Here is a 111,602-nt window from a genome sequence, read left to right as displayed (position 1 = left end):
ATTAGCTTTCTGGGGAGATGTACTTTGAAGGGGACTTCTGTTACTTATTAATGGCTGCAGCAGTGAATGGTAGTAATGAAGTAAGTCAAAATATAGGGGAGGAAGGAAAAGGCAGCTGGGTATAGTTTATGCCAATCTCCTAGGTTGATAGGAGATCAATATGACTCCCTAAGATTAAGAGCCACATAGGGGATATGAGTGCTCCAAGTGAAAGTGTTTTGCTGGGACACTGAAGTCCTAAACTTCCAGCACCAAGACAAAAAGGTAGTGTGTTTCTGCTGCACTTAGTTAAAGAGAGAAAAACAGTTACGAAGGAAAGAAAATCTGTAGCACAGAACTCAGGAACTTCTAATATTAAATGCCATTGAACTACAAAGTGGAAAAGGCTCTAATGCAAGTTAAGAGAAACCCAGATATTTATGTATCTTCTGACCAAGAACACAACACTTTCTATGCTGGGGCCATGTCCTGCACACCCGCCCCCCGCACCAAAAATCAAATCTCCGTCTGATTCTGATCAAACTTACCTAGATCTGACTACCAATTTTATAGGAACTCTGACAGGAATATATTAAATTACATCAATCAACAAAATCCAGACTAGTAAATTTTACAGGACAACTGATCCAGTCTCTTCAATTAAGTTTCACTGAGAGGGAGAGAGAGATGGCAAATTAACAAAAGATGGAAAGGAAGAACAGGCAGGACTAAACCATAATGTGTTTAGGGACGTACGGACATACTATAAGGAACATTAAGGAAATGACTAAACGGCAGGGGTATTAGGGTGGGTTGGTTTAGTCTCTTAAGTCGTGGAGTTAAAAATCATGGGGGCACACAGCAGGGTTTGGGGGACAGTAAAATCAAATCTTGATCATGAATGTTGTCTACAAGGGTGTTCGCCTTATTACATATCTGCATGATTGTCAACGTGGGTTTTAAAATTTGTATTTACCTATAAAGGATGCTGTGTGTTTAAAATGGTACAGTCTGCAGGAACTAGAACCAGTCAGAGGCTGTGCAGCCAAGACCAACACAATCAGGCTTAGCAGAATTGGTCTATCAAGGTGTTACAGTGCCTGCTGCTGAGTATCATACTCCAAGAATTCTCACTGAAACTACAGCTGCCACCAATGCAAAATCTTTGCTCATTTCAGCTTGTTTCTGCAGCTTTTGCTGCAAAGCCTGGGTTGGTTGATGGAACCAGAATTCCAGGCAAGTGGGGGAAAGGGAGTGTCTCTTGTCTTCAGCTTCCAGAGTGGGTGTGGTTTAGTCGCTCAGTTGTGTCCAACTCTTGCGACCCCGTAGGCTGTAGCCTGCCAGGCTCCTCTGTCCATGGGATTCTTGAGGGAAGAATACTGGAGTGGGTTGCTGTTTCCTTCTCCAGCGGATCTTTCCTACCCAGGAATCAAACCCGGGCAGGTCTCCCAAATTGCAGGCAGATTCCTTACCTACCGACTGAGCTACAAGCGTGGGCTCTAACTCAGAGGTGGGGGATTTGGGTGCTGGATGAACGAAAAGGATGATAAGTGCCCTGTTTCAGTGTCATTCAGACTTTACTACATATTAGAATATGGGGGGACTGCTTTTAAAAACACCAGTGCCAAAGTTTTACCCCAGGCCAATTAACACAAGATCTCTCCGGTGAGACTGACTGATACGGTTTTTTTGTTTGACTTCCTGTGTGAAGTGCGGCCAAGTTCATCAACCAACCGGTGCCTACACCCTTACAAAGTGTGGTCTTCAGGTCAGCCTCCTTGGAATCACCTGGGAGCTTGTTAGAAATGCAGAATCTCAGTTCCAGGTGTACATAAACACACACCTCACACACTGGCTGTACTGAATTAGAATCTGCTTTGAAATAGCCCTGGGTGGTAACTCATGCACGTACCAGTTTGAGAAGGGCTGTTCTTCCAAGGCCAACTCAAGTCACACCAGTAAGGCTATGCCCTAGTCTGGAGCAGGGAAGTGCCTGCCCACTTCTTTCTGTAGCACTTTTGAGTTACATTTCCCCTGGACGCGTACTGCAGACTTCCTGGGTTGTGGTTAATTGTTTCCTGTTGGCTCCTCTCCTTCCCAGACTTTAAGCTCTGGTAGGCAGGGACTTTCCTCTCCTTCGAGTCTTCACAGTACTTAGCACACGGCTGCCCACGAGGCAGGAGCTCAGGACGTGTGGTCAGTGAAGCAGTGATTTCCTTCTGCATCTTTCTCCTGCTGCACTGGCTTGCGGTTCCCACCCCCATTTTCAGGCATTCACATCTGTATTCCAATTTAAAGGCAACTTCAAATATAACTTTAAAAGAACTTTAAAATTCAAGCCCAGTCTATTCCTGCAACTACCTCCAGATACAGGATAAGCTGGTTAACTCCCATGGATCTCTGTTGTCTGTAAAAGGAAGTGAGCTGGGAAGCCCTCAGAAATGCAGTCCAGTTTAAGTATCCTCCGAGTCTGGTTCCCTTCTGTCTATAGCTGTGAAGAAACTAAATTAAATACAGAGTCGCTGGAGCCACCTTGTGACCCTTCCTGGGAACTGCATTTCATTATGACACCAGACACTTCCCCCAAGCCCATCAGTCGGAGATCCATTCTCGAGAATTTATGGGAAACGCAGCCACACAAAATTAAATTCCCTCTCTCAACCCCCAAAAAGATGGGAGTAAAGGAGTTTACAAAGTATAATTCTACAAAGACCGGGAAAAAAAAGGCAAGAGATCTGTGAGAACTTAAAAATTTATTTATGCAAAAATTGACCTGTGTTTTAGGTGGGAGATAGAAAACAGCTAACTATTCTAGGGAAGAAATTACAATCCAAGTGTTGGATGTCAATAAAAAGCAGATTTTTTTCTGAATCCTGCAAGTTGCAGAATTTAGAGGTACTGGAGACTGCAGAGAAGATAAACATGGCAATAGGTTAAAAATGGGGATGATTACAAAGTCTGTATATGAAATAATGGGATCCTGAGGTGTCCATGCTCACCCCTCACAGCCAGGAGTTGCTACCACTCTTCCTAGAGGCTTTGTATGGGCAGAAATGCAGTGACAGAACCTCCAGACTTGAAGACATGGGGTACGGAGAAAAGTGGGGATGAGTCATAGGGTCAAATACCAGGACTTTCGTGAACATCTGCATTTTGAGCGATGAGCTCCTCTCAGATTCTTTCCTTCCTTATCCCTTTCCTCTCCCAGAATTTTGGCAGCCAGGCCGAAAATTAGGAATGTCCTCTCTGGAAACCTGGCCCAAGAGAAAAGACTCACAAATGCTGTCTGTTGGAGGTTTGTCAACTAAAAGGTAGGCTCATTGCAGATGCTCTATGTTGAAGGTCTCCAGTCATCAAGATAGATGGACATAGGCAAAGTTTCTAGTCTACCTAGTATATATGAGATCATTCAAACACAGAAATGTTTAGACAAATCAATAAAAATCCGCATGCCTGACACTCAGACCTAACATATTTGCATTCAATCAGAATATTCAGTTCTTCACGTTAACATAAATGAGAGAATAAAACAACAACAAAACCAAAAAAGGAAATAAAGGGAAAGCAAAGCAGAATATCAAAGAAAAAGCTAAACTCACTTTAATTAATATTCTTGGATAAGAGATGACATTGAATCCAAAAACCACAAGATGAGGATTCATAAAAAAGAAACAAAATGAGATAGGATTCTCTAAAATAAAAACTATCAACTGAAATAAAAGATTCAGGAGAAGAATTAGATAAATCAAGGAAATCTCCCCAAATTAAAATATACACATAAAAAAGAGTGAGAAATGGAAAACAGGAGGAAATGATAAGAAATTTAGATGGCCAATCTCAAGGCCAAAATCTGATTAGCTGAAACTGTAGAAAAAGAAAATAGGAAAACGGAAGGGAAGTGATTATCAGAGAAAGGATTTAAGAGAACTTCCCAGAATTGAGGGATTGTAGTCTCCAGATTGGTCTAGCACAAAAAACAAAAAATTATCTGCACTCACCATGACATTTTGAAACTCCAAGGATAAAAGAAAAAAAAATTTTTAATCCAGAAAAAATAAATAGGTCACATATAAAAGAATCAAGAACCTGAATGGATATAAATGTTCCTCAAGTAATATGGAGACCTAGAAAACAACTCTGAGTGAAAGGATATTCTATGTAGAATTCTATACTCATTCGAATTACCTGTCAAATGTAAAGTGATGCATCCAAATAGGCAAACAGCTAAATGTTTCCTTCCCTTGTTTGACTTCTCAGGAATCTATTGGAGGACATACTCTAGCAAAAGGAACAAGTGCACAGGGAAAGAGGGAGACCTGAGATCCTGTGGGGCTGTACCACTGGCCTAGGAAACAACGGATCTCAAGTGAACCCCGAGGATGTGGTTTCCAGAAACACAATGGGAGAAATAACGTTGGCAGGTGATGGACACTACAGAGCTGATGGTCCATGTGAAGAGTGAGGAGAGCCCTTCTGCCACTTAGGGAGCAGGCTCTGAGAACAGGAATAAAATCTGCCTGGTTTACCACTGGATCTCCAGTGCCTGACTCTTCCTGGACCGTAGTAGCTGCCCAGTAAATCATGCTAAAGGACTGACTGAATGAATGCATACGTGAGAACTGATCAAGCTTCACATATGTGCTTTGAGCCAGGCAATACAGCAGACACCTAGAAATGCAGGATAATATTAAATGCGTAGCCTGAGACTTCCCTGGTGATCCAGTGGCTAAGATTCCAAGCACCCAATGCAGGAGGCCCAGATTTGATTGCTGGTCAGAGAACTAGGTCCCACACGCTGCAACTGGGAGTTTGAGTGCCTCTACTAAGATCTGGTATAGCCAAATCAATATTAAATAAATGCACAGTCAAATTCTCAAAGCAAGGGCAACTAAGGGACAAATAGATCACTTAGAAATCATATTGCAGAAATCATATTAATTTACACATACCGAGAGAGGCAACATGACAGCTCATATCACAGCTGATAATAACTGAGTGGGGTTGCAGGGAGCCTGGGTAGCCCTCCTCCCAATCCAGGGTGTTTCCACTTTATCCTGGTGCCTCTCCAACTAGAAGAACCAAGTACAGGGCTGTGACAGTATTAAAACCTCCACTGCTAGACTGTGATAAATCCAGTGAGAAGCACAAGGCAGGGGTGAAACAGTCCCTTGAGTTTCCCCTTTTAAACTGGTGACAGTAATTAGAGAATAAAACTGACTGGAGAAGTCTGAAAGAATGCTATCTAGAGAAGTGGAAAACTAGAAGAGGGGAAATCTCTTTTCATGTTTCACACCAGAGTAGGGCGAACAACTTGAAACATGCTGGAAGGTTACCCAAAAGCAAAGCACCCTCCCTTGATTCCAGTCTCCACATCCCTCTCCAGCTCCCATCCATTTCTCTATTCCCTTTCATAGCAAAACTCCCTGAAGGGCTGTCTCTTTTGGTCTCTGCTCCTTCTCCTTGAATCAGTTAAGGCAACACTGCATCCCCATCCCCTGTCAGGATAGTTCTTGCTGGGGTCACAGCAGTGCCAAACCTGAGATGTTGATTCACTCATCTCGCTCCTTCCTGAAACATCTTCACTTGGCTCCCAGGACACCACTTCCTCCCTCCCTCCCTTGTCCTCCTCAGACTTGCTGTGTCCTCTTCATCTTCTTCACCTCTAAGTCTTGGAGTGTCTCAGAACTCAGTTCTCGGACCACTTCTCTCTACTTTACCTACACGGATGCCCCAATGAACTTCATCCAAGTTCATGGCTTTAGACACCCTGATGTCTTGACTCCAACAGCTCCACAACTCCAGACTCATCCAGTGCCTGTTCAAACACCCGCTGGTGTAACTGTCCTAAAGGAAACTCTGGATTCCCCTGCCCAACCCTTCCATGGCCTTCCTCATTTCAGAAAACGACCAAGTCGTAACCTCCAGTTGCTACAACCATCCTCAAATTCTCCTTCTCTCACACCTCAAACCCAATCCATCATCAAATCCCCCTGGTTGAACCTTGAAAATATACCTAGAACCCCCCTGCCTTCCCCATCACCACAGTTCTACTAAGGCCAGCATCCGTCAGCTCCAGCAGAAAGAAGCCCTGCGTCTCCCCTGCCCATGGGCTCTTCTCAATGCTGTGGATGGTGACCTCTGAAAACATCATGCTTCTTTGCAAAATACTTCAAAGGCTCTGTATCTCACCAGAATAAAAATGCAAATCCTTAAAATCTCCCCCATTGCCCCTCTTCCCATTCTGACCATGCTCTGCCTCAGGACCTTTGTGTTTGCTGTTTCTTCTGTTTGAGAAACTCATCTTCCATAAGTCAAAATAGCTTACACCATTTCTTTCTGGTCCCTGCCTGAATGTCCCCTTATCACTCATGCCTTCCCTGGCCACTCTGCACAGAACAGGAACAACCACCCCAGCCCTGGATTCCCTACCCTTTTCTCCTTGCTTTCTGTTTTCTTCCATAGTTCTTCCCAGCACATGACATGTTAGAATTGACTTGTTCAGTAGTTTATAGCCTGTCTCCCCACTGGGCTAGAAGCTCCACATAGGCAGGGACTCCTCTTACTCCCTGCTGTGTCTGCAGTATGAAAGTCCCCCACACACAAATGAGTTCCGTTCCAAGTGCATGTAAGTCCAATTTGTTCATGAGTCCAACAAGGTTAATAAGGGTACCCAACTAATACAATCAGTTTTATTGTACTATACTGTTATAGGTTTATAATACTGTTATAGGTTTTCACACAAATAATATGTAAAAAACAAAGACAAAAAAATGAAGAAAGTCTTTTTAATCTTACAGTACAGTGCCTTGAAAAGTACAATAGTACCAGCTACCTCACCCCTGCCTTTATGCTTGCTTCTGGACATCCTGGCTTTGAAATAAAGATACTGCACTACTGTGTTCTATACGGTACTGTACAGTACACAGAAGCTCAACCACTTGTAGAGGATGCACGCATGTGACAACGTATGCCAGACAGGTGAACTAACTTACAATATCGGACATGCGGATGCATGTCCACACCTTTGAAAGTTCGCAGCTTGAAGGTTCATATGTAGGGAGCTTACTGTACCTTGTGGACTTGGCACGTGGAAGACACTCAGTAAGTATTTGGTGAATGAATGAACCTGATCTCTCGTGCCCCTACTTCCTGCTGGGAAGTTCTCAGTGAGAAAGGGGACTGCAAAGCAGACATTCTTGTGGCATTTTCTCAGGATCCTGGAGGGATTCCTAGGGTCCCCGAAGATCCTAGCTTGAGCCCTCAAAGGGAAAGGGCTGGACACAGTGCACCGTAATTCCCTGCTATGCCACCCACTTTTTATAATCTGATTTCACTTAATTCTGACCAAGTGAATAAATATCGAGTTGGCCAAAAAGTTCATTCAGGTTTTTCCATACCATCACATCTTACGCCTAAGTTAAAGTGCTAGTCACTCAGGTGTGCCTGGCTCTTTGTGACCCCATGGACTGTAGCCCACCACACTCCTCTGTCCATGGAATTCTCCAGGTGAGAATACTGGAGTGGGTTGCTATTTCCTTCTCCAGGGGATCTTCCCAACCCAGGGATTGAACTGGGGTCTCCTACATTGCAGGCAGAAGACCCAGTGAAAGTGCTAGTCACTCAGTTGTGTCTAACTCTTTGTGACCCCATGGACTGTAGCCCACCAGGCTCCTCTCTCCATGGAATTCCCCAGGGAAGGATACTGGAGTGGGCTGCCACTTCCTTCTCTAGGGGATCTTCCCAACCTAGGAATTAACTCAATACAAAATTTTGACCAACCCAGTACAAACTCAGCAAATTATGCAACTTGTCAGAATCATACTAGCAGAGAGAAAAACTCAGGCCCTATCCAGATGGGTCTGATTCCCATGTCTGGGTGCTTACCTTTCCTGGAAGTCCATGTCCTAATGGAGGGCACTTTTGCTCCTTGATATCTGTTGTAAAAATAGAGCAGTACTTTAGAAAATAATATGAAATGTGTATATACTATAATATTACCACTGAATATGGGACTCGACCTTGTACCACATAGAGGTATATTATATACAATGATTAGAGTTTACAATTCCTTTTTTTAGAACTAATTAAATGTCTTTATTAAAATTTGAATTCCCATAATATTGGAATGAAAAGTGCTCACATAAGTAGCAAATAGAATAGACTCTGGTCATTTATAAACTAGCATTATATGAAACAAGTCTCAATAAATTTTGAAAGATTGAAATAATAAAAGCATCTTCTCTGACTACAATGGAATGAAACTAGAAATAAGTGATAGAAGGGGAACTGGAAATTTTACAAATACATGGAAATTAAACAATGTATTCTGTTTTTTAAATTAAGGTATAACTGATATATAACAATATTAAGTGTACAACATAATGATTCGATGTATGTATATATTGCAGAACTATTACTACAATAAATCTAGTTAACATCCTGTACCAGACATAGCTGCAAGACTTTTTTTCCTTGTGAGGAGAATTTTTAGGATCTACTGTCTTAGCAACTGTTAAATATACAATACAGTATTATTAACCACTGCCATGATCATGTACATTACATCCCTGGACTTATTTTATAACTAGACGTCTGCAGCTTTTGGCCACCTTCACTCCTTTCACTCTTCCTCCCAACCCTCTGGTTCTGGTAACCACCAATCTGTTCTGTGTATCTATGAGCTCCTTTTTCATTTGTCTTAGATTCCACAATTAAGTGAGATCATACAGTATTTCTCACTCAGCATAATGCCTTTCATGTTGTTGAGAACTTCAGGATTTTCTCCTTTTTATGGTTGAATAATACTCCATTGTATTGTATGTGTGTATATGTCTATCATTCTCTTTGTCCACTGATGGACATTGGGGTTATTTCCATGTCTCGGCTATTGTAAATAATATTGTAAGGAACGTGGGGGTGTAGATACCCTTTCCAGTTAGTGTTATTGTTTCTTTCAGATAAATACTCATGGTGGAATTGCCAGATCATTTGATAGTTCTAGTTAAAATATTTTGAGGAAACTTCATACTGTTTTCCACAGTGGCTACACCAATTCATATTTGCACCAACACTTCTTGGGGCTTCTCTTTTCTCCATACCCTGTTAACATTTGTTATTTTTTCTTTTTGATAACAGTAATTCTAATAAGGGTGAGGTGATATCTCACTGTGATTTTCATTTGTATTTCTCTAATGATTAGTGATGTTGAACACTTTTTCCTGTATCCATTGGCCACTGATACGTGTTCTTTAGAAAAATGTATATTCAGATCGTCTGCCAATTTTTAAATTGGGTTATTTGGGGTTTTTTGCTATTGAGTTACATGAGTTCTTTGTATATTTTGGATGGTAACCCTTTATCAGATATGTGATTTGCCAAGGTTTTTTCCCATTTGGTAGGTTGAATCTTTACTTTTCTTGATGTATAGCATAGTGACTATAGTTAATAATACTGTATTATACATTTGAAAGTTGCTAACAGACCCCTTATTGCCAAATTCAGACTTAAATTGAAGAAAGTAGGGAAAACCACTAGACCATTCAGGTATAACATAAATCAAATTCCTTGTGATTATACAGTGGAAGTGAGAAATAGATTTAAAGGACTAGATCTGATAGACAGAGTGCCTGATAAACTATGGAGGCAGGTTCGTGACATTGTACAGGAGACAGGAATCAAGACCATCCCCATGGAAAAGAAATGCAAAAAAGCAAAATGGCTGTCTGGGGAGGCATTACAAATAGCTGTGAAAAGAAGAGAAGTGAAAAGCAAAGGAGAAAGGAAAGATATAAGCATCTGAATACAGAGTTCCAAAGAATAGCAAGAAGAGATAAGAAAGCCTTCCTCAGCGATTAATGCAAAGAAATAGAGGAAAACAACAGAATGGGAAAGACTAGAGATCTCTTCAAGAAAATTAGAGATACCAAGGGAACATTTCATGCAAAGATGGGCTCAATAAAGGACAGAAACGGTATGGACCTAACAGAAGCAGAAGATATTAAGAAGAGGTGGCAAGAATACACAGAAGAACTGTACAAAACAGATCTTCACGACCAAGATAATCATGATAGTGTGATCACTCACCTAGAGCCAGACATCCTGGAATGTGAAGTCAAGTGGGCCTTAGGAAGCATCACTATGAACAAAGTTAGTGGAGGTGATGGAATTCCAGTTGAGCTATTTCAAATCCTGGAAGATGATGCTGTGAAAGTGCTGCACTCAATATGCCAGCAAATTTGGAAAACAGCAGTGGCCACAGGTCTGGAAAAGGTCAGTTTTCATTCCAATCCCAAAGAAAGGCAATGCCAAAGAATGCTCAAACTACCGCACAATTGCACTCATCTCACACGCTAGTAAAGTAATGCTCAAAATTCTCCAAGCCAGGCTTCAGCAATACGTGAACCGTGAACTTCCAGATGTTCAAGCTGGTTTTAGAAAAGGCAGAGGAACCAGAGGCAAATTGCCAACATCCACTGGATCATGGAAAAAGCAAGAGAGTTCCAGAAAAACATCTATTTCTGCTTTATTGACTATGCCAAAGCCTTTGACTGTGTGGATCACAATAAACTGTGGAAAATTCTTCATGAGATGGGAATACCAGACCACCTGACCTGCCCCTTGGGAAGCCTGTATGCAGGTCAGGAAGCAACAGTTAGAACTCGACATGGAACAACAGACAGGAAAAGGAGTACGTCAAGGCTGTATATTGCCACCCTGCTTATTTAACTTGTGTGCAGAGCACATCATGAGAAACGCTGGGCTGGAAGAAACACAAGCTGGAATCAAGACTGCCGGGAGAAATATCAATAACCTCAGATATGCAGATGACACCACCCTTATGGCAGAAAGTGAAGAGGAACTAAAAAGCCTCTTGATGAAAGTGAAAGAGGAGAGTGAAAAAGTTGGCTTAAAGCTCAACATTCAGAAAACGAAGATCATGGCATCTGGTCCCATCACTTCATGGGAAATAGATGGGGAAACAGTGGAAACAGTGTCAGACTTTATTTTTTGGGGCTCCAAAATCACTGGAGATGGTGATTGCAGCCATGAAATTAAAAGACACTTACCCTTTGGAAGGAAAGGTATGACCAACCTAGATAGCATATTCAAAAGCAGAGACATTACTTCGCCAACAAAGGTCCATCTAGTCAAAGCTATGGTTTTTCCTGTGGTCATGTATGGATGTGACAGTTGGACTGTGAAGAAAGGTGAGTGCCGAAGAATTGATGGTTTTGAAGTGTGGTGTTGGAGAAGACTCCTGAGTGTCCCTTGGACTGCAAGGAGATCCAACCAGTTCATTCTAAAGGAGATCGATCAATCCTGGGTGTTCTTTGGAAGGAATGATGCTGAAGCTGAAACTCCAGTACTTTGGCCACCTCATGCCAAGAGTTGACTCATTGGAAAAGACTCTGATGCTGGGAGGGATTGGGGGCAGGAGGAGAAGGGGACGACAGAGGATGAGATGGCTCGATGGCATCACCGACTTGATGGACATGAGTTTGGGTGAACTCCGGGAATTGGTGATGGACAGGGAGGCCTGGCGTGCTGCGATTCATGGGGTTGCAAAGAGTTGGACACGACTGAGCGACTGAACTGAACTGAACTGAACTGAAGAGACTAGACCTTTAAAGTCTTCATCACAAGAAAAAAATACCCATAAGTATGTATGGTGATGGATGTTAACTAGACTTATTGTGGTGATCACATAATGTGTACAAATATTGAATCATCATGTTATATACCTGAAATTAATAGTGTTGTGTGTCAATTATACCTCAATAAAAAACAAAAACAAAACCATAAAACAATATGGTCTTAGCAGAAAGATAGATGTATAGACTAATGGAACAGAGTAGAGAGCCCAGAAATAAACTCTCACATACATGGTCAAAAATTCAACTTGCCGAAAAGGCACTGCTACCAGCTTTTCATTCACAATGTGAGTACCTGGGTGGGAGCTCTCCCACAAGTTCTGGAAACTTCTTGGCTTGACCATAAGCCCAGGGCTCTCAGTTGTTGTCTTCTGTCCCTGCTGCCCAGTTGGTGGTGAGAAAACTGGCGAAAATGCCAGCAAAGCAGGTGGTAAGGGTGACTTTGTAGTTCGTGATAGGATAACCTGCCTGATTATAAAATATCGACCATGTTGTGTTGCCTTCTTCAAAATGTCAGATCTTAAGTCTGGAGAAGGAAACTCAGGTCTTTCAGAACCGTAAATATTGTCCAGGCTCTACTGCTCTGCCAGGCTCTATTGGCTCTCCTCTTCTACAAGTTCTTTAGTTGTGTGTTTTACATTTCGGTCTATGAGGCTACTTTGAGTTAGTTTTTGTGAAGGGTATAAGGTCTGGGTCTAGGCTCTCTCCTTCTCTTGCATGTGGATGTCCTGTTGTTCTTTGTTGAAAAGACAGTTCTTTCTTTTGCCATGTAATTGCCTTTGCTCATTTGTCAAATATCAGCTGACCATATTTGCCTGTGTCTATTTCTGGGCTTTCTATTCTCTTTCACTGATCTATGTGTCTTATTGCTGGGACTGCAATTTCAGTGGAGTTATTGGACAATCCGTCTCAGCAGACAAGGGCAAAGCTGTTGGAGCCTCAGCTAATTCTTTGACTTGATTCACACAAAAGAGGTTGGACAGTTTCTACAGTTTTGCTTCATTATTTGCTGTCGCTTGGGCCCAGATGATACCAAGGCCATCTGAAATGTTTATTCAGGCTAGTGTGGTTCTGAATGGTATGAAAGACAAGTAGTACAAAATCTCTCTATTGAATAAAGTAATTTTTAAAGGATTCTGAAGCTTTTCATGTTGTGAACATAAACATCACCATTTAAAAGCAAGAAATGAAAAAGCTAATGAAACTTCAGTTTAAAAACATCTTCGTGACTGTAAAGCTTAATTAGAAGAAATTAACAAAATTTAAAATATGGAATGATGGGACTTCCCTGGAGGTCCAGTGGTTAAGACTTGAGCTTCCAATACAGGGGGTGTGGGTTTGATCCCTGGTCAAGAAATGATTATCTCACAAGCCTCTCAGCCAAGAAATCAAAAAACAGAAGCAATGTGGTAGACAATTCAATAAAGACTTTAAAAATGGTCCACATTAAAAAAATCTTTTAAAAATATGGAATATTGAAAATAATGAAACATGTTATTTCTAACTTTTTTCTTAAGCTTAAAATACTATTTAAAATACCATTTATAGGGCTTTCTTGGTGACTCAGTGGTAAAGAATCTGTCTGCCAATGCAGGAGACACCAGTTCGATCCCTGATCTGGGAAGATGGCACATTCATGGAGCAGTTAAGCCTGTGTCCCACAACTACTGAGCCCGAGTGCTTCAACCACTGAAGCAGTAGTGTTCAACTATTCACTCAGTACTCTCCACAGTAGAGTGAGCAACTAAGCCTGAGCGCTCTATAGCCCATGCACAGGGGCAAGCGAAGGCACTGCAATGAGAAGCCTGAACATTGCAATGAAGAGCAGCTCCCGCTCACTGCAACTAGAGAAAGGCTGCACAGCAGCAAAGACCCAGAACAGCCAAAAAGAAAATAAATAAAAAAATTTAAAAAATACTATTTGCAGTCAAAATGTTTTGTTTTGTATAAACATGTATCATTATTCACTTGAAAACTAAGTGTATCCACTAAAAAAATGAAAAGTCCAAATTATAAGAGGTGTAGCTTGATTTACTGTGTTTACTATTGACCAAAATTTAAAATTCTAGCTTTCTGAAATAAGTATTTCATGAGTTATTTATTCTTAGGAAGGAGCACTTCAGGAACAACCTATATAGATAAGGATTGGGTTTCAATTTCTCTTTATCCCTATAATGTTCTCTTCTTTTATGATAAAATATAAATATGCAGTAAAAATCCCCTTGAATAAGTTCCTTTCTAGGTTTCCTTGCCTAATGAACTACAGTAGGTAAATTACAAAAGCCAACCAAATTGTGGTTCTTTCCTACTTCACAGGTTTCTAAGACATTTTATAATTCACATCACAGAAATAAAAAAGAAAATCTTCAATGAATTCTTAATTATAGAGAACTTAAGAAAATAAACACAATGTTGTACCTTGACTAAGTGCTGAAAGTCAACAAATTGAGCTTATTAAAAAAAATGGCCTTGGGAATGTTCCAGCCCTTTATAAGAACACATGATGACATATCCATATGATGTTTCGAGTATCAGTAGACTTCCAGTCTGTTCTTTGGTCTATACAGCCTGCTAACAGATGAATTTAAAAACAGAATAGAGTATGCAGTTGATTCTCATATAGTGACCTTCAACCTTCTTAAATTCATCTATTTCATTTCAAGATGGGTTTATTCAGGAATCGGCAAGAATTACAATCTGGGGGACTTCCCTGGTGGCCCAGTGGTTAAGAATCTGCTTGCCAGTGCAGGGGACATGGGTTTGATCCCTGGTCTGCAAAGATTCCACGTGCCACGGGGCAACTAAGCCCATACACCACAACTGCTGAGCCTGTGCCCTAGGGCCCGTGGTCTACAACAAGCGAAGCCACTGCAGCGAGAAGCCCATGCAGAGCCAGAGAAAGCCCGTGTGCAGCAATGAAGACCCAGTGTGGCCAACACAACACATAGATTAATTAGTTTTCTAAAAAAGAAGAATCGACAATTTGGGCTAGGCAGTCTGTAGAACCACACGCAAGTCTGGAGAAAAAAGGAGAGAAAACTCTTCTATAGAGGAGAAGGGGGAGTTGGGAGGAGCTATTTTAAACAGAATCCATTGGAGGAAACTGGGAATTCAGAGTATAATGACTTTTCATTGGCTGAGTTGTGACAATCTCTCATTGACTAGGCTATTGCCTGGCAGGGAGAAATTCCTCCTTCCTTTTGCCAGGTAGTGAGGTAGTAACCTTCTTCCTATATTGGAGATGCAAAGGTACAGTGTCTTTCTCTTGGATCTGCAGTTGACAGTGGAGTGGTAGGACGTGAGAGTTTACCCCTCTGGCCTCCCAGCTCCATTTTAAATGAGGGTTCTGTCTATTAACTTTCACAGCATGATTTCTAATGGATGTGTAGTTCTCCATGGTACATTTGCCTTAGAAATGCCTAATGAAAGCACAGCTGCCCTCAGCCACAGTTCAGAGATGAGATGAGATACAAGTAACAAAATTTATGACTACCACTTATTAAAGTGTGTATCTGAAACCATGCCAAGTGCTTTATGTACATCCTACATGAAGTGGTACTATTTTTATCCCCATTTAACAATGAGAGACAATGGTGTACTGGTAAATGTTTTATAACCACTCTCTAAGAAAAAAGTCCTGATTCGTAGCATTTTCCAACTTCCGTGGTATAAATATTCCCACTATGGCCGATTTCAGGCTATCAGCAAGGCATCACTGAGCACAGAGTTGGGAAGAGCACACCCTTATATAGTTTTTCCACTGTACAGAAACAATAGACAAAAATAACTGTAGCAGAATAGAAAATAGTAAAATGTAATAAAATAATGAAGTAATGAGTTTAAGTATTTGTTATGGTTGTGTAGGGCTTCCCTGGTGGCTCAGAGGTTAAAGCATCTGCCTGCAATGCGGGGCACCTGGGTTCGATCCCTGGGTCGGGAAGATCCCCTGAAGAAGGAAATGGCAACCCACTCCAGTATTCTTCCCTGGAGAATCCCATGGATGGGGGAGCCTGTTGGGCTACAGTCCACAGGGTCACAAAGAGTCGGACACGACTGAGCGACTTCACTTTCACTTTCCCTGGTGGCTCAGATGGTAAAGCAATCTGCCTGCAATGCAGGAGACCAGGGTTCTATCTCTGGGTTGGGAATATCCCCTGGAGAAGTGAATGGCTACCCACTCTAGTATTCTTGCCTAGAGAATTCAATGGACAGAGGAACCTGGTGGGCTACAGTTCATGTGGTTGCAACGAGTCAGACTCGACTAACACTTTGACTTTTTACTATGGTTGTCTAATTAAGTTGTTTATTTGTAACTTTTTATAATTTAATTTTTGATAATAGCTATGTTTAATAACCCACTTGTGAAATTTCTGTAATTTTGACAATTGGCTCTCACCACTGGAATGAGATTAAGTTACTTGCATAGCCACTGGACTTCAAATGTCATCCTCTGTTTAAGGACCATTTTGCCTTATCTGTTGATGCCCGTTGTAAGGAAGGAAGGAAGGAAGGAAGGAAGGAAAGTTGCTCAGTCGTGTCCGACTCTTTGCGACCCCATGGACTGTAGCCTATCCTTTTTCCATGGGATTTTCCAGGCAATAGTACTGAAGTGGATTGCCATTTAAGTCCCATAATTATTAGTCCATGTGGAGAATCACATAGGAATAGATTAAATGGGGACAGTGTGTTTAATAATACAACACAATACATTCTATGGCAGTGGTGTGGTGTGCACACTGAGAAAAGATGAGTCAGTTCTATCTTGGGAAATTAGGTGTTTTAAAGGGAAGGTAACACTTAACAAAGGATCAGCAATGGCTGCTGATATGAAATATAGACAACTTGACATTGTGTGCTTCCTGATGGAAGGACCACTATCTCATAGTTATGCCAAAAAAGTAAAATTCAAATAATCTGTATTTGATTTACTACCGACAATCTACTACCAATTTAGAGAAAATTAGAAGATAAAGCAACATATAAAACTATCCTATGGGACTGAATCAACAAAATCTAGACTATAAGAAAACCACAGGACAAATAGTCCTATTTCTCCCATAAATAAATTGCAAGAAAAATATGCGTAGATCTTATTGGGAACTTGATTTAAATAAATTGTAAATAAATTCTCCAACCAGACAGTTGTGAAAATATGAACACCAACTAAGTATTTTATGATACTAGGAAAATATTTTTACTACTTGCAGTTAAATTTTGTTAGTTTATTAGTAAACATTGTTAGTTTATTAGTTGCAGTGAAATTTTATGAAAAAAGTTCCTATCTTTAGAGATACATATTGAAATATTTACATAGATGAAGTGATAAGATATCTAAGATCTTTTCAAACTTCTATGAGGATATTTATGTTCAGCTGATCTTTGATAAGGGTGCCAAGGCAATTAAATGGGAGAAGTGAAGTGAAGTCACTCAGTCATGTCTGACTCTTTGGGACCCCGTGGACTGTAGCCCACCAGGCTCCTCCGTCCATGGGATTCTCCAGGCAAGAATACTGGAGTGGGTTACCATTTCCTTCTCCAGGGGATCTTCCCGACCCAGGGATAGAACCCGGGTGGGGACAACTGGATATCCATATGCAAAAGAATGAAGCTGAAAAAAAAAAATGAAGCTGGACTCCTACCTCATACCACACACAAGAGTTTATCCAAAATAGATCACAAACCTAAGACCTAAATGTAAGAGCTAAAACTATAAAATTTGTAGAAGAAAACATGGAGTAAATCTCTGTAGCCTTAAGTTAGACAATGTTTTCTTAGATACGATGCCAAAAGCACAAGCAACAAAAGAACAAAATGGATAAACTGGACTCCATCAAAAGCATAAACTTCTGTGCTGCCAAAAACTATCAGGTGAAAAGACAACCCATCAATTGGGAGAAAAGATTTGCAAATCATATCTCTGATAAAGGACTTATATCTAGAACGTATAAAGAATGTTTGCAACTCAATAAAAAGACATTTAAATATAGGCAAAGAATTTGAATCTTCATTTCTCCAAAGAAAATATACAAATATCCAATAAGCACATGGAAAAATACCCAGCACTATTAGTCATTAAGGAAAATATATTAATAAATCAAAACCACAATGAAATACCGCTTCAAATCCACTAGTTCAGTTCAGTTCAGTCACTCAGTTGTGTCCGACTCTTTGCGACCCTATGAATCGCAGCACGCCAGGCCTCCCGGTCCATCACCAACTCCCGGAGTTCACTCAGACTCACATCCATTGAGTCTGTGATGCCATCCAGCCATCTCATCCTCTGTCGTCCCCTTCTTCTCCTGCCCCCAATCCCTCCCAGCATCAGAGTCCATTCCAATGAGTCAACTCTTCTAGAATGGCTATTAAAAAAACAATACACATCAGCAAGAATGCAGAGAAATTGAAATTGTCATATATTGCTGGTGGGAATGTTAAACAGTACAGTCACTCTGGAAAACAGCTTGGCCGTTCCTCAAAATGTTAAACACAGAGTGGACTTCCCTGGCAATCCAGTGGTCAAGACTCTGTGCTCCCATGCAGGAGGCACAAGTCTGATTCCTGGTCAGGGAACTAAGATCCCACGTTTCACTCAACATGGCCAAAAAAATAAAAATAAACATAGAGTTGCCATCAGTTCAGTTCAGTTCAGTTCAGTCCCTCAGTTGTGTCCAACTCTTTGCGACCCCATGAATTGAAGCACGCCAGGCCTCCCTGTCCATCACCAGCTCCCAGAGTTTACTCAAACCCATGTCCATTGAGTCGGTGATGCCATCGAGCCATCTCATCCTCTGTCGTCCCCTTCTCCTCCTGCCCCCATTCCCTCCCAGCATCAGGGTCTTTTCCAATGAGAACTCTTCGCATGAGGTGGTCAAAGTACTGGAGTTTCAGCTTCAGCATCAGTCCTTCCAATGAACACCCAAGATGTCATACGACTCAGCAATTCCACCACAAGGTAGAGAAGTGAACACATATGTCCACACAGAAACGTGTACACAAATGTTCATAGTGGTGTTATTCATGATGCCAAAGAAGTGGAAACAACCCAAATATCCATCAACTTATCAATGAATAAATAAAATGTAGTTATCCATACACTGGAATATTATTCAGCAATAAAAGTAATGAAGTACTGAAACATGCTGCAATGTGGGGGAAACTTGAAACTTAATGCTAAGTGAAAGAAGCCAGTCATGTTAGACCACACATTTTATTATTCCATTTGTATGAAAATGTAGAGAAACAACAAATTTATAGAGCCAAGAAATCGACTGGCAATTGTTTATAGATCGGGGAGGGCTGGGGAAAGGGACAGACTGCTAATGGTTAGCAATGTCTTTTAGGGAAGGATGATTTGTTTGAAAATTAGATCACGGTGATGGTGGCACAGTATGGTGACTATACTGAAAACATTGAGATTGTTCACTTTAAATAGATGAATTGTATAGTATGTGAATTATGTCTCAATAAAGCTATTTTAAAAAAATTCTGTAAGGAGGAAAAATAAATAAGATCAGCCATGGACTGGTAAATGTTGAAGCTGGGAGAGGAGTACAGGGGGATTCATAATACTATTATCTCTAGTTTACAGTTAAAATTTTCTGGGGATTTTCCTGGGGGTTAAGACGTCGCCTTCCAATGCAGAGGGTGCAATTTTGATCCCTGGCGGGGGGATCTAAGATTCTACATGCTGTACAACCAGAAAACCAAAACCTAAAACAGAGGCACTATTGTAACAAATTCAATAAAGGATTTAAAAATGGTGCCCATCAAAAAAATCTTAAAAAATAAAATTTTCTGAAAGAAAAATTGGATACACCATTTCCTGAACTTCTCAGAGGTGCTTAGCCAGATGTTCTCTGCCCTTTCGGAGTTCATGGGCTCAGAGAAGTTCATCAGTCCTTTTAGGTGGGGTGGAGTAGAGTTGTTTTACACATAACCCAAGCTGCTGCTGTCCACTTTCACCATCTTTCTACTCCACTGACCACTCTGCCCACTCACAGGCAGCTTGGCCAGCCTCTGCCACGGCCTGGCCTCTGGGCCAACAGTGAGCCTCCGCCAGGGCCAGCCCCCCTTCCCGGCCTCCACCTCCAAATCCCTGACCTCTAGTATGTCCTCCTTCCTACTTGTCACCACCCACCCTGTCAGAGCGGGAACCCATAGCAGAGCAGCTGGGACCCCAGTGAACCAGCTCTTGCCTCCTCCCCTCAGACCTCTCTGTCCCCTACACAGACTCTCCCAGAGGGTGAAACTCAGGCACAGCCTCACACATCATCCAGGCCCCTGGCTCTCACTTCCAGACCCACTGCCCCCTCTGGCCTCTCTGTGAGTATCCTCCTCCCTCCAGGTGCTTCCCTGCGCTCCGTGCTGCCAGCTGCCTTCCAGCAGTCTCATCCCACGGACAGATCTGCAAGAAGCTGAGTTCCTTCCTATATGACTCTTGACCCCTAAACAAATGAAGATATGTATATGTTTGGGCACTTTGAGGTCCCTGGAGATCTGCCAGTGATTAAAAAGCACTAGAAAGGTTCTGGAACATTCTACAACAATTAGAGAGTGGGCAACCAGGTAGCAACCAGTTAGGTAGCTCTGTTTGATGTCTCACACTTGTGTGGTCTCTGATTCAGCCCCAATCCAGAGTGACTTCGGTATGAAATACAAAGGGAGGAAAGAAGATCAGAAGAGGAACTGAAGACAGGCTGCAACAGCAGAGTCAGAGAGGAGGAAGGGCCAGAAGCAGAACTGCCAGGACTTGGTGACCAGTTGGATATTAGGACTAAGAAGAGTTCCAGGTGAGGGGAACCAGGTGAACGGTGATGGCCTTAGTTAGGATAGAAAATAAAAGAGGACCAAATTCCAGTGTGATGGTTGAAATGGAATGCCTGTGAATCACTCTGGCAGGTAGCAGGGCTTAGCTGGAGACTGAGGTCTAGAGCTGAAGTGAACCAGCAATGCTGTGATGTGGCATCTACATCAGAGCTCAGAGGCCTCTCTCAGAGATAGGGTGGCCCTATGGTCCGACCCTGCTTTACACTTGCAATCCTGGTTTATGCCTATTGTCTCTGTTAGCACTTCCTTCTCTCTCAAAAGTGTCCCAGTTTGGATGACAAACTGTCTTCCAGTCAGAGCTCTGTTTTTTTCCTGCTCTGTGACCTTTGGAACAAAGCATTTCTGCTCTTGGCGTCTCCCCTTTCTTTCCTCTGCAAAAGATGGAGATTGAACAGTGATGCGAAATGTCCCTTCCGGCTGAGAAGTTGTGTCCATTTTATCCGGTGCCATCTCTCTTAGGGTTCAGGTCACCATATGTGGCATGTCAGTCATCTCCGAAGAGAAGGTTTGTGTGTATGTGTTGCGGGGTGGGTACCCAGGCTGAGGACTAGCGTCCATGGAGCCCTTTCAGCACCAGCCTGTGTCTACGCTAGAGTTATCTGGCTCACAGGACTGGTGACAATCGGTGAGAAAGGGCTGGGAACTTGGAAAGCGCTCTTTGGTGAGGGCATTTAAGTCACTTCAGTCATGTCTGACTCTGTGCGACCCCACAGACAGCAGCCCACCAGGTTCCCCCGTCCCTGGGATTCTCCAGGCAAGAACACTGGAGTGGGTTGCCATTTCCTTCTCCAGTGCATGAAAGTGAAAAGTGAAAGTGAAGTCGCTCAGTCGAGTCTGACTCTTAGCGACCCCATGGACTGCAGCCCACCAGGCTCCTCCATCCATGGGATTTTCCAGGCAAGAGTACTGGAGTGGGGTGCCAATGCCTCTTCCGTTGGTGAGGGCAGAGGGCTGGTATTAGGCTTAGGTGACTGCCTGGGAAGGCAGTGGGACTTGCAGTCAAGTGCAAGTGAAAGTCGCTTAGTCACGTCCGACTCTTTGCGACCCCATAGACCATACAGTCCATGGAATTCTCCAGGCCAGAGTACTGGAGTGGGTAGCTTTTCCCTTCTCCAGAGGATCTTTCCAACCCAGGGATCGAACCCAGGTCTCCCACATTGCAGGTGGATTCTTTACCAGCTGAGTCATAAGGGAAGCCCAAGAAGACTGGAGTGGGCATCCTATCCCTTCTGCAGTGGATCTTCCCCACCCAAGAATCGAACCAGGGTCTCCTGCATTGCAGGTGGATTCTTTACCGAGTTATCAGGGAAGCCACTTGTAGTCAAACCTGGCTTCAAATCGAGCTGCCACTTGACCTCTCTGAGTCTCAGTTTGCTCATCAGTAAATTGGGGATAATAAGGCGGCCCTGCCAGGATGTGTGAATCTGGAGGTGATACGAGTGTTGGAGGCAGCAATCACCTTGGAGGTGATACAAGTCTGGGATCGCAGCGGCTGAACTATGGGCAGAAGCTTTAGGAAGCGAAGCCAGACCCGGAGTGGGATGGGAGGCGATTCCCGGAGGCCGGGAGGCACCAGCGGGCTGGGACTGGCTCTGCTCGTGGCGGGGAAGCGGGGATCCCAACACGCTGGCCGGGGAAGGGGAGGCCAACCCCGCAGATGCCGCCTCGCGTCCTCGATTACCCTCCGGGCGCCCGCCTGGGGTCGCCGGTCCCCGGCTGTCACCTGGACGCTCGGGGAGGGGGCGAGGGAACCGGGCGGGCGGGGAGGCGGGACTTGGAGGCCGGGGGGGTGGGGCGAGGGGCGGGTGGCGGGGGCCCGCGCCCCGCGGGGAGGCCGACCACGTGACGCCCGCAGCCCCGGGCCGGGCGGCCAGGCGGGGAGCGCCGCGGCGGCCCCAGGAGGTGGCGGCGGGCGCGGGAGCCCGGGCCGCACGGGACCGGTCGTCGGGGCCCCGGGACGGCGACCCCGGGGCTCCCATGCCATGGAGAAGCTGGCGGCCGGGCTGGCCGGCCTGCGCTGGAGCATGGGCGCCTTCCCGCTGGACCTCATCGTCAGCCGCTGCCGCTTGCCCACGCTCGCCTGCCTCGGGCCAGGTACCGGGGGTGCTGGGGAGAGGGGTCGCGGGGGCTCTCCCGGCAGGTGCCAGCGGGGCCGTGAGGATGCGGCCCCTGCCCTCCCGCTCGTCCGCGCGGACCTCGCTCTCTTCCCGGCGCGCCTCCCGGGAGACCCGGGGTCCAGAAACCGAGGGGATGCCTCCTCCCGGGCCCCGCGGACGGGCGCAGGGACAGAAACCTGGGACAGGGACTGGAGCCGGGCCCCGGAGAGAGCTCTCCGGCCCCGCTGGACCCCGGAGTCTGGCGGAGTCACCCAGCCCGTCCCGTCGGTGCACCCCTTTCTCTCGCCGCCCTCGGACCCCCGTCCGAGCCGCGCCCCCCTCCGTCTCTTTGTCTCTGGCCTCTCACCTCGATCCTCCCGCATCTCTGGGCCTCGGACTCTTGTCTTCACACTGCCGCCGCCCCCCACCCTTACCCCAGCCCTCCTGGGACTCTTCTCGCACCCTCCTTTCGCGGCCCGGGGGTGGTGGGCAGCCTCCGCCCCCGCGGACCGGCAGGCCCCCTCTGGGCCTGAAGGAGCGAGTCCTCCCTCCGGGCGCGCCCCCAAGCCCCCCACCCCCCACCCCCGGCCCTTCCCGCATCTTGTTCCACTTCTCCTTGGGGCCCCGGGGGCCCAGGTTGCTCTGCTGATGCTTGGGGGCCCGAGAGGGGTGCCCGGAGGCTGCCCAGAGCAAGGGGACCGTTTCAGGAAAAGGGGGCCGCTTGGCTGGGGGAGGGGCGGGAGCCGGGGCTGGCAGCCAGGCCGGGGGTTTTGTGTGTGAGAAGAATAGGGGTTTGGCCCGCGTTGGCACACTCGCTTCCCTGAATGCTAATGCGGCCCGCGGCTTCAGGCTCGTCTCCTCTTCGCTGGGGCCAGCAGCCTCTCCGCCGACCCGCGGCGGCCCGGAGTGGGTACAGCGAGGGTCAGCGTGTCCAGGAGCGGGCTCCGTGAAGCATCTGTGCCTGGGCCGTCGGGCAGGGGTGCCTGGCTGTCTAGTGTCTTGTTCTTGCCCATCATCAGCGTGTGATGCCGATGTCAACAGCAAAGCTGTGCGTGTGTCTGCGTGTGAATGGAATATGCTGGTCCTACGTCGTGCCTGGCCACTTTCCCACGCACCCTCTTTGGCATCTTCCCCTCCTGGGGGCTTTTTTGAGGACAGACAGGCCTCCTTTGGGCTCCCTTGACCCCTGGCCCCTTGTCTTGTCTCCTGCTGTGCACCCATTATAATGGTCAGTTTATTGTCCTCCTACTGGGCCGCTGGCTCCTGGAGGTAGGGCATCCTGCCTAACAAAGATTATGGAAGGACTGAATGAATGAATGAAAGCATGAGCAACTGGTGTAATGGCCCAGCCGTCTGTCTGTGACAGTGGTGGCTATGGCTGTGGTCACCTTTTGTTATCAAAATTGTGAGTTGTGAATATGTGATCAAAGGTATGTCTTGGCCCGTGCATTAGTGTGACCGTGAGACTGAGTTGTGTCATAGGGGTGACAAGCCCCTGTCGCTGTGATCCAGGTGGCTGTGCTGTCTCCACTGTTGGTGACCTTGATCTATGGTTGGAGTGTGTCCTATGTGGCTGTGGCCTGCATCCCTTGGAAGGGCAGGCTGGGGCTTAAGAGAGCTCTAAGAGGAGGTTACAGAGTAGGAGAACATTCTCTGCCCCAGGTGAGGAGTTGAGGAGAAAGCCCCACACCCCCAACCAGATATACACATACACGTGGTGAGAGCCAGGCCCTCCCTGAAGGTCCTGAACACATTCCCCTCCACTCCCCTTCCCGCATCAAATGCACATACTTCAGGGAGTCCCCAGCCATCAGAGTAAACCATTTCCCATTTGATTGGGTGGCAGAAATTTATTAAGTTGTGTTGGAGGGAGCATCCCCCACCCCCACCCTACCCACCAGCTGCATCCAGGAAACGGCTCCAAGGCCTCCTGGAAGCTGGGCCAGCCTCCTGCTCTCCTGGAAACTGTTGCTGGGGTCGGAGCCTCTGGGGCCCGGGCCCCTCCTAACACCTTTGCCCCAGTGCAGCTTCCCCCAGGACTATCCTCCTCCGCTTCTAAATCCACCCCTTTGCCCCCTCACCCCTACTCTGGCCTTCATCACTGTGTCCCACAAACTGGGAGGTGAAGGGCTCTGAGAGGGAATGCCAAGAAGCAGCTTCTCTGAGGTGGGGCCAGGGGGTATCTGAGACCCCAAATGTTCCCTCTCCTTTGGGGTCCCTTGGATGAAGGAGTCTGTCTGTGGCAGTGGGTGAGAAGGAAAGGGCTGCCCAAGGGAGCCGTGAATCAGCTCCTCTAAGCTCTGCCATTCTCCTGACCTGAGTGACCCATAGCTCTGGGCTCCACAATGGACGACCCCTTCTCAGCACTCTCTGGGCCCCCAACAAGACCCTCCTTTCCTGGCCCAGGAGCTGAGAATTCTGCTGGCGTGAGTTGTGGTTCTGAGGTCCAGCCCAAGTGTCTGCTCAGCACTGTCTCCCATCCTCCCTGCTGCCCCTCTCCCCCGCAACTGGTTTGCTGCCCCTTCTGTGAGAGCTCAGACTGCCTCTATTCAGTGCCTCAAACTGGGCCCATATCCTCTGTTCACATCTCTCCCCACTTCCCGCCCCCTGGGCCTGAGGGCTCCTGGAGGGAGGAGCCCCTGGCTCCAGCACACGCCCTGGGACAGCAGGCAGTCCAGTCGAATGATAAATGCAGGATGGAGGCTGGGTTGGTTGCTGGGGCCCCACTGGAAGCCTGAGCCATGAGAGACGGGGCCTGATTCAGCCCCGAGCTCACAGCTGGCAGCGCCCATCCCTGGAGCGTTGCTGGCCTGGACAGGGATCATGGGGAGCTGTCCTCGGGCGGTGTCTCGGTGAGGAGGTCACCCTGTCTCTCTGCCCCTCCTAATGTTCTCTTTTCTCTCCTCCCTTCTCTGTCCTCCTGCCCCCTCCCAGGGGAGTATGCCGAGGGTGTCAGTGAGCGAGACATCCTGCTCATTCATTCCTGCCGCCAGTGGACCACGGTGACAGCCCACACCCTGGAGGAGGGCCACTACGTCATCGGGCCCAAGATTGACATCCCCCTGCAGTACCCAGGTGTGCCCAGGGACAGATGGCACAGAGCCAGTGGGGGATGTAGGCGGGGGATGGGTGCAGGAAGACTTGGGCACTGGATGTTGGTGACTGGCTTTTCCTTAGAGCTGCAGGGAGCGGGGGCGGGGCGGGGGTGGTGGTGACTAAGGTTAGGGTTAGAGTTAGGGTCCAGTGGTGTCCGTACTGTTCTGTGAAGCCCCGGGTTTCTGGTTGCAAACCTTTGATTCCCATTTTAAAGTAGATTTGAAACTAACGATTAAAAAAATCCACACCCTCATACCACTACAAGTCAAACCTTAAACTCTGACTAGAGACATTTGGTGTGTACCACAATCTGCCTCATTAACCCTTTTTGTACAGACCCTCAAAGAAAATATCTCCTGCCAGGATTCTCTCAGTATTGCGCAACCCAAAGACATAGAAACAAAGGGATGCCCAGGCTGATTATATGGCTGCATCTGCTAGCGTTAATCCTGTTTTTTGATATTTGTGTTAAATTTATTGTTTTCATTGATTGACTTTTTTAAAAAAGTCTTCATTGAATTTGTTACAATATTGCTTATATTTCATGTTTTGATTTTTTGGCACCAAGGCATGTGAGATCTAAGTTCTCCATCAGGGATCCCCCTGCATTGGAAGGCGAAGTCTTAACCACTGTGCCACCAGGGAAGTCCCCATTGATTGACTCCTAAGTGAACACTAAAATTTAAAAACTCTTAATAAAATTATGCTAGAGACCAGGGCTTCCCTGGTGGCTCAGTGGTAAAGGACCCGACTGCCAGTGCAGGAGACCTAGGAGATGAGTTCGTTCTCTGGGTCGGGAAGATCCCCTGAAGAAGGAAATGGCAACTCACTCCAGTACTCTTGCCTGGGAAATCCCATGGACAGAGGAGCTTGGTGGGCTACAGTCCAGGGGGGTGCAAAGAGCTGGACATAGCTTAACAATTAAACAACAACAATGAATATTTACTTTTATCTGTTTTATATGTGATGCTGGTGTCCTAAAGATTTTGTTTGAAGAAAGGATTCTGCTTCTAAAAAAAGAAGCCCTTTCATTTTACACAGGATGGAACAGAAGGCCTAGGAAAACTTGCCCAGGGTCACACAGCTATTAAGCAGAAGAGCAAGGGCTAGCACCCAGGCATCTCGATTCTTGGGCTGGTGCTGGCTGCCACATCAGGGATGCAGGGTTGCTGTTCCCTGAATGAGAAGGGTGCAAGACTGGTGGCCGTCAGCCCAGAGATGCCCCTATGCAAGCCCAGGAGCCCACAGCTCCTGTGTATCAACATGTGCTGCTTTCCAGACACTGGGCAGAGCTTTGTCACCATCACAGCCTCACAGCAACCCTCTGAGGAAGTCTTACAGAGCTCCAGGAGTTAGGAGTTAGATCAGTTCTGTGTTTAACTGCTATCCACCCCCAAAGAGGGCTTTCCTGGTGGCTCAGATAGTGAAGAATCTGCCTGCAATGTGGGAGACTTGGTTTCATCCCTGGGTTGGGAAGATCTCCTGGAGAAGGGAATGGCAACCTACTCTGGTATTGTTGCCTGGAGAATTCCATGGACAGAAGAGTCTGGCGGCTACAGTCCATGGGGTCCCAAAGAGTCAAACATGACAGAGGTATTTTTACTTTCACCCTGCAACAAAGGTTGGAATCCATGGAGCTGGGAAGGCTCCCAGCCCCTTCTTCACAGGTCTGCTGTTCCCCCTCTGGCCCTGCCTGGTTCTCCCCTGAGTCAGTGGGACAGGACCAAACCCTTTACAGGGCTTCTGCTTTTTACAACACCCTGTGAACTTGTATTCCTGTAGCCCCCACACCCCATTTTGAAGATGAGGAAACTCAAGTATCCTTCTGACCTGGGGTTCTGTCCTGGGGCCCCTGGGAAGGCCTGCCCAAGCTAGAAACTTCCCAGCCTGGTTATTTGGCATTGGTCCAGGGAAAAGTCCCAGGTCATCTCATTGGGACAAAAAAGCAAAGACTGGGGGACTTCCCTGCTGCTCCAGTAACCACTGGACTCTTCTCTTCCACTGCAGTGGGCGGGGGTTGTATCCCTGGTCCGGGAATAAGATCCCGCTGCCAATAAAAACCAAAACAAATCAGGGAAACCGAGATCCAGAGTCTCCTAGGGAACTGTGGGTCCACGGGGCTCCTGGCTCTTTCCCCCCATGGGTTTTGGTGGCCCCTTGACTGTGTATGGCGGTGATCATGGGGTGACAGCTGGCTAGCAGAGGTTTCGCATCCCTGACCCATCTTTCCGGTGGGCTGCTCTTGCCCCGCCTGGTTGCGGGGGCTGGGGAGGTCGAAGCCCCCCTAGGAGGGGGAGAGGCCGTCGGCAGGTTAACGAGGAAGCTCTGAGTGCACAGCCCGACGCTGGTTCCTCCTAATGAATTAGTAATAGCGCGGGCTGGCGGGCGGGCGGGGGCGGAGGCTGCGGACCTTGGAGAAAGCCGCCGCGGTGGGCGGGGTGGGGTGGGGGAAGGAGTGGGAAGGAGCGCTCAGGGCGGTGCCTGGCCCCGAGTCGGGTAGTGGGTCGCTGCTGGAGACCCGGGTCTCCAGGCCAAGGTTCACCGCCGGGGGAGGCAGGGAGACCAGCTTTCGGGACCCTGCGGAGCACCGCGTGAGCCAAGTTGTATGCTTCCATTTTACCGATGAGAAAACCGAAGCCTATAGCGATTAAATACTTTGCTCAAGACCATACAGGTGGCAGGTGGCACCAGGTCTGTCCGACTGTCAAGTCCGTGCATTTATCCACCATTCTTTAAGGAGTATCTGCTCTGGGTCAGCTGCTGGCAGGGAGCGTTGACAAGCAAGACCCAGCTTCAGGCTGGAAGGGACGGTCAGGACCGCGATAATGTGCTTTGGGAGTCTCGGGCAGGGAGGAGGGGCAGGCCAGGGTGGGGCAGGTCCCTAGAGCCGCGGGGGTCGGAGGGGGCGGGTGAAGACCTCTTGTCTCTTGTAGGGGGAAGGCAGGAGAGGAAGCTGCCCCCAGTGGGGCCGCAGAGGGAGGAGAAGGCTTCCAGGGGCCAAAGCATCACTCCCCAGAGGTCTTCTTTCCTTCCTCCCGGCAGTGATGACCGGTGCTGGGCTCAGGCTGCGGCGGAGGGGGTGGTGCTGGCTACCATGGTTACATTGATCTTCCCTGCCACATCCTCCCCCGGCTCTAGCCCTGACTTGGCTCCAGCTCTCCCCACAGGGGGCAGTGGGCATTTCTCCCTGCCTGGCTGCTTGGAATTGGTAGTGGGGGTGGGGGTGGGGGTGGTTGTGTGTGGTTATGGGGGCGGCGACTGGATGAGGGACGGGGGCCACTCTTGGATGGTGGCAGACCTGTGATTTCTGACCTGCTCGGTCCCTTCCCCAGGATAGCCCTGCTGCCCTCTAGGGCTGTGGCTCCTCTGAGGCCTCTTCCCACCAGGGTCTCAGAGTGGTTGGAGCAGGGTATGGGGTAGGGATGGGGTGCATTCCCTCTGGCTTTCTCTGGGCATTTCCCCCTCTCTTGATTCTCCCTTTTCCTGCTCTTAGATGTTGACGCTGCAGGCGCTGCCCTGGGCTATCTGCTCTGCACACTCTGCCTTAGGACAGGTGTCTCTATTTGGGTTCTGGTTGGGCTTTGAACCCACCACAACCCCCATGCTGTATAGACAATGCTGTGTGTGTTCCTGCTAGGAGTACACTGTGGGATATCTCTGGGAAGGGGGTCCCCGATGGGTCGGGATCCTCTTTTCTTCCTCTTCCCTGAGCTATCTGGCCTGCCCCACAGCTGACACTGCCTCCCGTGGGCTGGTGATCTATTACTTCTGACGACACTTCCCCAAGCCCTGCACCCACACGCTCACCTGCCTGCCTTAGGAGCACCACCTGCAGGGCTCCCCAGTTTGGCCCATGCTCCTGATAGCTTACGGTGCACAGTGTCGGATTCGTGATCTCTGAAGATTTAGCTTTGGGACTAAGGACCAGGCTTGATCACTAAGAGCATTTGTGTAGCAGAGTTTTATTAAAGTATGACAAGGGACAGAGAAAGCTTCTGACATAGACCTCAGGAGTTATGTAAATTAGTTATTATAATAAATCAAAAGCATGTCTCAAGGTTGTAAAGATCTTACTAGACCCACTCCCATAATTTACATTTTAAGATAACAGGATCAGCCAGAAGATTTTCAGGAAGGAGAAACTGTCCTCAAGCAGGATACATTGTTGTCATATAATCCTTAGTACAGAGTTTAAACTGAGTTGTTTGTTGTGTAATCATCAGTTCTTAAAGGAAAAAACGTTTGATGTGACTAAGGAATGTAGAGGGAAAAAAAGTTTGTCCTTTTCTTCTCTTTGAGATCCCCAGACCCCTCTCTCCTTGGGCACCCCCAGATTTCTTATCAACCTGCGTAGGAATTGACTCTCTCACTCCCCACTGGTTCCTTCCAGGGTCCCAGTTTTGGTTAACAGCTCTGCTGTCTCCATTTCTGACCAGGCTGGTAGCTGCAACCCCTTCCTCCCTGACCACTCAGCAGTCACCGCAGTCTGATGAGGCTCCCTGCTGGAACCTGTACCCCTTGTTCTGTTTGTTTTTTGCTCTCCCCTCAGCTGATGCCCCTGCTCTTTTCCAGAACTCGTTATTGGGTTATTTACCTAAGTGTCCCTGTTATCTTTATAGAGTTCACCTTTGATCTTGGTCTTTCTTTGCTCAGAACACTCCAGTGGGTTTCATTCTTATGGAATAAAGTCCTACCATATGGCATTCAGAGCTTTTCATAGCCCAGTCTGTTGGAGCCATCCTGCCATCCCATCACACCCTGCTATCACATACTGTATCTGGATTTGGTATCTTGAGGGCAGATCATATCTTACCCAGACCTGCCCCCCTCATTGGGCCTAAGCTAGTGTCTGGCACACAGTAGGTGCTCTATAAATGCGTGTGGAATGAATAAATGAATGTAATAGGCAGCAACCACCAGAAACACTGCAGAAGTTAGAGTCACCTTGTCTTCTCTCAACCTATACAAGACTCTCTTCCTCCTGTGTAAGGCCTAAAAAGAGGCCGGATGCCAGCCTGGTTCACAGCCTGTCTCTGTGCTCATGTAAGTGAGCACATGGGGCTTCCCAGGTGACTCAGTAGTAAAAAAATCTGCTTGCTAATGCAGGAGACACGGATTCCATCCCTGGGTCAGGCAGATCCCCTGGAGGAGGATGTGGCCACCCACTCCAGTATTCTTGCCTGGGAAATCCCATGGACAGAGGCACCTGGTGGGCTACAGTCCCTGGGGTTGCAAAAGAGGTGGGGATGACTTAGCAACTAAACAACAACAAGGTGGGCACATAAAAGGTATGTGGCCAGTGAGGCCAGAAAGTTAACACAGAGGGTTGTCAGCGTTACAGATTAGCATCATTCTTTACAGCCTGTGTCTTCTGGGGGCATCTGCTGAGCCAGTGGAAACACAGCCTCGGACTGCAGATCGGGAAGACCTCATCTGAGGGAGGCAGCTTGCTGGGCTCAGATCTGAGGCCTCTGGGACAGTGGTGCTGGATGTTGGACCACAGTGGGGTTTGGGAACAGATCAGGAGTCAGAGTGGCTCTCCTTGGGTCTCCAAAGCCTGGGGCTGGGCCCTGGTTTGCCCATTGCATCAGTGTGGGTTAGCAATCTAAAGCTAACACAGGAGGCCAGATTCAGACAGGGCCTGCAAACATCTGCTCCAGCTTCTTCAGATGAGGATTCAAAATCTCTGAGAGGGGAAGGGATTTGTCTGGGTCATAGCAAATCAGAGTTGGGCTGGGACCAAGCTAGGCATCAGCATCCCCATTGCCACACTAATGTTGGTGTTCAAGTGTTTGGGTACCAGTTTGCCCTTGAGTTTCTCTAGGCAGACAGCTGCTGGCCTTGTCACACAGCCACAAACTCTCCACTGGGTACGGGCTGTGCTCTATTTGCTAGGAATCTGTGTTCACCTATCTCCTGAGTCTTGAACTAGCTGACCAGCTTCCACTAGTGCAAACCTGCCCTTCTGCCCACCTGAGCCAGAGGGACTGGCTGAGATGAGGGGCAAAAGATGTGGGGACCATGAGGCCTCTCAGGATGCAGGCTAGGCTTCCCAGCAAGCAGGCCCACCCTAGCAGCCTGCATTCTCTCCTGTGCAGGGAAGTTCAAGCTCCTGGAGCAGGCCCGGGATGTTCGGGAGCCAGTGAGATACTTCAGCAGCGTGGAGGAGGTGGCCAGCGTCTTTCCTGATCGCATCTTTGTGATGGAAGCCATCACCTTCAGTGTCAAGGTCAGTCCTTTCTGCATTGGACATGGTGCCCCCAGGTTCCATTATCCTCAGGGGATAATGACCCTGGTTGGAGGGTTCCCATTTAAGTGTCACAGTGTGGCTTCTGGCAGCCCCCTGAAAGTCTCTGGCTAGGTGTATGAACTTCCTGGAACTGGGCCCAAGAACTTCCTGCAAAAGGTGGGGAAGCAGGAAGTGTGTGTGGAGGTATGTGTGTGGAGGTTCATGGCTTGACTTGGGAGATCTTTCAGGGCAGCCATCCTAGCATCTACTGGTGGGGGTGGTGGCTGTGGAGACATAGAGTGCAAGCAGTCCCCCACTTAATGTACAGATAGCTCTTTACTGTTTACAAACCCTTTTCTTATCCATCAATTCATTCCTCTTCAGAGTAGTCTTGTTGAATAGGTGGAGGATTATTATTGCCCAATTGTAAAAAATACAAGCATTGCTGTATATTGAATATTTTCAAAGTATTTCAGTATACATAAAGTTTATTTAGGGCTTTCCTGGTGGCTCAGATAGTAATGAATCTGCCTGCAGTGTGGGAGACCCAGTCCTATCCTTGGAGAAGGAAATGACAACCCACTCCAGTATTCTTGCCTGGGAAATCCCATGGACAGAGAAGCCTGGCAGGCTACAGTTCATGGAGTCACAGAGTCAGACATGGCTGAGCGATTAACACTTACTTTATAGTCTATTTAATCCTTCCAGCAATTCTTACAGCAAATAAAATAATTACGTTTCCAAGAGGTAACTCTGAGGCTGCACCACCGTGACCACGTGGCCTCTACAGAATGCATGTCCTCAGTTCAGTGCTCTTGATCTTGGGAAAGCCCCAAAAGGAGGGTTGCCTTCCTGGGTCCCCGGACTGGCTTTCCCCGGCTGGGGCTAAGGCCTCCCTCTGTTTCTGGGATCCCCAGGTGGTGTCAGGAGAGTTCAGCGAGGATAGCGAGGTGTACAACTTCACGCTGCACGCGGGTGACGAGCTCACTCTCATGGGGCAGGCGGAGATCCTGTGCGCCAAGACCACCAAGGAGCGCTCGCGCTTCACGACCCTGCTGCGCAAGTTGGGCCGGGCCGGAGCGCTGGCTGGGGTGGGCGGCGGCAGTAGCGGCAGCCCGGGGGGCGCGGGGGCCGCGGGTGGCGGCGGGGGCGCCAGGCCCATCAAAGGCAAGATGCCCTGCCTCATCTGCATGAACCACCGCACCAACGAGAGCCTGAGCCTGCCCTTCCAGTGCCAGGGCCGCTTCAGCACGCGCAGCCCGCTGGAGCTGCAGATGCAGGAGGGCGAGCACACGGTGCGCGCCATTATCGAGCGCGTGCGGCTCCCGGTGAACGTGCTGGTGCCCAGCCGGCCACCCCGCAACCCCTACGACCTGCACCCGGTGCGGGAGGGCCACTGCTACAAGCTGGTCAGCATCATCTCCAAGACAGTGGTGCTGGGGCTGGCGCTGCGCCGCGAGGGACCGGCGCCGCTGCACTTCCTGCTGCTCACCAACACGCCGCGCTTCGCGTTGCCGCAGGGCCTCCTGGCTGGGGACCCGCGCGTCGAGCGCCTGGTGCGCGACAGCGCCTCCTACTGCCGCGAGCGCTTCGACCCCGACGAGTACTCGACCGCCGTGCGCGAGGCGCCCGCCGAGCTGGCCGACGACTGCGCCAGCCCGCGCCGCGCGCGCCTCTGCTTGCCCGCGCCCCCGCGCGCCCTCGTGCCCGCCCGCGCCCCCGGCCCCGGCCCACCAGGCGACGGCGACCAGGAGTACGTGATCCCCGATTGGGCCGGCGGGCCGGAGCCCGCCGCGCCGCCCGCGGAGATCCCCTACGAGGAGCTGTGGACGCACCAGGCAGCCGAGGGCCTAGTCGAGGGCAGGACCCGGCCGCTCCCGGGGCCCGACCTTATCTCCTTCGGAGCCGCCGGGCCGCCCCGCCTGGAGCCCGAGGCGGCGCCGCCTCCGGTGCCTCCCAAATCCGAGGCGGTGAGTGGACGCGGTGGAGGCGAGGAGGGTGGGAGGCCGGGCGCTGAGCTCTGTGGGCCTGGCCTTCCAGGGAGGTGGCCAGCCACGGGGCAGGGTTTGGGTTTGGAAAGCTTGTTCTCCTGGGCCCCTGCCTTGGCATCTCCAGCTCCCAAGGTGTGCGACAGAGGGTGGCCAGATGTGGGGAGGGGGAAGAAAAAAAAGAGGAAAGAGACGCAGGCGCTTTTGTAGGAAGGAGTACCATGGACGGTGGTCTTGGGAGTTGGGGGACAAAGATACCAGCAGGTCCCTAGCCTCATAGAGTATGGGATGAGCCTAGAACAGCGTTACCCAGAAGGTTCCATAGAACAAAGGCTCCTTTAAGTTGTCTGGTGAAAAGAAGGGTCTAGGGTGAAGAAAGTTTGGAACATATAGTCTGAGTCCCAGCTCTCCCCATCCTCACTTTGGAGCCACAGAGTATCCATTGTTTATTATTAGGCTCTGAGAAGTCCTGCAGGTCAGAAACCCATTCATCTGGGTTTAACACAGAAGTTTCCAACAGGACTTGTCCACAGACTATATACAGCACCTATTAATATCCCATGGAGTCCGCTTTGAGTGTTTAACCCATAAGAAAGGGATCCAGATGGCAGATGCTTTTCCTTCCCTTCTCATTACACCTTTGTCATCTTCTTTCTCTCCTTTTCCTTGAGGAAGGAATATGTCTACTTGACTTGTTGTTTTCTCTACCCCGTTTCTTCTTACATTCACGATGGATTTCGAAGGCCACAGGGGACAGTTGTGTGTGTTGTGGACTCTCAATGAGTCTGACAGGCTGGAGATGACGAGAAGGGCTGGGGTGGGTGGCTGAGTAGCAAGGCTGACTTTTGGCAAAGTGGGTCAGTCGCAGGCAACCCCCTTGCCCAGCTGCCTGGGGACAGGGGGTGGCATCATGGCCCTGTGCTTGCAGGTGAAGGAGGAGTGTCGCCTGCTCAACGCCCCTCCTGTGCCCCCGCGGGGTGGCAGTAGCCGGCTCTCGGGTAGCCCCCCAGTACCCCCACGCTTCCCTAAGCTGCAGCCCGTCCACTCCCCCAGCTCCAGCCTCTCCTACTACTCCTCTGGCCTCCAGGATGGGTGAGCCCCTCCCTTCCTTCTCTGGGTCCTGGGCCGCCTCAGGTGGATGGAAGCAGGGGAGGGGGACAGGGAGAGGGTGGGGAGGGGAGCCAGTGTGAGGAAGAGGAAGACTGCAGACCCCCGGGTTTGGAGGGTGCATATTGCTGAGCCGAACCTGAGGGAGGGGCCCTTGGGGTCTGGGGCTTCCTGCCTCAGTTGGCTGCTTACCTAAATGGTGATGACTGCGTGGGAGTGTGGCTCTCTTTCCTTCCAGACTGAGGTCTGCTGCAGGATGGAGTACTCCTTGCCATTGAAAATTTTCTGTGTAGTTCAGTTCAGTTTTTCCTGGAGTGCAGGTTGCCGGAGGGAAGAATAGAGCAATCCCAGAGGGTCTCAGGCCTTGGGGCTGGGGGCTGGACGGGCCAGCATGGCTGAGATCTCTGTGACCTGGCGGAATGGTGGTTTGTGGTGGCACAGGTGCGTGCCTATCACGTTTCCCTCTTGCTCTGCTTACCTGTCTGTGTCTGTGTTTCTGTCTGCAGGGCGGGGTCCCGAAGTGGCAGTGGCTCGCCGTCACCTGACACCTACTCCCTCTATTGCTACCCCTGCACCTGGGGAGACTGCAAGGTGGGCAAGTCCTCCAGCCGTCCACCCCCAGGCCCCCTGCCATCGACCACGCAGCCCAGCCAGGCCTCCCGGGCCCTTGTGGAGCCCCTGAGTAGTCGAGCTGCCCCCCTCCTGGGCGCTGACACCCCTGCCAAGACCTACCACGGCTGCCCACCTCCATTCAAGCCCTCCCACTCCCAGAAACGCTTTGCTCCGTTTGGAGCTCTTAACCCCTTTTCCGGGCCTGCCTACCCCACGGGCCCTTCAGCGGCCTCCTCTTCCGGGCCTGCAGCTCCCTCAGGTCCCCTGGCTACCTCCAGCCCCGCTTACTCCCCAGGCCTGGGCTCTCCAGGCCAGGCCTACTCAGCAGCTTCTGCCTCCTCCTGTCCCACCTCCTCCTCTTCCTCCTCTGAGTGGCAGGAACCCTCCCTGGAGCCCTTCGACCCCTTTGAGCTGGGCCGGGGCAGTTCTCCAGAGCCTGAGCTGCTGCGCTGTCAGGAGCCCAGAGCCGTGGGGGCACCTGGGCCCGGCCTCTCACCACTTGGACCCCCCAAGGCCTTTGAGCCTGAAGGCTTGGTGTTGCGGCAGGGCCCCGCCCCACTGTCACCGGTGGCCCCGCAGGGCCCCGAGGCTGGTGGAGCACGACTCCTTCTCACCCAGGGGCGCCTCGAAGGGCCTCCTGCCAGTCCCCGGGATGGGGCCACGGCCTGGGGAGGCCGAGAAGCCACCTCCTGGCAGCCCCCTGCTGACCTCTCTGCACTCTCCCTGGAGGAGGTCTCCCGAAGTCTGCGCTTCATCGGGCTCTCAGAAGATGTGGTCAGCTTCTTTGCCCGAGAGCGCATAGACGGCAGCATCTTCGTGCAGCTCAGTGAGGACATCCTGGCAGATGACTTCCGCCTGACCAAGCTGCAGGTCAAGAAGATCATGCAGTTCATCAAAGGCTGGCGGCCCAAGATCTGACCTTCCGGCTTGGGGCCGCTTGACTGGAATTTTGGCCCGGAAGCCCCCCGGGGGCCAGCCCTGGCTCTGCAGGGGGACAGCCCACCTCGGGGTGGGGCCTGCCGCTGGGAGAATCTCTGCCAGGACTGCAGCTGCTCAGCAGTCACGGAGAGTGAATCCAGGGGAGGTGTGCTGGGAAATGGCATCCTCTCGGCCAGATGCCTGCATGCCTCTTGCCTCTGAGTGTGCAGAGTACATGGGGGAGGGGCTGAAGGCACCAGCGAACAGGGTGCCCAGAGCTGTGATTCCCACGGGGCAGCCAGAAGCTGGCTTTTGTGGTGACCTAACAGCTCCTTCCGTCCTGCCGTGGAGCTCCCCTGACAGCTTGCACTCAGTCCACAGCTTGTAGGTGCAGGCCGGAGACGAGGGAAGACGATGGCCCACCACTGAAGCACAGATTCCCCAAGTGCCCGCTGTCCTATGTGGACTCTGCCCCAAGCTGCCTCAGAGTCAGAAGGCCCATTTCTGTATCTCTGGGATGCCCTCTTTACCTGCTATCCCCTCTGCTCTGCCATGTGCTGGGTCCCTGGCCCCGAACACGGGTGTATCGCGTACAAGCCTGAGCCACCGCGCCACAGAGCTCTACCTGTGGGCTCTGGTTCTCGGGTGATGCCTTTGGAAGGCCACAGCCCTGCCCTTGACCCACTTACCTGGTGAGGGAGGCAGTTGCTCCCGTTTCCAGCGTTCTGGCCTCTACCCCAATCTCACTGCATCTAGCCCTCTGTCCTGCCTGTTGGGTCCAGTCCGTGACGACTCTGTTTCTATGGAAGGGCAAGTGATTCTAAGGGCAGCTGCACCCTGATTCCGAGGTGGGTGGCCTTCAATCACTCCCACTGGTCTCCTGCCCCATCCCTTGACTCCTGCAACACCTGGTGTCCTTCCCTGGCTTTCTGTCGCTGTTGCAGGTGGCTTGGGAAAACCTACTTTTATCCTCCTGGAGCTGAGCCCTCCTGCGCTTGTTCACGTGCATCCGAGCAGGGCTTTGTGCCCTGAAGCCTGAGCATGGCCATCTGCCGGCACTCAGAGCAGGTTGGCTGTCATGTCCAACCACCCACCCCCCGAGCTCCTCTGTCTCACTTACCAGAACACACTAATTCTCCTAGTATCAGGCCCAGGGGTGTCAGCCTTCTCGTCTGCCTTATCTAGATATTTATTTCCTCTGTTTTTCTATCTTAAGAGTAGAGAAGCCGTGCCAGCGCTCATGCCCTGAGCAGGCTGTCTCAGCACGGAGGGGAGTCAAAGTAGAGCACAGAGACTGGGATGCTGAGACGTTGGGACCACTTAGTGAGTCCTCGAGGGCTAGTGAAATAAATGCTAGACCACTGAAGAGCAGTGCGAATGGAACTGTGTTCTTTCAGAGGGCCGTGGGGACCGACTGGCATGCTGTGCCCTTGGGGAGGGGAGGAACTTGGAAATGGTTATGCACATGGCCCACTTGTTCCTCAGAGGCCCTCATTCCTTTCTGAAAACCCCTCACCTGTCCCAAAACTATAAGAACCTTGAATTCCCGTTAATGTTTCAGCATAATTGAACACACCTCCCGAGGGCTGCTGGGGCTTCCCTGGTAGCTCAACTGGTAAAAAATCTGCCCGCAATGCAGGAGACCTTGGTTCAGTTCCTGGGTCTGGAAGATCCCCTGGAGAAGGGATAGGCTACCCATACTCCGGTATTGGGCTTCCCTGGTGGCTCAGATGGTAAAGAATCCACCCGTAATGCAGGAGACCTGTGTTCGAAAGATCCCCTGGAGAAGGAAATGGATCCACTCCAGTATTCTTGCCTAGGAAATCCCATCGACAGGAGCCTGGCGGGCTACATACAGTCCATGGGGTCAGTCGGACATGACTGAGTGACTAAGCACAGCACAGTTAGGGCTGCTGGGTGGAAAGATCATACTTCAGATCCCCATGCTCCTACCCAGGTTTAATTTCCTGTCTTGTCCAAACGCCTGCCTTGAGGCTGCTCGGACCCTTGCCCTGACACTGCCGCCCCCACCCCCGGAAGCCTGTTACTGGCCTTGGTGTAGAGGATCAGTTCTCTACCTTCTGTGGGTCACCTGAAAACTCCAACTCAGAGATGCCTTGGTGTTAAGAGTCTGGCTTCCTAGCAGCCAACTGTTGAGTGTTCAGTAGAGCTGGGGCTGAACTCCCCACTTGCTGGTCCCCACAGCAGAACTGGGACCAGGGGGGATACTGAAGTGCTCACAGCTGGAGCAGAGGTAGGAGGGATCGGTGACATCTCCAAGGCAGGATGGTGCAGCATAATGGGACCTGAATTATGATTCTGTACATTCAGTGGATCCTTCTGCCAGACCCAGAGAGGGGCTCCAGAGCTGTTTACCTGAACTGGGCACTGTTTCTGCCAGAATACAAGTGCAGGAACTTACTCCACCAGAGGGCGGGCAAGAGTGGAGGTGTCAGTCAAGTGCAGGCGGTGGTAGGCATTTGGGCATTGCCTACCCTCTGTGCTCTGGGGCAGCTGAGGTGTGCAGGATGCACTGACCAGGAAAGCGTTACCTCCTCTGCCTAGCACAGAGGATGAGAGGGTTGGATAGCATCACCGATTCAAAGGACATGAACTTGGGCAAACTCCGGGAGACAGGGACAGGGAGGCCTGGCATGCTACAGTCTGTGCGGTCACAGAGTCGAACACGACTTAGCAACTGAACAACTGCCTAACACCAATGTTCCATAAACATTCTGAGCACGCACAAGAATGAATTATACCAAGAAAGGAATTGGGTAAAACTGTCCACTGAGGATATACAGTTTGGGAAAAGGAGTCTCTCTCACACGCTGGCCCTCCATACCTCTCCTACTGCTTGGTTTAGCCAGGACTCTTCCCCGCTGTAAGCAGAAGCCCAGCCAAAGCCTTTACATGTGCGTGCATGCATACTAAGTCACTTCAGTTGTGTCCCAACTCTGCGACCCTATGGATTGTAGCCCACTAGGCTCCTCTGTTCCTGAGGATTCTCCAGGCAAGAATACTGGAGTGAGTTGCTGTGCCCTCCCTCCAGGAGATCTTCCAGACCCAGGGATCGAAGGCCGTTCTCCATCACCGCGATTTCTCTCTTAAGGTGCTGGTTCAAGCTCCCAACACATTCCTACCCCAGAGTATAGGGCTTTATTCCAGCTTACTCTTCTGTTACACCAGAAGGGCAACAGCAGAAAAGAAGGCAATGGGCAGTCAGACTGACGAAAAGTTTGATTTTTTATTGTTAAGTATTTGGCTGAGTGCAAACTTGTCCTCACCACCACTGGCCACCAGTGACCACCACTGGCCTCTCGGGAGGAGCAGGCAACAAGGATGGCTCCAGAAACACTGCCAGCCTAGGCCTCAGTTGGTGCATACAGAGGGTTCCACCTTCCAACAGAAGTACAAACTACATCACAGCCAGACCTAGCTGGGAGGGAGAGATGTCCTAGCTAAAGGCACTTTGATCAAGGCACATACCCAGTGCCAGAGTTTGTCTTCCTTCTGGTCACTCTGATAAATCTAGATGCCACTCTGTTGAGAAACAGTGCTGCCATGGTTGGTGTTAGTGGGCGAGTGGGCAGGGGACAGGGCCTGCTCATTGGTAGAACTTCTTGTTAGGGTTGTTGGCATGGTCCACAAGCAGCTGACACGGGGTGAACTGTTTTCCATAGGCAGCCTCATACTTCCGGAGCCGGTCCACTATTTTCTGTGCCCCGTACAGATCCACAAAGTGGAAGGGCCCTGAATGCAGAAAGAGGGTTTTGTTGAAGGAGAAGCGAAACAAGCTCTGGGGTGAAGTAAGCTACCTTTTTGACTTGCAAGACTGACCTCCAAGACACGGGGGGAAGCCAAGCCCAAAGACCGCACCGATGTCTCCCTCTGTGGGCGTGGCCAAGACCCCTTCCTGCAGGCACAGGATGGCTTCGTTCACAAACCTGGTCACTAGGCGGTACTGGATGTCTTCGTCTGAGGAGCTGCCAACAAGGAGAGACATTCAGGGAGAGGAAGAGTCAAGGGGAGTATGTAGGGGCCCTGGCACAGAATGAGAGTGAGGGCTGGTGCTACTGGAGCTCAGGTGCTAGTTGCTCAGTCATGTCTAACTCTTTGTGACCCCATGGACTGCTGGGCTCCTCTGTCCGTGGGATTCGCCAGGCAAGAATACTGGAGCAGATTGCCATTTCCTTCTCTGCTGGCACTTGGGGCCAGCCCTAATGAACTTCTGCCTCTAGAGAAGGAGCCGCCCTTGGAAATTGACAGTGGAGAGCTGCCTGCCCTGATTAACTGGAAACGAGCACCAAGAACAGGCCCTGCAGGGCAGACAGTGTGTCCTGGTATCAGCAGGTACTGACTATAGGGGACGGTGAACGGTGTGCAGGTTGAGCAAGCCCAGGAGAACTTTCTAGTTGCTTTCTGGCACCCTCAGAGGGACGGCTTATCCAGATGTCTTCCCACGGCTTGGCTGCAGTCCTTACCCTGATGTGTGGTAGAAAATGAGGTGGAATGTGGAAAGGCAGAAAGTGTTAAGAATCAGGAATGTTTTCTCTGATCACCTATGGTGATCATAAAAAAAAAAGGACTGCGGAGGGTCCGAGAAGCTTTGGGCTGGTGAGAAACACACTTCCACACTGACAGCCCCTCAACTGAACTTACACGTCAGGCTGAGAAGGCATCTTCAGACTTGCCAAAATACTGTCCATGTCAGAATTCAAATTCTTATTCTTCACACCCTCCTGGTAGATGTAAAAGCCCTTCCCAGACTTGCGACCTAAAAGCAGCAAGAAAAGGGACAGTTATGATTTCTCAGAGCTCAGCACTGAGAATTCTCTTCTCTGCTAGTCTACCAGAAAGCCCTAGCCTCTCTTCCACACTCCTGAATTTGTAGATCTAGCCTACTCCAGAAATTAGTATTTGTCAGAAGAGCTGGCAGAGAAGGAAAAAAGAACTTATGTTTCTCGGAGCTTGGAAATCTGGGTACCTGGGTGGGAAAGGCTGTGTAGGCGAGTGTTAATCTCCACACCTGCAGTACCAGGCCCTCGGACATCCAGGTCCTAGTGTTGATTTTGTTGCTACTTTACCAAGAGAGAAAGCCACCTCTCCGGTGGGCCTCAGTTACATACTCAGAGGTGTACTTTCTCCACACAGGTGGTCAGAGAACATGGAAAGCCTGGGGGCAGGGCTCCTGCAGTACCATGGGTGTAGTAGAGGCTGTGGGTGGGATGAAATGCCTGTCAATCTTGCATTGCGTGGGCAATGGCAGAGCCTCAGGAGGCCAGAGTTCCACCTTTTGTCCATAATCTACTGGCCCAGCCTAAGAAGAGGCTGTCATGAAATCATTTTTAAATTCCCTATGACAGTGAGCTCTGTTGAGAAAATATACTCTTCCACCTGGCCCTCTGTAGCTCTTGGGTTGCAGGGACCATTACTCATGGTGCTAGTTCCGTTTCTCTGAGGCTACTCACCCAGGAAGCCCTTGGATATCATCTGCTGCAGCATTTCCAGGCTTCCACCTGCAAACCGCTCCCCAAACTCTTTGCCAAGATTTTCTGCCACGTGTTTTGCGACATCCACACCAACTTCATCCACCAGTGTAGCGGCACCCACAGGGAAGCCGAAGCTCGTGGTCAGGGAGTCCAGCTTCTTAGGGCCAACTCCTTCCTGGATGGGCAGCAAACCCAGGGCCTCAGGGAAGGCTGTCCCAGACTCCCCTAAGGGCACCCCGTGCTGCTCCCAGAATCAGCCTGGTGTTGCGCCCACGTCTCTTTTGGGCGCTGCCAGGTCAGACCCAGGACTGGGACTGATACACACAGGGAAACACAAAGAGGCTGGAGCGCCCCAGGAGAGTGTGAGCCTTTCCTAACCTATGGCATTCAAAGGAAGTCTAGACGTGAACAAGTTATTCATTTCTTTCTTGTTTGCAATCCTGAATCTCAAAAATACCAAGATTCCATGCCAGATGTGGTAAGGTTCCCTACCCTGAGGGAAGAGACATCACCGAGGAGCAGGGCTGCAGTGGCCTGTGATCCTTGAGTCTAATGGGAGCCTGGCGAGTGTGGCCACGCCCTTTCTGCCACTGACCAACCTCGACGGCTACCAGAAGGGTCTGTGTGTGGCAGAAGCAGGTACAGCACCAATCAGACCAAAACGGGTCCTGTTCTGGATGAGGATGCAGAAACAGCACATAGAGCATGTCGGGAGGGCTCGGGGTGACTGAAGCAGGGAGGACACTAGGGGAGCAGAGCTAAAATTCTGCCCATTTTCGCCCATGATGTCCCAACAGTGGGTGGAATGGAAGGGCAGCAAAAGGCCTTCCTGGAGAAGAGCCAGGAGTTAGTGTATTAGAAGGAAGTCTGCTCTTCATCTTGATATTACCAGTCTGGAAAACTAGTTTCAGGAGTGGAAGATGCCTCCAACATTCTGAGAGAGATACCAACCTGGAGAATTCTGATGACTTCAGACATCATGGGTGTGAGACACCTGGTGGTATAGAAGCCAGGTCCATCCTGCAAAGCGAGAGAACACGAGCTCATGCGCCCCTCGGTTGAGGGCACTGCCTGAGTCGGAAAGGGGCCTCCCTTCCCCAGGAACCATTTCAAAATTCAAGGTGACTTATAATCTCAGTCAGAATCCTTAATATTGAACTGCACAAGCCAGAGCCGGGGGCAGCCTGGTTTGATTCCAAGAGGACAGGAGATAGTCTCACATCACCTGCAAGGTCTGGAATTGTTGGGAGAACCCGCCGTGTCCCAGACCCCAACTCAGCAGTAGTCGCACCACCGTCCGTACTGTAGATGACCAAGGGGAAATCATATCAAAGAAAGAAAGAAAGTGAAGTCGCTCAGTCATTTCTGACTCTTTGTGACACCATGGACTGTAGCCTATCAGGCTCCTCGGTCCATGGAATTTTCCAGGCAAGAGTACTGGAGTGGGTTGCCATTTCCTTTTCCAGGGGATCTTCCTGACCCAGGGATCAGAACCTGGGTCTTCCGCATTGCAGACAGATGCTTTACCATCTGGGCCACCAGGGAAGCCCAGTCATATCAAAGGCTGATCTATCTGACCTGAAGAGTCACCAAGAAGCCTGGACATACATATAAGGAGTTTTCATGGCACTTTTCTGAATCTGCTGCTCTGATCCACAGCTCCTCACCTTAACCACAATGATGACCTTCCCTTGTCTGAGGCCGACATCTACAGCAGAGGCAGTTGTGTCCTTCGAAGTCTTCTCAGTTGTGATAATCTCCAGCAGCTGCATCTTGTCCACGGGAGAGAAGTAGTGCATGCCGATCACCTGGAAAGGGGGACAAAACACTGCCAGACTTAAGAACTCTTGAGAGGGGAAACTTATTAGGGTTCTTTTTTTTTTTTTGCTAGGAAAGCACTGCAGAGAAAGGCTGTTGTAGTAAGGGAATGCTGGCTTGATATGGTCAAATGGTTTGGTTTCATGGTTCTTTGATTAAGAGTCCAGTATGTTCATGGGCGAGCTACCCAAAATTCTCTTCCATCTGCTTCTAGGGCTTTTCACTGAGGGCAATGGATCTTATCCACAATTAATGCCAAACCCACAGCTAAAGGCCAAATTAGATTTATTGGGAAAGAATGAGTGAGGGTTCCAATTATATTAATGATGATGATGGTTTGGGTGAGGGGGTCCACTTTTTAACGGGTCGGGGGAGACAGGCCGAAGAATTACTTAATATGCTGGACTGTCAGAGATGCATCTAGATTTTGCACAGATGGGTCTCACCACCAGGATACTGTCTGCCCTTCCCATTCACAGATTTTGCACATACAGGTTCAGCCAAAATACAATCCAACTGGTTGAATCTGATTCAACCAACTGGTCTGAATCCTTGGATGTGAAACCTGAGGATACAGACTTGTATCTGTATCCTGTATCTGTACCTGTATCTGTATCCTATATCTGTATCTGTATCTGTATCCTGTATCTGTATCTGTATCTGTATTGTGACGGAATTCCCTGTGCTACACTATTTCCATAAGGGACTTGGGGCTCCAGAACGAATCCCCCAAGGACACAGAGGGATGACTGCCCTGGGTTTAAATAACATTTCTCAACACTCCAATTCCCTCAAGTGTCACTAAACCAGTGATTCTCAAAGTCAAGTACCCGGACCAGCAGCACTAGCATCGCCTGGCAATGTTAGAACTGCGAATTCTCAGGCCCTCCCCAGACCTACTGAATGAGGTACTCTAGGGGCAGGGCCCAGATCTGTGTTTAAGAACCCCTCCAGGTGATTCTGATACATGCTAAAACGTGACAACAGCCTCAATAATAACAATTAGGCAGTCTTCACAACTAAGTTGTGACAGAAGTCTATCCATTAATTCATAGATTTGCCCTTGTCCCCTGCTTTACCTATAACTAATATCTACCATTGACTGACTGCTTACTATCCACTGTTCATTAGTACATTTACCATTATTCTTTACATGTAATCCATTACAACACTGTGAACTAGTCTAATTATCTAGATGAGGAAGAAAGCTTAATCAGGAGGTTACTATTAGTAGCTCAGGGTCAGTTAGTAAACAGCAGGGTGGGACTCCATCAAGGTGGGCCTGTCTCCACAGCCTGCCCACGTCCCACTGTGTGACGCACAGGTCACTGAAACGTCACACCAACTTATCAATCCCAAAGTTACTTTTAACCTCTAAATTATTCTTCTACTTCCGTCTAAAATACTTTAAAAAATAGGACCTGATTCAGTCTATACTCCTGAGCAAAAGGAGTTCGCCTTTACTATGTGTAATTTATATACAATGAAATGCACAGACCTTAAAAGTGCTCAGTTTGATAAGTTCTGATAACAGTGTATCTACCCATGCAATCACTACCCCAGGCAAAACCTATTTACATCGCTCAAAAAAGTTGTGCCAAAACTTTTGTCCTAGACTTCTGGGACCTGCCCAGGTAGACTACTTCCCAGGTGGAGTACTGCAGGGCCTGTGTCCTGGGCACGTCGAGATGGCTGGTCGCTCTGCTTGGCCCACCATGGCCTTACTCTTACATGGATGACACAGGCAAGCAGACGACAAAAGCTCAAGGTCTCCGGGGGGTGAGGAACGCAAAGTGTGCTGCTTGTTCCGCTCCATGGGGGAGAAGGACAGGTTAGCATCACAGACACAACATCAGGGTCTCCTCTGCTGCCTCAGTGCTGAGCAGCTGCTGCGAGTGGTTATGACGTGGCCAGATCTGCCTTGACCCTGTGTCTGGTGTCTTCCCGCAGGGCCACACTCACAGCTGCTACTTCTTCCTGCAACCTCCTCCTGCTATTACTGAGCCTGCCTCTATCAGGCCCACATGGCCTCTAATCTGCTGCATGCTGGGAAATAAGATGACCCTGTGTCAGCAAGCTATTAGAACAGCAATCAATAGACTTTCAGATTTTGAGCACATGGACTTTGTATTAACAGTTATGGCTGTTTAAAGGCCTTTTATATTTCCTGCTGACTTCTGGCTGGTTCTGGTTAGCTGAAGCTAACTGCTATCCTCCAGAGAGGTGAACTGTTTTTTTCTCCTTGAATGACTGCACTTGATTTCTCTGGTAGAGAGCAGAAGCTCAAAGAGAAATTTTCAGGTACTGTTTCAAACATTCACAGTGAAGTGCTTCTACACCTACCCCTCTCCTGTCCTGGGGAGAAGCTCTAAGCAAACCTATGTGTGGACACACCCCACTGCACCCCGAGATCTTCCATTTCTGGGTCCCCAGTGGGAACCAAACCCATTCCAGACAGTCACCAGAAAGTGCTCTGTAACTCAAGTGTTATTTTTGGAGCATCTCTTGTTTTAGAGCCTGGCTTTCAATACCCAACTGTAAAAAAAGGTAGCTTTTATAGTCTAAGCCTGAATAATAATTCCCATTAAGAATGCAAATCATCTATAAGGTATATTTTAGTTGTACTTTACTTGTTTCTTCATCTCACACTGGTCATGTTACTAGCTTTTCTGTGACCAGTTTCTGGGACTACATCATCACCCTCACCCACTTTATAATCCATACCTCTCCCTTCTCATGTTCTAAGCCTTCATCAGTGAGCCTGAAGCAGCAAAACATTTCAGAATTTTCCTCTGCTCAGAATTTACCTTCTCAGGTCTTTTACTGACAGTAGCAATCTCACCGATTGGAAGAGCAGATGTGTTGCTGGCAAAGACACAGTGATCTGGAATCACCTGCAGGAGAAGAGCATTTAAGAATGTGTCAGGTAGGCCCAGGAGGTGACGACAGCCGAAAGCAAAGTCAATGAGCGACACCTGGGTTTCTGCCATCCTCATCATTGTAAGAATAAACCATAACGTGCATGCCTACTTCATGTTACACATGTGATACGCAGAAATGGCACACCACTATAATTATATCTACAGTACAAGAATACTATTAACTTAGCTTTACTGAACCGGAGAATAGTTTCTAATGTAGACTGTCTCAGCATTCTGCCCACAATCTTGACTTATTCACACTTTTATTCAGATGGTTGGATGAAAAACATGGAAGGCACACCTGTCAAACTTGTGCAAATCTGGGCAGGCAGAATCCTAACATCAGAGCTGAGACTCAAAGTTCAAGATACATTTGATACACTGAAACAATGGGTATAAAAAAGACCAATTATAATGAGGATAAAGATAAAGGACTGTATTAGGATTTTATGAAAATGAAGAAAGAGGAAAAAAAGTAGGCATCTAATGGGCAAAACCTGGCCTGGCAGTAAACTTGTGTGTAGAGCCCATGATCTTATTTATTTTTTATTATTTTTATTTGGTTGCACTGGGTCTTAGTTGCGGAATGTGGGATCTAGTTCCCTGACCAGGGACTGAACCTGGGCCGCCTGCATTAGGAGTGTGGAGTCTTAGCCGCTGGACCACTGGGGAGGTTCCCCATGATCTAATTTAATCAAAAAAATAATGTAAATCAAAAGTAGAGCCCGATGGGCAGAAAGCTAACATAGGCTCAAGCTGTGTCATTAGTGGTATAGTGTCTAATGTTGATGGTGAAATTCTCTATGAAGAGCAAACCAATGTCCCCAAAGATGGCTGGCAACAATATGTTCCTCCTGGTACACGTGTGTCTCTGTGCATCCAGAGGGGGAGTCTCCTTCCCCTCCCCTGATACCTGGCCTGGCCTGTGATGCGCTTTTACCAATGGAAAGCAGCAGAAGTGACTCTGCCAGTTGCAGGGCTCGCCTAGTGAAGCCCAGTGGCTTTTGCTCTGCTCTCTTGGATGCCGGCAGCCATGCTGCAGAGAAGTTCTGGTTCAGCCACTAAGTGAGGACAGGCCATGGGGAGAGAGAGGGGCCCCAATAAGCTTTCTGCTGAATGCAGTCTCACGAGTGTCCCCACTGGGAAGCCACCTGGAGTTAAGGGCCAGCTGCCTCTTGGAGCCCTGCCCTAACTGCAGAACTGTGAAAAGGTCACGGTGATTTGTGCGGGTCTGTGGTGGTTTCTCACATGCCAAGAGAACGCTGAGACATGATGAAGACAACAGAAGAAATGACTGAGACAGTGAGGGGTCTGGAGATATGGATTATGAAGATATCAAAGGAGGGAGTTTCTTTAGCTCTGTCGAGAGGAAAGAAATGAAATTTTGAATCCCTGAAGAACACTTGGTGGACTCAGCTTTACCGTTTGCCTGTAAAGAAAACAGAGCCCAGGATCTGAGGCTCTCCTAAAGGTCTTGCACCTGAAATTCTTTGATGTTCTAAAGATAGCTCTGTTCTGGACCTTGCTCTTTTCTACTCTTTCTGAAGAACTTCTTTGAATATCTCCTACCTTAGATGATTTCACTAGCTTCACTAAAGAGGTAAAGGCCACTGATTTATTACATAAATATCCACAACATACATGACATCTTGGACTTTACGTTTGGCAATCATCTTCCTACTCTTTTCTTACTATCGGCTAAAAGTTCATGACTCCCTGAACACCCTCCCTGAAGGGAGCCAGCGTGAGGAACCCCACCCGTGGCAAAGGTCATGAGGAAGGAGGCTCAGTATATGCAAAGGCAGGATCGAGCCTCAGGGGTCCCCCTGGAAATTTTCGAGCATCTACCCCCAAAACCAGAGTCTGCCTGCTTTACTGTGTTATGCTTTCCACCTACTCTTCTGACATTAACAGGGGGCTGTCCCCCCACCACCTTTTTCTGGAAAAAGTTAATTTAGAGCTTTTATATAAGTCTCCTGGGCATAATAAGAGTGTTTCAATCCAAAACCCCCTCTGATGGCTTTCTAGCCTGCCTGCCGGACTCTTACAGCTGTGCATATGATTGTTTGCGGCCTCCCAACCATGAGAGGCACAGGAAGCTTAAAACATCCTAGGAATGAAGGGGCTTCCGAGGAGTCAAAATCATTAGAATAGGACTGATTAAGGGTTTCATTTGTTGAGCCAATACTTGCTGCCAAATTTTCATATCTTTTATTTGTAGATATAGTTGGCATGTAGAAAAAACAGGTAGTAGACCTGGTATTAGCAACACTAGATCTTTGAGTTAAGTACTTTCTTTGTTATAACCCACTGCACCTTTGTTCTACAGGAATGTAAGTTTATTTAGTACTTTGAGGGTGATGCAGATTAAAGAAAAAACACTTCTAGGGAAAAAGAGTTTTCTGGTTGACAGACTTTTACCTAGGAAAAGAGCCATAAAAATGTTAACAGGCCTCCTTGGGGCTTCCCCGGTGGCTGAGAGGTTAAAGCGTCTGCCTGGAATGCGGGAGACCGGGATTTGATCCCTGGGTTGGGAAGATCCCCTGGAGAAGGAAATGGCAACCCACTCTAGTACTCTTGCCTGGAGAATCCCATGGAGGGAGGAGCCTGGTAGGCTACTAGTCCATGGGGTCACAAAGAGCTGGACACGACTGGGCGACTTCACTTTCACTTGGCCAGAAGATGATGTAAAACCACCTGGGACCTTTTGTATATGGGAAGGTATGCAAAAAGGAAGCCTGGTCTCAATAAGGGTTAGGACTGCTGCCCCTGCATAACTCTGCATGTTCCATTATTTCTTTATGTACAACTTGGGGTATATAAGCTGCTTTTGAAAATAAAGTTGTGGGTCTGGCACCGATGCTTGGCTCCCCCATGTCGTTCTTTTCTCCCTTTTCTGGCTAAATTCCCATCTGGAGCGTGGAGGCTCACTGTGTCTACTTGTTTGCCCTGGCTTCTAAGACCCACGAGAGAAAGAGCCCAAGGCGGGGCACCCTCTGCTATTCAAGCGGGCGCCGGTGGCCTACGTAGACAGTGCAAGTTCCTTGTCTTGGAACTTTATTGGTTTTCCACGTAAACCAAGTTATTCAGCCTCTTTTCTCTACTTATTTTCCTACTACACTATTTCTTTCTAATCTCCCTCCATATCTTTAATTAAGCAATTAATTCCTCAGACGCCAATGCCATCTCCACTTCAAATTCCCTGGATTCACTGGGGCTGGACCCCGGCACCTCCCTTTCTTATCTCTGTCTGCTGCCTTTTCCCTGGTGCCTTCCCTCTGTGGCCTGCATGGACACAGGAAACCCCTTCGCTTTTCTCTCTCTTTCCTTTCTCTTCTCCCTTAAGCTTTACACTCTGGCTTGAAGTACTGTATTGATTTGTTTACAGCCTGTACGTCTCCTGATCTTATCCCTCTTTCTTCTTTTCCATGATCACTGGCTTCCCAACTGCTAAACCTAACAAACTTCTCTACACACAGATCCTCCCAAGCCCTGATTTTCTGGAAGCAAACACCATCATCCCATCAGGTGGCAAATGCTCTTTCAGTGGTGAATGGCTGTGTCTACTTTTGCTGCCCCTTGGCCTTCCCTCCAGTGCCTGCTGGGGTGCCCCCCAAAGCCCCAGAAACACTGGGTATACATCTCCGGGGCAGGGCCACCTCAGGACAGAGGGGACTCACACCGACCCTGCTCTTCTGAATATTCTCCTGCAGCTGAATCTCCATTGCTCTCTGTCTAAAGAGAAGACTTTGGAATGTGTGTTTCACAAGTGGAATCGGTCCCAGCAGGAGCTGCTGCTCTTTGGTTTCTAAACCCGCGGTCTTGAGTAAAGCGGACACTGTCCTCCAGTGGCAGGAGTCCTAGGAGCACAGCCCACTACTTGAGACACCTGGCATGTTGCCAAGTCAGTGCCACTTTATGTACACCGTTTACGGACCTCCACTCTGTTTACTTCACTGTAGGCTAGTCCAGGCCCTGGTTCCACCTCTCGCCTGGAGTACTGCCACATCTCTCCTCTTCCTTCACACCACCCAGTTTAAGTACTTGTTTTGTTCATGTCATCCCATCTCAAGAGCTGACTGTGCGCAGCATGTGGACTCGAGACCACTAAATGAGCATCTGAATCCTGCCTGGAGAGTGTTTCTTCCCTATTTCCTCTGCTGCCTAGACCTGAATTAGTTGAGCTATAGCTTGCCGCCAACCTGAAATGCGAAGACGTCGGGCTACAGTCCATGAGGTTATCTGTGTATGTCTGGGTGACTGAACTCCCACGTCAGCCTAATGAACTCTGTGCTTCAGTTAATAAGATACTTGTGCGTCTTCTCTGAGGACTTTGATTTGATCTTTACACACAGTGTGCACAGGTTCATGTAAAAACTTATGTCTGGGGGGACACAACTTTGAGGGGCACCTCAAAACTGCTGTGGAGCCTGCTGTATTCCCTTTTGCCTGACAAAGAAAATAAAGCTACTTTACCTTCTCCCATCCACCCCCTGCAAAGAAACAAACAAAACCCCTTATGTTTGGGCCCTAAGAACAGAACCACGAGTTTCCTGTCGTTCTTTTAAAGAACCCCGTGTCCGTGTTTTCCACTCACTGCACGAGGAGTCAGCACCACAGGCCCCGTACTCACCGCTTCTGTCTCCTTCAGCACTCTGTGCTTAAGGCTGAGGTCCTCAAAAACGGCTTCAATCACCATGTCGGCCTTTTCAAAACCCCGGTAATCAAGCTGCCCGATCAAGTTGCTGAACATGGCATCCCTTTCAAATGATGTTAGTGTTTTCTTCTTCACTTTATCATTCAGTCTGGAAACAAAACAAAACACATCTCTAGTCGGAGTGGGAGAACAGGAAACTAATATTTACTGAGTGTCCTTGGGCCAGAAAGTGTACCGTGTATTTTCTACCAATTCAGCGAGGTTAGCTATGCCCCTCCCACTTTGAGGGGGCTGAGCTGCTCAAAGAAGCTCAGATGGACTTGTTAAGGGAGGGTACTAAGATTCAGACAGGCTGACTCTCACATCCAGTCTTCCTACTACAAGATGCCTCTAATGCCCAGCCTGCATAAAACAGCTAAATCTGCCAAGAGGAGTAAACATGAACACCAGAATGGCAAACAAAAAAGCAGCTTGAGTCATTCTCTACCTATGACAGGGGAGACAGCCAACACGGGTCCGAGACCACATGAGTTTATACTTGCTTCCATATCATTTTGTTATTCTGTAACTGTGATCTACTGGAGGACAGAGACCCTGCATTATGTCTTATATTCTTAATCCATTTCCTGGTCAGTACCTAGTAGCACAGTATATTGATTACATAAAACATTAACTCAACATTTCTTCTTCCCTAGAGAGCTAAATAAGATTCCTGCTACTCAGACACTGAACTGATTGTTTTTATTGCCAAGGAAAACAGGCTCTCTTAGGTTTCACTCTGACCACACTTTCAGAATAAATGACCTAGAGTTTTCCTCTGAATTAAGAATGAAGCTGCAATACATTCATTAGTTTCCTTAACCAAAAGAAAAAGCCATGTGGTAAGTTCAAAGTAGTAGTCAAAGTCTTAAAGTATGGATTCAAATATCCTGGTTTCTGGCAGCTATGTTGGCAGTCAACAAATAAGATGCCTCTGAATGTTCAAAGCATTATTAATTGCTCTAATTCTGATGCCTAATGGAACTATTCCTAAGGGAGGACTGGAGATGTGTATGTCCCGAGTCAATAGTGCAGTGAGGGGCACTCACCAGAGCCTGATGTTTCTAAGGCCAAAAGGGAAACCCAGGACAGCTGGATCCAAAAGAGATCGAGGAGAAAAGGTACTCTAGAGCAGCAATTTCTCATTTGGGTGACAGAATGAAACGCTGTTTGGGAACACTTGCATGCTGGCCTCAGGGCAATGGTTACCAAGCATGTGCCATTTTGGGGCTCTGAATCTCTTTTACTACGGCACCTTGCTATCTTGACATTAAGATAGTGGCTATCTGCCAACATGGTTAAACCTGCGAGGTGGTGCATGGTATTATGGCAGCAATATATGAGCCTCTCTGCAGAAAAGGGGTAAAAACATGTGTAAGCTACATAATTCATTTAAGAAACAAAAAGCTCACTCAGCTAAAAGTCACATGTAAGACAGTCAAAGTGCAGCCAGCCTCAGACAGTCCATTACACTGCAGCAGAGAAATGAGCTGAAACCGATTCCCAGTTTTGCCAAGTTTGCTGTTCCACTTTCCCCTCTGCATTATGGGGCTGGGGGTGGGGTATGAGAAGGGGGAGGGGCAAGAGGGAGAATAATATTCCCCTTTTATTAATTCAGAGGGAGGATGGAGACACAGTCCATAAGATCCAGACACTATGGAGCCAAATCCGTTAACTGCTTCTCCATGGTCACGCCAGGAGAAATACGAGGCTCACGAGTGCAGATCCCAGCCCTATCTTCAGGATGCAATTACACGTTTCCTCATATCCCAAATCTCAGTTCTCTCCATAGACACACACAGTCATGCTGTTTCAGTATTCTAAAACAATACAGCAATTAAAATTCACATATAGGGCAACTTCTAGTTTGATACCAAAGCATAACGTACATGATATTTAAAAACATCAATACATAAGGTTTTCTCTTCTGCACTCAAAGACTATAGACCCCAATGATATTAATGATTTATAATAACATTGTCTGCAACAGCAAAAATTAAAAAAAAAGTGAAAGAAGGAATTAGCGTTTCTCAAAATCAAAGAAATAAGACTTAAATATGGAGTATCCAGTACAGATCATGTTCAGGAAAAAGGAAACTGTGATGGTGAAAATCAAAACACATTCTACTCTCCCAGCAAAGGCAGAGAGAGCAGGCTCACCCTTTGAACACCTGCTGCTGTCCTCGACCCAGCGCGGGCAGTGTAGTGTCCTTAAGTATGGTCTGTAGGCCCTTATCCACGGAGACTTGAGCAATGCCGGCTCCCATCAGCCCTGCACCAAGAACGGCAAGCTGCCTGAAAGGAAAGGATGAAATGACTTTTGATAAACGCTCTTAATTCAGTAAAAAGTGGGATTGGCCAGGTTATCACCCAATAAACCAACTAAAGCAGGGACAACAATAAAGTATTTAAAACCATTTGTATCTACAAAGACACCTTTCATAAATGACAGATTTTGAAAGTTAAATGCAAAAATCCAGTAGGTCTAAAAGAACTGGTTTACCTAAAAAGAATTATACTGATTTTCAATCATTCCCGAGATGACTGAAAACAAAACAAAACAACCCAGATTATGCTTAAATTCATGAGTACTTTTCTTCAAACAAAGGCTAACTTGCAGTGATGGGCACAAAGACTAATTCTCTTTTCAACTACTTCCTTGTTAGTGATTTTGTCATTTTCCAATCATCTTTCATTTCTCCTGAAATCTGTGCCTTTATCATGCTTTACTTGGATTGGTTCAAAAGCCTTCCCTCAAACACCTCCACACATGTGTCTGCCTTTTCCAGCCCTGAATTCCTCTTCAACTTATCAGAACCATTTGGCTTATACCACAGTATTCTGGAATGGCTTTCATGTACATTATTTTTGTCTCCTCAACTAAATTCTAAGCTTTCTGAGGGACAGAGTTCATTTCTGATGACTCTTTAGTTTTCCATAGTTCTGAAACAATATGCCATTTTCCCATTAGTAACTAAAAAAATTTTCAGAACCACTTCCTTCATAAAAGAAGCCCAAGTTTACAGCACTGCAGATCTAAATTAGAGCTGCCTCATTCCTAACAATTCTGATATTCAAAAATCTTATTCAAGACCTGAAAAAAAAACCTAATTTCAACTCCAGGGAGCATCTTTCAAATGCAGTTTTGTGATAATACACATATTTTACATGGTGAGTGTTAAGTAACTGGAGAACATGAGAAAAATAGAGTAGAAAAATATAAAGAATAGGAGTTGAAAAACTTGTTCATATATTTACTGCATTGAAATTAAAAAATTTTCTTGAGAAATGACCCCACAAAAATTAAGACAACCACAGAAGAGGAAGAAATTTGCAACATGCATAGCAGACAAAAGATTGCTACTAGGGAACTATAAAGAACACACGTATTGGTAACAATAACCCAATAAAATGGGCTGGGGTTTATACAAAGCAATTCATAAAAGAAGACAGATTGCCAATAAAATGCCCAATCTCCCTAATAATCTGGGAAATGCAAATTAAAACCAGACACTCTCCCCACTAGGTTGGCAAAAGTTTAAAAAGTAACTATGAAGGTGAGGATGTAAAAAAACTGGTTCTTTCATGTGTAGGTGATAGAAGTATGGTGGTGGTGGTTTAGTTGCTAAGTATACTTTGCCCTATAGAGGAGGTCAAGTGTATTAAAACCAAAAACTGTATCCTCTATGACCCAGTAATTCTACTATCTACTCCAGGGAAATGGACTTATGCATAAGATGACATGCTAGCATGAAGAGTCATGTAATGTTTACAATAATGAAAAAATTGGGAACAACTACTAGTCCATCAGTAGGTGATGAAAAGGAACAAGTTAACTGGCATGTAACGATCATACACAGTCTTTCTCCCAAGTTATACCACCGACTGAAAAGAGCAAGTTACAGGATCCATACTGATAGATCCCTTTTATATTGTTAATAAAACATTCAAATCATAAACACAAAACAGATTCATCTAGTATTTTAAAAAGTTTTTTAAAAAAGGATAGTAAGAATGCATTCTTCATATAAAAAATTATTTTTTGAAAAGAGAAAATAGGTAAGGAATTCAAATTACTCCCCGAGGCAAAGGGGAAGAGGCCTAGAGAAACAGAAGTGGAACTACAACTGACAACTAGGGAAGCAGGAAGGGGGATGCCCTGTCTTCAATTTATTAAATTTTCGGTTCAACCTAGTCTGCCTTGCATACCTTATAATTTATTCTTCATTTCTAACATGATGTTATCTTTTCCTTCAATTTATTTCCCCAAGTTAGGTCAACTCTTACATCATCCTGTTTTTCTGTCTGTTTAGTTCTGAGTTTTTAAATTTTTGATTCAAAGTAATTCTTTTTCTTATCTGCAAGTATTTACTTAAGGTCTCAGAATTCAAGTCTGAGAGCATTCTGCTACAGTTTTCTTTTGCACTGTGGAGGTTGTGGGGCAGAGTTTTCATAAGCTTAAGTATTTTGATTCTCATTTGTTTCTTCTTCCATGGGTTTCATATGCATGCTGCCTGTCTTTTCTGTGTATTGGTATAGAGTAACAGCTTCTCTGGGTGATATCATATATATTATAACAGTAAGAGTTACACGCAGACCAGAATAGGAGTTTGGAGTGGCTAACTACGTTTCTTAAAAGTAAATATTTATAATTTAAAATTTAATGGTAAATTTTTATAGGATGCGTGAAGAAGTACAGATTAAAGTGGCTAGCATCATTCCACTGCAGCATGGAAGTAACTGCTCTCAGCCACTGAATGTGAGATACTTGCCAACCTTGGTGGTTCACAGGCAGATTGATACAGATTGATAACAGATTGATACCGATCACCATCTGTGCTGGACAAGCAGTGAAGACTGTATTTCATATTCTAATTTGGAAATCAGTCCTCTTGGCAAGAATCTGTCTCACCTGGACTTCTTACTGATTTCCTCTTCTGCTTTAGATTTGAATCTCATTAAAGGTGAGAGATGGTTGTAAAGGAGAAGGAAGTAACATTAGCTGCTTTCACAAGCCCCTTTGTGTAATTCAGCTAGACAGTGTTTCTCAGTCTTGGCACTACCAGCATTTTGGACTGGTTACTTTGTTTTGTGGCTCTCCTACGTACTTACTGCAGGATGTTGAGCAACACTCCTGGCCACTGGCCACCAGATGCTAGTTCCATCCCTCCCTCCCCAGTTGTGACACCTAAAAATGTCTCCTGACACTGTCAAATGTCCCCTGGTGGCAATAGTGCCCAGGTTAAGAACCACTGAGCAAGAGGGTGAGTTTAGGGACATTATTAAACTTCAGATGCTGAAGAGCTATTGAGGCAGCATAACATTGAAAGCCTCGCTAAAGAGAATAGATAGGAAACAGGTAAGGGGACTCATATTTAGGCTACAAGCGAAACATAGTTCAAGCCTTTAGCGGCTAGAATAAGGCTTTATGGTTTTGTTTTGTTTTTTGTTGTGCTGAGGCCTGTGGAATCTTAGTTCCCCAACCAAGGACTGAACCCAGGCACCTGGCAGTGGAAGCTTGGAGTCCTAACCACTGGACCACCAGGGAATTTCTAAGGCTTTATGTTTTTTAATGAGGGAAAAGTATGAATTCCCAGAGATGGTATCTCAAGTCACAGGGATAGACAAGGTCATCAGTCAGGACATAGTGTGTGTATTTGGTTTAGGAAGGGGGAACCTAAACCAGATTTCTAGGGGACATCAGTGGTGACACAAGAATGCCTTTATAGGAGCCATTAGATAATTCCAGAGAGCTTCCCAGGTGGCTCAGTGGTAAAGAATCCACCTGCTAATGCAGAAGACATGGGTTCAACCCCTAGGTTGGGAAGATCCCCTGGAGAAAGCAATGGCAACCCACTCCAGTATTCTTGCCTAGGGAACTCCATGGACAGAAGAGCCTGGCGGGCTACAGTTCATGGCGTCACAAAAGGGTCAGACATGACTGAGGGACTAAACAACAACAGAGACGTCTGGAGCAGACTCAGCACAAGCACAACTCTGAAAGCCACGAAGTCCATGGTAGGATACGGGTCTATACCAATCAGGGCAAAAGCGGTTTAGGGCAAGACTGAGGCATGAATGAGCTTAGCATGTGCTGAAATCCACAGGGACTTCTTAGGCAGAGTTGAACTTACTTAACCTCCTTCTGCGGAGCTCCAAATTTATTCTTCTTGCATTGGGTTTGACCACGGTAAAGTCCCATCAAGGCTTTTGATTCTTTGGTCATTGCGAGCTCTCCAAATCTCTGGAAAGTAAAGAGGAAGAAGGAAAGGTAGAGCTTCCCAGTCTTAGAGACATGGATTCCTTTGGGTCAGTTCCTCTACAGAGCATGGGCAACATGTGCAAAGCCTCAGGTCCTGAGCTACAGAAGTTGGTCACTTCCTGCTGAGGGTCTTTCTCTCACTCTCCTCATCTGTACTTCTGACGATTGCTTTGTAAGGTTTTGGATATAACTGAGCTCTCAAGATTCTCTACATCAGAGGTTGTGGCAACTTTTTTCACAGAACTAGAGCGGACCAATTATCTCAACCACCACTCTCATTTTAAAGACTGGGAAGATGAGGCTCAGAGAAATTAAGTGACCTTGCTCAAAGCTACCCTGCCTCAAAGTGGCAGAAAGCGAACTTGAATCCAGGCATTATGACTCCCAACTTCAGTTCTCTTTCCAAGGTAGTAGGCTGCCCCATGTGATATCTACCACTTTAAATGTATCTTAACATTTACAGAGAACAAGTTTCAAGTTAGTGGATAAGAGCATGAGATTTAGAATCTGTATTTGAAAGAACTGGGTTTAAAGCCTGGCCCTGCCATTTCCCAGTTGTGAAGCTTTCTTCATCATTAAAATGGGAAAAACAATACCTATTTTACAGTATTATTGTGGGGAGTCAATGAGAGCACTCATAAAATGACTGGGTTTTAGCTATTACCATCATCAACATTACTAGAATTTACTGGTTCAATTACATGGTTAGAAATAGCATTTCAAAGAAGCAATCACTGCTAATAATGCTGTCTTCATGTCTGAATAGAACATGAAACAATGTTCTGCTAGTCTTGTAAAGTAGGTTCTATTCAGTAAGTCAGTGATTTTTCAAACTACAGGCAGAAATCCATCAGTGGACATGAATTTAGTGCATTGTAGTAAGTAAAACAGACAGAAAATACTGAGTACAGTGTACAGGCTAATTATTTTGTGAAAAATGCTTCAATCTTTGTGTACATATGTGTATGTGTTGTTGTACTTGGTGATAATGTAAAGGAATTCATCAGAGTGCACTATGGCAAGCAACCCAGGATAAAGAATGTTTTCTCTGGAATTTGTCCTGAGTTCTTCAGATACCTTTTGTGTTACTGAAGAGCAATCATCCAAAGAATAGCAAGGAGTGATAAGAAAGCCCTACTCAGCAATCAATGCAAAGAAATAGAGGAAAATGATAGAATGGGAAAGACTAGAGATCTCATCAAGAAAATTAGAGATACCAGGGAACATTTCATGCAAAGATGGGCTCAAGAAAGGACAGAAATGGTATGGACCTAACAGAAGCAGAAGATATTAAGAAGAGGTGGGAAGAATACACAGAAGAACTGTATAAAAAAGATCTTCACAACCCAGATAATCACGATGGTGTGATCACACACTCACCTAGAGCCAGACATCCTGGAATGTGAAGTCAGGTGGGCCTTAGGAAAGTGAAAGTGAAGTTGCTCAGTCATGTCTGACTCTTTGTGACCCCATGGACTGTAACCTATCAGGCTCCTCAGTCCATGGAATTTTCCAGGCAAGAGTACTGGAGTGGGTTGCCATTTCCTTCTCCACAGGATCTTCCCGACCCAAGGATCAAACCTGGGTCTCCCACATTGCGGGCAGATGCTTTACCATCTGGAAAATTCTGAAGGAGATGGGAGTACCAGACCACCTGACCTTCCTCTTGAGAAACCTGTATGCAGGTCAGGAAGGAACAGTTAGAACTGGACATGAACTGTAACAGACTGGTTCCAAATAGGAAAAGGAGGACATCAAGGCTGTATGTTGTCACCCTGCTTATTTAACTTATATGCAGAATACATCATGAGAAACACTGGGCTGGAAGAAGCACAAGCTGGAATCAAGATTGCCAGAAAAAGTATCAATAACCTCAGATATGCAGATGAACCATCCTTATAGCAGAAAGTGAAGAAGAACTAAAGAGCCTCTTGATGAAAGTGAAAGAGGAGAGTGAAAAAGTTGGCTTAAAGCTCAACATTCAGAAAACGAAGATCATGGCATCCGGTCCCATCACTTCATGGCAAATAGATGGGGAAACAGTGGCAACAGTGGCTGACTTTACTTTTTTGGGCCTCAAAATCACTGCAGATGGTGACTGCAGCCATGAAATTAAAAGACGCTTACTCCTTAGAAGGAAAGTTATGACCAACCTAGACAGCATATTAAAAAGCAGAGACATTCCTTTGTCAACAAAGGTCCAAATAGTCAAGGCTATGGTTTTTCCAGTAGTCATGTATGGATGTGAGAGTTGGACTATAAAGAAAGCTGAGTGCCGAAGAATTGATGCTTTTGAACTGTGGTGTTGGAGAAGACTCTTTTTTTTTTTTTTTGAGAAGACTCTTGAGAGTCCGTTGGACTGCAAGGAGATCCAGCCAGTCCACCCTAAAGGAGATTGGTCCTGGGTGTTCATTGGAAGGACTGACGCTGAAGCTGAAACTCCAATATTTTGACCACCTAATGCAAAGAGCTGACTCATTTGAAAAGACCCTGATGCTGGGAAAGATTGAGGGCAGGAGGAGAAGGGGATGACAGAGGATGAGATGGTTGGAGGGCATCACTGACTCAATGGACATGTATTTGGGTAGATTCCGGCAGTTGGTGATCGACAGGAAGGCCTGGTGTGCTGTGGTTCATGGGGTCGCAAAGAGTCAGATATGACTGAGCGACTGAACTGAACTGAATCATCCTTCAGTGATTGCTTAAAACTTCAAAACAATCGAATCCACTAAAATCTATAATCCACCAACTTGTTAGGAAGTGGAATGGGTGAGGTTGGTTCCTGAGTCACTGTTTTCTTGTTTTAGTGGGTGCAAAAAATTTCCCTTCTAGTTTACCAAAGGGAGGCTGGGATTCAGTTTTATCTGTAGGCCTAACAAGTAAGAATCATATTTCCCTACCAGTGTATTCATTATGTCACAATGAAACCAGCCCATCTACAGAACAAAAAGTCCAAACAATTCCTTCTGAAAGGATTATAACTCTATCTCTGCTTTTCCTAGTTATACCCTCGTTATTGAGCAAAAGTGAAAAGTGAAAGTTGCTCAGTCATGTTCAACTCTTGGCAACCCCATGGACTGTATAGTCCATGGAATTCTCCAGGCCAGAATACTGGAGTGGGTAGCCTTTCCCTTATCCAAGGGTTCTTCCTAGCCCAGGGATTGAACTCAGGTCTCCCGCACTGCAGGTAGATCCTTTACGAGCTGAGCCACGAGGGAAGTAAGGGAAGCCGTTATTGAGAGCAAGTTCAAATACTGGATTGGCCAAAAAGTTTGTTGGGGTTTCTTCATCTTTTATTTGGCTTTAATTTCTTTATATATATATATATATATATATAATTTATTTTTGGCTGTGCTAGGTCTTTGTTGCAGCACATGGGCTCTCTCTAGTTGCGGTGAGTGGGGGTACTCTCTTGTTGGAGTGCTTGGGCTCCTCACTGTGGGGCTTCTCTTGTTGTGGAGCACAGGCTCTAGGGTGCGTGGGTTTCAGCAGTTGCGGCTCATGGGTTCTACAGTGCGTGGGCTCAGCTGCCCCACGGCTTGTGGAATCCTTCTGTCTAGGGACTGAACTTGTGTCCTCTGCATCAGCAGGTGGACTCCTAACCACTGGACCATCAGGGAAACCCTTCCATAACATCTTAACAGAAAAACTGAAATGACTTTTTTGTCCATCCCAACATCTAGGGACTACTATGGTTTTCTCAGCATCTACTGGCTCAGTGAGATTAATGTTTTCTACTGGCTCAACCACCAGAAGAAAACATTTTTTTTTTACTAGACTTTGAATAGTTTTTCTTTTTTCAGTTTTACACACAGCATTTCAGATCTTGGCTTTCCTGTCTCCAATAATAAAACACTGAAAGGAAATAATTTTACCTGAGATTCAGAGAGATAGCCAGCATTACTCCCTTGCTCGATTCCAGTCTTCACTACCTAAAAAACATAGACAGCACTTGTTCCTTGTTGGAATGGACTGTCGAGATGTACAGTAATGCTGAAAAAAGATTGCTAGTGTTGTTAGTCTTCAAAAAGTAAGTCAGAAGTCTAAACTGAACTGAGAAAGAGAAGAGGACTGAGTGCCTTATTACTTAAGACAGTTAATTCTTCATCTCTGAGGCTACTGCTAAACCTAGCATAAAATGGGAGGAAATAAAATAGAAGGAAAGAGAATTAAAGTCAGAACATGAAAAGCATACGGAGGTTCCACAGCTCAAATCCTACCTCATCCTTTGAATCCTGTTACTTTGGCAGAGAAAGAGTTGTTGTCACCCCTTTCTGAGTTCAACAATAAGTTTACTGTTTCCTCTTCACTCCCTTCCCTCCTCCTCAAATTATTTGTCCAGCTCCTCTCCTGTTTTTCAAATAAGAGCAGGTCCCCTAAGTTCCACTTTCAGCTCTTTCTCCCTCTATTCATCCGTCCTCAGTAACATCATTTAGTCTACCACGTTAATCATGATCTCCGTGAAATCCAACTTAACATTTGGGGCTAAGTACTATCCTAAGCACAAAGGCAAGTATAAAAGAAATAACTGTGTACTCAATCACCATAATTTATTGACGATTAAAAAAATAATAAGTAAATCTATATCCTGAACTGACTTCTCTGTCTTAACTTCCTGAAATATCTAACCCCAACACTTCTAAAACTGAACTCTTCTCTTGGGCAAGTCTCTTACTACCCCCGTATTTTCGCTTTTACTATTCTATCTCAGGATCTTATTCAGACTTCAAGTCTGAATTACCAGCGTAGTTTCCTAGTTCATTGTTCTTCTTTGTCTATTTCTAATTCATTTTTACTCACCACCAGGAAGATGGTTCTCTATGACCTATATAGGACAAAGGTCAAATTTCTTACTTAATCATTATCTTCTAAAATATAGCTTCAGTCTGCCTGCCTGAAGACATTTCATAATCCTTCCACAAAAACTGATCTCATTCAATGTTTCTTAAAGAGCCTCATGCTTTCCAACTTCTGTAACTTTATTCAAAATGCCCATCCCTACCTGGCACTATTTTCTTTTCATCTACTCTCTGCCTGTTTTTCAGGGCTCAAGTCAAATTCCATGAGGCTCTACCTAATTCTCTGGCTCATAGGGATTGTTCCCTTCTCAGTGAATTTAGCAATTTTCCTCTATCCTGATTATCTGGCATTAACCCCCTGCAGCTGCATACCACCCTTCATCCTGACATCTGCCTTACCACATATATGTGTTCAATCTCCCCAACCCAGACTATCAGGTGAATGAGGGTAGGGGACCATGTTTCATAACTAATGTATTTTGGTATCTTTGGCTCAAAATATATTTGCTGACCAATTCAGTCTCCAATTCTGAAGTCTTTGAACATATGCTCTTTAAAGCTTAGACTTTTCAGATTGAAGATTTTATAAGTTTTAAAGTCTACCTTTAGACAGAAGTTTCTTCAACTCTGTGATGATTTTAAGTATCCTCTCTTATCTTTTCCAGAACTTCTCTATATCATTACATCTTTTTCATAATTGTGGCATTGGAGAGTCGATGAGATATTTTAGGTAATGACCATAGTTTTGACTAAGGACAAAATACAGCCATTAATTTTCGACTACCTCTTAATTAATGCCTGATATTTTACTGGCCTTATTATACTGATAAGACATAGGTTCCTTTCCTGGTTTATAACTGGTCGTTTTAAGCTCATCAACTAAAAAGTATGCTGGCACTAATTTCCCCCAAATATCCATTTCTGTAAATCCTCATAGCTTGCTATGCTCATGTGTTATTTTAGTTAAGTATTTTGATAGCAGCATGAAGAACTTTAGTGCTGGCATGCATGGTGCAGAATGGCAATAAAGAGTACTGCTCTAGACAGAGGGAAGAAACATGAAAGATGTTGGAGGACGGGGTAAAGACTCACATCAATTATTTTCAGGGGTGCAGGATAAAGGCCTTTGGTCTGCTTTCGTACTTTTTCTTCCACCTTTTTGTAAATCTGTTGCCTGACAAATGGAATACTCAAGGCGTATGACGTCATTTCTGTAAGGTAAAATGCTATTAGCTTCTTACTGGTAATAGCTTAGCCTCCTTTATTAGTTTGTTCTGTAAACTCCACAAAAATGCAGTGATTCTAGCTCTCTGAAAGAACTGCTCTTTACTTTGATATACACAATCTAAATTGCAACCTAAGCACTTCTTTAAACTTAAGTTGATAAGTATTAAAGCTGAGTGTTGGGTACATGGTATTTATTACACAATTATATTATTCCATTTTGGTATTACTCTAAATTTTCCAAAATAAAAAGTTTTTTCTGAAAATGTCTTTAATCAATGGAAGGTCCAGGACTAGAGCTTTGAGCAGAGTTACTGTACCCTCTAAGGCTGAGTTTATACTTAAGAGTAAACAATGCACTTATCTTTTCCTTATTCAAATTTATAGCAAGTCAAATTAAATTCCCTGGAAAGAAGCTGTGACTTTGTTCTTTAAAAATGACACTCACTTTCCACCAATCCCTTGTCTCTCTTTGGAGTGATCTTTTTATCAGCTAGTCCTTTGGCAAAAGTAATTGCAACTTCTTCTAGGTATTCAATTGTCCGTTCCTCTGGAGGTTTTACTCCTGGTCCTGTAAAGATGAACACAACAGACTGGAATGTCAGTCAGGCTTGGCTTAGTCCCAGGTGGGCAAAACCCCAGGAAAACCAAAGCCAAAGACTCACACCCATTTTCAGTGTAGTTTTCTAAGTCAAACTAGAAACTGGTGGGTGGCAGTATGGACTCAAAAAGAGAAGTCACACTGAGCAAAGGTGCAACAACCTACTCCAGGGAGAAAACAAATCTTAAGCCCTATAAATCTGGCTTCCACTTCTGAGTAGGAGGTATTATGTCTCATGAGACCTGTATTCTCGCTGCAAAACTGGAAAAAAGTCAATTGCAAAATCACATTTGTAAAGATACTGGATAGCTGTGGAAGCAACAAAGGTTATATAAATAGAATTCCAGAGAGGGAAGAGCCTATCAGAGGTGAACTGCGAACATTCTCTTTTCTGCAGGCACGTGATGCTTTTGGGCATGGGCTGAGGACTGGATGTGGCTCAGGTAGAAGGATGCTACTGAGAGAATGTGAAATGATCAGAGCTTTTGGTGGTCACATACAATAGGTCAGAACTAGAAAAAATCAAACACAAAGCTAGTTTTCCCCCATGGAACATCTGTGGTGGTGCAAGAGGCTGGAAGCTAGAGTGTAATCTCTCATAGTGTCATAATGTTTAGCATAGCAGTACTTCTACAGAGAAAGGAACTTGCCAAAAACATCAACTGATTTTTCACTTGAGGCCTTTGCCTGACACCAAACTTACTGAATGGAGGAAAATAAAGAGAGAGACTCAAAAACCCCAAAGGCTGTTTTTACAGCCTTTGAAAATACACACCCACCAGGCTCTCAATCAAAAGCTTGTAAGAGCCACACTTAAAAACTCTGCCCTATTTTCAGCCTCTGTGGAGGAGACAAAAAATGAACTAAGTCACTAACTTCCGAATAACAAAAGTGCACAGGGTCCATGGAAGTCATAATGCTGGAATTATGGAAGAATACGGGAGATCAGTTGCTATAGAAAAGAAGCACTTCAGAGATCTACAGAGGGGCCCCTTGAAACTCTGGCCAAGTTATCATTCTGCACATGCATGAGAGGAAACTATCTGAGGTCAGGGAGAGAGCCATCATAAAGGCATGAAAAAAAAGTAAGAAAAAAATGACCTATAGCTAGGAGACAAACTGACTGATAGAAACAGATGCAGAAATGGAAAGACAGAATAAGCAGATACAAAGGTTAGAAAGGTTACTGTAAATTCATGCTGTATGTTCAAGAAGATAGAGGAAAACAGAAACATAATAAGGGAAAATTGAAGATTTAACAGTGAATCAAATGTTACTTCTAAATATGAGAAAAAACAATGCTGAAACAAAAAATACAGGTGATTGGATTAATAGCAAATTATACAGTGAAGAAGAAAAAATCAGGAAACTTGAATATATGGCAAAGAAATATAAACAGACTGAAAAAGAAAAACAAAGCTTCTGACATATGTGAGGTTGAGGTCTCAGTAAAACGATAGGGAAGTGAGGAGACAAAAGATCTGTACTTTAAAAACTATAAGATGCTAATGAAAGAAACTGAAGATGACGCAAACTGATGGGAAGATATCTTGGATTGGATGAATCAGTATTGTCAAAAAGACTATACTACCCAAGGCAATCTACAGATTCAATGCAATCCCTATCAAATTACCAATGGCTTTTTTCAGAGAACTAGAAGAAAGAAATCTTAAAATTTGCATGGGGACACAAAAGACCCCAATAGTCAAAGCAATCTTGAGAAAGAAAAACAGAGCTAGAGGAATCAGGCCCCTGACTTCAGACTATACTACAAACTACAGTCATCAAAAACAGAAATATAGATCAATGGAACAGGACAGAGGGCCCAGAAGTAAACCTGCACACTTATGGTCAAGAAATCTATGACAAAGAAGGCAAATCTACAATGGAGGAAAGAGAAAGAGAGCCTCTCCAATAGGTGGTGCTGGAAAAACTGGAGAGTTACATGTAAAAGTATGAAATTAGAATATTTTCTAATACCATACACAAAAATAAACTCAAAATGGATTAAAGACCTAAATAGAAGGCCAGGAACTATAAGACTCTTAGAGAAAAACAGAACTCTCTGACATAAATTGCAGGAAGATCCTCTTTGACTCACCTCCTCGAGTAATGGAAATAAAAAACAAAAGCAAATGAATGGGATCTAATAAAACTTAAAAGCTTTTGCACAGTGAAGGAAATGATTAATATAAACAAGATGAAATGACAACCTTCAGAATGGGAGAAAATAACTGAATACAAAGCAACTGACAAGGAATTAATCTCTAAAATGTACAAGCAGCACATGTAGGGGCTTCCCTGATAGCTCAGTGAAGAATCTGCCTGTAAAAAAGGAGACCCTGGTTTGATTCCTAGGTCAGGGAGATCCACTGGAGAAGGGATAGGCTACCCACTCCAGTATTCCTGGGCTTCCCTGGTGGCTCAACTGGTAAAGAATCCACCTGCAATGTGGGAGATCTGGGTTCAATCCCTGGGTTGGGAGGATCCTCTGGAGAAAGGATCCCACTCCAGTATTCTGGCCTGGAGAATTCCATGAGGTTGTAAAGAGTTGGACATGACTGAGCGGCTTTCACTTTCACCTTCATGCAACTCAATATCAGAAAAGTAAACAACCCAGTCAAAAAGTCGGTGGATGATCTAAATAAGCATTTCTCCAAAGAAGACATACAGCAGATGGCCAATACACACAGGAAAAGAGGCTCAATATTGTTCATCAGTAGAGAAATGCAATGAGTTGCATTTCTTAAGTATATGAATTTCACTTTAACCAATATTCACTTTTAAGAAAATATATAACTTCATCAGGCTCAATTCTGAGTCATGTTAACACTTACCCAGTGGTTCCACCAGTTGGTCAACCAGTCCCATTTTCTTTGCTCTGTCTGCACGAATGCCTCTACCAGTCAGCATCATGTCAAAAGCAGCAGGTATACCCACCTAATAGGCAAGCAAGGATTCGAGCAGAAGGGGAAAAATATCAGAGTGACAATTACAATTTACAAATCATACAACTGAGCAAAATAATTATTAAAATAAGAAAAGTCAAACCAGATTTTCATACTATATATATCAAATAATGAAATTTTATACACTGATACACATTCAGGTGACTTTTAGTTTTAGAAACCTCCACTTGAAAGTGAAAATGTCTATATATCTTGTTTTAATTCAGTATGTAGGATTTGTGTCTTATGGATTGATAAAGTGGAGAAAAAAATTCATGATTTCTAAAATTGTACAATTATGTCATTTTGAGTTTCTTCTCTACCATTTGCATAATATTTAAAATTCCTACACTGGAATTAGTAGAGACTTGGAGAAACTTCATCGTTTTCAAAATGTCTTTAGAAAGGATCTCAGACTTGGGATTTCCCTGGTGGTCCAGTGGTTAAGACTCTGTACTCTCAACCTATGCAGGGAGCCCAGGTTCGATCCCTGGTAGGGGATGGAAATGATCCCTGCTTCCAACAATAACAAAAGAAACTCAGCTATATTTTTTACACATATATAGGCATATTCATTCTTTCAATAAATCCTCTTGACAATTTCTATGAAGAAATACACACTATTTAATATCAGAATGAATACCATAAGCTTTCCCATTTTTCTGTGTCCAACTCATATCAACTTCTCTCCAAAGAGCATTTCTGTGGAGTGAGTGCTGTTTTCCTGAAGAATCTATAGTGTCAGAGGCTATGAGGTTCAGGCGGTCCTCATGTTTGACGTTAAGATTGCTCTGCAGCCTCCAGGTCTCACTGTCCTTCCCCTTCTTAATAATTCAAAAGCCGGATGGGCCCCTTTTGGTTTTATAGAATACAATGAGATCGTCCAGGGACTTCCCTGGCGGTCCAGTGTTAAGACTCTGCACTTCCACTGTCGAGGGTTTGATCCTTGGTCAGGGAACTAAAATTCCACATGCTGTGCAGCCAAAAAAAAAAAAAAGGTCTCTTACAGTTATCATGAGATAAGATCCAAGGATCTGAAAAGCTGATAAGATCTTACTGTGCAGAGAAGGAACAAATTAAACTGTAAGTTTCAGAAAGCAAGACATGTATGTTATTTATCTCTTCCCTTCTTTAGGGACTAACAAAGGCCCATGATCAATCATCTTGATTAAGGAATAAAAAAAATAAAGACATTAATCTCATATATTCATATTTTATTTGGTTTCTAAATTTTACCATGAATACACATACAATACCTTCTGTACAAGAGGAAATAGATCAAATGGATATATAGGACTGAGGATCTCAAGTTCACACTGAGATCTTAAACTCACCATCTTGGGCAGCCTTTGTGTGGCTCCTGCTCCTGGTAAGATTCCCAGCAAGACCTCAGGGGAACCCAATACTGTTTTCTTATCTTTTGTTGCTATTCTGTATTGGCATGAAATGGCAAGCTTCAAACAAATGAAGGAAAATTAGAATGTTAAAAAATGTAGTTTTATAGCATCTTAGGATATGTGAGGGTCTAAAAATTACTTATTAAGCAGGAATGTGCCCACAGAATAAACTGAAATTTCTTAGGCTGGCATTTGATGCTTTCTAGAATTTACCTTTCTGGCTTTCCTTCATTTCTCTTTCCTAAGTTATTAAACTCTTTTAGGGCTGCAGATCCCCTTGAAAATCTGCTGAAAAGTATGGAAATGTTCAATAGAAAAATGCACATAGAATTATATAGGTATCTCAGGTTTAGAAGCCCTATACCCCATAAAGACTCTTCAGTAAAGCAGGCCTACTTATGGTATCCTAATTAGGCTTTGTTATCCTTGTCTTTGCTCACATCATGCCACATGTGGAATGTTTTGCCACTGTTTTCTGGTTAATCAAATTCTGCTTATCTTTTAGAACCATATACAGCTTTCCTTGGGAGAAGGCAATGGCAACCCACTCCAGTACTCTTGCCTGGAAAATCCCATGGACGGAGGAGCCTGGTGGGCTGCAATCCATAGGGTCGCGAAGAGTCGGACATGACTGAGCAGCTTCACTTTCACTTTTCACTTTCATGCATTGGAGAAGGAAATGGCAACCCACTTCAGTGTTCCTGCCTGGAGACTCTCAGGGACGGAGGAGCCTGGTGGGCTACCATCTCTGAGGTCGCACAGAGTTGGACACGACTGATGTGACTTAGCAGCAGCAGCACAGCTTTCCTTTATTAATGTGTGAAAGTGGCTAGTATAGAACCCAGCACGTGATAAATGTCCAAAAAATGTTCATTTCTTCCCCCCTCCTTCTTTTCTATGTGTTCCAGTCTGGTAAGTATCTCTTCTCTCAGACCTTGTGTTATTTATCATCTTTACTACACACAGAACACATGACATACACTATATGCTAACTGTCTCAACTAAAGTAGCTCAAGAGCATGAACTGCACTTCTGAATTTTTGCCTTGCAAACTTGAACAAGGTTTTTTAGAACTGAAAGGGAACTTAGGGATCTAGTTCAACTCTTCTGAATTTATAAATGAAAACATGCCACTCTGATTTGCTTGCTTAGTGCCATGAGACTAAGACTAAAAACCTATCCAGAAGTTTAGTGACTCAGAAAAAGCTGACTCGCCCTCAAGAGCTTTTCTTGAGGCAAAACAGTGGCCTAAAGGTTTGCAGCTGGTGGATCCCAACAATGAGCTGGCCCGCGGTTCGATGACTCTGGAAGAAATCTGTACCTCAAGTCCTCCTCCTAAGCAGGATCCATTGATGGCAGCCACAACAGGCTTTGTGGACTTCTCAAGTTTCTCAAACATTTTCTGTGCTTCTTGTGATATTTGGGTTACTTCTTGAGAGGTCGTACAAGCATTTAACATGCTGCAGTAAACATGAAAACAGAGAACAGAAAAAAAACTCAACTTTGTTCAGTACTTCATCCACCATAACCTTATTGTACCATATATCAATATCTGGTAGTGAGTCTTCAAATACTCAGAAGTTTAAGAAGAATGATTTTGTCTCAGATAGCACTAATATCAGTGATATCATCTCTCTATAAAATTCAGGGAACATGAACAAAACATGGTGAATAATTTATATCTGCTTTGATAGCAAATCATTAGATTACAAATCATCTTCTGGTAAATATTTTCATGATCAGATTTAACATTTTAATTATCAGTAGCTTTTAGACTGAACATCAGTGGAAATGATAGAGAAAAAAGCTTCTCTTACAACAATGTTTCCTCAACATCCTTTAATTTCAGTTTCCTTCATTTGCTACTTAACTGTTTCTGAACACATTTAAGCTGTGGGCTTTTCATTTTTGATCAAAGATAACTGATTTCCTGTCATTTTGTGTGCTGGGAGTGGCTCAGCTAGCCTCACAGAACCTGAAAGTATTTTCCTAAGGATTTAGGTGGCTACTATTAGGTACATCAATGTCTTGCTTGGCTGGAATAACCAAGCCAAAAGAAAAAGTCCTTGATGTAGATAACTCTGCTTTTTTCAAAAAATAAACAGAGTATCTATAAATTTCTAATTACTGTACATAAACAAAGAAGAGTACACAATATTCAGTTCAGTTGTGTCCGACTCTTTGCAACCCCATTAACCACAGCACACCAGGCCTCCCTGTCGATCACCAACTCCCAGAGTCTACCCAAACCCATGTCCATTGAGTCGGTGGTGCCATCCAACCATCTCATCCTCTGTCGTCGCCTCCTCCTCCTGCCCTCAATCTTTCCCAGCATCAGGGTCTTTTCAAATGAGTTGGCTCTTCGCATCAGATGGCCAAAGTATGGAAGTTTAAGCTTCAGCATCAGTCCTTCCAATGAACACCCAGGACCAATCTCCTTTAGGATGGACTCTCAGGAGTTCTCCAACACCACAGTTCAAAAGCATCAATTCTTCAGTGCTCAGCTTTCTTTATAGTCCAACTCTCACATCCATACATGACTACTGGAAAAACCATAGCCTTGACTAGATGGACCTTTGTTGACAAAGGAATGTCTCTACTTTTTAATATGCTCTCTAGGTTGGTCATAACTTTCCTTCCAAGGAGTAAGCATCTCAATTTCATGGCTGCAATCACCCTCTGCAATGATTTTGGAGCCCAAAAAAGTAAAGTCAGCCACTGCTTCCCCATCTATTGCCATGAAGTGATGGGACCGGATGCCATGATCTTCGTTTTCTGAATGTTGAGCTTTAAGCCAACTTTTTCACTCTCCTCTTTCACTTTCATCAAGAGGCTCTTTAGATCTCTTCACTTTCTGCCATAAGGGTGGTGTCATCTGCATATCTGAGGTTATTGATCTTTCTTCCAGCAATCTTGATTCCAGCTTGTGCTTCCTCCAGCCTAGTGTTTCTCATGATGTATTCTGCATATAAGTTAAATAAGCAGGGTGACAATATACAGCCTTGACGTACTCCTTTTCCTATTTGGAACCAGTCTGTTGTCCCATGTCCAGTTCTAATTGTTGCTTCCTGATCTGCATACAGGTTTCTCAAGAGGCAGGTCAGGTGTTGTGGTATTCCCATCTCTTTCAGAATTTTCCACAGAGTACTGTGATCCGCACAGTCTCCATCCACAGATGCCAAAAAGGACATCTTTTTTGGCATAGTCAATAAAGCAGAAATAGATGTTTTTCTGGAACCTTCTCGCTTTTTCGATGATCTAGCAGATGTTGGCAATTTGATCTCTGGTTCCTCTGCCTTTTCTAAAACCAGCTTGAATATCTGGAAGTTCATGGTTCACATATTGCTGAAGCCTGGCTTGGAGAATTTTGACCATTACTTTACTAGTGTGTGAGATGAGTGCAATTGTGTGGTAGTTTGAGCATTCTTTGGCATTGCTTTTCTTTGGGATTGGAATGAAAACTGACCTTTTCCAGTCCTGTGGCCACGGCTGAGTCTTCCAAATTTGCTGACATATTGAGTGCAGCACTTTCACAGCATCATCTTCCAGGATTTGAAATAGCTCAACTTTGGAATTCCATTACCTCCACTAGCTTTGTTTAGTGATGCTTCCTAAGGCCCACTTGACTTCAAATTCCAGGATATCTGGCTCTAGGTGAGTGATCACACTATTGTGATTATCTGGGTCGTGAAGATCTTTTTTGCACAGTTCTGTGTATTCTTGCCACCTCTTCTTAATATCTTCTGCTTCTGTTAGGTCCACACCATTTCTGTCCTTTATTGAGCCCATCTTTGCATGAAATGTTCCCTTGGTATCTCTAATTTTCTTGAAGAGATCTCTAGTCTTTCCCATTCTGTTGTTTTCCTCTATTTCTTTGCATTGATCGCTGAGTAGGGCTTTCTTATCTCTTCGTGCTATTCTTTGGAACTCTGCATTCAAATGAGTATATCTTTCCTTTTCTCCTTTGCACTTGCTTCTCTTGTTTTCACAGCTATTTGTATGGCCTTCTCAGACAGCCATTTTGCTTTTTTGCATTTCTTTTTCTTGGGGATGGTCTTGATCCCTGTCTCCTGTACAATGTCACGAACCTCATTCCATAGTTCATCAGGCACTCTATCTATCAGATCTAGTCCCTTAAATCTATTTCTCACTTCCACTATATAATCATAAGGGATTTTATTTAGGTCATACCTGAATGGTCTAGTGGTTTTCCCTGCCTTCTTCAATTTAAGTCTGAATTTGGCAATAAGGAGTTCATGATCTGAGCCACAGTCAGCTCCCGGTCTTGTTTTTGCTGACTGTATAGAGCTTCTCCATCTTTGGCCGCAAATATAGTCAATCTGATTTTAGTGTTGGCCATCTGGTGATGTCCATGTGTAGAGTCTTCTCTTGTGTTGTTGAAAGAGGGTGTTTGCTATTACCAGTGCGTTCTCTTGGCAAAACTTTATTAGCCTTTGCCCTGCTTCATTCTGTACTCCAAGGCCAAATTTGCGTTACTCCAGGTGTTTCTTGACTTCCTACTTTTGCATTCCAGTCCCCTATAATGAAAAGGACATCTTTTTTGGGTGTTAGTTCTAAAAGGTCTTGTAGGTCTTCACAGAACCATTCAACTTCAGCTTCTTCAGCGTTACTGATCAGGGCACAGACTTGGATTTCCGTGATACTGAACGGTTTGTGTTGGAAAAGAACAGAGATCATTTATTGTTTTTGAGATTGCATCCAAGTACTGCATTTCAGATTCTTTTGTTGACTATAATGGCTACTCCATTTCTTCTAAGGGATTCCTGCCCACAATAGTAGATATAATTGCACCAAGTCATTCAAGGCCCTCAGGAAAATTCATGGAGTACAGAATGAAGCAGGGCAAAGGCTAATGAAGTGGTTTGCCATTCCTTTCTCCAACAGACCACATTCTGTCAGACCTCTGCACCATAACCCGTCCATCTTAGGTGGCCCCACACAGCATGGCTTAGTTTCATTGAGTTAGACAAGGCTGTGGTCCATGTGATCAGATTGGCTTGTTTTCTGTGATTGTGGTTTCAGTCTGTCTACTCTCTGATGCCCTCTCTTAGCGCCTACTGTCTTACTTGGGTTTCTCTTACCTTGGAGGTGGGGTATCTTCACAGCTGCTCTAGCAAAGCACAGCTGCTGCTCCTTACCTTGGATGTGGGGTATCTCCTCACAGCCATATTGAACAAAGTTTAAAAATATACAAGTACCTTAAATACAAATTGCTAAGCCAATAATGCTGGCTATCATTGCCTAAACTGCAAAGAATCATAAAACAAATACCTATTTTTTATAGAATTAACAACTGTCAACATTTTAAAGCGTTAAACACTAAGACATCATCTCTCCTTATTTTTGCTTTAAAGTGCAAAAAAGTTATTATACATATATCATGAAGAAAAAGAAAGAAAATATTAGCTGTATTGGTAAAGTACTCTCTGACCTCCTCAAGTTCTGTCAGCTACTTCATTTACCCTGAAACATCCATTATCATATACTTGCAGTACAATCTTCAGGCCAACTATGTATTTGTATCCATGAATAATACAGAGAAGTATTTTATGTGTTGTTTTAAAATGTTTATATAAACTATATACTGTACCAAATATTCTGCAAGTTGCTTTGTTTCTTTAACATATTTTTGAGTTCTAACATTATGCTGTAGATCTAGTTAGATACTTTGAATTGTTTTTGTAGCATTTTATCTTAAGAATATTCCACATTTACATATCTATTTCCCTCATGACTGAGATTTAGTTTCTTTCAAATTCTTCACTATTGTAAATTACACAGGACTGAACATCCTTATGCATGTATGGGTCCTTAAAAACAAAGGTTGGGATTTCTCCAGCATACATACCTAGAAGTGGTATCTCTTAATTATATGATACGTGTATTTTCAGTTTTACTAAATTTTATCAAATTGTTCTCCAAGGTGGCTATACCAATTTTCAGTCCTACTAGAAACACTCAACTTTCTCATTTTCCCAAGTCTTTGCTAACATAATATTTTCAAACTTTTAAATGTTTGCTGGTCAGACAGACAGAAAAAAAAGGCATCTCATTGTTAGTTTGGTTTTATAATAATTTTTTTATTCTGCTCAAATACTGCTCCTTGAACTACTTTCAATTTCTTTAAAGAAAGGCTGGATTCAGTCTTTTAAGGTTTAAGCAACAAGCCTCTCTTTCTTTATCAACTTTATTTATATTCATGAAAATAACACAAAAGTAACTTTCAGAGAAAATTTACTTCTACTTTATTTTCAAATGAGAAACAATAAGGCCTAAAAAACATACCATTAGCCAAGATAAAAGGTGATTTCAAATTTTCTGAAACTTACTTCAGATCAGCACCTGCAATGAAGCAGCCTGGCTTTGTTGAGATAAGGACAGCACTTCTGATCTGACTGCTAGACCAGACTTCATTCATTACTTCCATGAACTCTGAATGCAGTTCTTGACTTAGAGTATTCACCTGCCGAAGGGAAATACACATAAATCTAATGGTTTAAATTTGAAGTAGTAGATATACAAATCACCACCCAAGGCTATTTTGATTACAGGAAATATATTTACCCAGGAAAAATACACTGTTAAAAGAAACAGGGAAATAAACAAACTAACAAGCCAGCAGCTGTTTGTTCAGGTGCTTTGGCCAATGCCTCCCTCTAAAAATAGTTCTCCTTAAAGGAGGAACTCATATTCCTAAGAGTTTGAATCATATGCAGGCTATAAGGTAAGTCTACATTTATCAGCATGGAAAAAAATTTGTATAATGTTAAGGGAAAAAAAAGAATCAAAATTAGACGAATAGTATGATCTTAATTTTTAGAATACTGTTTGTTGAAACTAGACTAAATGTTAAAAGTGGTTATTTTGGGGTTTGGAGTATGAATGATTGTTATTTTCCTCTTAATTGCTTTCAAATGTCCGACCATAGGCATTTGTTATTTTTGTGTTCAGGAAAAATGCTTAACTTAGAAAATACTGAAAAAATACCATAAGTCTGAATCACTGCTCAGTAAGTGCCAACTTCACTCTAGGGAGGGGGACTGGCTCTTACTTTCCTTAATTTGTGTTAGTTGTTAATTGCTTACATCTAGGTCCTCCTACTTCATTTAGGTCTCTGGTAACAAGATTTCTGAAACAGGAAATCTTTACAGCAACTTTAGGTGGGGGGGGAAAGCATGAGCTCCTCAAACATAGCTTTTCTTGGCAAAAGACTGGATTAATGCTGCATATTTTGTTGAAGTTGCCAAAAACAAATAAAGCCCCACTTTGAGGTGAATTTGATTTCTGATAACATGAACTGCACCAAGTCACTCAAGGCCCTCAGGAACCTTAATTTAACTCAGTCAACTTACTATACTCATGTCAGGCAGGTTAAGAAAGTTGACATAAGAACCTCACAGTTAAGAAGGTCAATTTTAATTCTTATAAACAAAGCTTGCACTTGGCTTCCTATCTAATAAACCATCTTATAATTCTATAGTGTAACAGAAGGCATGTATTAATCCTTGATGTTAATCTGACACCTCCACAGTGAACTAAAACAAGGATGTCTGCTGCAGAAAACTGCATCCTGTGGGCAAGTTCTCAAACTCTATCAAAACTGTAAACTCATGAGACAAGATTAGCACCAAATTGGTGGATTTATTTCTCTGCCATTCAGGAATGCATTAATGAATGCAGTGAGTAGAAATAAACTGCAGTAAATTAAATTAGGTACCTTTGAATTGGGTGAGTTAATTCGAATAACTGCCACATCCCCTTTGACTCCATAGTTAATATGGGTTCTGGCTAAAAAGAGAAGGAAAACTTATTTGTAAACATATTTATGGCTAAATAAGTATAAAAAGCAATGAAAGCACATCAGTGAGAAATCGAACTTACTCAGCAAAGCAGAGGCCCTTGTAAAACTGCGGCAAATATAACCTGTAAGAAAAATGTATTTCACAATTAGTTATTTTCAAAACAGAATTTCTATTTGTTGTTTGTTGTTCAGGTGCTAAGTCGTGTCCAACTCTGTGACCCCCATGGACTGTAGCATGCCAGGCTCCTCTGTCCTCCACTATCCCCTGGAGTTTGTTCAAATTCATGAAATTCATGAATCTCTATAATACCTGCTACATATAACAAAGCTGGAGTTTACAACAACAAGAAAACCAAACTTAGAACAAAGTGTTCCAGATCATTATTGTGACTATTACTGTATCTTTTTTGTTTCAATTATCAGGTCATATGATTATCTGGATACTAAATGTGGTAGTTGGAAGAATGGCCTCTCAAGGATGTCCATGTGCCCAGAAATTGAGTATGTTAGGTTATATGGCAAATGGAGATAAAGGATGCAAACGGAATGAAGGTGGCTAATTAGCTGACCTTAATACAGGGAGATTAGCCTGGATTATTCAGCTATATAGTATAATTATAAAGGAGCAGAAAAGGGCAAAAGAACCAGAAGATGGCAGCATGAGAACACACTCTGCTGGGTATGAAGAAGTCAAAAAATGCAGGCAGCCTCTGGAAGCTAGAAAAGGCAAGGAAACGGATTCTCCCTTAGAGTGTCCAGAATGAACTCAGCCCTGCCAATACCTCTGATTTCAGCCCAGTAAGACTCATTTCTGATGTCTGTAACTGTAAGATCATAAATTGGTATTAAGGCAATAAGTAATCTATTGATACAAAGCAATCTGTAATGTCAGTTCCAAATGTATCTCAAGCACATTCTCCAGCCAGGTTCTCTTGCATTTTTATGGAGAGATGGACTTCCCAGTGTCATGAAAAGTAAAATCAAGGCGCATCAGAGACTCTGTGTGTCTCTCCATCCTGCAGTTCTTTAAAGGAGGGGACACGAAGACACAGAAAGAAGTAGCTTTGTACTGCCTTAAAGGCCAAATGACATGCTATTAAAGAAAGAAAATTGTAGATGGCGCCAGAACCACAGTGGGGTGATCACCGGTCCTGTCTGCATTTTTTCTTTAAGCAACCCAAATGAGTACTCACAGGGCAAAGACAAAGGACCTGAGAGTCCCAAGCCTTGGGTTCAACCATCAAGTTTACCATTCACTAGCTGTATGGCCATGTATAAGTCTCTTAGAGCATTTCAGTGTTCTTACAAAGATAGAAGTGATGTAATGATTGTAACAGTACCTGTAAATCAAAGTGCTACACTAAAGTAAATTAAGATAGGAGAAGCCAGCCATCTCCTCAATCTCCAGTGCCTCTATTTCACTAAGGATAAACTTCCTTTCGTTTTTCCATTATTTGCGATCTGTATCATCTGTATTTATCACTCTTCCTCCTTTATATCAGTTCGGTTCAGTCGCTCAGTTGTGGCTGACTCTTTGCGACCTCATGAACTGCAGCACCCCAGGCCTCCCTGTCCATCACCAACTCCCGGAGTTCACCCAAACCCATGTCCATTGAGTTGGTGATACCATCCAACAATCTCATCCTCTGTCATCCTCTTCTCCTCCTGCCTTCAGTCTTTCCCAGCGTCAGGGTCTTTTCAAATGAGTCAGCTCTTCTCATCAGGTGGCCAGAGTATTGGAGTTTCAGATTCAACATCAGTCCCTCCAATGAACATCCAAGACTGTTCTCCTTTAGGATGGACTGGTTGGATCTCCTTGCAGTCCAAGGGACTCTCAAGAGTCTTCTCCAACACCACAGTATCACAGTTTCACAAAGCCTTATTTTGAAATTCTGTCTACAACAATCTTTCCCTTCCCTGCCCCAATTTTTATCTTTATTACTCACTGTTTGGTTAGCTAATCACTGAATCTGTAGCAGCTGTTTCCCCCAAGTAAACTGCAGTCTCCTCCAACATCATCTCGGAGTCATTCATTGCACAACTACAGTCTAGTGCAGTCTATCAGAACTGCTTTAGGCACCCAGAGTGAGCAGCAAGATAAAAATCCCTGTCTCTGTGGAGGAGGTGAAAATAGGTTTGGAATGAAAAGAGAGTTTGCCAATAAAGTAAACATTCTGAGGGAGGGGAGCCAGGTAATAAGCAATTACAACTAGAACAGGGTAAACTGAATTAGTGAGTGTGAACTGATTAGGAATGCAGAGTGGGAGAGATGAGGTGGAAAGATAGATAAAAAACAAGAAACATAAATATGTTAGAAGATACGCACCTAAGAAAAAAAAGAAAATAGAGCAGGTGGAGGGACACGGGTTGTAATTCTGAAGACTAAATATTGGAGACAGCAGGTTTGTGCTCACTAACTTATAAATCATAAACTCTCACCCACTGACCTGCCTTTGTGCCATCCCCTCCAAACTCATAGACATGCACAAAACCTCCTCTAAATCAAGAGACAAAAAAAGAGAAAAATCAGCAAATATACAACCATATCTGAATTGGAAAACAATTCCAAATCACAACAAACTAAATCAAGTTGAAATACAGGGTAGCTTTGCTTTTAGAATACAGCCTTACTCACTAACCTAACTAGGAGAGCTTACTTCAGAGCAGCTGGGTGAACTTTCACCCATATTTCCCATGCCAGCAAAAGAGAGAGAACCTTTTACTCTACTTTTTAATCATTTTAACTCAAGAAGATACCTACAAGACCTAAGACTATAGCAGTGGAGAGAGCTGGATTATGCTGATACATATTTCAAATATGAACATGTTATTATGGTTGTAACAATCAACAGTTTTTCTCAATATCTAGTCCTGGTGAAGGGACAGGATTATGTAAGTAAGAGTCAAATTTAAATATACACCATCTGCTAAGATATCTGCCTTCAATTCATTACCTGAGAAATTATTCTACTACTTATGTAATTAGGAATTAGAATTTAGAATAGGAGTGGGGGGCAGAGAATAAAAGTGGGAATTAAGATATCTTGATCAAGATGTGATCTTCATTTGATAGTCATACTCAGAATTATAGCACTCATGCAGGAATGGGTTCAAACTTCAAGAAGTACAAATCACTGTGAAGAATTTTAATCATCCACCATTAAATATCATAGTCTCATTAAAAGTCTGGCACTACCTAGGCACAGACTTTTAATTAGTGTTAGTCTTTTCAGTCTAAATGGCAATCCAGCTGTGCAGGTAATTTTAAATTCACTTTCTAGGCCTTTTTTTTTTCAAAATTTATACATTGTTACCAGAAGGGGCTGCTGCTGCTGCTAAGTTGCTTCAGTCTTGTCAGACTCTGTGTGACCCCATGGACTGCAGCCTACCAGGCTCCTGTGTCCATGGGATTTTCCAGGCAAGAGTACTGGAGTGGCAATAACTAATAAGTCATATTTTCTTTAAGAAAATTTAAATTAATTTTTATTAGAGTATAGTTGATTTATCAACACAATATTGTCTTAGTTTTTGCTGTACAACAAAGTAAATCAGTTATACACATACATGTATCCACTCTGTTTTAGATTCTATTCCCATACAGGTCACTACAGAATACTGAGTTCCCTGAGCTTTATAGCAGGTTCTTATTAGTTATCTGTTTTACATATAGTAGCATGTGTATGTCAGTACCAATCCCCCAATTTATCTCTCCCCTCAGCCATATTTTCTTATAGGTTAAAACAGAATGCAAAATATAGATACACATGTGTATCTATATTTCTATACAAAAAATACAGAAAAACTAAGCTTGTAACTATCACACATGTAAAATGTAAAAATTACTTAAAAAAAGTCTCAGATATATAAAATCATAGTTCTTCAAGGCAGGGAAGAGTTAATAATAGCTAATATTTATTAATAATAATAGTACTTACTCCATGAAAAACTGCTTTACACCTAAAATACGCCCTTTAAAGCTCACAAGGTGGTATTATTCCCCATTTCACAAATGAGAAAACATAGAAATGACTTGCCCAAGGTCACCAAAGGGTAAGGTCACCAGTGGGTAAAAGGCAGAGCCAGATTGAAACTGAGAAGTCACATTCCAAAACTAATGTTTTTAATTGCATTACCTTAAAATCAATGAAAGGGAAGTTCAAAAATATACATCTGATAATTTTAAAGTGTTAAACCAAAAATGTGGAAAACAATCAAACTGTCAGGTAACATGACCAAATACTAACAGTAGGTATGTAAGTAGTAAGAGAAAGGGTGATTATTTTTTGCTTAATCCTTTCCCCCAGTCTTTGCAACATTTCAATTTTCTGTAGTGTTATGACAGGTATGCACACACATACAGAGCAGTCCTGTGGAGACTAAAAACATTGGTCGAAATAACAAAGCAGAAAAGGTTCAAACATTCAAAATTAGTTCCTTACAGTAAAGGCATGCCTCTAAAAACAACATACAGTGATTTAGAAGGAGGAAGGCATTTTATAAATTATATTTCTAGTTAAGTAACCGATATTAAGTACAACATGCGATAAAAAGTCACATTTCACCTTACAGATTTGAGAGAGAAGGAAAATGCTTAATTTTCCACAAGCACCCACTTTAACTGTTTCACTGCCAGTTTGAAGAGAAAAAGAATACAGCTAATGCAAGCTAACTGGGTATAGTCAGAAACAAGGGTAGAAATAGTTGGTAAAATTATCTAACATCTTGTTCCTTAAGATACAAGGTATCTGCATTTTTTTTTTAAGTCCTTCTTCTGGAAAGTTGCAGAATCTGCCTTTTGAAATTCTACATATTATACATTCACACTGGAATTACTGGAGGTGCAAGAGTTGAGCTTCCTGTTGAAGTGTGCTACTGCTAAGTCACTTCAGTCGTGTCCGACCCTGTGCGACCTCATAGACGGCAGTCCACCAGGCTCCCCTATCCCCGGGATTCTCCAGGCAAGAATACTGGAGTGGGTTGCCATTTCCTTCTCCAATGCAGGAAAGTGAAAAGTGAAAGTGAAGTCGCTCAGTCGTGTCCGACTCCTAGTGACCCCATGGACTGCAGCCTACCAGGTTCCTCCATCCAATGTGGTAATAGGTAAAAAGATTGTGAAGGAAAGGCGTAGGGAATGGCAGCCATCTGCAAGGCTGGTTAATTTCATACAAGAAGTAAATAAGATGCTCCCCGTTACAGTCAAGGTGCAGTGAAGCACAAAGATGTGACAGACTGGACTGTCCTTGTCCTCTTAGTCCTCCAGGAGGGACAGGTTCAAGGCCATCATTAAAGAAAGTAAGAGGAGACCTACGGAAAATGCCAGACCGGGTGGACAAGACTCACAGACGTTAGGGGTTACGAAGCCTGAAATCGCTGCAGGACTCAAAACAAGAGAGAAAATGTCAGTCGCTGCGCCAGCGAATGACACCGGGTCTCATAGCAGCATCACTCCCCCTCATCCAGGGCCGCGGCAGGGAGGCGGCAGCCACGGGGAGACGCGGCTCCCGGGTCTCCGCAGGAGCTCTGCCCCGGGGCGGTGGGGTGCCTTCAACCAGGCCTCACCTGAGCAGCGGAGCGTCCTGGAGGCAGTAAAGCGGCTGAGGCTGCCAATTGCTCGAGAGGCCACCATCTTGAGTGGGAGCGGACGAAAGTGGAAAGCCCTTCAAATGCGGGCAGCCGAGTAGAGGACTTTTCTTCTCGCAGCCTAGCACTGGCCAGGCGGCCGACGTACTGCCTGACTGAAAACCCGCGACTGAAACCCCGATGACGAGTTGCCGCCGGCTCCTTAACCTTGCCCTTTAGCCGAAAAAAAAGGACACTTCCTCCGCAGGGAAGGAAGAAAGCGCAGAGAGGCCAGCCTTCCGGATTTTCCAGTCAGGCAGCCGGCGGGCAGGCAGGGAGGCCTGTGAGGCCCGCGAGGGGTCTTTTCCAGGGAGGCCCCGCCTCTTGGTACCCGTCGGGTCCTGTCATTCGGGCCGGAGCCTTGCCTGCAGCTGGAGACTCAGCCGACGAGACCTAAGGTGAGAAGGGGCGTGCGCTCGGCTACCGCCTGCCCTTTCTCCGGGGGGGTCCGCAGTTTCCCGCCTGCTACGCCTGTGCCCGCGGCCGCCTGGCCTCCACTCCCTGGAGTTCGAGGGAGCGGAAGGAAGTTTCTCAATCCGGGTCTCCGGTACCAGTGCAGTTTGGGCAGTAATTTGGCCTAGCGTTCTGACTGTAGCTCCGAGCAACGATGTCGCCTATGCCTTTTAATTTATCACCGCAAGTTAACGAACTTGTGTGTGTCGGTTTACAGCGCTGTCTTGTGCTCCAGTCGTGTTGTATCCCCTATTTTGCCTGTAGGCAGGTCGGCGGCTATTGAGAATCGGAACAGGGCCAGGAGTTGCCCCCTTTTATTCTTCCGAGGGTGGATCACGGTTGTGTGACTTTTTTTCCTGTGTCCGGCTCCGACAGCCAAGGCTCAAGATCATTTTCTAATCCAGAAGGGAACCGAAGATCATCTGGTCTTTCATCTCCTTAACTGCATCGGCGAAGCCCAAGAATCAGAGTCAGTTTACCCATGGCCACAGGTGGTAGCCTGTGTCTACTAACTTCTAGTCAAGAGCTCTGCACTGCATAATAGCAGTTTTTGTGCTGGAGAGAGACGCTTGAGCCCTGGAATAAGTTAATGGATTCCAAAAACTGGTGTTGAGGACCCTCTAGATCGTCGCACCGCCATCTCATTTAATCCTCACGATCCCCAAATTGTTACTTACGTTTTATAGGTAAAATTTGGGGGGCATGGAGATTTATATAAATTATTTGCTAGGTGGCAGAGCCAGATTCGGGCATAAGTTTGTGCCACTTTTCACCAGATTGTCTGTTCCTCAGGAGAGAGAGAAGGAAGAGGCAGGGGGAAATGGCAGGGAAGTTGAGACTGAATTGAGGAGTATGGGAAGAAGAGAGGTTTCTGTTTAAAGCTCAAGTCAAATAGTGAGGCTTCCATCCCTGTGAGCACGATAAGCAGAATCTGGATGAGCAGTGACCTCTTAATTTGCAAGAAAGGATTCTTGATGATCACCAAAGGCCCTCCAACTTGTAAGGTTTTTACAGTTCAAAGCTTGTCCTGCCTATGCAATGCTTTTTCTTCATTTAATTCAGTGTAGTACTTATTGTTTAGATCAGGAATGGCAAACTTTTCCTGTAAAGGGCCAGATAGTAAATAGTTTAGGCTTTGATCTCTGCCATATAGTCCTTGTTTTATTTTGCTCTGCAACTCTTTAAAAATGTGCAATCTATTATTAGCTAGAGGCCCATGGGTTGTAGTTTAACAGCCCCTGATTTAGGTCACTGTTTGACTCTTTGACTTTTTTGTTTCTTGTACTCTGAGCAAAATTGTAAGCTCCATCAAGGACAGAAATGTTATTTTTCTCACTGTGGCTTTCATAAAAGGGAACTAAAGACCTTTATACCATCACCTACTGATACTAATAGCAAGCACAAGTATAACTCTTTATGGAGTATGGGTTTTAACCCTTTGTTTTCTATGTTACAAATGTTTTCTCTGAATCTATTGTTAGCCTTTTAACTTTATTTTAGTATCTTTTATTGTGTAGATATTTTAAATGCTTATTTAATCAGATTTTTTAGTTACTTTCCATTATGGCCTCTGGGTTTTATCCCATATTTTGGAAACCTTTCCCCATCTAAGATTATAAAAATGTTCTCTGATATTTTCTTGTAGCAGGTTAAGAAGTGTATATTTAGATTAATACATCTGTAATTTGTACTTACAATGTGAGCTATGGATCTAATTTTTTTCCAAGTGGTTAGACATTTCCCCAGCAAATCTATTAAGTCATCTTTCTCCCACTTATTTGAAATGTTTTCTTTATTATATAATAAGTTCTCATACACATGAGTATGCTTCTGAACTTACTACATCCTATTCTGTTGATTCAGTTCAGTTCAGTCACTCAGTCGTGTCTGACTCTTTGCAACCTCATGGACTGCAGCACGCTTCCCTGTCCATCACCAATTCCTGGAGCTTACTCAAACTCATGTCCATCGAATTGGTGATGCCATCCAACAATCTCATCCTCTGTCGTCCCCTTCTCCTCCTGCCTTTAATCTTTCCCAGCATCAGGGTCTTTTCCAATGAGTCAGTTCTTCGCATCGGGTGGCCAAAGTATTGAAGTTTCAGCTTCAGGATCAGTCCTTCCAATGAATATTTAGGACTGATTTCCTTGAGGATCAGCACTGTTTAATTCCTGGTGCTTTGTAGAAAGTTTTGATATCCATTCGAGCAAGGTCTCTCTTTTTTTTTCAATCAACATTTTCTTGACTGTTTTCATGAATTTTATTTCGAAATAAGCTTTACTTATGGGGACTTGAATTCCAGACTCAGGTGGAATCAAATGTTGCTTCTGGATAAAGTGGTCCTCATCTCACGGGCCAGTTTGTGTCTTCCTGGCCAGAGTCGTTGAATATATATAAGCTGGTGAGCCTAGAGGTTGGACTCCTCTTTTCAATCCATATATTTGGTAAATGTGATTTTTTTTTCATTTTGGAAGCCACAGGACATCTCTTTTTAGTCTATGAAGACCTAAGAGAAATTAAACAAGGCTTTTATATTAGCTATTGCTGTATAGAGTTGGACCACAAAGAAGGCTGAGTGCCAAAAAATTAATGCTTTCGAATTGCGGTGCTAAAGAAGACTCCTGAGAGTTCCTTGGACTGTGGGGAGATCAAACCAGTCAATCCTAAAGGAAATCAACCCTGAATATTCATTGGAAGGAATTTTCATTGGATGCTGAAGCTCTAATACTCTGGCCATCTAATGGGAAGAGCTTTCATTGAAGAAGAGCCTGATGCTGGGAAAGATTGAAGGCAAAAAAAGAAGGAGGTAGCAGAGGATGAGATGAGATTAGATAACATCAACTCAACAGACATGAATTTGAGCAAACTCTTGAGACGTAGTGAAGGATGGGGCATGCTGCAGTCCATGGGATTTCAAAGAGTCGGACATGACTTAGTGACTGAACAACAAACAACAATTGTTGTGTAACAAATTACTCCAAAATGTAGTAGCTTAAAACAATAAAAATTTGTTATCTCATACAGTTTCTGAGTGCCAGGAATCTGGAGTGACTTGGCTGGGTTGTTCTGGCTTAGAGTTCCTCATGAGGTTGCAGTCAGAATGTTGTCCAGGTCTGTAGTCATCTGAAAACTTGTCTGTGCTAGAGGATCCACTTCCAAGCTCACTCACATGACTGTTGACAGGAGGCGTCATCCTCCTACCTCATCATGAGAGCCTCTTCGTGGGGCTGTTCCTGATGTGCCAGCTGCCTTCTCCTGGAGCGAGTGATCTGAGAGACAGACCAAAATGAGAACTGCAGGATCTCTTACAGCTGAATCTAAAAAGTGACATCTCATTACTTCTGATGTATTCTTTGTTTACACAGACCAACCATGTAAATAAAAATTCAGAGAAGTGGAATTACTGGTCAGAAGTTAGGTGTAGCTGTAATTTTTTGAAAGTTAATTGCCAAATTGCCCTCCATAGGAATGTACCTGTGGAGGTGCAGCAGTTTATACTCAGCAGCAGTATATGAGAGAGCCTGTTTGTGCAGCCTCTACCACACAGTGACTGTCAGACCTCTAAGTCAAATAGTATACCTCTGTGCGGCTGTAATTTGTGTTTCTTTTATGAGTTGGATTGAACATGTATCTAAGAGCCATTTGTGTTTCCATTTCCATGAACACTTTTTTCATATCCTTTGCCCATTTTTTTCTTACTGTTTCATAGGAACTCATTATGGGGAATTTAGGAAAATGTTTTAGTATATTTTAAATATGTTTTAATATGTAGGAGTTTTGTATTTTTATTATTTTTAAATATCAAGCTTATAAAAAAGTAGCAAGTGTAGTGTATGAACTTTTTTTCTTATATCAGGTAAGAAGTGATACTGTACTATCTTTGAATACTTTAGTGTGTATCCCCTTCAGATATAAATATTCCACAAGGCATTCTACATCATCACAATACAACCATCAAAATCAGGAAAGTCACATTGGTGGCTTCCTGATCCTGTCCAACAGTCTCTACCCCTTTAACCCTAGAGAAAAACATAAACTCTGGAGCTAGCATGCGTGCGTGCTCAGTCGCTTCAGTCGTGTCCAACTCTTTGTGATCCTATGGACTGTAGCCCGCCAGGCTCCTCTGTCATGGGATTCTCCAGGTGAGAATACTGCTGGAGCTAGACTGTCTGGCTTCATATCATAGCTCTGCCTCTTACTAGTTACTCAATCCCTGTATGCTTCAGTTTCTCATCTCTTAAAAAAGTACAATAATCATGCTTACTTCACAGGTCCTTGTGAGAATTAGATTAATGATTAGATTAGTGGTTTGCATACTGTGAAAGCTATGTCAACATAGCTATAATATTAGGGGAAAGGTAGTTGGTAATAGAGTAAATTTTTAAGTATTTTATAGTAACCATGGGTGAGATATCAGAGATCATAGCCTACAGTATAAAGTACAGGTTGTTCAAATAAGCCAGAAAGTCTTTTTGTTTTCTTTTTCAGATTTCAGAATGACTTCCCTCTTGACTTTCACTTTTAAAAATCTTCCCAATACATCAAAATGGGCCCTCAGATTTTGTAAGTTTAATTTGTTCTTTCTTTTTAAGATTAGATTTGAATGTGTAAGCATCTTGTGCAAACATGGAATTGTATTGCTTTTTGTAAACACTTGATTTTGTCTTCCAGGTATGAGACCTCTGAGCAGTTCCTCCCAGGTACAAGCTGCCGCAGGTACAGTAATTTGTAAAAAATAAAAATATTTCTGATTTAAAAGTTAGATTATAGGATCTAGATTTGTGAATTTTGAATAAAAACCAAAACTAATTTGCTAACTCTCCCCTTTTTATGATCAATAAGAACATCACTGTTGCCTTCAAATTAAAATAATACAGGACCAATCAGTAATGATAGTACATGGTGTAAGGTGGGCTTGAGGATGTTGGCTGGAGGCTTCTTTCTGGGATCTGGAGCCTATGGAGTCACTGAGGTTCTGTGAACTTCCTGGTTAGTTTGCTCAGCTACTGCCTGTCAGTCCTAAAGATACATGTGTGCTGAGTCACTCACGTCCAACTCTTTGTGACCTCTCAGGTTGTAGCTCACCAGGCTCCTCTGTTCATGGGATTGTCCCAGGCAAGAATACTGGAGTGGGTTGCCATTTCCTCCTCCAGGGGCTCTTCCTGACCCAGGGATCTAACCCGTGTCTCCTGCATTTACAGGTGGATTCTTTCCCACTAAACCACCAGGGAAGCCCCAGTCCTAAAGATGATTAATCTCCAGATAGTCTGGAGACTGTTGTGGAGCCAAAAGTTAACTTTTTACACTTTCAGTGACAGGCTTCTGTTACTGAGTATCTTCTTAGTCCATGTGCAAGAGGATGCATACCTGAAATAGGTGTGACTGTGGGACTAGTTAATAAAAGAAGGTTGTTTAGTCAATATGAAATGAAAAAAGAAGGAAATTTGTTGATACTATATGGTCTTTTAGACCCTTGATAAACCCAACAGATTAGACTTCTTCACTGTTGAATACATACTTTTGCAGAACCTGCTGTAGTTTTGTATATTCACTTGCCTGGGTCCTATATTGATCTATGACTTCTGATTTTGGTCTTATTACGGTATTTCTACTTGGATAATAACTTAATAGAAAAAATACCAAGATTCAGAAGAACTCTGCTTTGATTCAGTTCTACTTCTTTCTGGGCAGTTTGACCTTGAACTGATCATGTCATTTCCCTGCTTTATAGTTTTTTTATTTAACAAATAATAATTTTAGCCATGTTAACCTCAAGTAGTTATTAAGATATCTCAAACACTTTGAAATCTGTAAATTCAGTGGAAGTACAAGATGATATTTTTATATTGCTTTACATATAGTATATTCCCAGGGGTCTGTTACTTAATCTCACCTAGAAAAATTTCATGTTGTCATATAAAAAATATATTTTCTTTGGCTTTTAAACTCTAACTAGAATATAGATATGTATTAACCTCACAAAGAATAATAATAATTTCTTTCCATCTCATTTCACCTGTCACCTAATTCTAATGTTCACTCAGAAATTCCTATTGCAGTCACACAGATCTGTTTCTTGCCAGCTGGGAGAAAGTCACGTTGAATACCACGTTAAATACCATTTTTCTGACCTTTAGAATGTTCTTCTTTATATTGCTCTTAAACAGTTTTTGTGTTTCTCTCTCCCCAACTGTACTGTAAACCTTTGTGAGACTTAAGTCTTGTCATGTTATTGGTGTTTAACACTGTCCTACAAGTGGTTTGTTTTAACATTGATGTTGATAGTGGTGCAAGAGGGCACATGGTAAGACAAAGGAATGTGATCCGCTGATTTGATGGGAGGAAAAGGGAATGTACTCGTGCTGAATAGGCTTTAGTTTGCAGTAGGGCAGCAGAGGGCATAAAGAGGGAACTTGGGTTTTACTTTCCATATTTTAGTATTATTTATTTTTTTCTTTTTTGACCACCACTCATGTTTTATTTTTTTAATTAAAACATTAGAGAAAGGTTGCTCTTTAGATGTTGCAGAACAGCTACACAAATTGAGTCAGACAGAATCAGGAAGCGTGCTAGGTTTTTGTCAAATTGCAGTAGTCACCAATCAGATGCCTTTATTTCTACATAGAAAAGCAAGAGTATTAAGCTATGTGAAGAATAAAACACTATCAGTTATTCTAACTTCTAGTATTAAGGGCAGGCTTAATTGGTTGCTTTCAGTGAAATGGATTGTCAAGCAATTGATTAAAACAATTTATTAATAGCATAAGCGATATTATCATTAGGTTTAATCTCTATATTTGCCTTAAATTTTATTTGGAAACTTGTAAATGCTTGCTAATTTCTTAAGCCCTTTTTTTTTTTAGTTGTAGTGGTTTGGTAAATGACTAATGCAATTTGGCATGGAGTGATAAAATTCCTCTTAGAATGTCTATCTTTTAAAATATAAAAACTTACCTGACTTCTTGTATTTTAATTAATTTTTCTCTGAACTTTATCTTAAAGCTTCTCAGACTAAATCGAAAAAAACCCTAGCCAAACCCAACATAAGGAATATTGTGGTAGTGGATGGTGTTCGCACGCCATTTTTGCTATCAGGCACTTCGTGAGTATGAAATGATTCCGTTACTTGTTATTACTTTTTTCTTTTTTTTTCTCCAGCTGTATTGAAGTATGATAAACAAATAAAAACTGCATATATTTAGGTTATACAATGTGTTTTTTTTTTTAAGGTATACAATGTGATGATTCAATGTATATTGTTGTTCAGTTACTAAGCTGTGTCCGACTCTTTGCAATACCATGGACTGCAACACGCTGGGCTTCCCTGTCCTTTACTATCTCCTGGAGTTTGCTCATGCTCATGTCCTTTGAGTCAGTGATACCATCCAACCATCTTATTCTCTGTTGCCCCCTTCTCCTGCCCTGAGTCTTTCTCAGCATCAGGATCTTTTCCAATGAGTTGGCTCTTCGCATCAGGTGGCCAAAATTTTGGAGCTTCAGCTTCAACTCAGTTATTCCAATGAATCGTCAAGGTTGATTTCATTTAGGATTGACTGGTTTGATCTCCTTGCTGTCCAAGGAACTGTCAAGAGTCTTCTCCAGCACCACAGTTTGAATACATCAGTTCTTTGGCGCTCAGCCTTCTTTATGATTCAGCTCTCACACCTGTACATGACTACTTGAAAAACCATACCTTTGACTATATGGACCTTTGTGGGCATAGGTCCTTATAGTGTGTGATGTCTCTGCTTTTTAATACACTGTCAAGGTTTGTCATAGCTTTTCTTCCCAAGAGCAAGCTTCTTTTAATTTCATGGCTGCAGTCACCATCCGAGTGGTTTTGGAGCTCAAGAAAGTAAAGTCTGTCACTGTTTTCATTTTTTTCCCCATCTGTTTGCGTGAAGTGATGGGACTGGATGCCACAATCTTAACTTTTTGAATGCTGAAGTTTAAGCCAGCTTTTTCATTCTTGCACCTTCATCAAGAGGCTATTTAGTTCCTTTTTGCTTTCTGCCATTAGGGTGGTGTCCTCTGCATATCTGAGGTTGTTAATATTTCTCAAGGTAATTTTGATGTCAGCCTGTGATTCATCCAGCCCAGCACTTCACATGATATAACTTATATACTCTGCATATAAGTTATATAAGGAGAGTGACAATATACAGCCTTGATGTACTCCTTTCTCAATTTTGAACCAATCTGTTGTTCCACATCTGGTTCTGTTGCTTTTTGACCTACATTTAATGTGTATATACATTGTGAAATGATTACCACAATCAAGTTAATTAACACATCCATCACCCCATATAGTTTATTTATTCCTTCTTTTAAGGTGTTTTCAAAAGGAACCTTTGTGAATTAACCCAGTAGGCAATACTGTTGCTGAAAGTGTTAGTCACTTAGTCGTGTCCAACTCTTTGCGACCATGTGGACTGTAGCCCGCCAGGCTCCTCTGTCCATGGAATTCTCCAGGCAAGAATACTGGAGTGGGTTGCCATTCCCTTCTCCTGGGATTTTCCCAACCCAGGCATTGAACCCAGGTCTCCTGGATTGCAGGGAGATACTTTACCATCTGAACCACCAAGGAAGCCCCTAATAATATTGCTAGTCAACTAATACATAAATAATATTTTCATGAAATTAATACAGAATAAGTCAAGTCAGTAGTGAAATAGAGTGGCAGAATCTGTTTTTCATCTTTTCTCATGAGCTAGTCTAGTATAGTGTTAGACTGAACTAGCTGTATTTTGAAAACCTAGTGTGGGACTAGGTAGCTTGCTTCCAACAGATGCCCTTTCCTCATCTGGAGAGAAGTACACTGTTTCTGTGCCTCTTCAGAAGTTTAAATACTGAGGCCATGGGCATCTTGAAGGGACTTTAATCTGCTGCTTTGGCTTTCTGGAAGTTACCAGAATTGGAATCGATGGACTGGTCCAAATCCTGGTACAGCAACAACCCCAGATGTATGGAATAACAATGGTCCTAGACCAACCCTCAAGTCCCCCAGAACCTAACTACTGTTCCCCTAGACTTCCTTTCTCCTTTTCTGTTCCCAGCTGAGGCCCAGTCTTTCTAAAAGTTGATGATGGACTTTGGGAACTAAGTAAAAATTAAATGAAACATTAGTTGTATTCTGTTAAGATTGTTTCGATGTTCATGTTTTGAACTAGCAGTCACTAACTTAAAAACAAGCTAAGAAAAGTTGAGTATCTGCTAAAAATAATGAGACCTTTCTATACTAATATGAAAAAAATCTTGAAGATATGTTAGATGTAAAAAGCAAAGTTTAGAGCATTGTGTATAATGCCACCATTTATGGAAGATACGGACTTGTGTGTGCATGTGTGTATGTATATGTCTGTGCACGCATGCATGCATGTACATACAGGAACAAGAAACGTTCATTTTTAAATAGTGGTTTAGGACCTAGAGAATATCTTCTTAGGTAAGTAAATGGTGAAGATTCTTCACTCTCTTTTCTCAATATAATAACTTTCTTGTATGGACACAGCAGTAGTAAGAGTAAGAAGCTTTAGCAGCAGAGTGGATCCTTGTTGTACTTAGCAGCAGCAGGGTAGAAAAAGAAACTTCCATCAGGAGAAGAAAATTATTGACTAGAAAGGCCATTTTTTGGTAAAGGCTGTTTGTATACTGTGTAGAAGTTTGATTCTAACTGTTTTACTAGCTGTTAAAAAAATATGAACATGCTCAAAGATATCATTTACACATTTCCTTTGATAGTTGGTATCAAACTATCAAAGGTGAAATTTGAGATATTCAGCTCATTGGTATAGGCTATATTCCTTTTGTTATTTTTTATTATTATGTTTTAGTTGAATTTAGAATCCTAATTGAGAAAGAAGATAAAGTTCATGAGTAATTTAGTAGCACAGAGAAGAAGGTTGAGTAATGGTAGGCAAATATAGTTAATAGAGAAGAAGGAATAAAAATTTTAAGGTACTATTCATGTGCAAAACAAAAATGACTAAAAATAATACAGAGAGAATTTATAAAGAAGACAAATAGTTAAATCATATTATTAATCTTATGATTGAGGTAACAAATGAGTCTTCTAAAATAGAAAATAATTTTCTAGATGGAAAAAGATATTTTTCTGTTTAATTTGAAGAAGCTTTGCTTTCAACTTGTGTCACTTGAAAGACCTATAGGTATTTTAGAAGTATTTTGGAAGCACTCTTAGGAATATACTCCAGCAGTGGCATGTGGGAATCTTTCAGCATCCTGGCTAAGAGGGAGTTATAGGAGCATGAGAAGAAAAATTGTAAAATGATAGATAATTGTTGTTTAGACATTTTAAAATTGATTCACTTTTGCCTGTTACTCTGCTCTATAGGGAACTGGTTTTCCCTATAAAAGATTTTTTAAATCGCTGATGGTTCTTCTAGTGATTCACAGTAAAAATAAAAACATTTCTGAATTTTTAGGTTTTGATTTTCAGGAATTTAAAGAATAAATATTCTTATTTAATCCAGATGCATCTGGAACATTTCATAGTTCCAGAAAGTAAAGAAATGCTTTAAAAAGGGGGCATGTCAAAAAAACACAGGGCCAACCTAAAATAACTTCCAATGACAAAAATTAGGAAAATTTGAATAATAAAATAAATTACAATAGTATAATGTTATACTATAACTCAAAACATGAGATATCTATGAATCCAATCTGATATAAATAAATGATTGAATAAAGAAAAGAGAAAAGACAAGTCTTTCTTGAAGAGTTTCAATTAATAAATACAGAAGGAATGAGGAAAACAGATAAATCATCACAAGAATAGCTGCTGCAACCAGGATCTAGGAATGAATGCTAAAATTAGTGGGTGAGAAAGGTTAAGAAGGAACAAGATATTGGCATAGTCTCAATTCTCTCCCTCGAAATATTTATTAACTACTGTGAGGATTTTAACATGTGTCTACAAATTCTTTGTTACTTTTCCCACTAGGAAGTGAAACTTAATTCTTCCCTTGAGTAAGGGCCAGAAGTGACTCTCTTCTAATAAATTGAGTTCAGAAAGGGAAAAATAATGAAGCAAACTGGCAGACACTGCTTCAACTAAGTGACCGAGTTAATATCGCTAGAAAGAAGTTGTGTTGCTATCACGTTCACTCTGATAAGAAGCAGAGGGTATTTTACTTCTGTGATACTCTTCCCTGATGTCCATAACCCCAGTCTTCCAAGTGTCAAGGTTAAGGACGATAAGGAAAGACTAAGAAACTGTCACACATTGGAGGAGATTAAGGAAGCATGACAAGTAAATGCATAGATTGGAACCTGGCACAGACCAGTCATAGGGAATTAGTGGAAAAACTGATGAGGTCAGATCAAGCTTAGAGAGTAGTATTGTGCTGGTGTTAATTTCTTAGTTTTGACAAGTGCATCATGTTACATAAGATTAGCATTAGAGGAAGCAGGGTGAAGGGTATGGAGGAACTCTGTTCTGTCTTTCCAATTCTTTGTAAAACCTGAGATAACTTTAAATCAAAGTTTTCTTTAAAAGTCCTAATATATCCCTCATGTCCCTTTAGACATCACAAAATAACTAATGAATTTTTAAAAAATAAAAGGGAACTTAAAACAGTGGGGTTTAGTTTTAAAGAATATTTGCCATTATGTCATGCTAAACAGTAAGACAGTGGGCAGGATTTTTGTTCAGTTTTTAGCTTAAAAGGAGTCAAGACTTGTCAGAGTTTTAAGGATGACAAAGACCAAAGTCACACTGTTTCTTTGTTTGGAATGATGTTAAGTGCTTTTATATTAATAGCAGCTTATGGTTAGCTCATTTCTTTAGATATTTCAAATAGAATGAAAAACATTTTTTATTAAAGCTTTTGGTAGCACAAGCTGGAATCAAGATTGCTGGGAGAAATATCAATAACCTCAGATATGCAGATGATGCCACCCTTATGGCAGAAAGTGAAGAGGAACTAAAAAGCCTCTTGATGAAAGTGAAAGAGGAGAGTGAAAAAGTTGGCTTAAAGCTCAACATTCAGGAAACAAAGATCATGGCATCTGGTCCCATCACTTCATGGCAAATAGATGGGGAAACAGTGGAAACAGTGTCAGACTTTATTTTTGGGGGCTCCAAAATCACTGGAGATGGTGATCGCAGCCATGAAATGAAAAGACGCTTACTCCTTGGAAGGAAAGTTATGACCAACCTAGATAGCATATTTAAAAGTAGAGACATTACTTTGCCAACAAAGGTCCCTCTAGTCAAGGATATAGTTTTTCCTGTGGTCATGTATGGATGTGCAAGTTGGACTGTGAAGAAAGGTGAGTGCCAAAGAATTGATGCTTTTGAACTGTGGTGTTGGAGAAGATTCTTGAGAGTCTCTTGGACTGCAAGGAGATCCAACCAGTCCATTCTGAAGGAGATCATTCCTGGGTGTTCTTTGGAAAGACTGATGCTAAAGCTGAAACTCCAATACTTTGGCCACCTCATGCGAAGAGTTGACTCATTGGAAAAGACTCTGATGCTGGGAGGGATTGAGGGCAGGAGGAGAAGGGGACGACAGAGGATGAGATGGCTGGATGGTATCACTGACTCGATGGACGTGAGTTTGGGTGAACTCCGGGAGTTGGTGATGGACAGGGAGGCCTGGCGTGCTGCGATTCATGGGGTCGCGAACAGTCGGACATGACTGAGTGACTGAACTGAACTGAGGCTTTTGGTTAAATTACTTGTTTTCTTCCTCCAGATATAAAGACCTGATGCCACATGATTTAGCTAGAGCAGCACTTTCGTAAGTAAATGCAGTTGCATTTTAGATCTTATTTACACTTGAAATAGCATGTCTAATAGAATTCCCATAGCTAAGATATGTTAACTTTATACAGTGAGAAAAAACACTCAGTAGATTTTATAAGATTCATCTAGTCTTCATTTTAGCCATGTGTGCTACACAAATTCAAGCAGGTGATGAATGTCAATGATCTTTATTTTGCAGGCTTGACAATCTCTTGGCATGATAGTATTCCTTAACGTACTCTAGCTAGCTGCAGATTATAAATAGTGTAGGACTAGACTGATCAGGCTAAAAGCCAATACGTATATTTGATGGTTACCTCAGAAACTTCATTACTGTATGAGGATAGCTGAACAGATTATGCAAATCCAGATGCAGAACCTGTGTATGCAGAAGACCAACTGTTCTATGCCATGTTTACCTAATGGACGTGAGCATCCTCAGAATTTCGTATCCCTGGTGGGGTGGGGGTGGAGGTGTGTATTTATCAAGAAAGAAGCCTAGAATGAGACATGAAGATTCCTCATTTAGCTTTAGTAATTGTTACCATTTTGCCATGTGTGCTGTGCTTAGTTGCTCAGTCATGTCCAACTCTTTGAGACCCCATGGACTGTAGCCCATCAGGACCCTGTGTCCATGGGGGTTCTCCAGGCAAGAATACTGGAGTGGGTTGCCTTGCCTTCCTCCAGGGGATCTTCTTGACCCAGGGATTGAACCCAGGTCTCCTGGCAGACCAGGATCCGGTCAGAATTCATATTATTATGCAAATGAATGTATATCTTTAGTCTCTTTTAATTTAGGACATCCCCCCAAACCACTCCCCATGATAGTGACTTTTTGAAAGGTCCAGGTCAGCTGTTTTATAGAATGTCCCACATTCTGGATGTGTCTTTGTAGTAATATTTAACTTCCCTCGGTGAATTTCCTGTAAACTGAAAGTTTATCTTTAAGCTTGATTATATTCCGGTTAAACATTTTTGGTAAGAATGCTCATAGGTAAAGCAATGGCTCTTGCATCATGTCAGGAGGCACATGATGTGTAATGTTAAATCGAACCCTTTAGTCAGAGTGGTCAAACCACCAGATCTTTTGATGATAAATGTGCTTTTTTTTTTTTTTTGCAATTAGTAAATCATCTGTAAGGTGATATCTTAACACCATTTTCCCCAGCAACCTTCGACCAAGTGGCTTTAGCATTCATTGATAATTTTTGCCTGGATTATTTATTATGTTACAGATTATAAAATTTTGACTTTACTTATTCTTTTATTCCTCCTATATTTATTGGTTGGTATTTTTACATAAAGAGTAGCTTTCCTTTTCAAAAAAATGATGTGTTTATATTGATATTTCAAATTTAAATTTAACATGTTTGGGATTTTACTTCATCTATTTAATTTCCTATTTATTTCTCTTTTCTTTTTGACTGAAAACTTTGGTTTATGTATCTGTTTTATCCTATTCCAAGTTATTTTTTTTCTTTCATTTTTTATTGGAGTATTGTTGATTTACAGTATTTCAGGTACAACAGAGTGATTCAAAATTTTTATAGATTATATTCCAAATTATTGATGATTCTTCCTATTTAACTTCTTATTGCCAATTGAGCATCAAAAGTTGACTTTTTAAATCAGTCTTTAATTTATTTGATAGTGTGCCACATGCTTGTCAAATTAAGGAAAAGATACAGTCTTTGCTTTCTTAAATTCAAAGTTAACCTTTTAACCAGAGTTAACTGTAATGTTTTATGTGATGATCTGTGGCACTGTCTTGAATGTATGAAATGTTTCTTTGCTTTTAACTTCTGCTTGCAGGGGTTTGTTGCATCGGACCAGCGTCCCAAAGGATGTTGTTGATTATATCATCTTTGGCACAGTTATACAGGAAGTGAAAACAAGCAATGTGGCTAGAGAGGTGAGTCAAACTTTATGTTGTTTGAAGAGATTGATAGGAGAATAAATTTGAATTTTAGTTAATAGAATTTATTCTTTAAAAGCTATTAAAATTCACCAAAGTTATATTTAATTAAAAATGTGATTTTACTATTTGAATTATTTTATATTTAAAAAAATTATAAATCAAATGATGTACACTATACTAGTATATGTTTATGCTATATTATAAATCAAATCAATTATTTGAGCTGGTTTTGGATATGTTTGTGTTTCTTTTAGGAAAACAGAGATTTGGGCAAAGCATGGCTGATGTGACTTTTTGTAATCTGAAATACAGTGACCGCCAATCAACTTAAAATTTCCATTTTACAGAGAACTTATTTCATACCCATGGTTTTTGTTGGAGGGAGTTGTGCCTATTCATTTGTTCCCTTTGACTAGTGGACACATAGGGCTTTTTTTTTTTTCTTAACTATTTCATAGGAGTTTACCTTTACCCCAGTTGGCAACGCTCCATGTACTGTTTATTGAGCAACTGACATAGTGAGAGGCCTTGGCACTTGTGCAGCATGTCTCACAGTCATTTCATAATGAAGACTCCAAAAACATTTTCTGAGCTTTGTTTCCATTCGCAAGTGGCTGTTTGGATAAAGTTGGCTCCAAAGCACATTTCAGTGTGCTGAGCATTCTCTGTATTTCTAGTTTGTGCTTGCATTCAGTATAGTTGGAAGGGCCGTAACTTTCACCACTGTCAGCCAAGAAAAAGGAAAAGGAGTAGGACTGGAAGTATGTGTTTTGTCCCACCTTTTTACTCATCAGTAAATGTTCAAACTGCTGAAGGCCTGGTGTTACTCAAGTCCACAATAATCAACTGTTGTATATTGTAAGGGAGGCAGGAAGGGATTAAGAACAGGAAGAGGTTTTTTCCCCACCTCCTAATTTTTTGGAGTTTCCTTGATCTTCATACTTCTAAATGTATCAAACATGATAATTTCATGAATATATCAAATTATTCATAATACATTTTCAATTCTTATATTCTAGAAAAAAACCCAAAGTGACTCTTACAAGAGCAGTTAAAAGTAAATGTTGAATCTGTTTCCATTTTCTCTATATGTCTATTCTTGATATATCTAGATATATATATCTAGCCTTGTTTTTTTCTAAATTTTTTTTCTGGAAATTTTATATCCATGTGCAAATCTCAGCTATTGATTGATATGTGGTAGATTCTTCTCCTGGCCCTGTACTAATAATACTAAAGGCTGAACTCCGGGAATATAAGAATGTCTTTTTAAAGTCATTTTGCAACCTGAAGGCTGCTGTGACTTCCAGCAAGAAAACTTTCAGAACCTCTTGTCTGTGGTAACAGAGTAATAATAACATCCTGAAAGACTTCTAATGCTGAGTTCCCATGAACCTGACTTTATTGAAAGCCTCAGCTTATTTCCTTGCTCTCCAATTTATCTAAGAGATATCTTCCTCCTTTCCCTTCATTGCACCATCTAGAGCCTAAGCTTGCCTTGAGATCTATTCAGACTTTAAATAGAAGCACAGAGACAAGGTTCACCAGCAACCACTTCTACTTAAAGTTCCTTCAGTCCTGAGAGTCACTTGGGGCCAAGGGTGTGACACTTGCTAGAAAGGATTGCATGAGGATCAGGCCATTACGACCTGAGCGCCCTTTACCCTTGCCTCACTGGGAAGCTCTTCTCCCCTTCTCAGTGGAGACTTGCCTTTCTCTTCCTTTTGGGTTGGTTTACATCAAGAGGCTGACATGCAGTTGCCAGTAGGTACTTTTCAGCAAAGTGAAGTATAAAGCTGAAAATCAGTTAAGAAACTGAACCCTCTAATCTCGGCTTTGGAAGCATGTTAATCTTACCAAATGATAGGAAATCTTGTATTCTGAGGATCGTTAAATAGTTTCAGAAAAAATTAATTCCCTTAATAGGAACCATAATTTCATAGTAAGTGGTGGTGGTCGGGGACATGAGGTGTTGAGAGCTTTGTTTTTAAAGTGAAACTTTAATATTATAAAAATAAGTATTGAATATTTTATTTTTGTACCTATGCATCAGTTCTTTACATGAACAAAAATAGAATCAGGCATTCATTTTTTGGGGGGGCAGTGTAATTAACTCAATAAATAGTATAATAAAATAATAGACATCCTTATTTCCATTTTTGCAAGATTAATGGAGGGCCTCAGTTTTTCTCAAAGTCCTTCAAATTAATTCTCTTTTGAAACACCTCTTATGTCATCTTCCTGACCAGTTTCCTTGTTTCCAGTTGTTAACTGGTCCAGTCCTTATTTTTCAGACTCACTGTGACCAAGGCATGTTTCCAAAATTTTTTCATTCACTTGAACTCTTGGATACTTGGCATGTTTTCCAAATCGGAATTGCTTTGGATGGACAGTGCGCTGTCTGAAATATCAGGCAGTCAGTGAAAGTAGAGATAAACATAGAGCAAGTCAGGGACCTGTGTGGGAATCTGTTGATGAATGGTCAATTCTTTAGAAATTATTTTCATGTCTGATGACTTTGCTTTACTTCTAAGCCTTATAACTGCAGGAACACAGGTCATGAGAATCTCACCCCATGATATATTTCATCATTCCACCAACCATATGTAGCAGGTTTGCTTTAGGTCTATTTGAAAATTTAAATGAGTTAAAATCAAATTATATATTAATGTTCTTAGAAGTGCTGGGAAAAGCATTGCTAAGAGAGGAGGTAAACTGCCAGAGGACTGTAGGCTTGTATACCACACTAGAAAATCATTGCAAGGAATTTGGCAATGCTTGTTGGTTAACGACTAGATAAAAAATTCATAAACCATTTCCATGATGGACTCAATTGTATTTTAAATATTCCTCTGTGAGATATTATCTCCTTTCCTGATTTACCATACAGTGAAGTACTGCTCACAGCACCACTCACATATTGACATATTGCACTTCCTTTATAAGTGATCATTGCGTTCACTGTATTTCCTGAAGGCTGCCCTCGGAGCCGGCTTCTCTGACAAGACTCCTGCTCACACTGTCACCATGGCTTGCATCTCTTCCAACCAAGCCATGACCACAGGTATGTTGTCGTTTTTTGACAGCAGAAGGTACATGTTGGTTCTCCTTTGTCTTTTCTATGATCATTAAACATTATTCTTAACAGAAATAAATGATCTCTGAATTTGCGTTTCAGAAAATAAGGTACCATTTACATTTTTTTGTTTTTGACGGTAGTTCTCCACCTTTTTCTTACCCTCGATACCTGAGGACCACAACCATTTGTGTAATTTCTTCATCAGTAGTGTGGCTGGCTATCACAGGGATTATTAAACGGAGGAGGTGCTTCTGGATTTGAGGCAGGAGGAGTTTATCACCTGCTAGGTTTTAAGATTAGGTGATTCTAGCATGATATTCCCCCATGAAGATGGTGGCCCTCCTCCCTCTATCATCATCATAGCGATAAATCACTGACTTGGATGGTACAGCTCTTTGCTCTACTTTCCCCCCACATCTTGGCCTTTTTATAATTATTTACAAATTCTCACAACAAACTTAGCAAATCTGTGGAACATTTTGTAGCACCAGCCCTTACTGTGAAAAGACAGGAAACCTGAAAGATACAGTGATCATATATGCTCTTAGTGACATCAAGGCCAAGTGGCCAGCCCACCATAAAGGTGGCAGGGAATAAGCTGGAGGCAGAAATGGGGGCATTCTCCACTCTGCACAGCATGTGACTGCTTCCAGTTAGAGCAACATAATGCTTGCCCGTGGCCAGAGGGCAGGGGGCTGCCTTACATCTAAAAGCCATACTTTATCTAGATTGTAGTAGAAACCGAAATTCTCTTTATAGGATAAAGAGTTGTTACCAAAACTGAAGCTGGGAACATATGAAATATGCCACATGTTCTACTTTAGATATGATTTGTTTGAGAATTGGTCCAGTCGATACTTCTGAAGGTTGATGTCCCTGTAGCCTGAATGAAACTTGTTTTTCTCTAGTGCATTGAATGTATTTTGAGTCATTCAAAAAAATTATCCTAATCCCTCTGAAAAGATAAAAACCAGCATTACACATGTTGTACAATGCTAATAACTATCGTACAATTTTTAAGTCCAGCCTAAATTTAAGAAAAATAAAAAGAAGCCTAAATTGCCAGTGGTCTGTTAGTTTATGCAACAGATACTCATGTGCATACAACCTGTGCCTGTGCCCTATAGCTGTCGGCCTGATTGCCTCCGGCCAGTGTGATGTGGTCGTGGCAGGTGGTGTAGAGTTGATGTCTGACATCCCTATTCGCCATTCAAGGAAAATGAGGAAAATGATGCTGGATCTCAATAAGGCCAAGACTCTGGCTCAGCGACTCTCTGTAATCTCTAAATTCAGATTGAATTTCCTATCGCCAGAGGTAAGACTCCTGAATGCTAACATAAAGACTTCTGTTGCCAAAGCATCCCACTGCAGAGATTTAGTGTTAGATAAGAGGCATGGGTTCAGTTATGTTCTAATAGCTGTGAATTCTGTTAGTTACAAGAAAAGGTTAATTATTAGGTCAAGACAGAGAAAAAAATACCAGAAGATTTGAATTTGTAAGCCCTTTTTAGAGATGCCTTGCGCACAAAGAACTTCCCTTGTCCTGATCTTGATTGATCGTAGACTTTAACTTTCCCAGATAGCCCTAGGTGTGGTATAGCACCTGTTATATAACAGTGTACCTGGTCCCGATTATCTCCTTTCCCAGCTTCCTGCAGTGAGTGAGTTCTCCACCAGTGAGACCATGGGCCACTCTGCAGACCGATTGGCTGCTGCCTTTGCTATTTCTCGGGAGGAGCAGGATGAATACGCACTGCGCTCTCACAGCCTGGCCAAAAGGGCACAGGATGAAGGACTCCTTTCTGATGTTGTGCCCTTCAAAGTACCAGGTAAAACAGTTCACTCAGCTTTGTAAAGGGAAATGCTTCTTGATATTGTTAGAGAGTTCTGAATTTCTTCTAAAATTCCAAAAACCCGAAGTGACTTTTCAATGAATATTTCCGAAATACTCAGCTTTTATTCTTAAACATTGACTCAGGTTTCAATTTTTGTTGTAACATATGTAAGCATTTTAAAGAGATGTTTTATAAATCTCCTTTAGGTCTGGCAGATATATTTTAGTTCTTATGTGCATGCCTGTTTTTAAAGTTCTGTATTTATAAGACTTCTGTAAAGAAGAGCCACATATAAATAAATATCTTAAGAAAATAAGTTATCCTTTTTAATGTTAAATCATTTAGATTATTTCCCAAATGTCTCAAGAGTTTGCTTTCATATTTGGTAATATCTTGATAACTATAAAGAGCCTTCTTTTTAGTGAATAGTTATGGTTTATATTTTATTTGTTCTTGGAATTTTAAAGCATATTTCTCTGTAGAAGATATATAATGCTTATTGAGCTTAGAGTTAAAAATTTCATATTTTTATAGGAAGAGATACAGTTACACAAGATAATGGCATTCGCCCTTCCTCTCTGGATCAGATGGCCAAACTAAAACCTGCATTCATCAAGCCCTATGGCACAGTGACAGCTGCAAATTCTTCTTTCCTGGTAACTATGTGTGCTATTTAATGGCAACCCACTCCAGTGTTCTTGCCGGGAGAATCCCAGGGCCGGGGGAGCCTGGTGTCTATGGGGTTGCACAGAGTCGGACACGACTGAAGCGACTTAGCAGCAGCAGCAGCAATGATCTTTTATATTTGTGTATTCTCAATAGGAAAGCCTAAAATAAATGTACTTGTGTGTATTACAAATAGAGACTTAAAAACATACTTACTCAGACTTCCCTGGTGGCAATGTGGATAAGAATCCACCTGCCAATGCAGGGGACACAGGTTCAATCTGTGGTCTGGGAAGATTCCACTGGCTGCGGAGCAACTAAACTTATGCACCACAACTATTGAGCCAGAGCTCTAGAGCCCACCAGCCGCAACTACGGAATGAGAGTCATTTCCTAGGCAGGTTGGTAAGTCCAGGGGTCCCCAAGGAGAGAGGGGTCTGGAATTCTCAAGGAGGAAGAAAGGACAAACTTTTTTTTTTCCTCTACATTCCTTAGGATTATATAACAATAACGTATCCTGCCTGAGGACAGTCTCTGGATTAAACCTTCTGGCTAATCCTGTTATCTTAAAGTAAATTATGGGAGTAGGTCTGCTGAGGTCTTTACAACCTCCAGACATTCTTTTGATTCATTGTAATGACTAATTGGAGAGTGTATAACTCCATTGCTAACACTAACACTTTCTGCCCCCTTCTGATGCCTATGTCAGAAGCTTTCTCTATCTCCTTTATACTTTAATAAAACTTTAGTACGCAAAAGCTCTGAGCTTTCAAGCCTCGTCTCTGGCCCCAGATTGAATTCTTCTCCTCTGGAGGCCAAGAATCCTGGCATATTTTCGTGGTTCAGCAACAACTTTTCATGAGCCCACCTGCCTCAGCTACTGTTGGCCACAGCTACTGTTGGCCACAGCCCACATGCCCAGACCCTGTGCTCCACAACAAAGAGAGCCACCACAATGAGAAGCCTGCCCACCACAACTAGGGAGTAGCCCCCACTTGCCACAACTAGAGAAAGCCCTTACGCAGCAACAAAGACCCAACACAGCCAAAAATAAATAAAATATACTTACCTATTACAAAGACTATTAAAATAGAATCGGTTTTTAAAGCTATGAAAGTCACCTGATCCAGTCAGCATTCTAATACAAAAACACTGTTCTCAAAAAAAAAAAAAAAAAAGCTGTTCTCTTCAGTCACTTCAGCAGTCAAAAAATTTTGCCTGCCTGTGCTGGGCACTGGAGATAAAAAGAATAGTTAATTGTAGTGAGAAAGTTCTGTGATGACTGTAAGCATTGACTCTTGGAGAAGATACATAGTTGGGTGAGTAAGAGAGTCTTCTTAGAGGAGGTAATACTTGATCAGTGAATCTTGAAGGAAGAGTACAAGCCAATTCAGGAAGTGTATAAAAGGCTTTCTAGGCAAAGGGAATGGCAAATGCAACTTTGAGGGTTAGGAGAGCAAAGGGCCTCTGGAGAAAAGCCTGGTCGGAACACAGGATATGAATTTAGGGAGTCGTCTACAACTTGGAGGACAGGGAAACCTGGCGTGCTGCAGTCCATGGGATCACAGAGAGTCTGATACAACTTAGCAACTGAGCAACATAAGACTTGAAAAGTAGGCAGAGAGAGTGACAAGATACTTTTTCTAGTTCTGATTGTTAGAAAATTATGTTTTATGCTGACCCCCAAATTACTTTCCTATAAGCATCATGGAGTAAATCTACCCGCATTTTTGGTTGTTATTTTACTTATATGCAGGTAGCTTCATGTCCTTGCTTGGGTTTTTTTTCTTTCCTCCTCTATTAAATGTCCCTCTTGATTCTGCTTCTGCTGTGAGATGTGATTTCCCTCCTACTACCTTGGGTGCAGTCTTCAGGATATAGTTAATCTGGTCAGTGTTTCTTTTTACAGTATCATTCTCCTACCCAGACATACAGTCTAGAAAGAAACACAGGCAAATGTTTGACTTATTTGACCTTGATAAATGACAATTTAATGCCTGCTCTTGAGCTTAGGAAAGAATACCTGAGGTGATTTTAACAGGATGGTGTACCACCTGGTAAAGCCTGAGCAGTGAAGGACTGGTTAGGTGGTTATTTCTAAAACCAAATTGGATGATAGGTTCATATGGCATCGGTTACACTCTTGGCAAATCTGAACCCCCTTAAATACTTGTGAGGTGTGCAGAAGGTTCAGGTTTATTCATCAAAATCAGAAACACAAGTCATTAGAAGTAATACATCACAGATACATGGGTTTTCAGAGATGCTGTTAATGCACCGTATTCATTGCAGTTTTTCACAATTGCACATTGAATATAGTAATGTGATGTTATTAGGTATAGTCACCTGTGTTTCCAGACTTTATGGCCACCTTATTGGTAGTGGCTGCATAGCCTCTTCAGAGTTACTGAGTTACAAAAATATGGTCTGAAATTACGGTAGAGATTGTTTTAATTTTGTCAATTCTAGAGAGTAGTTTCTTTTCCTTTGGAATTTTTGTGGGTTTTTTTTTTTTTTTTAGCTTTTTCTTTTGAAATAGTAGTAAAGGGCTTTTGTGAGTAGTACTAATTTGTCCCTCACTTCTTCTTCTTGGTTTGCTTGTTATAGAGTCTTTAAATTGAAAAAAATCATGTACAAGCCACAGGCAGGAAACAGCTGAGAAGCAGTCCAGAAAATAAAAATAAATCAGTAAATAAGAGATTTTGGGGAGGATTAATTCATAAAATTCCTCATATTCTGTGCCAAAAGCAAAAAACTTCTAGTTTACTATGAATACATATTGAGCTACCAATTCTCATCATTCATTTTGATAATTATGATACTTTTTGAATAGATTTTTCTACCCTCATCTGCCAAAAATGGGTCAGTGTGTGTGTAAAATTGTGACTTAATGATGGATAAAATGGAAAGATTTTGTTACAGAGAGTCACTCTGTAAGTGTGATGCGTTGGTAAATTGAGGAACAGAATATAGAAGACGGCTGAAGAAATAGCACCAGGTAGGCTGCAGTTATTTAACATTTTTGTTCCAATTAATATTTCAGACTGATGGTGCGTCTGCAGTGCTGATTATGGCAGAGGAAAAAGCTCTGGCCATGGGTTATAAGCCGAAGGCATATCTGAGGTAAAGTAAGTATTCAAGTAAGTTTCCTCTGGTTTCTTTACTTTAGTACAGAGCTCACCCTTCTGTTTTATACCTAGGGATTTCATGTACGTGTCCCAGGATCCAAAAGATCAGCTTTTACTTGGGTAGGTAGCAATGTATATTCTTGGATTATTCTAGAAAATATTGGTTACCCATGTTTATTACATAGATTTTAAAAGTATATAAAGCACTGAGTTCATAATTGTTTTGTAAGTTGGGTTTTTAAAATAATAATCCTTTATGTTGTGTTATCGTTTTATAACTTTTCTACTTTTCCCTATGCTTTTCTACTACAGTTATCACATATATACAACTTTATATCCTCTTTTACATTAAGATGTCATAAGCATGTTTTTATACTGCTACTTACTCTGCAACACAATCAGAATAGCTTTTTATGAAAGCCTCCCAATGTTTAGATAGACTCCTCTCCCTTCCTCACAAGGCTGTACCTTCACTAGCCTCCATCATGTCACTTAACTAGCCATGCCCCTTATGCTCTGCCGTTTGAGCTCTATGTTCTTGTGGCTCTTCACATGATTAACTTGCCCTTCTCTTTTATTGTCAACTTGCTTGTTATCTCTTTCTCTGAGTCTAGAATATCGACTGCAGAGGGCAGAGGCCGTGTCTGTTTAGTTTACTGTTGTATCAACAACACTTTGTTTGTACAGTAGAATCAGTAAATGAGTAGAGGACCTTCTAATAACTATGTAAAATTCAGTTTGGGGAATATGAAAGAGTTCTTTAGTTAAAAATGAAAGTTTTAATATCGTATCACTGAGTTTTTTCTTTTCAGACCAACATATGCTACTCCAAAAGTTCTGGAAAAGGCAGGATTAACAATGAATGATATTGATGCTTTTGAATTTCATGAAGCTTTCTCAGTAAGTCACTTTAAAGACACATATCAAAGGACTATAATCATTTAATATGTGTGAAACAAGTAGAGCTTTATGTTTGAAGTACTGACTTAACACTACTGGGAGGAAATCCAGGGCTACACCCACAGTGTTGAAAAACATATCTTTTGAAGCTATCTCTTTGAGGCCCTTCAGAAGTAGCAGGTTGTTTCTTTAGAAAATATTCACGGAAAACTGATTTAAATATTTGCTTAGCACTGAAGTTAGACTCATGCATGAAAGAAAGTCTTGAGGGATTTTACTACAAGAAGGTCCTTATTGATTTATTTTCCTTTCTAGGGTCAGATTTTGGCTAATTTGAAGGCCATGGATTCTGATTGGTTTGCACAAAACTACATGGGTAGAAAAGCCAAGGTAAGTTTCTGGTTAAAAATATGCTTGAGGAAAAAAAAGATAGGCTTGAGGGATTTTCCTGGCAGTCCAGTGGTTAAGGCTCCATGCTTCCATTGCATGGGGTGTGGGTTCTATCCCTGGTCGGGGAATTAAGATCCTGCATGCCACACAGTGTGGCCTCCCCTGCCCCTGCAAAGCAAACCTTTGAATTTCCAAAGCACTATAATATTTGGAACTTTAATACCTGCTAATAAAAATATGAAGAGGAAGGCTGCTGCTTCTTAGGAAAATTTTTGAGTGTTATTTCATGTATTTATTTCTTAGTTGAAGAATAGCTCCTGGAAATTCTTCGGAAAAAATAAAAGCAAAAATTCAAATTGTCTTTGGTTCATCCACTCTGATGTCAGATGAAAAATAAACAGGGCCCTTGGCTTTCAGAATTGATTTGGAATTTCTTTTGTAGTAAAATAGTATATGGTGGGTCTTTAAGAAAGTTATTTCCCTCTGTTGCTATTACGTCTGTTACTCAGAGCCTGGCCTGATTTTTAAGTAAATTCACCTTTTTATTTGTGTTTATTTTTGTGGGAGCCAGGTTGGATTGCCTCCTTTGGAGAAGTTTAACAACTGGGGTGGATCACTGTCCCTGGGGCACCCGTTTGGAGCCACTGGCTGTCGGTTGGTCATGGCAGCTGCCAACAGGTTACGGAAGGAAGGAGGCCAGTATGGTCTAGTTGCCGCCTGTGCAGCTGGAGGGCAGGTAGGTCACAGAAGCTTAATACCTTCCAGAAAGTTATTTTCTTAGAAACAAACTCATCCAAGAATGTTTGATTTATCTTAATTCGAAACAGTCTTAGAGTGATTTTTCTGATGACACACAACTGGAAAAAAAAAGCCCATTTTTGAGGGCCTGGGAGTACAGCTTCAATCCTGAGAGTACTTTGAACGAAAGAAGCTATTTAAATCCAAATTTTTTTCCCCCTAAAATAATGTTTACAGGTTTTATTTATGTGCTTATTATGGAAGTTATGGAAAATACAAAAAATATGTAGAAAATAAGACTAGAATCACTTCCCCTCATCAGATACTATCATTAATCATACTTTGATATATTTTCTTCTTTAATAATAAAATTTTATTCATTTATTTAGTCACCTTGAGACCTTATCTATAAAATCTCTCCAAGAGGAAAACTGTGTTTCTTGAGAAGTGAACTGTACAATGGAGAATTAATTTACCTCTGGATAACTTATTGCTATTTAGCTGGGGAAAATTTTGTTTTCTACAGATTTTTTCTATCTGTTTTACTTGTGTTACCAACAAAACTTCCTACCTGTAGCATTTCACTGTGGGACTACAATCCAAAGGAAGGCAGGCTGTAATCTGTTTTTTTTTTTTAACCCTGCTGGAAACAGATTTGATTTTTCACCAGATAATAGAATCTATTTGTTGCTGACCAAGATGAATAAGATATGTAAAAGTATAAACATCTTGCATTTAAAAGCCTTTATTTATGGCTTTTCCTCCGAGACTTTGAAAAAGCAAGGGGTCAGTTATTTTTAGGTTAGAATCTTTTAGACTTCATGATCGGAAGTATTTTCTAAACTGGGTAACTTCGTTTATGGAAAACCATGGTTGGTCAGGACTGGAGCCCTCCTTCTTATCTTTCTATGCCAAGGTTCACTGGGGGAGATAACTGGTGCACAACGTTGTACATAGCGCATAGTCCACAGCAGTCAGTGTCCTTTGGTTTTGAGTGTTTGTTCCCTAGTTTTTTAATCTAGCACATAGAGGATTAGTAACCTAATACTAGATGGTTTTGTAAATGAACAAAGAATAATATCCAATGTTATTACTTTCCTCCAGAAGTTTAAGTGTAGTGAGGAAGGAGATGATGCATTCTAGACACTAGATTCAGCTTGGCATTGTTTCATCAAGCGCCAAGTGAGTGCTGTATAGACATGATTAGATCAGAGGAGGAGTTCGTCATTGGATCTAGAGCAGGATTTCTCAGCTTTGGCATTAGTAACACTTTGGGCTAGGTAATTCTTTGTTTGGCTGGCAGGATTATGCTGTGTGTTGTAGAGTGTTTAGCATGGTCTCCGTCCACTAGATAACAGTAGCAAACAACCCCCTTCATTACCCCCTCTCCCTGTCTCACCATATACACACAGTTGGGACAACCAAAAATATCTCCAGACATTGCTAAATGTCCTCTGGGGAGGGTGGGGAGCAAAATCACCGCAGTTGAGAATCACTGACATAGAATAGTATAATCGATTTGGAACATGAAAATAACACAGCTTAAATAAAACAGGAGAAGGAATATTCTAACTTATTATGTATCCTTCTAGGACAACCCCAAGTCAGTCAGACCTTCCCACCCCTGTTCTTTTGTTTGCTTGTGCCTGTATCAAGGGTATTTAACAGTTTGTTTTGAACTACAGTGTATACTAGATTGAGGATAGAGACCATGTAGCAAAACCTTGTACCCACACAGTGTTTAACTCGGTGCCTTATAAATAATAGTTCCTTAATAAATATTGTGGGGATTGAATTGAATCTAGAAGTAGGGAGATTAGTTAAAATTGTTAACTGGATTGATAACGGTCCAGAAGAATGATTATGATTATCAGATAGGATTTAGACTCGTGACATCATACATTTCTACACTAGGGTTAAACTAGGGAGGTAACTGTACTGTGCCTAGTGCTTGGGAAGGGGTTTTCTGCCTTTTGACTATTGTGGGACCGCAGCTCATCATCTCCACATGCATAGCGTAGTAAAGAAGAGACCAGGCTTTGGAATCATCTGGTTTCAAGTCCTGACCCTGTTATTTGATAGCTTTCTGGATTTGGGTGAGTAATGTAACCTTTTTACTTTTTTTAAATAAAAAGCCCCCATTTTTCTCATCTTTCTCACAAGAAAGAAAGCTGTTGTCAAATTCACTGTATCATGTTTATTTTTATACAGCTTAAAAAAGCCACTGTGGCTTATTTTAATAGCAGCCACTTATGGAGCATCTACTAGAAATCAGACTCTACTAGGCAGACTTTGATACACATGTGTATGCATGTATGTGTGTGGTGTATGTACACACACACATTGTATGCTATCACTTAATTTAATGCTCACAAAAATACTTTGATGTGGGCACCATGAGCCCCATTTTATAGAGGAAGTTGAGGTTCAGAGTGGCTAATAACTTTCCCAAGATCACACAGTGTTTGAATGGCAGAGTCAGGATTGAGTTCCAAAGCCTGTACTTTTCCGTGGTTCTCTGCTGCCTCCATACTGGCTGGATTCATGCCTTTCATTGCTCTAACTGGACTTCTTTTTTCTTTTATAGGGCCATGCTATGATAGTGGAAGCTTATCCAAAATAATAGATCCAGAAGAGATGACCTGGAGTTTCTGTGCAGCACTCGGCCTAGGCAATGCCATTTCAATGCACTATTCAATGACATCTCTAGTTCCCAGCTCCTCTTAGGAAAGGAAAATTTGTGGCCTTTTGTTCAATACTTTGCAATTAAGCCTTTCCAGTGTTCTGAGCTTTCTAAGAATCACAGCTTACTACTCTTTCAGGGATTCCTTAGTTGCCAGAATCTCTCACAGTGATAAGTTCAAGCAATTGTGTTTGGTCTCTATTTTCATTAAGGACTGAATTAGTGGCTACAGTTTTGGAAAGAGACTAGGTGAGATTTGGGATCACCTTTGTAACATTTGCAAATTATAACTCATTCCTATTTGTGACCTAACGATAAACGTTTTCTATAAAACACAAAACCAGTGTGCCTAAATTAACTTAATTATGGGGAAATAATTCAGAATCTAAGCATCACTGAAAATTTACAGTAAATGTTTAGATGTATAAATACCTTGTTAAAAGTGTTAGTTGTTCACTCATGTCCAACTCTGTGACCCCATGGACTGTAGCCTGCCAGGCTCCTCTGTCCATGAAATTTTCCAGGCAAGAATACTGGGGTAGGTTGCCATTCCCTTCTCCAGAGGATCTTCCTAATGCAGGGATCTAACCCACATCTACATTGCATGCAGATTCCTTACCATCCGAGCCAACAGGAAAGCCCATGTTGGTTAACCTTAATAAAGTAGAAAAGTTTGAGAACCATTTGTCTTGTTTTATTAGAGGTAAGAGGTGGTTCTCTTGTTTTAGGGACAGATTTTGCCTTGGACTGCTCATTTGTAACTTCTAACCATTTTGGTCTACCATGAGGCCGCTAGGAACATAAAATCCTACTTTAGAATAACACCATTTTTTCCCCATTGCCCATTGGAAGTAAATTTATTTTATTACTGTTTGGAGATGTTTCTGTTTGCCAGGTGTAAAGAAGTTTTAAAAATTTGGTCCACATACTAAAAATCCTCTC

At 43.5% G+C, this 111,602-nt stretch overlaps 3 protein-coding genes across 5 annotated transcripts; 2 read left to right on the top strand and 1 right to left on the bottom strand.

The window, feature by feature from the left end:
- The first annotated feature begins 22,438 nt into the window (after positions 1-22,438).
- On the top strand, positions 22,439-36,502 carry GAREM2 (GRB2 associated regulator of MAPK1 subtype 2). Its single transcript, XM_052649509.1, has 6 exons — positions 22,439-22,550; positions 25,487-25,627; positions 31,747-31,877; positions 32,795-33,847; positions 34,794-34,957; positions 35,479-36,502. The coding sequence occupies exons 1-6, from the start codon at positions 22,439-22,441 to the stop codon at positions 36,500-36,502; spliced, it is 2,625 nt and encodes an 874-aa protein (XP_052505469.1).
- Positions 36,503-39,730: 3,228 nt separating this feature from the next.
- Positions 39,731-82,193, bottom strand: HADHA (hydroxyacyl-CoA dehydrogenase trifunctional multienzyme complex subunit alpha). Its single transcript, XM_052647755.1, has 20 exons — positions 82,042-82,193; positions 76,563-76,604; positions 76,399-76,469; positions 75,011-75,144; positions 69,982-70,120; positions 68,598-68,717; positions 67,153-67,255; positions 64,163-64,285; positions 63,583-63,701; positions 61,567-61,623; positions 57,564-57,673; positions 53,590-53,724; positions 51,367-51,538; positions 46,620-46,706; positions 43,662-43,802; positions 42,946-43,014; positions 41,974-42,169; positions 41,165-41,279; positions 40,343-40,488; positions 39,731-40,255 (listed from the first exon to the last, which is right to left on the bottom strand). Exons 1-20 carry the CDS (start codon positions 82,106-82,108, stop codon positions 40,110-40,112), a joined length of 2,292 nt encoding a protein of 763 aa, XP_052503715.1. The 5' UTR covers positions 82,109-82,193; the 3' UTR covers positions 39,731-40,109.
- A 205-nt stretch (positions 82,194-82,398) lies between these two features.
- On the top strand, positions 82,399-111,000 carry HADHB (hydroxyacyl-CoA dehydrogenase trifunctional multienzyme complex subunit beta). Of its 3 annotated transcripts, XM_052648600.1 has the most exons (16): positions 82,404-82,499; positions 87,043-87,117; positions 87,226-87,270; positions 89,557-89,656; positions 95,274-95,318; positions 97,136-97,235; positions 100,218-100,305; positions 101,448-101,635; positions 101,969-102,149; positions 102,690-102,811; positions 105,865-105,944; positions 106,022-106,069; positions 106,762-106,849; positions 107,165-107,239; positions 107,811-107,975; positions 110,565-111,000. In XM_052648600.1, the coding sequence occupies exons 2-16, from the start codon at positions 87,051-87,053 to the stop codon at positions 110,598-110,600; spliced, it is 1,428 nt and encodes a 475-aa protein (XP_052504560.1). In that variant the 5' UTR covers positions 82,404-82,499; positions 87,043-87,050; the 3' UTR covers positions 110,601-111,000. The 3 variants fall into 3 exon arrangements, with proteins under 3 accessions (XP_052504558.1, XP_052504560.1, XP_052504559.1); XM_052648598.1 differs by lacking the exon at positions 110,565-111,000 and having other exon boundaries at positions 82,399-82,499; positions 107,811-108,020; XM_052648599.1 differs by lacking the exons at positions 82,404-82,499; positions 110,565-111,000 and adding an exon at positions 82,543-83,240 and having other exon boundaries at positions 107,811-108,020.
- Positions 111,001-111,602: the final 602 nt, after the last annotated feature.

This window comes from Budorcas taxicolor, chromosome 11, assembly GCF_023091745.1.
Source record: "Budorcas taxicolor isolate Tak-1 chromosome 11, Takin1.1, whole genome shotgun sequence".
In the NCBI taxonomy this organism is placed as follows: domain Eukaryota; kingdom Metazoa; phylum Chordata; class Mammalia; order Artiodactyla; family Bovidae; genus Budorcas; species Budorcas taxicolor.
This window is presented reverse-complemented; position numbering and strand designations above follow the sequence as displayed.

Excerpts from the sequence above, each read along its gene's own strand:
- GAREM2 (XM_052649509.1), top strand. The coding sequence starts at position 22,439 with ATGGAGAAGCTGGCGGCCGGGCTGGCCGGCCTGCGCTGGAGCATGGGC. Across the intron at positions 22,551-25,486 it reads GCTCGCCTGCCTCGGGCCAG|GGGAGTATGCCGAGGGTGTC; the intron begins GTACCGGGGGTG and ends GCCCCCTCCCAG. Across the intron at positions 34,958-35,478 it reads TCCTCTGGCCTCCAGGATGG|GGCGGGGTCCCGAAGTGGCA; the intron begins GTGAGCCCCTCC and ends TTCTGTCTGCAG.
- HADHA (XM_052647755.1), bottom strand. The coding sequence starts at position 82,108 with ATGGTGGCCTCTCGAGCAATTGGCAGCCTCAGCCGCTTTACTGCCTCC. Across the intron at positions 76,470-76,562 it reads AAGGGCCTCTGCTTTGCTGA|CCAGAACCCATATTAACTAT; the intron begins GTAAGTTCGATT and ends TTCTCTTTTTAG. Across the intron at positions 41,280-41,973 it reads GATATCCAAGGGCTTCCTGG|GTCGCAAGTCTGGGAAGGGC; the intron begins GTGAGTAGCCTC and ends TGCTGCTTTTAG.
- HADHB (XM_052648598.1), top strand. The coding sequence starts at position 87,051 with ATGACTTCCCTCTTGACTTTCACTTTTAAAAATCTTCCCAATACATCA. Across the intron at positions 102,812-105,864 it reads CTGCAAATTCTTCTTTCCTG|ACTGATGGTGCGTCTGCAGT; the intron begins GTAACTATGTGT and ends TTAATATTTCAG. Across the intron at positions 106,070-106,761 it reads AAAGATCAGCTTTTACTTGG|ACCAACATATGCTACTCCAA; the intron begins GTAGGTAGCAAT and ends TTTTCTTTTCAG.